General features: G+C 46.1%; 1 protein-coding gene and 1 non-coding gene across 9 annotated transcripts; both read left to right on the top strand.

Annotated features, from left to right (window-relative positions):
* The first annotated feature begins 4,566 nt into the window (after positions 1-4,566).
* LOC144289408 (U6 spliceosomal RNA) lies at positions 4,567-4,670 on the top strand. Its single transcript, XR_013357294.1, has one exon. It is a non-coding gene; the product is annotated as a U6 spliceosomal RNA (small nuclear RNA).
* A 4,640-nt stretch (positions 4,671-9,310) lies between these two features.
* On the top strand, positions 9,311-69,225 carry PTPDC1 (protein tyrosine phosphatase domain containing 1). Of its 8 annotated transcripts, XM_077910909.1 has the most exons (11): positions 9,311-9,422; positions 44,690-44,777; positions 53,997-54,168; positions 56,213-56,293; positions 56,502-56,620; positions 57,581-57,718; positions 59,691-60,928; positions 63,810-63,995; positions 65,249-65,359; positions 66,342-66,424; positions 67,410-69,225. In XM_077910909.1, exons 2-11 carry the CDS (start codon positions 44,696-44,698, stop codon positions 67,453-67,455), a joined length of 2,256 nt encoding a protein of 751 aa, XP_077767035.1. In that variant the 5' UTR covers positions 9,311-9,422; positions 44,690-44,695; the 3' UTR covers positions 67,456-69,225. The 8 variants fall into 8 exon arrangements, 5 of the variants coding, with proteins under 5 accessions (XP_077767035.1, XP_077767036.1, XP_077767032.1 ...); XM_077910910.1 differs by lacking the exon at positions 66,342-66,424; XM_077910906.1 differs by lacking the exons at positions 9,311-9,422; positions 44,690-44,777 and adding an exon at positions 53,277-53,568.
* Positions 69,226-123,792: the final 54,567 nt, after the last annotated feature.

Genomic DNA, 123,792 nt, shown 5'->3' with positions numbered 1-123,792 from the left:
AATAGAAAGTCTAAGGAGAGAAACAGAAGATGTAAAGGAGATTCAATGGAACATACAAATGAACAACTCAGTGGATGGACATGTGGCCCATGGACAGGAGGGGTTGGAGGCAGAAAGAGAAATGACCCAACCCCAACAAGAAGATAAGCTGGAGAAACACACACACGGAGCCCCCAGATCCTGTGGACAGAAATCACACATTGAGGCACCAGAATCTCACAAGGACGAAGAAGGTGAGCCAAAAGATTTTCAAGGAAATCACTGCAAAGATTCCCCAAATTTAGCAAAAGACATAAACTTGAAGATGCAAGGAGTTGAGGATAAACAGGATAACGCCAAGGAAGTCCACACCAAACATCACAGCCGAACCCGACACAGAAGCAGAACACTCAGGCAGTGGGACAGAGGACCCCTTATCTGCAGAGCAAACAAGCCACCGGGAATCGTGGCGGCTGGAGGATGCGACGTCCCTTGCTGTGAGCACAGACAGAGGACAACGTGGCCCCAGAACCCCATCAAGAGGAAAGAGGAGGGACGCCTGGGGGGCTCAGTGGTTGAGTGTCTGCCTTTGACTGGGGGCGTGATCCTGGGATCCTGGGATTGAGTCCCACATCGGGCTCCCGCAGGGAGCCTGCTTTTCCCTCTGCCTGTGACTCTGCCTCTCTGTGTCTCTCATGAATAAATAAATAAAGTCTTTTAAAAAAAGATTACATGATAATAGTTTATACCTTTAAACCTATGATTGGTCTATTTTAAACATGGTTTTAAAAAATTTAAATGTAGATGTGAAGATCTTCCCAAATCTTAACCAACATGGAACATTCTTTATCGGTTTCCCAAGCACCTGAACTAGACACCAAGTAGCTAGGGTGGCCAGTGGGTACTGCATGGCGTGGGCCTTGCCTGCCTTCGGCTGCTCCTCGTCCACTACCTGGGCTGTCCTGCGTTGCGGGGAGGCACCAGGCCTTATCCCCACTAGCCACTTCTTGATAATGACTGCAAATAAATTGACAAACAGTTTAAGCTCAAGGACAGACGTGGGGTCATGTCCTTTCTCTGGGGCTCTTGTCTCCTCCATCTGTAAAATAAGAAGGCTGGACTGGACTGGAGTTCAGCACCCAAAACAGGATTGGGATTCCTGGGGAGCCTCGGCGGTGGGAGCAGACGGGCGTGCTAACAACCCACGGCGCGGCCCATGGAGGGACTTGCCGGCCAGGTGCAGCTTGACTCAGTTCATGAAGGAGGGGCTCCTCTACCTATTGTACCATTTCCACGTTCAGAAGGGGGAATTGTCCACGGAAGTGAGGTGGGGAAAGCAGAGCCGGGGTTCTCCGAGGCCGAGTGAAACCAGAACCACGCTTCTCTGCTTTTAAATGGAATTTATCAGTTTAATAATGTAACTGGGATCATCCAGTTAACAGGGGCAACAAAGATAAAAAGAAGTGTATTCTCGCTTTACAGACGCCTTTCAAAATGTGACCCCTCCCAGGGATGACTGCACATCCTTCTGATAAAGTTGGAAGCCAAAGGAATAGTCAGTCGTCTGCTCGAGCAGTTCGGGGAGTACTGGGCTTGAGAAAACCTGACTTGCAGTGTGTTCCTCAGTCATCTGCTGCCATGGGGTGGCACAGCTCTCGGTGACAGCATCAGTCTGGACCCATGCCTCTGCCTTCACTCACAGTACCTTTTTCCTTTTAAAAATCTAGTCTTGATTGTTCTCTTTGGTAAGGACTGGACTACAAGCCTGAGGTTACTCCTTCAGCCTGGAGCTTTTCCCAGCCTCCCCTTAATCACTCACATCAATAATAAAAACAATGAGCTGCCACTCGGACCTCCCACCCAAGAGCGTCCACTGCTCTTTCTAGTACCTTCTGTCTTCCAGTGTATTGGCTGGGTGGCTCTCTTTTGAATAGATATAACAGGCAGGTGGCAGGCTCCCCCTAACCATGAGTGTGCCAGCACCCACAGCCACTAGGAATTGCAAGCTAGCCTGCCAAGGTCAAATCATCTCTGGAAAGAGCCATGCTGCTGAGGAAGAGAGCCGCACATAAGTCACCTGTTGTCTTCCCTCTCCAGGGCCAGGCTGGAGAATCATGCAAGGTCAAGGTGCTCTCGCTGGCTCACGTGCTCTTGTGCCAGCTGTGGTTGTGGGCCTTGTCCATTCTGGAAGATAAACACTCCCATGAACTGCCTCAGGTGTGTACATGCCTACAGCATGGCCAGGCTTCCCCACCACGGGGATCTGTGCACTATCCAGAGACTGTCCCTGAGCATCGGGAAACCCCTTGGGCCTTGGGATCAGACTGTTCGGGGGTTTAGAGCTTGATTCCTCCACTTAATTGGTAACCTTTGTTCCTCTCTGAGCTGCTTCTCCTGGGTGAAATGCAGCAATCAGAGTATTCCTATCTTGTGGAGATCGGATAGGCTAAGTGTGCAGAGCACTTACTGCAGAAACAGGCACTCCACAAACGGGCTACTTTGGTTGTCAGAATGTGGCTAAGCTCCTCTTGAATACCTACACATTTATTTCCTCAAACCATCAATCACTTATCCCGTAAACATTCACTAAGTGCCTAAGAACACACCAGTTGTGGAGCTGCGAGGGGGGCTGAGATGCATGGGAGACGATGGGGGGGGGACCCCACACAGAGCAGGGCTCTGTGCTAAGTGCGGGGTATTGAGCAGATCAGCCCCAGCATCTGAATTTCGGGTTCACACATTCATTTAGCTAAGAGACATCATGGCCCATGGCAGCTCTTGTAGCTTTCTGGGCACCAGAATTTCTTTAGGAGTCAGTGTGCTCAGGAGAGAGCACCCGGGAGGCCCACTTTCCACTCCAGCCTGTCCTGTGCTGAGACCCTGCTTCCCGCCTGCAGCAAGGGGTACCTGCTTTCTCACCAGGAGCCTCGTGCCCTCTGCCTCGATGGTACTGAAAGCAATGGTGCCTGGCAAGATCATCCTGGCCTCTTCCTTAAGGGCTGTGTGGTTTTGGTCCTTATCCTGGGTCCTCCTGATTGGTCATGTTGATTTGTTCGTGTTGTCAGCCCTGTCACTCAGCCTGTCCTCTGACATCATGTTATTACAGTACAAGTGACACACTTGCATAAAAATTTCAGGAAAAAGTGGATATTCCTGGAAACAAAATTACTCAGAGGCCACATGTTAAAGACATTCCACTGGGCTAATTTATTCTGTTTCCCACAGATCTGCAGCCATGAGTGACTCATCTTTAAAATAGCTCTAGAGGGATGCCTAGGTAGCTCAGTAGTTGAGCATCTGCCTTCAGCTCAGGGCGTGATCCCAGGGTCCTGGGATCGAGTCCCGCATCGGGCTCCCTACAGGGAGCCTGCTTCTCCTTCTGCCTGTGTCTCTGCCTCTCTCTGTCTCTCATTTATAAATAAGTAACCTCTAAAAATAAATAAATAAATAAAATAGCTCTGGAGTTGTGCATCTAGAATAACTCAAGGAAAAAAAAAAAACAACCCTTGTCATGATCCTCACTGAAGCATCAGTCTTATAGCACAATCATTCCAGAACAATGAAAACTGAAGACGTAAGATGAAACCATAAGAATTTTACAATCATGCTGTGTGAACATTTTTACACTTCTGAGGGTGGAAGAGATATTTCTAAGCATGACATCAACGGCAAAAAGCATTAATAAAATGACTAACAAAATTAAAGCTTAAAACTTTTATATGACCAATGATTTCCCAAAATAGTGACATAAATTGGGAAAAACACTTGCAACCCACAAGGGGTACTTAAGAAACAAAGTGCTTTCACAATTGCAAAGCCAGCAAGTCATTTAAGGATAATTTACAAAATAATGTCCAATAAGCCTAAACATATTCAACCTCACCAATCAAAGAAATACAAATGAGGGACACCTGGGTGGCTCAGCGGCTGAGCCTCTGCCTTTGGCTCAGAGCATGATCCTGGGGTCCTGGGATAGAGTCCCGCATCAGGCTTCCTGCATGGAGCCTGCTTCTCCCTCTGCCTATGTCTCTGCCTCTCTCTGTGTGTCTCTCATGAATAAATACATAAAATCTTTAAAAAAAATACAAATGAAAACAATGAGATATAATTTTTTACCATTACATTGGCAGAGCTTAAATTCATGGATGATGCCAGTGTTGGCAAGTATGTGCACCAATCCACACTCTCACACATTCTTTGTAGAAGTCTAATGGGATTAATTTTCTGGATGGCTGTTTTCTAAATATAAAGAAGCTTTTCTTATTTTTTTTTTAAGATTTTATTTTTAAGTAATCTGCATACGCTATGTGGGGCTCAAATTTACAACATGGAGGTCAAGAGTCGGGTGCTCCAATGACTGGGCCAGCCAGGTGCCCCTAGCTGTAAAAATATTTTAAGTGTGTATTGTTTGGCCCGGCAGTTCCACTTCTAGGCATTACACTAAGGAAAGAACAGGAGCTCACAAAGTGAGTTGTAGCTTTGTTTATAATTAAGAAAAATTTTAACCTAATACCTCTAGAGGAGAGTTAAATTATGTCACATTCACACAATGGAATATTATGCTTCCACTGAAATGATAATGATTCTGTGCTCGATTTGGCAGCACATACCCCCAAACTGGAAGGACACAGAGATCAACATGGTTCCCTCTCAAGGGTGACATGCATATTCATGATGTGTGCCCTGTTTTTTTTTTTTTTTAGCTACACCTGTGGTAAACGTGGCATAATGGACAGGGCTGTCGAACCACTGTGTTGTACACCTGAAACTGATGTAACATTGTGAAGCAACTCCATTTTTTTTAAAGTAAAAAAAATAAAGGTAGGCCTTGGATAGTAAAAATAATTTTTAAAATGATGAATCTTTGTCCTTTGTTGGCTTCAAGAAGCTGCTGTGTGGTGAGACAGTGTAGGAAGGACCACGTCGTGAGAACTGAGGGCAGCTTCAGAGCTGCGAACAGCACACTGCTGACCTCAGCAAAGAAAGTGAATTTCCTGCAGCTGCACTGAGGCCAATGCAGCCAGTAACTCAGTGGAGGAGCTTGGAAGCAGGTTGTTCCTCATCAAGTTTTTGATGAGGCTGCCACCCTGTCTAACACCTCAGTTACAGCCTGGCTGCGAAAACCGTGAGATCATAAATATGTGTTGTCTTCAGCTGCACAGTGTGTGCTGGTTTGTTGTTGTTGTTTTTTTTTTAAGACACATTTATTCAGTGTCATGATCAGACTATTACATTTAGCCATCAACAGCATGGGTGCAACAAAAAAAAAATCGACATTAAAACGCTTTGTTGGAATGCTTTACACTTTCCACAAAATAGAAACTAAAATAACCTGTTATACAATTAGTCACAAATACAGTCCTCAAGGTTTTTGCCCATACATGAGTATTGTCTAAAATATGTCTTCTTTGTAGCAGCTAGGCCCTGCCACCACTGTGCTTGGCTGAGTTCACAAATCCATTGTAACCTGTACCTTCCCTGTCACTTCTCTGGCTCTCCTCTCCTGCTAAGCTTTGTTTCCTGGCAGAAATTAAAACCTTCTGCCACAGTGCCGGTGGCTCAGCGGTTTAGCACTGCCTTCAGCCCAGGGCCTGATCCTGGAGACCCGGGATTGAGTCCCACGTCAGATTCCCTGCATGGAGCCTGCTTGTGTCTCTGCCTCTCTGTGTGTGTGTGTGTGTGTGTGTGTGTGTGTGTGTGTGTCTCATGAATAAATAAATAAAATCTTCTGCCACTGCCATAGCTAATGCTGCTGCTGCTGCTGGAACTGCCATAGCCACCTTGGTTTTGTGGTTTGGCAAAATATTGGCCTCCACCACCATAGGGGCCAGAGCTTCTGCCTCCAAAATTTCCTCCTTTCATGGCTCCAAAATTTGAGGATTGATTGTTGTAATTGCCAAAATTGTTGTAGCTTCTGCCACCTCCAAAGTTGCTTCCACTAGCACCGCCATAGCCGCCTCCACCTCCTCCGTTGTTATAGCTGTCATAGCTGCCACTCCCACCATAGCCACTGCCCTGGTTTCCATAACCCTGTCCACCACTCCCATAGCCTCTGCTTCCTCCAGAGTAACCAGGGCCACCTCCTCTATAACCACCATCATTACCAAATCCGTTACAGCCATCCCCACTGCCACTGTATCCACCACCATCTCAACTGCCACCGAAGCCACCTTTGACCACTGAGGTTCCCTCCACAACCAAAGTTTTCATTCCCACCAAAACCACCTCCACAACCACCACCAAAGTTTCCAGAACAACTTTGGCCTCTTTGGCTGGATGAAGCACTAGCCATCTCTTGCTTCAATAGGGCTTTCCTCACTTCACAGTTGTGGCCATTCACAGTATGGTATTTTTGAATGACAATCTTGTCTACAGAGTCATGGGCATCAAATGTTACAAAAGCAAAACTTCTCTTATTGCCACTGCCTCGGTCAGTCATGATCTCAATCACTTCAATTTTCCCATAGTGTTCAAAATAATCTCTTAGATGATGTTGTTCAGTGTCTTCTTTAATGCCACCAACAAAAATCTTTTTCACAGTTAAGTGGGCACCAGGTCTTTGAGAATCTTCTCTTGAGACAGCCTTCTTCAGTTCCACAACTCTTTCATCCACCTTGTGTGGCCTTACATTCATGGCTGCATCCACGTCCTCCACAGTGGCATATGTGAGAAACTCAAAGCCTCTGGAGCACTTGGTGTTTGGATCTCTCATTACCACACAGTCCGTAAGCATTCCCCATTTCATTCATTAAGTGGTCTATGGATATGGTTAAACATGAATCCCGTCTTATATTAAGAAATAAAATGAAAGAAATTGCAGTCAGAGCTTTTGCACTGCTAAGAATAGCTCATATTAAATGGAGAAAATTGCATTATGGCTATTTCAAACACAGTTGCAACGGTGATAAGGAAACAAAATCACAACTGGGATGACTGCTATGCCGGACAACTCACTCTGCCTGAAAGAGGACATTGGAGCTAGGCTAACAGGCCACATGCTTCAATATAAGCCCACAGCCTGTTCAGGAGTGATTATCCATTTATCTTCACTGCACTGGATGGAAGCAGTGAGTAGACTATATACTTGAGAAGAACATAACTGGAAATGATGCCATCAAGTAAACCATTTTAATATTAAGCAAAGAATGTGGAAGGTTGAAAATATGACTTAAAGATTCTTATTTGTATCAGAATTTTCTCATTAATGCTGTAACTCATTGGCCAGGCTACTGAATTAGTCCAATCAATCATTAGTTTTTAGAGATTTGAGTGGAAAGAAAAAATAGGTAGGAATTAAAATAAATGGAAATGCTAAAAAAAGAAAAACCCTATCATCTTAATGTAATCTAATTTGCAACTTTTTTATGCCCTAAGAAAAAACATTACTTAGAAGGTGTCACCAGCAACATAGTATCACATATCAAAAATAAGTTAAAGATTTTCCTTGCAAGTGGCTCTAACTTAAGAGCAAAGCTGTGTTTTCCTTCCATACCACCCACGGTGTCCTCTTATCTCAACATTATTGCTCTTTATCATGAGCCCATCATAGGGCTCCCTCGTTCCAAAGTTAATACCAATTTGTCTAGGCAGGGTTTCCTGTAGCAGGAATAATTAAGAAGCTTCCCTGATGGATCACCTAAGTCATTTTTAGGTAAACAGAGCAGTCACTAGACAGATGAGAACTGACATTTCCATCCACATTAGTTTGAAAAGTATTCCGTATGTGATAGGCTTCTCACAATGATACTTGTACCCCAGGGTAGCAGCAAAAGGAGAGAAAGTACGTGTTAGCACGTCAGTTCTAATTGACTCTCAGCGTTAGAAAATGCATCTACGCTAAAATCCACAACTTTATCCACTAGGAAAGAAGGATTCGGACTCATGGGAATACATTTAGTTGATAACTAAGCCTCTGATCAATTTTTCTTCCCTTATCAATATTTTGACTAGAAAGCGCTATACTTAGCTTGTCTTCTCCAGTTTGTTTTCAAGACCCCCATTCTGTTATCACTTCTTGGGGTCCTGACAACCCCCCTCCTTCTTCCTTGCCTCCCCTCCAGGGTGAATGTGTTTCCACACCATCCAGGGTTACCCTCTCCTGTGCTCTTTTCTCCCCACAGACCTGTAGGGGCTCCCTACAGGCAGAGCAGTGTCTAATTTTCCTCAGTAATGGTGGATGCTTGGTGCAGCAACAAGCATTGGAGAGCCATTTAAACCAGTCCTGGTGCTTATTAATAAACCCTAGTAGGGGTACTCTTCTCCCTTGGACAGTGCTGAGGAATAGCAAGTTCAACCTTTTTCACCTCACTTTCGGACTCCACTATTTATTTAACATGTTCTTTTGCATTGTCTCGACATGACAATATTCTTACATTGGTTTATTATGAGGCCTGCTTCCTGAGCTACAGAAGAGTAGCCTTGTCTTGTTATTTCCTCCACCCCCCCCCCCTTTTTTTTAAGATTTTATTTATTTATTTGGGAGAGCAAGCGAGAAAGCACGAGCAGGGGGAGGGGCCTAGGCAGAGGGAGAAGCAGGCTCCCCAGGGTGGGGGGAGCAGGAAGCCCCATGCAGGGCTGGTTCCCAGGACCAGGGATTATGACCGGAGCAGGCCCACCGAGCCACCAGGCGCCTCGTCATCTCGCTAATTCGCGTCATCCGTAGGTCAGGGCGGCCCCCGTTGACTTAGCACAGTTACATTCCTTGGCCCAAGCGCTGGCGACAGTGCCTAGCAGCCGATCCCCCATCGCTTGCTGGATCTCCAAGCCCTAAGCACCCTGCACGTGCCCGCCTTTCTGTGCACCGTGGGGTTGCTGAGAACTCGGCAAGGGGATGCCTGTGAAGCCCTGGCTCAGGGTCAGGCAGAGCGTGTAGGTAGCTCCGCACACCGCGGGCACCGTCCCCCTCCTTCCTGGAGGGAGAGCTCAACCGGGTATCTCCCGGCCCGGGACGTGCTAGGTCCGTAAGGGTGGGAGGGACTGCAGGCCGGGTCCCCGCGTCCCCAGCTGACCCCGCCCCCCAGGAGGGAGAGGGCAGCCTCGGGCATCGGCGCGGGCCCCGGGGTTCGGGCTCTGACCAGGTCCGCGCGCCGGGCAGCAGGTGCGGGAGCCACGCCGGGGCCAGGGGGAGCGCGGGCGTCGGGGCGGGACGGCCTGCGCGCGGGGACGGCGGGACCCGGGACCCCCGGCCGAGCCCCCACCGCCCCGCCGCCCCGCCGCCCGCCGCCCGCCGCCTCCCGGGCCGCCTCGGGCCGCCATTGGCTGGCGCGCATCACGTGCGGCAGTGCGCGGCGGTGATTGGCGCGCGGCGCGGGGGGCGGGGCGGCGGCGCGGCCCTGGAGCGGCCTCAGCCGGCGACCCGGCGGCCCTGGCAGGCGCAGGCTGTTGCGGTGCGCGCGAGGGGCGCGGCGGGGCGTGCGGCTGCGGGAGCGACCTCGGCGAGCGCGGTGAGTGCGGCGGGGCGCGGCGGGGCGCGGCGGGGCGCGGCGGCCAGTCGGGCCTGGCAGGTCTCCGGACAGGCGGGGGTCGGCGCCGTGCGGTCCAAGCCGCATCCCGGTGCGGCGGCCGCGGGGGCGGGGGGAAGCGCGTGGGAGGCCGGGCGGGGGTCGTTCCGCTGTCTGCGCCGGGGAAGCTGAGGCTGGGGTGGAAACCTGAGCCGGAGCGCCCTGCGCGCTACCCCGCCGCCCGCTTGCCCGCCCCTAGTGCGGAGGCCCTCGGGTGCGCGTCCCTCCTGGTGCAAGAGACCGCAGGTGTGGATCCCTCCAGGTGCAGGGGCCCCATGTGCGTGTCCCTCCAGGTGCAGAGGCCCCAGCTTCGGGTCCCTCCAGCTCTGGGGATCTCCAGGTGCGAGAGCCCTCAGGTGTGCGGATCCCTCCAGGTGCAGGGGCCCCAGGTGCGTGTCCCTCCAGCTCTGGTGGGGGGGGAGGGGTCTCCAGCTGCTGATCCTCAGGTGCGAGAGCCCTCTGGTGTGTGGGTCCCTCCAGATGCAGGGACCCGGCTGCAGGTCCGTCCCAGGTGTGGGTCCTCCCAGGTGCGGGGGTCCCTCAGCTGCCGGTCCTCCGGTGCTGCACCCCTCCCCAGGTCTGGCAGGGACGCCGCTGCTGGCCCTGCGGAGCTCCTGAATGGGCGCGCCTGCTGGGAAAGTGCTCACGGGTTGGCTTTGCCCTGTCGTCCTCCCCTCCCGTCCCGTCTGGGGAGCGCTCCCTTCCACGCTTCTCCGAGCCTCGGGAACTCCGGGCCCAAGGCAGTTCCTTTAGAGTTAATATTAGACCGCAGCGCGCCGCGGACGGGGTCCAGGACTCCGTCCACCTCAACCTGCCAGCCGGGCGGTTACGTGCACGGCCCGCCTGTGCCTCTGCTGTAATGAACGGTCTCCCCGGTATGGGTGTGGATCTTACACTTTTCGGGGTCACAGCAGTTAGGAGAGGCTTCCGACAGGGATAGGGCTTGCGCGTCAAAATTCCACTCGGAAATCTGGAAATTATCCTGAGGACAAACCTGAAATCACAGTTCTCTTAAAAGCACATCTCAATCTTTTTGCAAACTAAAAATGCCTTAGAATCTGAAGATTTTCTCTAGCTTTAAGCAGTATAGCGGGTGTGAAAGTGTACACATTGGGATGTTTCTTTTCTGGTGACTTTATCTGTTCTTTCTCCCATCACTGCAGCCTCACCAAGAGATACATGTAATTATTTAGTTTATTCATGTATTTCCTTTCCCAAAACGTATGTAAGTCGAATAATCAAAACATGTTTTTTTGCAAATGTTAACTGTATCATTTAATGCACTTAATGTGTTGTTACTGAAAAAAATACATATTTTTTTGTGGTTCCTGTGAAGGCAGCATTGGGGAGAGGAAATAATGTGGGTTTTGGTTTAAGGAAGAACTGGTGTTCTCATCCCAATTCCAACACTTTCTTGACCTTGGGCCACGGACTTTCTGGCTGATTGTCACTTTGCTCATGTTGAAGACAGCGATGGTGCCTCCAGAGGGTTTTATCTGAGACAGTGGATAGAAGGCCTTGGTAGAGTACTAAGCACAGCTGTTTTTCTACTGTTCTCTTTCTCTTTCACTGTTTTTTTTTTTCCTTCACTGTTTTTAGAGCAGATTTGTGAGCTCCAATCCTATAATATTCAAGGTCATTTTCATTTCCAAAAAGGATGCAGTTTACTTTTGAGAATCTACTCTGTGCAAGGCATTAAAAAATCCATAAAAATAAGAATGAGCCACCTTTTAAATTTTTTGAGAACTCGGAGAGTGTGGACTATTTAGCTCCTAATCATGCTTTCCTTTCTGTGACTAAAATCATCCATTTGTTAACTTAGTATTTGTGAATGGTTTTTAGTATCAGGCTTTATGTTAGGTGAAGGGGATATACCAGTGAGAAAGGCAGACAGCATCCCTGATCTTACAGAAATTATATAGGAAAAAAAAAGCAATCAGCAAATAAAACAAGATAATTACAGATTATGATAAATGCTTGAACAATGAAACTATAAAGTCTCTGAATGTTAACATGATGAAGAAATGTGTTTCTGAGTTTATAAAAAATAGTGGTTGGAACATTCTCTTAAACTCTTAAGTCTTATTTAACCTTATGAAAAGTATATTGTGTCAGAAAAAGGAAACTTCAGGAAAATAAAAGAACACAGTTAAAGATTTCACAGGCCTGAAATACCTTTTACAGTTGATCTAAGAGATGTAACTTATGTTGGTTCCATAAAAATGTCAAGGCTTCCATAGTTCTTTGGCTTAATTTTTAAGAAGTTGTAATCATTTTTTTTTTTTCTTGGAAATCATTCCCTTTAATGGCGATTAGAATGGACAACCTAGTTTGGTAGAAAATTGTGGCCCCAAAAATCTGTCTCTGTGATCTCTGAAATTATTTTTTAAAAGATTTATTTATTTCAGAGAGAGAGCATGTGAGCAGGAGGAGGGGCAGACTCCTCACTGAGCACAGAGTCCCACTCCCAGTTCTGTCTCACAAACCTGAGACCACAACCCGATGATCACCACCTGAGACAAAACCAAGAGACGCTTAACTGACCGAACCACCCAGGTGCCTCTCCATGGTCTCTAATTTATTGATCCTTAAGCTCATGAGAATTTTAACACAAACAATGAGTATGGACTGACCATTAAACAAGTGTCTGAGGGATGCCTGTGTGGCTCAGCGGTTGGGCATCTGCCTTTGGCTCAGGTCGTGATCCTGGGGTCCTGGGATCGAGTCCTGCATCCGGCTCCCTGAGAAGAGCCTGCTTCTCGCTCTGCTTATGTCTCTGCCTCTTTCTCTGTGTCTCTCATGAATAAATAAATAAAATCTTTTAAAAAAAATAGGTGTCAGGGAGCAACTAGCCCAGGAACCTTAGACATAATGTATAAGTTACCCATTTTTATGTTTCTGGTTGACCAAACAGTGATCAATCCAATCACAGCAAATTAAACAAATTGGATTTTTAAGGAAAATTTTGCAAATAACTAGTTTGCAATGATGAGAATTTGAAATTTCCCAACTACTTACACTTGCATGAAAAAATAATAGGGTTTCTGCTTATTATTTTCTCAGTTTGTTATTAGTCACATTTTCTGGGCTATATCTAGGTAAGTATTTGGACATGACTTTTTTGTCATGGTTTACAACCTAACATTTGTCCTCTTGGGTGGTAAATCTGTTTTTTAAGTTTATTTATTCACGAGAGACCCAGAGAGAGGGGCAGAGATAGAGGCAGAGGGAGAAGCAGGCTCCCTGCAGGTGAGCTCAGAACCCTGGGATCACGACCGTAGCCAAAGGCAGATTCTCCACTACTGAGCCACCCAGGTGCCCCTTGGGTGGTAAATCTTATTATTTTAGTCCAAAACCTTTTGAATGGCAGGTCTCACCACAGGGCCATTGCCTAGCCTCATTGTAGCAGCTAAGAAAGAGCACTCCTGCTCCTCTTTCCTTCTGTGTGAGTGTGAACACAATCTCTCTCTGGTCAAACCTTCCTGTCTGGATACTGTCTTGATTTTAGCATAGAAGGTGGCCACTGCAGGTGGAGCTTGGCTGGGAGAAAGCCCACTGCTAGTTCCTTGAGGAAACAAAATCACTAACTTGATTAGTGATCACTAATACCTTGGTCTTGCAGCCATTTCTATTCACTGCAGTCCAAGCAGCACCATCTTTTCTGCATGGTTGATCTCATAGTTTGTGCTTTTCTTTTTTTTTTTTTTTTTAATTTTTTTATTTATTTATGATAGTTACAGAGAGAGAGAGAGGCAGAGACACAGGCAGAGGGAGAAGCAGGCTCCATGCACCGGGAGCCTGATGTGGGATTCGATCCCGGGTCTCCAGGATCGCGCCCTGGGCCAAAGGCAGGCGCCAAACCGCTGCGCCACCCAGGGATCCCTAGTTTGTGCTTTTCAACCCTTCAAGAGAAAAGATGTCTGGCCCTATATATAAACTCAGGACTTTATTTCATCAATAATTTTTTTTAAGATTTTATTTATTCATGAGAGACACACAGAGAGAGGCAGAGACACAGGAAGAGGGAGAAGCAGGCTCCATGCAGGGAGCCCGACGTGGGACTTGAACCCAGGACTCTAGGATCACACCCTGGGCTGAAGGCGGTGCTAAACCACTGAGCCACCTGGGCTGCCCTCATCAATAATTTTTGAGCCCTTACTATGTGCCAGGCATTGTAATGCTTTAAATGGATCTGTTTTGATGGATCAGTGGTAAATTCTTGTATAAGAAGGGCCACATGGGGATCCCTGGGTGGCTCGGTGGTTTAATGCCTACCTTCAGCCCAGGGCGTGATCATGGAGTCCCGGGATGGAAAACAACATCAGGCTCCCTGCATGGGGCCTGCTTCTCCCTCTGTCCCTCTGCCTGTGTCTCTGCCTCTCTCTCTCTCTCTCTCTCTGTCTCATGAATTTAAAAAATATATATATATTTTAAAAAAAAAGGGCCATGTGATCTTAGCTCCTCACAGAAACATGTTCTTATTTAGAATCGTGCCTTTCCACAGTCAATCCTGATGCATTACCTTTATAGTTTATAAAGACTAAATCAACTCTACGTGGAAAAATATCTAGAGATTTTATATTTTCTCCTTTTTACTATACTAAATTAAAAAAATTTTTTTAAATTGTCTTTTAGGAATTAAATTGCTCAGTAGTTTGGTGTTGTGATGGTGTTTTTATTTTATTCTCATCCTGGTACTTTTTTATAAGAAGTTTGCATATAGCATATAGGGTTTTTTTTTTTTAATTACATATTTTCCCTTAAAGGTAATAAGTACTTAGTGTCAAATTTATAAAGTATTGATAATCAGAAAATAAAACACACCCTGTTAATATTTTGATATATATTCTTCTAATCTTTTGTCTAAATACATATTTTATTTATATATTTCTTTTATAAAAGATTGTACTCTGCATTCTATTTTATAGCTTCTATTTTTTTCTAGTTATATGATAAATAAATATACTTTTTGCTCACGTGATTCTGATTCTTTTTAAACGGGTGTTTTATTGCTAGAATAGGGACCAGAAAAATCCATTTATTAAATTACAGGATAAATTTAGAAACCCAAGTCACCAGTCCAAGAACAAACTCCAGTTCTCTGTTGCTTTCCTTCCCAATTGTGGCTTCCACCCGCACTGCAAGGGCTGTGTCCAAGAGCCTCTGAAGGAAGGTTACCCAAGCAGTTGCCCATCCGTAATACTGTGGGTTCTCTTCAAACCTTGTCAGCCAGTCCTTAGAATTTTTATCTTTTACTTAATTTCCTGGAGGCAAAGCATGGATAGTAGACTCTGGAGGATTTGGGGTTAGTACCAGAAAGTAAAATCACAGGCTGAAGTTTTTTCTCAGAATTGTAGGGAAAGGGGAGGTAGCTGACTAAAAATGTATTTAGCGTTGAATAATAAATATTTGAGTTTAAAAAAAAATTTTTAAGCATTTTATTTATTTATTCATGAGACACACACACACAGGCAGAGACACAGGCAGAGGGAGAAGAAGGCTCTACGTGGGGAGCCTGATGTGGGACTCAATCCCAGGTCTCCAGGACCAGGCCCTGGGCTGAAGGTGGCGCTAAACCGCTGAGCCACCCAGGCTGCTCAGTTTAAAATTTTTGTATTCCAAAGAAAGTGGCCCCAGTTTTTAAATTTCACTAAGCCTTTTGTAAGTACCTCAGACTTTCTAGGAATTTTGTTGTGTTATCATTGATGTGTAAATATATTTGACTATTAAACTATGGCTGTTTTGAAATATATGATAGTTTTGTCTTCATCCACGGTGAGAAATTATATATAAAAGACTCAGGCCACAAATTAAATTTATAACAGACATTAAGAACAGTTGTAGGAATATATTGTAATATGTAGCATGAAAATAAATACCTAAAATGTATATAATAGTAACCAGGAGAACTATAGAATCTTTTGAAAATAGAAATATCATTCCCATACAAGTAAAACTTTACTGAATATAAATATTCAAGGAACACTGATAAGCCAGAAAGAAAAGAAAACAATTCCACCACTGTTAATATTCCGTTAGTTTACTTTGTCTTTGTTACTCCCCAGTGGGTTTATTCATAATGGTCATATAAAAGGACAGCTCTCCTGTGAGTGCTTTACCCTCTTTATTTGCAGAGAACATACATCCATTGTATGTTATCTATTTTGAACCTGTTCTGTGAATGAACGAACTTATTTCAAGGTCAAAAGCTTTGATCCACTCTGTTAAAAAACTAGAGCGGATTTTGACTTTGGCTATCTTCAGACATCTGGCTCATTGTGTATCTTTAGGGAAAGGTATGAGTGAACTAACTTTTTGAGTTTGGGTTAGTCATTTGAGTAGCAACTGAACAATAGCAAAATAAATAAGTACTAATGGAAAATATGGAACATATAAGGGAAAATAAGTCAGCTGTACTCTCCTGCCAGCATTTAGTCTCTTTATGTACAACTTTTGTGTTTGACTTTCTTTAACAGAAATGTTTTATCATTTCAATTCAATTTTTAATATTTTAATATGTTCCTAAAATGACACACTGCTGCTCCCACCAGCCCGTCTTTCTCAGCTCCAGCAGGCTGTGCTCCTGGCTGCCACCCACCCTCACCTGGGTCCTTTGTAGGGCTCAATGTCATCATTGCTGTGGTTCCTGGAACACTTCTTGGGCTTCTTGGTGTGTGTCAGTGGCCTACCCAAACAAGCTCGCCGTCACACCGACATCACGCTGTTCTCTCCTTCCCCTCTCTTCCCTTCCTCCCCCAGCTGACTTGCTCTCCACATTCCCTTCATAAGGCTCTTTTGCAAAGATCCTAGCATGCATCCCATGTAGCCTACATGTGCTGATTTTGTCAGTGTTTGTCAGAATCGGCATGTTTTTTTCCCGTTGAACAAAAGCTCATTGAAAGCAGAGATGATAAGCAGGAGCATGGAGGAGGTTTTCTTCTCTCGGTGATTAATTGTGTGTGTTTCCTGGTGCACATGGGAAAAGCATTCTCATTTAGATAATTTTTCTTCTCTTCCATCTGACGCAACAAGTTGATACTTCAAAACAGGGAAACAGAATGCTAATTATGTGTAGAGTTTTAAAGTGTGAGTGCCTTTAATGGTCTAAAGTTCTAGAAAGTGATCATGCAATAATTGTGCTTTTCAGTTAGTGCCACCCAGAGTGTTGTTTTCTAATTGCCTATCACTTGGATCTGCAATAGACTCCTTGAGTCAAACTAGAAAATTCCCCATGTTCATGTAGGCCGAAACAAATCTGAACTCTTTTTCTTTAGACTTAAATTTTAGACTTTTAAATTCTATACTTAAAAAAAAAAAAAAAACCTAACTTCTCCAGTTGATTATAACAGTATAGAATGGAAGTAATATCCTTTTGTCACCTAAGTGGAGAAATTTGTTGGTTTCAACAGTTGGTTTCAATGCCTGTTGTACTGGGCATTTGGGGAAGAGATCTTCGCATACATTCGTCACTTATTTTGTGCCAGATATTGAACCCAAGTCAGCCTGTTACAACATCTGGCCTTCATCCTAAGCTGTCCCTCAGGCCATGCAGGTCAGGAACTGTTTTATTCATCCTCGTATTCCCCCATGTTTCTATAGTTCTTGGTGCCCAGTAGAGACTCCAGTATTAATTATATTGCATTGGACTATTGTTCATGTGAATCCTGAAGCATCCTGGCCTTTCCCCTCTCTAAAACATACTCCAGTTTGTCCTTCTTAATTTGAGTTCCTGATATATTCTGCCCTCCTACTTTTAAAAAAATATACCTGCACAATGACACAGTTTTATATTATTATTGAGTGTGTCAAAGGTTTCTGTTACTAGCTATAACTGAAAACTGCATTTTTGTTTTATTATTTTGTAGCTCAGATTGTTCCAGCTTTTGCCATTGGGAGCTCTTTCATTTGGTTTCTGTATCTCTGACATATTCCCAGCAGTTTATGTTTTGAGTACCTCCCCACTTTCTGGTACTAGAGGATGCTCCAGACTCATCGTGTATATTGCCTGTTCCAGGCCTAAAATCAGCCATTTCAACAAGGGTCTCTGGATCCTTTTATTGGAGAATGGTATTAAAATCAGAATTTGCTCTGATGTGCTCATTGCTACTGGAGTGTCATTGTTTTTAGGTCCTGGCAGTGAGCAGAGCTAGGAAATAAATGTATGTGGGGAATCCCTGGGTGGCTTAGCGGTTTGGCACCTGCCTTCAGCCCAGGACATGATCCTGCGAGACCCGGGATCGAGTCCCGCATCGGGCTCCCTGCATGGAGCCTGCTTCTCCCTCTGCCTGTGTCTCTGCCTTTCTCTCTCTGTGTGTGTCTCTCATGAATAAATAAATAAAATCTTTCTTTTAAAAAAAGGAAATAAATATATGTGTATTTATTTACCTGTGTATGCATACACGTCTATAATTTTTACTTTTACTCATCGGTTTCTGTATTAAGCTAAACAGGAATTCCCACTGATGTCTCAGACTCTAATTCAGAACCCCATGGTTCATTTTAACCTTTTACCCTTTACTTACCTGCTGTCTGTAATCTTACACTCCCTCAGTGAGAAGCCTGACTTCTGCCATTCACCATGTTTTTAACCTACTTTTTCAGTCCCAGTATATATGTACAGCAGTATCATAATAGTTAATCAGCACCTCCAGGAGAAACAGTATTTCCAACTACAGTGGAAGTAGTTCGGTTCTTTTGTTTTTCAGTATCCAGTCATTTCCAAACTTACTCAGGTCCCTTTTTCCCATCCTCCCCGTGAGTTTATGTAGTACATTTCTAATATTATATTCTTTTTTTAAGGATTTATTTATTTTTGAGAGAGAGATAGCACATACATGTGAGCAGGGGAGAGGCAGAGGGAGAGGAAGAGATAGAATCTGAAGCAGGTTCCACATGGCACACACAGTCTGTTGTGGGATAGATCCCATGATGCTGGGATTACGACTTGACCTGAAATCATAAGTCGGACACTTAACCGACTGAGCCATCCCGGCACTCCATAATACAATTAAATTCTTTTGTCGTAGTCTGCATCCCCCATCTCTCCACCTCCTTGTTGATTTTTAAAATTTTCATTTTAAAATATTACATTAACGATTATTGTTTGTGCTACAAAATAGTTCTAGGGGTTTTGACAATGGATGGCATCATGTATCCATCCCTGTAGCTGCCCTCTGAATGGCTGGACCATGCTGCAGTCATTCCCACCCGCAGGGAAAGAAGGTTCCTGTTGCTCTCCACTTGTACCACCATTGATACTGCTAGGTTTTCCTGTGTTTGGTTTTTGCTAATCTAATAGTTGTACAACAGCATATCATTGTGATTTTAACTAGCGTCCCTATACTGAGCATCTTTTTGTATGCTTCTTTTCATCTGTAGATCTTTAGTGAGGTATCTATCTGTTCAGATCTTTTGCCCATTTTTTTTTGTTTCAGTAGAAACTAAAAAATATAATATCAAGGTTTCATTTTTAATTTCAAAGTAAAGCTCAAATAATACAGAAGTGTATAAAGGGAATAAAATAAGATAAATGCTCCCTGTTTTTCTCCAAATGTAAATCTTTTAAAACTGGTGTTTACAGATTGACACATGCTGCCAATTTCCCCCTGTGCTTCTAATTCACAAATGCATTTTTCTATCATTTTGAAAATATTTACAGATAAATGTAACTAGACTAAATTATTACTCTGAAACTTGCTTTTATTTTTAACTTATCACTCTATTACAGTCCATCTTCTAGCTCAGTACATGTATACCTAATTTGGTGAAAACAACTGGTTTGTATTCATGAGAAATACATGCTAGAATTTGCTCAGCCATTTCTTTAAAAATTTCAAATTAATATCAGTTTCTTTTCTACAAGAAAAATACTATAGCAACCACAATTCATACACGCTGATGGCCTTCCCAGTTTTTCCTTAAATAAAAATACAATATGTAGGTATCTATAATATTTCTAATTACCAACCAGTATATGAGCAGGAAAGAGTAGTAGTCCTCCTGCAAATGTTAAATTATTTTCTCTCTATCCTGGAACCTGCTCTTAGTGCCATCATGCTCTCCCCGCCCTCTCCGGTCACCCTCTCTCTCACTCATTTGCAAATTTTAAAAAATTGAGTAGTCTTCTTATCCAGCCTTACAAGCTCTCGGCAGATGCAGGGTGCATGTCCTCTATCAGACGTGGGATTTGCAGGCATTTTCTCCCAGTCTGTCTTCTCATCCTCTTCACAGTGGCTTTCACAGAGTTCAGTTTTCTTTTTTTTCTTTTTTCTTTTTTCAGTTTTCATTTTAATTAAATCCAACTTAAAAATTTTTTTCTTTCATAAATTTGCTTTTGCTTTGTACTTAAAAATCATCACCAAACCCAACATCAAGCAGATTTCCCCATGTTTTCTTCTAGAAATTGTATAGTGTCTGCATTTTATGTGCAGGTCAGTGATCCATTTTGAGTTAATATTTGTGTGAAGCTCAGTTTCTGGCATCACTCGTTGAAAGGTTGTTCTTTGTTGAATTGTCTTTGCACCTTTGTCAAAAACTGTGTTTTTGTGGGTCTTTTTCCAACTCTGTTACTTACCATTGATTGGTGAGTCCATTTCTCTTGCCCTTCTATGGTCATTACTGTAGCTTTATAGTAAGCCTTGAAATCAGATAGTATGTGTCCTCCAACTTTATTCTTTTTTTCTAGAATTGAATTGGCTATTCTAGTAACTTTACTTATTCATGTAAATGTTAGAATAAGCCTAAGTATGTTTCATAAAATCTGGCTGTGATTTCAATAGGAATTACATTAGGCTATAGATCTGCTAAAGGAGAACTGACATCTTTACTATGTTGAGTCCTCCAATGCAAGAACACTGATCCTGTACTTAAGAACTTAAATAATAATGAAAGGGAATATAAGGGAAGGGAGAAGAAATGTGTGGGAAATATCAGAAAGGGAGACACAACATAAAGACTCCTAACTCTGGGAAACGAACTAGGGGTGGTGGAAGGGGAGGAGGGCGGGGGGTGGGAGTGAATGGGTGACGGGCACTGAGGGGGGCACTTGATGGGATGAGCACTGGGTGTTATTCTGTATGTTGGTAAATTGAACACCAATAAAAAATAAATTTATTATAAAAAAAACTTCATTTTGGGGGATGCTATTATAAATGTATTGTTTTTTAAAATTCATATTCCAAGTATTCACTGCTGGTATATAGGAAAGCAGTTGACTTTTATATCTTGGCTATGTACCCTTCAATTTTGCTAAATTCACTTAGATGTACAGGAGTTATTTAGTAGATTCTTTGGGGTTTTCTGGGGGTTTCATAGACAGTTATGTTGTTTGTGAATAAAGACAGTTTTAATTCTTTTTTTCCAATTTGTATACCTTTCATTTATTTTCCTTGTCTGATTATACTAGCTAGGACTTTTAGTATGAAGTTGAATTAGAAGTGGTGAGAGAAGACATCCTTGCCTCATTCCTGATCTTAGGGAGAAAATTTAACATCTCATGATTTAGTATGATGTTAGCTGTTATTTTAAAAAATAATATTATTAGGTTAAGGAAGTTCCCTTCTAAGTTTTTTGAGAGTTTTTATCACGAATGGATGTTGAACTTTCTGATGCATATATTTTTTTAAAAAGATTTTACTTAAAGTGAGCAAAACAGAGGGAGAAGCAGACTCCCTTCTGAGCAGGAATTCCCCATGCAGGGCTCAATCCCAGGATCATTATCTGAGCCGAAGGCAGACGCTTAACCAACTGAGCCACCCAGGTGCCTCAATCCTATCTTTTTTCATTCAGTCCATTAATATGAATTATATTGATTTACAGATGGTGAATCAGCCTTGCATTGTTAGAATGAACCCCATGTGATCATGATGTATTGCCCTTTTTATATAGTCAATTTGCTAATATTTACATCTAAATTCATGAAAGATGGGGATCCCTGGGTGGGTCAGTGGTTTAGCGCCTGCCTTCCGCCCAGGGCATGATCCTGGAGCCCCAGGATCGAGTCCTGCATCAGGCTCCCTGCATGGAGCCTGCTTCTCCCTCTGCCTGTGTCTCTGCCTCTCTCTCTGTGTCTCTCATGAATAAATTAATAAAATCTTAAATATAAATAAGTAAATTCATGAAAGATGTTGGTTTATTGGTTGTTTTTTAATAATCTATTTATCTAGTTTTGGGATAAAGTAATGCTGGCCTTACAAAATGAGTTGAAAAGTAATCTCCCTTCTGATTTCTGGAAGAAATTGTGAAAGTGGTATTTCTTCCTTAGGTGTTTGGTAAAATTCACCAGTAAAACCATCTGAACCTCGTGTTTTCATTCTTGGGGAACATTTTCTTCTAATTTAATGCCTTTTTTAGATATAGTGCTATTCATATTGTGTGTATTTTTTGGAGTGAGTTTTGTCTCCTTCAATAATTGGTCCATACATTTTATCTGAATTATCAAATTTATGTCCATAGAACGGTTTGTACTATTCACTTGCTAACTTTCTGATGTCTCTAGGATTTAGTAGTGATGGCTCCTATTTTATTTCTGATATTGATAATTTGTGTCTTCTCTTTTTTTTTTTCCTTAGTTCTTGGTTTGGTTTACCATTTATTCCCTTCTACTTGTTTTAGGCTTCATTTGTTTTTCTTTATCCCATTTTTGAAGTTGGAAGCTTAGATTATTGATTTTAGATCTTTTTTCTATGTCCATCTTAAAAGTAAAACAGCCAGTTGTTTTATAAGCAAAATGGCTATGTATGGGAATAGAAGATGAATTGCAATGTAGGATGTTTAGGTTACTACAAACGATGGGCACATTTAGAGAACAAAGGAGAGGAATGTACTTTTATGGAGGAAAGGGGGAGTTGGGAAAGTGTTCTAAGCAAAAGTCCATTGGAGGAAAGAGAGTACCCAGTAATGCAGCCTTTCATTGGCTGGGCCTTGACCCTCTCTCATTGGCTGGGCGGTGACCCACTCTCATTGGCGGGGCCATGAGCCTCATTGGGCTGTTAGCAGGTGAGGAGAAAATCTTCCTTCCCCCTGCAGGAGATAGAAAGTGAATTAGGTCCTGTGGGAATGCAGCCTACAGCTCCTCCTGTTGCAGCTGCAAAGGGCTACAAGAAGGGGTGGGCATGAGAACTTCCCTGTCTGACACCCCAACTCGATTTTATTTTATTTTATTTTTTAAGATTTTAAAATTTATCTATACGTGAGAGATACAGAGAGAGAAGCAGAGACATAGGCAGAGGAAGAAGCAGGATCCTTGGGGGGAGCCTCATGCAGGACTCGATCCCAGAACCCCAGGATCATGACCTAAGCCAAAGGCAGATGCTCAACCACTGAGCCACCCAGGCTTCCCCCAACTCCATTTTATTTTATTTTTTTAAAGATTTTATTTATTTATGAGAGACACAGAGAGAGGCAGAGACATAGACAGAGGGAGAGGCAGGCTCCATGCAGGGAGCAGGATGCGGGACTCGATCCCGGGACTCCAGGATCACGCCCTGGGCAGATGCTCAACCGCTGAGCCACCCAGGCGTCCCTCAACTCCATTTTAAATGAGGTTTCCTTTACTCATTTCCACATTGCCCCTTTTAATCAAGATCTTTCCCTGAAAGCATAGCTGGTCCCAAGTCAGGTTTTCTGTCTGTCTGTCTGTATGTATGTATGTATGTATTTATTATTTTCATTTATTTATGATAGTCACACACAGAGAGAGAGAGAGGCAGAGACATAGGCAGAGGGAGAAGCAGGCACCAAGCACCGGGAGCCCGACGTGGGATTTGATCCCGGGTCTCCAGGATCACGCCCTGGGCCAAAGGCAGGGGCCAAACCGCTGTGCAACCCAGGGATCCCAGGTTTTCTGTATTTAGTGGTTGTCCTGCCCTAGGTCAGAGGGAAAGTGCATAGCAGTTGGAAAGCACTTAAGGCCACAGTTGAGTAACACGGAAGGTGAGGAGGGAGAAACTCCCAGGTACTTTCCATCTGAAGTCTCTGTCTTTTCAAGGTTGTTAAGTGTTGGAAATCATCTTGAAGTATGAGTTAGAATCACCTTATTGTGCACATAATGTTTGCAAAAGTTTGACGGGTGATAAAATGCAAAATTTGGGGCACCTGCATGGTTCAGTTGGTGGAGCGTCCAACTCTTGATCTCAGAACCTGATCTTAGTTTGTGAGTTCAAGCCCACTGTTGGGCATGGAGTCTACTTTTTAAAAAATGCAAGACTTAAAAATAGTTATAAAAAACAGAAAAAGTTACATGACAATTTCAAGTTATATTATGGTCTTTGCAAGTTTTCCATGTGAGACGTCATGGTGCCATCAGCAAGTGTGACCAGCTCTGAGGACTGAGGATGGTGGGTACAGGGCAAGTGTGGTGACACCAGCCAGACAGTGCATATTTGTTGAAGCATCTGACAGGTAAAGCGGGTTCCCTGATCGCTGTGAATGTTGAGAGGAGTCTCCAGGTAGGACAATCTTTCTTAAGAATTTTAGCCACAGAAGAAATAATAGCCTGTCTACAGGGGAAGCTTTGGTCTAGTCTCAGAACATGCAGACCACGACTAAGATGGGGAAGCGGTATGAGATCCATTCGCCAAACCTGGAGTGAGAGTCTGGGAGCAGGGCGGTTATCCCTGGATCATGGTTTGAGCAGGTGGAATGAGCAATGTAGGCACTTTCTGTGGCCCTATTACCTTTCCCTCACCAGTATCAGTTCATGAACGTGATTGCTGTGTTAAGAGACCAAGGGTTTAAAGCATGTACATGATAAGTACTGGGAATCTTGGAACCTCTGGTGGGCAGATTGTTATTTGGTCCAAACCAGAGTTCTCCCTTTTATCAAACCAGAAACTATTAGATTTCCAACACTGTTTTTCCTTTTCTGAAGCCAATTTTTGTGGTTTCTGGTAAATTTTTCCAAATTAATATTTGGGAGAATGTCCCTTTGGACCATGATAGAAGTCCAGCTATTGGTTTCCTTGAGAGCAGCTTCCCCCCAGAAATACCCATGAAGTGGTTTCTTTAGGCCTCCAAGGAGTCAATCCAGAATGCCCAGGAACATTAGCAATAGCCTGAGCAGCCAGCAAAAATATGACATGTAATAAATTTTGGATATAGCCACTTAAAATTTTATCTCTATTGGAGGTAAACCTCACTATTTCCATAATAGTAAAAGTCATGGGCTAGTGGAAGATGTATCATCTCTTGGTATAAATGCTTGTTGGTTTACCCTTGGCTAGGGTATCAAGCTCGAGTCTGGGCATGTAATTCAGCCTGTTTGGCTGAAGTAGCCAAAGGTAAATGTGCTGCCTCAGTGACTTGAAAGGGAGTTCACGTAGCAGACCCAGCACAATACATACCAATTTCATTTTTTAAATAAGAACCATCAGTAAAACGTAAGAAATCTGCGTTTCATCTGCAGAGCAATTCCTGTAAATTGTCACAGGGTGTGGAAAGGTGATCTGTCAGCATCAAGCAATCACAAGGGGTCTTGTCAGGGATGGAGGGGAGAAGAGTGGCAGGATTAAGGCTATCGCAGTGAGGTAGAATTACACGAGGAGCAGTTAGCGGAGGATGTCAGGAGGTGAAGCAACTGGCTGAAAGTATGGAGCCTGAGGAGAACTCAGGAGGGCTCCTACTGCGTGGGGCACAGGGATGGCTAGAGGGGACCCCGTGACTGTTTCCACAGTGGCCTTAAGTAAGAGGGCAGTGACAGGAATGGCTGCGAGGCAAGGGGGGATATACCCGAGCCATAGTCAGGGCCCGGTTGTTGGCTGTAATGCCCTACGGGGCGAGGATGGTCCCCGTGTTTTGGGGGTGAGCGCTCTGAGGGCATTCCCTTTCCTCTCACATACAAAGAACAAGGGAGGGATCCCTGGGTGGCTCAGTAGTTTAGCACCTGCCTTTGGCCCAAGACATGATCCTGGAGTCCCGGGATCAAGTCCCACATCAGGCTCCCTGCACAGAGCCTGCTTCTCCATCTGCCTGTGTCTCTGCCTCTGTCTCTCTGTGTGTCTTTCATGAATAAATAAATAAAATCTTAAAAAAAAAAAACAAAGAACAAGGGAAGTTGATAATTAGGATGTCCAAACTGTCCAAAGTCTTTTCCTTAGAGTCCCAAAAGCTCTGTCATCCTCATGTTTCCAAATAATAGGGTCAGATGTGTTGATTTTCAGGAAAGCATGTAGAGGTTGAGCTGTAAGAGTTTGCAATCCAATTTCGACCATACTCAGTCCAAGAAAACCTCATCATTGGTGCTTAGTTGTAGGTTTAGGGACATTCTGGATGCCTTGAAGTCTATCTGGATCCAAGTCTAGTCCTGGTTCTGAGATCAGGGGCCCTAAGTTTCAAACCTCAGTTGGAGCAAACTACCATTTTTCTTTGAAGATTTTATGTTGCTCTAAGGGCAGAAGTTTTAACAGATGAGCAGTGCCTTCCTGTGAAGAGGTTTGAGAAGAGGAGCAGAGGAGCAGAAGAGCAAATCACCTACATATTGGAACAAAGTAAAGCCTGCAGAAAACCTTCTGTTGTCCTATCAGCTTTTCAGGTTTGTGAAAAGTAAGGACTCAGAAACCCTGCAGCATAACTGTCCAGATGGATTTCAGTTCTTCCCTAGTGAAAGCAAAAAGATTTTGTCTGTCCTTACTTACTGGAATGCTGAAGAATGCACTGCATAGATCAGTTACAGTGAAAAACTTGTCTTCAGTGGGGTTGGGTGACAGTATGGGTGGGGTCAGGAACAGCAGGGTGCTGAGGGGTAGCAGTGCTGTTTGTTGCTCAGGATCCTGGACCACCCTGCATGCTCAGCCACTGAGTGTTCTCACAGGTAATCTAGAAAGATCACAGAGACTAGTGCAGGAGATAACAAGGCTCCGAACCTTATCATCTTCTGTTATGGGACTTGATGCCTCGAAGGGCTGCTTTATCTACAGGGTATTACTTAGTTCTGGGGAGAGATTTAGAAAGATCTATCTGAATCTTGATGGGAGGTGCACTGTGGATTCCTCCAATATCCACTGGAGATTTTGCCCATAAGGGGGATGGCTGCTGATCTAATAGGAACGGATGAGTCATGTCTTTGGAATCAGCTCCGGTTAGCTCAGATGCAGAGCAAATAAAAGATATTGAAGGGGCACTTGATTTAACTTCTTATAAGTGGAGTTACCTGTAGGTATGCTTTCTGTCTGCCTTATTTAGTAATTTATTTCATCTTGCTTTTGCATTTTTGTAAAAAGTCAGTCATCTAGCAGATGTGGATAGATAGATTTTTGTTCCATTGCTCCATTTATCTGGCTTTAAGCTCCTACCTCATTGTTTTTATTACTTCAGTTAGAAATTAAGTAGTGTTAGATGGACAACTTTTTTCTTCTTTTTCAACAGTGTTTTGGCTACTGGGGATCCTTTGCAATTCATATGTTTCATAATTGGCTTTCAATTTCTACAAAACACCTCATGGGATTTTGGTTGAGATTGTGATGGTTGTGTTGGTCATTATGGGAAGAATCGGTATCTTAAGTAGTCTTCTGAACTATGAACACAGTAGATCTTGCCGCCAACCCCCCTTTTAGGTCCTCTTTAATTTTCTCAGTAGTGCTTTTTTTATTTTTATTTTTTTATTTTTTTTTTATTTATTTTATTTTTTTATTTTTTTTAAGTAGTGCTTTTTTTAAAAAAGAATTTATTTATTTATTTGACAGAGAGAAAGAATGAGAGTAGGTACAATCCGGGGGAGTGATAGAGGAACAGGGAGCACCAGACTCCCTGCTGAGCGGGGAGCCCTATGTGAGGCTTGATCCCAGGACCTGGAGATCATGGCCTGAGCCAAAGGCAGATGCTTCACCAACTAAGCCACCCAGACGCTCCTTAGAGTACTATATAGTTTTCAATATACAACCTTTTTATCTTTTTTATCAGATACATCCCTAAATATTTCATATTTTTCAGTACAATTGTAAATGTGTTTTTAATTTTAATTTAGTTATTTATTCTTATTATATAAGAATGTGATTAATTTTATATATTGGTATGTATACCATAGCCTTGCTAAATTGGCTTATTATCTCTCTTTTTTAAAATTTAATTTCAATTTGCCAATGTAGAGTATAACATCCAGTGTGCATCACATCACCTGCCCTCCTAATGCCCATCACCCAGTCATGGCATAGGTTTTTTGTGGATTGCATCAGATGTTCTGTTCTATGTATGATAATTTGTCATCCTTCAATAAACATAATTTTACTTTTTCCTTTCCAGTATGAAAGCCTTTCACTTATTTTTCTTGCATTATTGCTCTGACCTCCATACTGCGTTAAATAAAAGTGGCAAGCGTGGATGTGCTTGTCTTGGGAAATACATTGAGTTGAATGAAATCTCAACATATCAAGAATTTGTCTGCCCTCTCTGAAAGAGAGTGCAAGGCTGGTTCAATATTTGAAAATCATTTAGGGTAATCCACTATATCAACAGGTTAAAAAAACAAAAATTATGTATCTATATCAGTTGATGCAGAAAAAGCATCTGACACAACTAAACAGTGACTCATTATTAAAAACTCTCAAAATCAGGAGTAGAGGGAACTGACTCCACTTGAAAAAGAGCATCTTGGGACACCTGGGTGGCTCAGTGGTTGAGTACCTGTTTTTGGCTCAGGTTGTGATCCCGGATTCCTGGGATCGAATCCCAGGAATCCCTGCATGGAGCCTGCTTCTCCCTCTGCCTATGTCTCTGCCTCTCTCTCTGTGTTTCTCATGAATAAATAAATAAAATATTAAAAAGAAAAGAAAAAGCATCTCAAATGGTTTATAGAAATAAAACTATAATTCAAGCTTAGAGAAGTAAAATTGGATTTGTGTATCAATCTTAAGTCTTGCCAACTTACTGAACTCCTCAGTTCTGTAGTTTTTTAAGTCAATTCCTTAGAACTTTCTAAATACAACATCCTATCTGCAAATAGAAATAGTTTTACTCCCTCCTTTCTAATATGGAAGCCTTTTCTTTTTCTTGCACTGACTGGAGCCTCCATTACAGTGCTGAGTAGACATGATGGAGTACATATCCTTGTCTTACTCATGATTTTAGGAGAAAGCCCTCCATCTTTCTGTAAATCATGATGTTAGTTGTGGATTTTTCATAGATGCCCTTTATCAGGTTGAGGAAATTCCCTTCTTCTGCTAGTGTATTGAATGTTTTTACCTTGAGAGAACGTTGGATCTTGTCAAATGCTCTCTCTGTGTCTGTTGAGATGATCATGTGGTTTTTGTCTTTTATTACTGATATATTACATTGATTTTTGAATGTAAACCAACCTTGCATTCCTGAGATAAATTCCACTTGCTCAGGGTATATATATTTTTCTATATGTTGTTAGATTTAGTTTGTGAACATTGAGGATTTTTGCCTCCATATTTAAAAGAGATGTAGTCAATATTTCTTTTCCTGTGATATCTTTCTCATTTTAGTATCAATTTAATACTGTGCTCATAAAAGGAATTATGACATGTTCTTCTTCTATTTTTTGAAAGAATTTGAAAAAGGATTGATGTGAATTCTTCTTTTTTTTTTTTAATTTTTATTTATGATAGTCACAGAGAGAGAGAAAGAGGCAGAGACACAGGCAGAGGGAGAAGCAGGCTCCATGCACCGGGAGCCGATGTGGGATTCGATCCCGGGTCTCTAGGATCGCGCCCTGGGCTAAAGGCAGGCGCCAAACCGCTGCGCCACCCAGGGATCCCTGAATTCTTCTTTACATGTCTAGTAGAGGGACGCCTGGGTGGCTCACCGTTGAGCATCTGCCTTTGGCTTAGGGCATGATCCTGAAGTTCTGGGATCGAGTCCTACATCGGGCTCCTGCAGGGAGTCTGCATGCTTCTCCCTCTGCCTCTCTCTCTATGTCTCTCAGGAATGAATGAATGAATGAATGAATGAATAAATAAATAAATAAAATTTATTTTTTTAAAAAATAAATAAATGTTTGGTAGAACTCACTAGTAAAACCCCATCTTGGCTTGGCATTTCTTTGTGTGAAGTTTTTTGTTTTTTAAAATATTTTATTTATTTATTCATGAGAGACACACAGGCAGAGACACAGGCAGAGGGAGAAACAGGCTCCATGCAGAGAGTCTGATATGGGACTCCATCCCAGGACCCCGGGATCACGCCCTGGGCCAAAGTCAAATGCTCAACCACTGAGCCACCTGTCCCTGTGTGAAGTTTTTTAAATAATTTAATTTCTTTACTTGTAGATCTGTTCAGATTTTTCTATTTCTTCATGAAGGTATTCTTGGTAGTTTGTATCTTTCTAGTAATTTATTTCATCTTACTATAGTTGGATGTGTCTTTTGCAGATATTTTCTCCCAGACTCTGGCTTACCTTCTCATTCTCTTGCTATTGCCTTTTGCAAAGCATAATTTTATAATCAAATCCAGCTTATTAATTATTTCCTTCCTAGGTCATGTGTTTGGTGTTGTATCTAAAAAGGCATCACTAAAAAAAAAAAAAAAAAGGCATCACTACACTAGGGATCATCTAGGTTTTCTCCCGAGTTCTCTTCTAGGATATTTGTGGGTTTGCATTTTGCATTTTTTGGTGAGGTCTGCCATCCACTTGAGTTAATTTTTATGAAGAGTGTAAGGTTTGTGTCTAGATTTTTTTTTTTTTTGTAGTGGGTATCCAGTTGTCCCAACACCATTTGTTGAAGAGACTGTCTTTCCTCCATTCCTTGTGTCAACTTTGCTCCTTTGTCAAAGATCAGTTGACTGTATTTATGTCAGTTTATTTCAGGGCCTTCTGTTCTATGGATCTATATTTTTGTGCTTTGGCTAATTCCAAACTGTCTTGATTACTGTCACTTTATAGTAAGTTTTGAAGTTGGGTAGTGTTAGTCCTCCAGCTTTGTTCTCCCTAAGTATTGTGTTGGCTATTCTAAGTCTTTTGCCTCTCCATATAAACTTTAGAATCATTTTAATGATGTCTATAAAATAACTTATTGTTATTTTGGCCAGGACTGCATTGAATCTATATATTGAGAAGAATTGACATCTTGACAATAGTGAACCTTCCTATCCATGAATATAAATAGCTCTCCATGTATTTAGTTTTTCTTTGATTTTATCAGAGTTTTGTAGTTTTTCTTATGTAGATCTTATATATTTTTTGTTAGATGGATCATTTTAAAATCCATTCTGCTAGTCTTTTACTTGAGTGAGTGGGCATGTGATCCATTTACATTTAATATAATTACTGATAAATTAGAATTTATGCCTGCCATGTTTATATTTGTTTTTTTTATATGTCCTATGTCTTTTGCATTTCTTTATTCCTTGATTCTTGCCTTCTTTTATATTAGATTTTTTAAAAGATTTTATTTATTTGAGAGAGAATGTGTGGCGGGGGCTGAGAAAGAGCAGAGGGAGAGATGGAGGGAGAGGGAGAGAGAGGATCACAAGCAGATTCTGAGCTGAGCATGAATCTCATGACCCTGAGATCATGACCTGATCCAAAATTAAGTTGGATGCTTAACCTACTGGGCTACATAGGCACCCCATTTATAGTTATTTTTATAATACCTATTTCATGAACTTTTTATTACTCTTTGTGTGGATTCTGGTTACCCTTTAGTGTCCTTTATTTTGGCCTCAAGTATAGTATTTCTCATAAGGCAAGTCTGCTATCAACAAATTCTATTTTGTTTTGTTGCGGGGTTTTTTTTGGGGGGGGGGGATGGTTTGTTTTTAAATCTGGAGATGTTTTAATTTCTCCTTAATTTTTTTCAGGGAAAGTTTAGCTGGACATGAAATTCTTGGTTAACTATTTCTTTCAATACTTGGAAGATGGTTACCTTCCTCTCTCTTCCATCTTTCTGATGAGATGCAGCCATGTGTTCTATGGGGGGTATACTCTCTGCATGGCATATTCTGAGCTGCAACTTCCTCAACTCTAGCTTAGTGGCTTATTTCTACCTGCTTTCTTTCCTCCAAAAGCTTACTGAGGTAACTAGTCCACAGATAACCTCTTCTTGTTCCTTGCTCTGTCAGATTATTCTTTTTAAAATATCTTTTCACTGAAGTCTTAGAAGGAGAAAGCTAGTTTATAAGCCCTAATCCACCACCTAAACCAGACATTCTGTATATCTTGCTATAGAAGGTCTGATCTAAGCCTTTGAAGAGCCAGGAGCCACATACCTGCTTATGTTTTAAATCACCCAGGCTTGTCACCCAAGTATTTGAAATATGTTTCGCAGAATAGTTTTCTCATAGGGAAATAGTTCAGGAGTTGAAGAGATAGAAAATCACGTTATCTTCATAGTCTAGAAATAAATGGGAATAATCAAGAGAATCACAAGCTGCTTTACCTATTTTAAGCTTTTCATGTTGAACTACCTGAAATAGAGAAAAAAATTGAACAATATGTCATAGGGATATTTAAATGTGAACATAATTATATATCCAAAATATTTATGTACTTATGAAAAGGAATATTCAGTTAATAAACATCTGTTGGTTAATAATCCAAATTATGCTGTCCAAAATGGTGTGGTATTTGTTGCTTGACCAAAAAGTGGTCCTGTGGGGAGTCTTACTTCCTGCTGATAACAACCACATGTCAGTGACCTGATTCCAGGTGATCACTTGGTCCAAACTAAGATTTGGGGAGGAATATTAGTACCCAGGTCTCACCTAGGAATATGAAGCTTTTTCTAGGTCTGGTTGATGATATGGGGCTTCTTAATGCATTTCAGAATTTCATGAAGATTGAGGAACTGTAAAAGGAAGGTTTTATTATCTGACAGCTGAACAGAACCCAGGAGACACACTTTCACAGTAACCTCTATTAATATCAGCTGTTAGATAAATGTAATGGTTTACCTAATGCAGCAGTTCTCAAAGTATTGCTGGAAACCAGGTAGAAATGCAGATTCTCAGCCACACCCAGACCTACTGAGTGGAAATTCTGTGGGTAGGACCCAAAAGTCTGGGTTTTTAAGAAAACCCCTCTGATAGGTGTCAGATCGGTAACTGTTGATATCTTGATGAATTCGAAGTATCTATGGTGGTGACATTAATGTCAGGTGGGTTCAAACCTGTAAGAATGAACCTTGTGTGGCTGTAGGAAAAGGCTAGGGACAATGGAAACCTTGCTTGCAAAAAATCTGCTCCACCTATGGTTAACATTTTACCCATTTGCTTTATCATAATATGTTTTCTGAAGAATCTGAACCAAACAGCATATTTCTTTAAATGATGAAAAAGCAAGGATCCTGCTGTGGTGTTGTTTTTCCCTGATCTGTGATGAGTCTCCTGAGAGCCCAATGACCTTCCCTGAGGTGCATTTAAGGTGTGAGATCACAGAAGTGGGTGAAATTCATAGCAAACTGTAAGACATCCGTATATTCAAGGCAGCCCTTAGTCCTTTCCCTGAGGACTTAGCTTGCTGGAAAAGGCTGGAGGGGTCTCAAGAACAAATAAACATTTTTTTAAATGTTGCCTGCCTGCCCCCAGGGGTGATTTGAGGAGAAAAAGAATTTTATCCAGTTTCATCATTTTTTTTGAGGTGCAGATTCAGAAGTGAGGTTGTTTGTTTTACTTCATGTGGAATCATAAAGAGTGCTTTAATTCCTTAAGGACAAAATACTAGTGTGGTATCAGGAAGCTATGCTTTATAGCATTCGGGCCACTACATCTTCAGTCAGCCCTACGTGATAAGGGATGTAAGAAAATGTGTAGTTGGTATTAGGGAAGCCATCCTAAAGCAGATAAAATTTGGGTCAAGGATTGAAAATAAACACCCACCTCTCAAGGAATTAGAAGGAACACAGATCTGTCTGGTTGAAGACCTGCAAGAAGTTAGAGACATAAATGTGATCAGGAAAGCTAAGAGAAATGCCACCCCTTGTGTTTGTACGGTGGTACTGTTGTTTCCTTTCATGGCCTCACAATAACCTTGACATGAGGAAAGGCATGATTACGGTTTCCCCTTTACAGATGGAAAGGTTGAGGTTCAGCGAGACTAAATGGTGGTGGTGGTGGCAGCTACCTTTGACTGAGCAGTAATTCGTGTATTCATTCATTCAGTCTTTACTGAGGACCTGCTATGCACTGGGCCCTGTTCTATGCAGTAGTTGACAAAGCAGACAAAACTATATGCCTTCATGGAGCTGAGATTCTATTCTAGTAGGGGAAGACAGTAGGATAAATCAGTAAAGTATGTACCATGTTAGGTGTGTTTTCTTCAAACATCCTGAGGGGAACAATGAAACAGGGAAGGGGAGCTGGTTTAAACTGTGAACAGGGTGGCAAGATGGGTTTTGAAGAGAGGGGTAGCATGACTTGGCTGAAGTTAACAAGGTCACTCTGGCTGCTGTGTTAAGGACAGACTGAATTATTGATAAGGCATGGAATTAGGTCTGTTATATGGGCTTGTAGGTCATCTCGGCAATGACTGCAGGGCAGATGTGAGTCTACGAGATACTAGTAAATGTGCTTAAGATCACAGAGCTGTTAAGTGGCAACAACTCTGTCTAACATGTGTGTGGATTTTATGACTGTGCAGTCAGATCAGCTGTGTTTTTGTTTCTGTTCAGGGGGAGGTGGCCAGAATGTGTAAAGGAGCTTTGTTCTTGATACTTGTCTTTGGCACAGCAGTGAATTAAGATTTGGCTAAAGGATTAGCAAAATGTCTGCACAAAGCAAAACAATTTTGAAAATCTTGCTATGGATAGAGAGGTCTGAAGTTTTTCTGCAAGCTAAGGAATTATCAGGGTAGCAGAGTTAAAATGCATACAGTAACATTGAAGTTTCTTTTATCCAGTGTGAGGTCTTTGCTGTTGAGAGGCTGTATGTGTGGTGGTGAAGAGCACAAAAAGAGTAAAAGGTGGGGGATCCTTGGGTGGCTCAGCGGTTTAGCGCCTGCCTTTGGCCCAGGGCGTGATCCTGGAGTCCCATGTCGGGCTCCCGTCATGGAGCCTGTTTCTCCCTCTGCCTGTGTCTCTGCCTCTCTCTCTCTCTCTCTATCATAAATAAATAAATAAAATCTTAAAAAAAAAAAAAAGAGTAAAAGGTGTGAATTCAGATCCTAGCTCCACTATTTAATAGCCGTGATTTGACTTTTCTTTACGTTTGTTTTCTAATCTGTAATATGGGAATAATGTATGAAACTAAACACATTTTTGCCAGAAGATCCAGCAGTCATGCTCCTTGGTGTTTGCCCATAGGAGCTGAGAACCTATGCACACACAAACACCTACACATGAATGCATACAGCAGCTTCATTCATAACTGCCAGGCCTTAGAAGCAAGTCAGATGTCCTTCAGCAGGTGACTGGATAAATAAAATGTGGTTCATCTAGATAATAGAATATTATCCAGCACTCAGAAGAAATGGACTGCCAGGCGATGAAGACATGTAGAAATCTTAAATGCCTATCACGAAATGAAAGAAGCTAATCTGAAAAGGTGATGTACTGTTTGATTCCAATTATATGACATTCTGGGAAAGGCAAATCTGTGGAGACAGTGAAAGATCAGGAGTTGTTGGGGTAGGACAGAGAAGGGGATGGCTGAATGGAGCACAGAGGATTTTTAGAACAGTGAAAATTCTCTGTGTGATCCTATGATGGCACATATGTGTTCATCTATGTTTATCCAAATCCATAAGATGTCCACCATCAAGAGTGAGCCCTAAAGTAAACTGTGGGCTCTGGGTGATGACGATGAGTCCATGTGGACTCATCGGCTATAATAAATGTGCTATCAGACCAGAGTTTTGATAGGGAGGCTGTGCGTGTGGGATTGGAACAAGGTGTACAGAGGAACTCCTTGTACCTTCCATTTGGTTTTGCTATGAACCTAAAACTGCTCTAAAATACACAGTAATTTTTTTTTTATTGAAGTAATAGTAGTAATCCCCAAATGGTGGTGTGGTGAGGATTATGAGTTAAGACAAATAAGGGTCTTGGAACAATGACTGGCATGGACCAAGCTTATGTGTTTTATTTGTGAACATAAAAGTATATAACTTCTGTAAGTTCACTCCCATACTTGGAGATCCCTATTTTTGCCTGTACAAACTTAAATTTTTCAACCTCAAATTCTTCTACCATGATTGCCATGTAGGAAGTAATCCTGCTGACACATGTCTTTAATGTGGGCAGAGGGCCTCTTGCAGCAGGAGAGGTAGAGTGCAGGTTGACTCCTCACCAGAGGTCCCACCTCGGGTATCTTGAGGCATCCCTGATGGCCCTGATGCCAGTGGAGCACAAGTGCTCTGCAAGTCTGGGGAGGATTATGCTGCACTTCTGACCTCCCAGCATTTCTTCTTCTTCTTTTTTTTTTTAATATGATTTTATTTATTTATTTATTCATGAGAGACAGAGGCAGAAACACAGGCAGAGGGAGAAGCAGGCTTCCTGCAGGGGACCCCAATGTGGGACTCGATCCCAGGCCCCGGGGATCATGACCTGAGCCGAAGGCAGACGCTTAACCACGGAGCCACCCAGGCATCCCTTACCCCCTGCACTTTTAACACAGTCCCCACACATTCTCCCCTAAAGTACACCTGCAGGCTTTTTGTCGGGAAGATGGAAGAGAAAACGATGACCTCAGAACTTGAATCACCATAGAGCCCGTCTTTTGTGTGAAATGACCTTTATGAAGGAGAACATTCTTTATGTCAAACTCTTACTTTGTGACGACTCTTCTTAATGGTATGAGTGATCATCCATTGCTGTTCTGAGTTTTAAGTATTAGGTACTAATTAGTGAGCCTGTGATTAATCCTAAATGTTGAGTCATTTTGAAGAACTTCTTGGGATGAAAGCAAATTGTAGGATAGAGAGAGCAAAATATCTGTCATTAGCAGCAGGAAATGAAATTAAATAAGATGATTGTACAGTGAAATGACAGGATTGCTGTTCCAACCCTCTTTCTCCTGACTCTGCAACCAGGACTCATGAAATGAATTCAGTTGTGAATGAAGTTAATGTTTTATAAATCTTCTTGAGAAAGTCAGCCATTACTAACTGCCAGCAAGACTGTTTTACAGATAATGAAGGGAATACTTAATGAAGTCTCATACTCTGATACTGGTTTGCAAATTAAAATAACAGTACTATATTGGATAACTGTATGCCAGAAATTATGCTAGAAAAGCACAGACTCAAACAATCGTTCTTTATCCCCACAACAAGCTAAGAAAGATATAATAATTCTCATTTGCAGAAGAGAAAATTGAAGCTTAAAATGGTTTGTATAGCTGGCAATGAACAGAGTCAAAGTTTAAACACAGAACTTCTGGCTGTACGATATAGTTTAACCTCATCGGGCTGGATGTGACTGGGCAGCAGTTATATCCAGTGGGCTATATATGTCAGTGTCTTCAGGCAGAGTTCCCGTGACTTCCAGTTATTCAGAGAGATCCAGGGAGGGGATTCTGCTTCCAACCACAGTGAAATTACAGAGACCAGCGTTACCCTTCTGCCTTAGACAACTGGAAAACCAGACAAAGTATATAAAAATGGGTTTGGGACTGTAGAAAGCAGGCAGCTCGGGACGATAATCTCTGAGACAAGAGAAGAGACACGGTAGCCTGAGATGGCACTGGCTCCTTCCCTGGAAGCAGTTTCCAGCTGCCGCATGGGAGGAAGAACGTCCTCGGGGATGCACCAAGAGCCAGAGTGGCTAGAGTTTGTGATGACGGGAGCAGCACAGAGAGGGTGGTGGCCGCGTGCAGAGGGCCTGCCGGTCTCTGCTGGTCCCGGTGTTTACCTGAATACTGATTCATGCACACTACCCAAGGCTGGGGACAGACGCAGGAAGGAGTGGACAGTACAACTGCCAGGGCTCTCAAGGGCTGGAAGCGGATCGTGTGCCCACCAGCCAGAGAGGAAAGGCCTCGCGACGCCCAGAGGAGCAGGTGGAAGCCTCGGAGAGATGTCACTTAAACCATGAGACTGATCTAGCCTGGAATGAAGGCTGCCCTACAGCTGCCCTACTGGTTCCAAAGAATTAATCTAATGAGACAAGGAAGAGAAGTGAGTGGTTGAGGTCGTTGGGTAATTAATTGGGGTTTTCTGGAGGAAGCTGGAAGGTGAAGCCGACAGCAGGACCAGTGTTTGGGCAAAGAGGAGGCTGTTCACTTTGTCAGGCAGTGGAACTGGGGCTGCTAGACTTTGTAGATCAGAGCAGGTGATGAGCGGCTGCAAGGAGAAGGAAGAGGAGCCTGTGTGGATGGTTTTGATTATCTGTTTTAACTCTCAGACTGAAAGGTCTGGAAATACTCCGTTTCCCGTTTCCCAAACTGATGTTTATTACATATCTCGGATCTTTGAAGGTTTATAGTTTACTCTAAGCATATACAGTAATTCTCAGGTAATTAGACCATTCAAGAATACTTTCCTTTTTTCCACTGGTTTTTCTAGGTTAAAAGAATTACTTTTTCATAAAAAGCATGTATTCGTGTTGTTTGACATATATTTAAGCCACACGTAGATTATTAACAAATAGAGCTTTTATTTTACTTTTTTTAATTTTACTATTTTTAAGATGACTTTTATAGTCACATTTGGATACATATGATATTGTTTGAAGTTGGGTCATCTTTAATTTTGTAGATTAACTATATGTTTTAGCAATACTGTCAGCCTGCAACAAAGGGATAGCATTTATCTATTATCTATTATTAAATTGAGATTTACATGCTGCATTAGAGAAACTTTTCTTATTTTGGTAGGAAAGTTAAAGGAAAAATCTCACAGGTTGGACAACATGAAACAGTAGTACTGCTAGGCAAAATACACCAAGAACATATATATGATAAACTAATTCTTAAAAGTGTGATTTTTAAAATTACGTTCTTAAAAAAGATTTTATCTATTTATTTGGGAGAGAGAGCATGTCTGGCAGGTGGTCAGGGAGAGGAAGGGGGGAAGCAGACTTCCCGCTGAGCAGGGAGCCAGACATGGGGCTCAATCCCATGACCCCAGGATCATAACCTGAACTAAAGGCAGATGCTTCACCGACTGTGCCGTTTTAGGTTTTAAGCTTTAATTCCAGTAGTTAACACACAGTGTTATATTAGTTTCAGGTGTACAATATAGTGATTCAACACTTCATACATCACTCCGTGCTCATCACGACAGGTGCACTCCTTCCTCCCATTACCTGTCCTCCCCATCCCTCACCTACCTCCCCTCTCCTAACCATCAGTGTGTTCTCTGTAGGTAAGAGTGTGTTTTTTGGTTTCTCTCTCTCTCTTCCTGTGCTCTTTGTTTGGTTTTTTAATTTCCACACAAGATTTCATTCTTTTTTAATGGCTTAGTAATACTCCATTATGTGTGTGTGCACACACATGCCACATCTTTATCCATTCATCAGTCAATGGACGCTTGGGCTGCTTCCATATCTTGGCTATCGTAAATGCTATAGTGGATATAGGGGTGCATGTATCCCTTTGAATTCATGCTTTTAAGGGGAGGAAGCAAACACCCAGTAGTATGATTAATGGATCATAGGTTCTATTTTTAACTTTTTGAGGAAACTCTATACTGTTTTCCAGAGCAACTGCACTAGTTTGCGTTTTTGCGTTTCTACCAGTAGTGCACAAGGGATTCTTTTTTTTCTCTACATCCTTGCCAACACTGGTTTCTTGTCTTTTTTTATTTTAGCCATTCGGACAGGTGTGAGGTCATATCTTATTGTGGTTTTGATTTATATTTCCCTGATGATGAGTGCTGTTGAGCATCTTTTTATGTGTCTGTCGTGTCTGTGTCTGTTGTGCCATTTGTCTGGATGTCTTCTTTGAAAAAAATGTCTATTCATGACTTCTGCCCATTTTATAACTGGATTATTTGTTTTCTGAGTATTGAATTTTATAAGTTCCTTATATATTTTTATACTAACCCTTTATCAGGTATGTCATTTGCAAATATCTTCTCTCGTTCAGTACAGACTGTCTTTTAGTTTTGTTGATTGTTTCCTTATTTTGATGTGGTCCCGTTGGTTTATTTTTGCTATTATTTCCTTTGCCTCAGGAGACATATCTAGAAAAATGTTGCCACAGCTGATGTCAGAAACATTATTGCCTGTGCTCCCTTCTAGGACTTTATGGCTTCAGGTCTCACATTTAGGTCCTTGATCCATTTTGCATTTATTTTTGTCTATGGTGTAAGAAAGTGATCCAGTTTGATTCTTTTGCATGTAGCTGTCCCACTTCCCCAACACCATTTTTTTTTAATTTTTAATTTTATTTTATTTATGATAGGCACACAGTGAGAGAGAGAGAGGCAGAGACATAGGCAGAGGGAGAAGCAGGCTCCATGCACCGGGAGCCCGACGTGGGATTCGATCCCGGGTCTCCAGGATCGCGCCCTGGGCCAAAGGCAGGCGCTAAACCGCTGCGCCACCCAGGGATCCCCCCAACACCATTTATTGAAGAGAATATATCTTTCCCATTGGGTATTCTAACCTGCTTTGTTGAAGATTAATTGACCACATAATTGTGGGGTTTTTTTCATGGGCTTTCTATTCTGTTCCATTGATCTGTGTGTCTGTTTTTATGTCAGCACTGTATTGTTTTGATTACTACAGCTTTGTAATATAACTTGAAGTCTGGAATTGTGATACTACTAGTTTTGTTTTTTCTTTTTCAAGATTGCTTTGGCTATTTGGGGTCTTCCATGGTTCCATAATAATTTTAGGATTGTTCTAGTTTCATGAAAAATGCTGTTGGCATTTTGTTAGGGATTGCATTAAATCTGGAGATGGCTCTGAGTAGTATAGACATTTTAACAATATTTGTTCTGCCAAGTCATGAGCATTAAATGTCTTCCATTTTTTGTGTTGTCTTCAGTTCTTTTCACCAGTGTTTTGTAGTTTTCAGAGTACAAATCTTTCACATCCTTGGTTATGTTTATTCTTAGGGGTTTTATTACTTTTGGTACATTTACAAATGAAACTGTTTTCTTAATTTATCTTTCTACCACTTCATTATTGTTGTATAAAAACACGACAGCTGTCTGTGCATTGATTTTTATATCCTGCAACTTTTTTTTTCTTTTTTTTTAATTTATTTTTTATTGGTGTTTAATTTACTAACATACAGAATAACCCCCAGTGCCCGTCACCCATTCACTCCCACCCCCTGCCCTCCTCCCCTTCTACCACCCCTAGTTCGTTTCCCAGAGTTAGCAGTCTTTACGTTCTGTCTCCCTTTCTGATATTTCCCACACATTTCTTCTCCCTTCCCTTATATTTCCTTTCACTATTATTTATATTCCCCAAATGAATGAGAACATATAATGTTTGTCCTTCCCCGACTGACTTACTTCACTCAGCATAATACCCTCCAGTTCCATCCACGTTGAAGCAAATGGTGGGTATTTGTCATTTCTAATGGCTGAGTAATATTCCATTGTATACATAAACCACATCTTCTTTATCCATTCGTCTTTCGTTGGACACCGAGGCTCCTTCCACAGTTTGGCTATCGTGGCCATTGCTGCTATAAACATCGGGGTGCAGGTGTCCCGGCGTTTCATTGCATTTGTATCTTTGGGGTAAATCCCCAACAGTGCAATTGCTGGGTCGTAGGGCAGGTATATTTTTAACTGTTTGAGGAACCTCCACACAGTTTTCCAGAGTGGCTGCACCAGTTCACATTCCCACCAACAGTGTATGAGGGTTCCCTTTTCTCCGCATCCTCTCCAACATTTTATATCCTGCAACTTTGCTGAAGTTAATCAGTTTTAGTAGTTTTTTGGTGGAGTCTATCAGATTTTCTACTACAGTATCACATCATCTGCCAATAGAATTTTACTTCTTTCTTACTAATCTGGATGCCTTTTATTTCTTTTTGTTGTCTGATTGGTGTGGGTAGGACTTCCAGTACTATGTTGAATAAAAGTGGTGAGAGTAGACATCCTTGTCTTCTAAACTTAATCCAGCCTCTTCCCTTAGGGGAAGAGCTCTCAGTTTTTCCCCATTGAGGATGATTAGCTGTGGGTTTTTCATATATGGCCTTTATTATGTTGAAGCATGTTCCTTTTAACCCTACTTCCTTAAGGGTTTTTATCATGAATGGTTGTTGTGCTTTGTAAGTGCTTTTTTCTACATCTATTGAAATGACCATGTGGTTCTTATCCTTTCTCTTATTGATGTGATGTATCACATTGATTCATTTATGAATGTTGAACTACTCTTGCATCCCAAGAATAAATCCCACTTGACTGTGATGAATGATTTTTTAAATATATTGTTAGATTTGGTTTGCTAGTATTTTGTTGAGGATTTTTGCATCCGTGTTAATCAGAGATATTGGCCTGTAGTTCCCCATTTTAGTGGTGTCTTGATCTGGTTTTGGTATCGGGGTAATGCTGACCTCGTAGAATGAATTTGGAAGTTTTCCTTTCTCTTCTATTTTTTGGAATGGTTTGAGAAGAATAGGGATTAACTCTTCTTTAAATGTTTGGTAGAATTTGCCTGTGAAGTCATCAGGTCCTGGGCTTTTGCTTATGGGAATTTGTTGATTACTGATTCAGTTTCATTGCTGGTAATCAGTCTGTTCAAATTTTCTATTTCTTCCTGCTTCAATTTTGGTAGTTTATATGTTTCTAGGAATTTGTCTGCTTCTTCTAGGTTATCCAATTTCTTGGCATATAATTTTTCATAGTAGTCTCTTAAATTGTTTGTATTCCTGTGTTTTTGGTTGTTATTTCTCCTCCTTGATTAGTGATTTTATTTGAGTCCCTCTCTGTTTTTTTTTTTTTTTTTTTTTTTTGATGAGTCTGGCTAGAGGTTTATCAATTTTGTTGATCTTTTCAGAGAATCACCTCCTGGTTTCATTGATCTGTTCTATTGGTTTCTTTAGTTTCTATATCATTTATTTCCTGCTTGAATATTTTTTTAAAGATTTACTTATTTGAGAGAGTGTGTGTGTGCATGTGTGCTAGTGGGGGGAGGGGCAGAGAGAGGGGAAGAGAATCCTCAAGCGGACTCTACACTGAACACGGAGCCCAACTTGGGGCTCAATCCCAGGACCCCGAGATCATGACCCAAGTCAAAATCAAGAGGTGGATGACCAGCTGACTGAACCATCCAGGAGCCCCATTTCTGCTCTATTCTTGATGATTTCAGCTGCCTTCTACTGGTTTGGGCTTTGCTTGTTCTTTTTCTAGCTCATTCAGGTTATTATTTTTTTTAAGATTTTATTTATTTATTCATGAAAGACACAGAGAGAGGCAGAGACAGAAGCAGGCTCCATGCAGGGAGCCTGATATGGGACTCAATCCCAGGACTCCAAGATCACACCCTGGGCCAAAGGTAGGCGCAACCGCTGAGCCACCCAGGGATTCCCCACAGTCAGGTTATTTTATTAGAGATGTTTCCTGCTTCTTGAGAGAGGTCAGTTATTGCTGTAAACTTCCTCTTAGAACCACTTTGGCTGCATCCCAAAGATTCTGGACCCTTGTGTTTGAATTTTTTTTTAATTTTTAATTTTTATTTAAATTCAATTAATTAACATATAGTATATTATTAGTTTCAGAGGTACAGTTCAGTGATTCATCAGTTGCATATAACCCCCTCATTATATCACGTGCCCTCCTTAATGCCATCACCTAGTTACCCCGTCCTCCACCTCCCCTCCAGCAATCCTCAGTGTGAGAGGGTTCCCCTTTCTCCACATCCTCACCAACATCTGTTGTTTCCTGACTGTTGAGTTTACCCATTCTCACAGGTGTGAGATGGTATCTCATTATGATTTTGATTTGTATTCCCTGATGACAAGTGATACAGAGCATTTTCTCATGTGCTTCTTGACCATATGTAGGTTGTTTTTGGAGAAATGTCTGTTCATGTCTTCTCATTTCATGACTGGATTTTTTTTTGTTTTGGGGGTGTTAAGCTTGATACATTCTTTATAGATTTTGGATACTAGCCCTTTATCTGATAAGACATTTGCAAATATCTTCAACCATTCTATAGGTTGTCTTTTAGTTTTGTTGACTATTTCCTTTGCTGTACAAAAGCTTTATATCTTGATGAAGTCCCAATAGTTCATTTTTGCTTTTGTTTCCCTTGTGTTGGAGATGTATCTTGCAAATTTGCTACAGCTGATGTCCAAGAAGGTGCTGCCTGTGTTTGATGGATTTTGATGGATTTCTGTTTCATATTCAGATCTTTCATCTATTTTGAGTCTATTTTTTTTAAAGATTTATTTATTTATGATAGACATAGAGAGAGGCAGAGACCCAGGAGGAGGGAGAAGCAGGCTCCATGCTGGGAGCCCGACACGGGACTCGATCCCAGGACCCCAGGGTCGCGCCCTGGGCCAAAGGCAGGCGCTAAACCGCTGAGCCACCCAGGGATCCCTTGAGTCTATTTTTGTGTATAGTGTAAGAAAATGGTCCAGTTTCATTCTTCTGTGTGTGGCTTGGACCCTTGTGTTTTCATTTTAATTTGTCTCCATTTCTTATTTCTTTGATTTCTTGGCTCACCCATTGGTGTATGATTTTTTTTAATGAAGAATTGATATTCTTAATATAGAAAAACATCTTGTAAGTCCATAAGAAAGGGGCAAATGTCCCAGTAGGGAACAGGGCTAATAAGCTCTGAAGCAGGCAGTTTAAAATTCATTTTTTCATTTAAGTATAGTTATATTTATTTCAGGTATATAACATAGTGATTCTATATTTATACATTACAAAATAATCACTATAATAAATCTAGGTACCGTCTGTCACCATACAAAGTTATTACAATATTATTAAAGTTTTCAGGTTTTCCCCATTGAGTCTCATGTTAGCAGTGGGTTTGTGTCTATAATGTCCATATCTCGTAGCATGGCACTGTCCAGTGGAATATAGTGTGAGCCTTGTAGTCAATTTTAGATTTTCTAACAGCAACATTAAGGATAAAAAGAATCAGAGAAAATTAATTTTGATAATATATTTTATTTAACCCAGTATATCAAAAATATTTCAATGTAGAATTAAGGTAAAAAAATTGTAGTGAACTATTTTAGTCTATTTTGTGCTAGACACAAAATCTTGTATTTGACATTTGACACCTACAGCACATCTCGAGTCTGTACTAGTCACATTTCAGGTGCTGGGGAGACATTTAGCTAATGGCTATTATAGGCAGCAGGAGTCTGGCACTTGATAGGTGATTCATAAATGAACATGCCATAGGTAAATTCGCAAAAACTAATCCTTTTTTTTTTCCCTTTTCCCTCAACAGACTACCATGCCTGCGGGCATCTTGCCCGAAAATGAAGAACCATGTTCCACTTTGGTGAATAACGGTGCATATGCTGCAAACATGAAGGGTAAGAGTGCTTTGATATATTTGTTGCCTCTTTGTACAAAGTGGCCTTAATAAAACAGTATGAGCAGACATGACACACAGCTCGAGGCATCATACTGGGATCCTGAGTGCAGCTGCTGCTTATGGCTTTTGTTTATTTCTGCCTCACTGTTTTGACCTATTAAAATTCATTTTCAAAATCCTGAATAACAGGTCTTTTGAGAAGACATGTTGAAAACAACGTTTATCTCCTGTGTTATCCTCTCAGACTGAAATTATCTGCTCCTCTCATCAAACGCCTCCTTGTGAGTCAAGCTTTCCTTTCTTTCTTCTCTCCTTCCTCCAAGTGTCACTTAGAGGCACGTTGAGGAGCACGGAGCCCCAGGTCCCCCAGTCTTTCTCTCCTCTGTGCCATCCCTCAGTTTGGATCTTTTCCACGGCAGCCCTGGAAAGGAAGGGCGCCATGACTGCACCTCTCGCTGCCACACCGGCCCTCAGGCTGTCCCACCGTCGCAGGTGCTAAGCCAGGGGCACACCCCGACTTCCTGCCACATTGGCACCACCAGTGGGGCCACCACCACCAGCACTGAGCCAGATGTTGAGTCATTTTTCTTGGCAGTGCCCTTTGCGTGATTTTCTTGTGGCCTGCTGTCGGTTCGCATTGTTCACAGTAGTGCTCCTGCTCAGGGAGCTCTGAAGGACTGTCCCCTAGGGTGGATCAGGTGATGTAAGGAGGAGTAAAGGAGGAAGGGTGCCTCCAGGTACTGGACTTCTTTGTCCGCTGGGAGCATCTGGCTCTCCGTGATTGTAGCAATCCAACCAGCCACCAGGGGGAGCCGTCTCTCTCCAGGAAACTAAGAGTGTCCTTCCTGAGACCCGGCAATTGGAAGTCCTCCCAACCATCCTTCATGAGTCGGTGCGGGCAGCGCTCCACCATCCCTGTGCACCTGCTTCCTGGCCCAGTGGTCTTTTCCTCTTTTCCCTGTCCCTGCCCTGGAGTCACCCAGGGAGCTCTGGTCCCTTTCAGTGGAGAATCATGTCCAGGAACCATGATGTGCTCACTACTGCAAGGGCAGAGCTAGGATGAATGTGTTAATAAGTGTGCACAGTGAGAATCCACAGAAAACTTGTGACTCCCCAAGGACTTGAACCCTGCCAGCTGCCTGTTGACCGGGAGCCTTATCCATAACCATTGATTGACACAGCTTTCGTGTGTTACATACTGTAATTGTACAATAAAGCAACGTAGAGAAAACACATTCACCATACTGTGCTGTATTTACCAAAGGCACATGCAGTTCACATGCATGCCATTCAGGGGTCACCTGCCGGCGCCTCCTTGTGTTGGGCCCAACTTCTGCTACGTGACCCTCCCCCTGAGGCCTGCCTCATGGCTGTGTTTGATTATGTATACACTTTTAATTAACTGAGGTAACTGTACCATCACACGCAACTGCCAGTTGCAAACAGAAAGACCCTTGAGGCAGTTTCCACCACTGGTAACGTCTTGCAGATGCAGCGTGATATCGCAGCCAGGATGTTGACGTAGTTACAGTCACCATACAGGACAGCACCGGGGCGCCTGGACGTTCGGTCGGTTGGGTGTCTGCCTCTTGGTCTCGGCTCAGGTCGTGATCTCAGGGTTGTGCTCCACACTGGGTGTGGAGCCTGCTTGAGATTCCCTCTCCTGCTCTCTCTCCCTTACCCCATGCTCAGGCGTGCTCACTTTCTCTCTTTAAAAAAAAGGATACGGGACCACGCTGTCACTACAGGGATCCTCTTGTTGCCCTTCTGTATCCAGACCCACTTCCACCCATGATCTGGCCCCTCACAAGAACTGATCTGTCCCCATTTCCCCATAAATGAAGTCATACAGCACAGGACCTTTAAACATGGCTCTTCTTACCTGGCCTTGTTCCCTTGGTTTGTGTGTCTCTCCGGTGTGCTTGTTAATGCTGAATGGCACTCACCAGCAGGGCTGTGCCATGGGGTCGACCCATCCACTTCTGAAGGGTGGCCTGGTTGTTGCAGTCCGGGGCAATCTTGGACAGAGCTGCTAGAAACGCACACATGCGGGTTGACACGTGAGCAGGAGTTTCTGTCACTCTGGGAGAATTGGTCAGGAGGGCGACCCCTGGGTCGTGCATGCTGCAGGGGCATGTTTAGTTTTCTCTGAAACTGCCAAGGGATTATCCAAAATGTATGTGTCATTTTACGTCTCCCAGCAGTGGATAAGTGGTCAGGTCCCCCTGCAGCCTCATGGGGTGAGGGGCTGTCACTGTTACCTTCCCGTCCCTGCAGGTGTGTGGTGGTGTCTCATCCTGGTTGCTGGCCTCACTCACTAGGCCCAGGAGGTTCTGGGAGATTCCCTGGGATTTTCTGTATAAATAATCACATCTGCAGATAAGGGGCATTTTCTTTCTTTTCTTTACAGTCTCTGTGCCATTCTCTCCTTTCCTCATTGTGGCGGGCTGATACTTCAGAGCAGAGAGGGCATTAGGAGGGCAGACAGCCTTGCCTTCCCGCTGACCCTGGAGAAGATTTTGCGGGCGCTCTGGAGCAAGGGTAACCCAGTGCCCTCCACTGTGAAATTACTCAGATCTTTTGTCACGGATGTTGTTGGAATTTGTCGTGTGCTTTTTCTGTGTCCATTGATAGAATCATGTCTTCTCTAGCTCATTGATGCGGTGGATTATATTGGTTTTTGATGTCTAACTGTCCTTCCCATACCTGCAATACATCCCATTTGGCAGTGCCGTACAGTCATTCATGCATCGCTCGGCTTGGTTTGCTGACACTTTGTTCAAGATTTTGTCTTAAGTTCTGGGGAGACACTGGACTGTCATTCCCTTTTTTTGTACTATCCCTGTCTGCTTAGGTAAAAGAGTAATCCTAGCTTCATAAAAGGGGTTGGAAATGTTCCTTCCTCATCTGTTTTCTGGAAGATATTTTGAAAACCAGTTTTAATTCTTCTTTAAACATTTGGTAGCATTTTCCAGTGTCTTAGCAGGAGGCTTCGGCCCCCGGAGGCTGCAGATTTTGGGCTCATCATAGCTTATTTTCAAGTCACACCTGTGACCTTTCTGCCCCTCAAGGTGCTGAGGTGCCCAGACAGGTTAGAATAAATGCACACAAGAATCTTAAAATCAGGACTTCTGTGCTGGTCCTGGAACTAGCGATCAGGGTCCCACACTGGGAAGGTAGACTGCCAAGCTGGGGAGAGGGTGGGCGAGGACAAGTGATTAGTCCATAGACGGGGTGGTCCCGGCACAGAGACAGACGTAAACCAGTGACTGAAATAGAGATCCCAGGGACACCCCTCACGTAGGTGGTCAGATGCCATCTGCCAAGGGCGACGAGACTGTCACCAGTTGGTGGTGGACAACCTGGGTGTACATGTGTAGGGGAATGACATTGGGCCCTTACCGTGTGCCATGCACAAAAGTTAACTCAAAATAGCTCAAAATCCTAAATGTAAGAGCTGAAGGTATAAAACTCTTAGAGCATTTCCAGGGGAAATGCTGCAGAACCCTGGATTTGGCAGTGATTTCGTGGCTGTGACACCAACAGTACAGGCAACAAAAGAAACAGTAGATAAATCAGACTTCATCAAAATTTAAAACTTTCCTTCACAAATGATGCCATCAGCAGAAAGGAAAGTCTGTCTGTGAATGGGAGAGACTGCTTGCAGATCACATATCCCTCTCATTCGGGCCAGTCTCCAGAAGGTATAGAGAATCCTAGATCTCAACAAGCAAACATGAGCGAGCGGATTCAGAAACAGGTGCAATAGATGTGTCTCTGAAAGGACACACAGAGGCCCCACATGCGCAGGAGACGTTCACTGTACCCATTACAGACATGCAGGTGAAAACCACACTGAGGTACCACTGTGTGTCCAGTTGGATGGCTGTTAGCCAGCACAAGGACCGGAAATGACTGGTGTCAGTGACTCGTGGAGAAACCGGCGCCCTCATCTTCCTGCTGGTGTGGGTGGTGCAGCCACCATGGACATCTGCCTGGGCATTTCTCAAGAAATTTAAAAAGCAGTTAGGATGTGATCCAGCAGTTCTGCTTCTGGCTGTAAGCAGAGAACAGAAAGCAGACTCGGCAGGTGTCTGTGCACCCACATTCCTGGAGACGATCGCAGTAGCCCAAAGCGGGAAACACCCCACAGAGTGTGGGTGGACCCTGAGGACACTACACTGAGCGACAGCAGCCAGACATACAAGGACGGACACTGTGCAACCCCTCATCTGCAGGAGACCCGGAGTGCTCACATTCTAGGGACAGAGGGGTGGGTGCCAGGCGCTGGGGTGGGGGAGATGAGGAATTAGTGTTTAATGGGGATAGATGGCGGGATGGTCACACATGCAGATGGATGTCCTTAACGCCAGTGTAGGTAGTGTGCCCTTCAAAAGGGCTACAGTGGCCTACCTTGTGTTATATATATTTTACCGCAATTAACAAAGGGAGGTTGGAAGGCACTTTCTCTTCCTCTTCTTTTCCCTTCTCTTCCTGAATACGTTGGTCCAAAGCCATTGACGGGGCCACAAAAAGTAGCCGCACACACGAGAGGGCGGGTGAGGCTGCGGTGCTGGAGACCAGGCGAGGGGCGGCCCCAGCCATGACACCCACGCAGGGGGCCCCACTTGGGCATTAGGGCCTCGGGTCAGGTTGGGAGGGTACCTGTCCGCCCGGAGGGCCTGCATGCTGATGGCTAGGAGCACACCCAGCGCCCGGACTCGTGTCCTAAGCACCACTGCTCAGCCGTGAGCACCCGGGCTACTTGGGTCTCATCATGAGGAAACAGATTGTCTGCTAAATAATGGGTGTGTTCCCTGCACAAGTCAGGGAAAGACTGGAGCTTGCCCTGGAGCAAATCGGTGAGATGTGGGCCAACGTGTGGTTCTGACATGCTGTGGGCTGATTTGCCGCAAGGAGCATGAGATCTGGGGACAGAGGCACCTGGTCCTGTGTCTGTCGTAACCTTCTGGCTTGGGGGAATCTACAGGATGTCTTGTTTATGGGAAACATATGCTAAATTATTTGGGGTACTAGGGCAGTGTATCAGCAGCTTATTCTCAGATGGTTCAAGAAAATAAATACTTTATTATCGTTTTCTGTAAGTTTGAGATTGCTTCAAAATGAAATGTAAAGTCTTCTCCAAAAAATTTTTAACATCAAACTGAATTGTCCAGTTGTGGTGTGTGCTGCTGAGCAGCCTACTGAGACCACAGCCGTCCGGCACCATCGGAGACCTTAGCTAGAGCAGAATTCAGTGGCTGGTGGAGGCAGAGGCCAGAACGATAGGTGGGACAGGCGACCTGCATGTGAAGTTTTGCCAAGAAGGGGAATGGAGGGCCTTCTGACACAGGGGCCTGTGGTGAGGGGTCTGGAAACAGTGATGTATGCAGGAACGCTGGGACAATTAAGAAACCGCGGCCCTTAGAGGGGATGACCTGGAGAAGTTCTGCTTCAGATACTTGAAGATCTTGCAAAGTCAAAGAGATGCTTTGTTTTAATTTTTGGAGGAAAGTAGAGCCCGTGTTCACGCTTTGGGCCGTCCAGCCACTGAGAGTTTGGTAGCTGTGCCTCCCACCACAAAGCACGGCAAGCAGAAGCTGCTCCCGGATGTGAATGCTCTGGTGGCTTCCAGCTGAGGACATGTGGTTGTCCAGCTCCCACTGTGCCCTCGGCCCACGGTCACATGGCTTTGTTCTCAGCCCCTTCTGAGATCTTGAGTATAAGAGAAAATGACTGGAGCCTGGGGTTCCGCTCTGACCACCAGGTGTGCGGAGTGAAGAGGAATCACAGAGGGTCTCCCCGTCGCTTCCTGTGTGCACCCCTGGGGTAGACAGCCCGCGTTTGTAGTGACCAGGGACTCCCGCAGCCCTTTAGCACTGTCGTGTGTCGGGGAAGGCCTGTTGCCCACCTGCAGTCAGGTTGAGGGCCACAAAGGTATAACGGTGTGGAGCCCGGAGCCCAGTGCTCACGTTCCCAATGCCCCGGTGGCAGCAGAGGCATGGACTATATAGGATGGGCCCTGGGGAGTACCCCGTGTCTTGTGTTCCTGCTTTCTCCTGGAGCCTGGTCTCTTTAGAGACGGCATGTGTGGAGGTAAGCAGAAGAAGAACGGTAGCATGGCAGCGCCCCTGAGTCCACGGCCCTGGGATGCAGACGTTTGCCTTCCTCCATCCTTAGAAGAACACGTCAGAGGAGCAAAAACATGAGATCTTAGCAGGGGGTGGGACAACTGCACTCATGTGGATTCTAGTGGCCTGCAAATAAATGACAGTGATGTTCTCTCCATGGCTGCCAGGAGGACACTCTACCTTTTAAGTGTCTGCGGACAGCTTGGCCCTTCACAAAACCACTCAGAAACATCCCATTTTATTAGTCATGACATCACAGGGCTCCTGTATCTAGAGAGAGCCTCTGTTGGTTTTCCTGCTGGTAATTTACATATTAAAATGTTACCTCTGAGAGTTGGAACAGTTCATCACTGACAATCTGTGATTCATCCCAACGTAAAATTTTTGGTGGATTTTTAGGTTGTTAGATGACTTTATGCCATTTAGCATAAATAAAAACTGGCTTTCAAAGATGGGTTTGGCTGCAGTTTAGGCATTTTGCCAACAAATAGCGTGGAGCTGGAGATGGTGGGTGACAGTCCTGCTGTGTGGGGAAGGAGCACCCACGAGGGGACAGAGCCCCTCTTGAGCAGCAGATGTGGCCCCCACACCCTCGGAAATCGAGGGACGGTGCAGACTCGTGTTTGCCTTTGGCTCCGCTTCACTGAAGACCTGGCTGCGGGGGCCCTGAGTGCCAGTGAGCCCACACGGGTAGTTACACGTTTGTGGGAGGTCGGCTTGGTTCTCCACATGTCACAGCAGAGATAGTTCTTGAGCTGATGCACAGCCACCCCTTCTCGGTGTTGCCCAGATGAGGCCAGCCGTCGTCAAATTCATTTTCATGCTCGGTGCTGTTGAAAACCCCACAGCGGGGCCTGGTCTGCGGACGTGCACCTCTCGCTCCCGCACTGGCGCCAACTTTCTGGGACTTGGGCTGCTGCTCCTTGTGCCGTGGTGCCCCCAGAGCTCTGTGCTGGGCTTCCCCATGGCCACCTGAGCCGCCTCGGCCTCTTGCCAGCACCCTGGCTGCCGTCTGTCCACCTACATGGCGTCGGGCCTCCCATAAGTCCATTCCTGGCATCACTGTCCCACAGGCCCAGAGCCCCCACAGAGACCTGCCTGGACCCCCTGCCCTGCGTGGCTGGTGCAGCGCCCTGGCTTTGTGTGCACTAGGGCTGGGCCACCAGGCCTCCCTCTCCTGTAAGGCTCTGTGGAGGCCCTGCTTCTCCTCCATTGCTTACATTAAAGAAAATTCTTTTCGGTCACCTTGTGCACATAACAAGGGTGTGAACCGGCCCTTGGGGAGGAGTTAGGGCACCACATGGAGCTCCGTGTCCATCCTGTTTGACAGAGTCTGTTCAGGTGGGAGATGGGGGAGCGCTGGAAAGGGCACATACTTCCAGTGTCACCGAGCACAAGAACCAGAGTGGCCTCTGCGACCCGAGGTTGTTTCTGTCTGTATGGGGCTAAGACCCCACTGGAGACAGAGACGTGGGCTGGGGCGGGCCTAGCATTCTCCCGGGCGGAGGCAGCGGCAGTGTGAGAGTTTCTGTGTTCTCCGCATCCTTTGCCCTCACATCACAGCCTCCTCCTCATCCAGCTCCTGAGAAGAATGTGATTCTTGGTGGATTTTTTCCCCCAGCCTCCCCAGAGACCTTCCTGGAGCTTCGTTTCCCCCAAAGTGGGTGACAACAGTCATAAGATGGGGTCCTGGAGTCTGTGCCAGGCAGGGCCGCCTGCCCACCTGATGCAGGCATGATCCGGGTCTGTGTTTTCACGTTCTGGAAGCCCGTGTCTTCTGATTGAAACATGGGCCCTACAGACATTTAATGTGTTCTGTCCAAGCATTTCTTTCTTTTTTTTTTTTTAAACAGTTCTATCAAGAAAATTCTAGGGGACTTTCTGGTTTTGATGAACTAAATGCTGTTTTATTCATGTTACGAGGTACACTGCGCATCCTACTTCATTACGGTTCACTTCCTATTTTCTCTGTTCCGGAGAGGAGTAGAACGAGAAGCTTTTTCAGAATGTTCAGATAATAAGTACCTAAGGAATAGCAGAATTTACACCTTTCAGTATGTGTATAAAAGGCAGTGTCTGTATCATAAACGCATTTTTCTAAATTTATTGCACCGCGTCAGGTGTAATTGTTTGTGCTGGCAGACCTATCCACGGGGGATGAGAAACAAAACAGCACAGCTGCAATTTAGTGTAATCTATTTAAAATACATGTTCTTCCCTCTCCTTGAACAATCTGTCCAAAAGGCTGTCGGTTCATGTGGGACTCCGCCTGTACGGATTCCCATTCTCCGAGCGGGAATCAGTAGTTTCTTTGTTCGTCGCCATGGGAACAAACCAGCCTATCCCCAGCGGCTGTCAGGTCTCGCAGGGCAGTGCGGGGTGGCTCAGCGGAACTTGGTCGCCGAGCGGGCTGGCGCGCTGCCGTCCCGTGCTGTCCCCGCAGCCCAGCCATGCAGGACCTGCCCCGGCGGTGCTCCGCCCTGCCCTTCCTCAGCTCCTTCCTCCAGGGCCGCCGGCACTCGTCTTCGGACCCCGTCCTGCAGCAGGACCGGCGCGGCTCGGCCGCCCAGACGCTGTCCTCATCCTCTCTCCAGGTGATGGTGGCCGTGGCCTCAGTCAGCTGTGCCGAAGGAAACCCAGCCTGCCTCCAGAGAAAAAGTAAAGCACAGCTTTGAGTTTAAATTCAGACTGTTGACGGTTAATTCTCCGTTGTTCTTTCTACTCTCTTGTGCTAAGAGCTTCAGTGGACATGTACTAGCAGATAAAGGGATTAAATGTATTGTGCTTTTGCATTAAAAAATGTAATTTTTGAAAAAAGTCATCCCCTTGTTAAGAGATCTGCTTTTACTGTTTCTTCCTCTTCATTACCAATGTGACAGGTGGAGATTATTGTGTGTGGAAGCCTTTTCTGTATTAAGAGACCGTGCACTCAGATGAAAAGGAAACGGTTTTACTTCTGACAAAATGACAGAAATGTAGCACCGGCTTGTCATCTACAATCCTGAGATAACACAGAAGCTGTTTCTGGTGTTACTGTTCCATTTGGAGAGTGGAATCTTGAGTCCTTCCTCCCTTGTATGTTCTAGGAAACTCAGGACGTCCAACACCAAAGTACACGAAAGTCGGAGAGCGCTTACGGCATGTGATTCCCGGACACATGGCCTGCTCCATGGCGTGTGGTGGCAGAGCGTGCAAGTATGAAAACCCTGCCCGCTGGAGTGAGCAGGAGCAAGCCATTAAGGGGGTCTACTCGTCGTGGTAAGTGACCCTGTGGGTGTGCAGCAGGCAGTGGCTGTGGAGGAGGCCGCGTGTGGGTGTGAAGTCAGAGCACCACACCTCCGCCTGGCCTGCAGCATGATGAGCTGTGTGATCTCAGCATGCCAAGCCTCATCTGTAAAACAGAAATAATAAAACCAACCTGTAGGGCTTTTATTGATGAAATGATGTAAGTAACATATCTTAAAGAAATGATAACAAGATAGCTCTTGTTATCATTTATTGTTAAGATATCTTCTCAAGTTGCTAGAAATAACGTGTTCAGCTACACATTTGAGAAGGCAGGAGGTAATTACATGTTTTGTCCCTTTCACACGGGTACATATTAGCCCCGTTTTTCTTTTGTTCCCGTCTTCTGTATGAAAGGGCACGCTTACACGCAAGTACACTGTCCGTGTGCCTCAGTACACAGTGGAACGCCTTGTGGGCTCAGCACAGGGTAAGATGCTGCATGGTTTGTGGTGTGCAGATGCGACCTGCCTTTCAGAGGGCTTGGTTTCCCTCTTCTCCTTATTAATAGTAAACTATTGAGTAGGCCTCTTTTGATATAGTGATATCTCTGACAGATTCTGATCATCAAGCCATGTTACCTTTGAAACCCGCTGAGAGGAATTTGGGGTTTAAAGAACACTAGTGGTGGATCATTTCCTGCAGTGAAAATCCATTTCCAAACTAGACTTTTGTCAGCTGGCCTCCCTAACCTGCAGCTGGGGCTTTTTCACACAGGCCTGGCTGGCACGTGTGTGGTGACAGAGTCGGGATCTGCTGTTGCTACTGTTCCCCACAGATCACAGTCTGGTCTGAAGACTGTTGTGCGAAAGCAAGTGCTGTGCCTCGGTTCAGTCAGACCACAGGTCTCCAATAACACAGCTTGAGATCACAGTGATGTTTTTGGGTCATTGTTGACTAAACATCTGAGTCTTTTTCACCTCCTGCGCTTTCACAGCACTTCTCTCCTTGTCTCCATATAAGTGCTAATGAATTTGGGGGGGCCCCCATCAAATTTCAGGGCTTGCCCCCGTGGGGAGGCATGATGTCTTTTGGGATCGTGCTCTGCTCAGCTGATGTCTCCGTCACTCCTTGGGCTCCTGTGACCCACTGCTCCTGACAGACTGCCTGGCATATCTGTCACCAGAGCCCTTGTGTGTGGGGGGTGGCGGCTGTCTGTTGGGCCTCTGCCCGTCTATCCTCAGGCCAGGCACTGTGCTAGACACTATCAAACTTATCATCTTCATAAGGCTCCTGAAAAGTAGCCATGGTTAGTGTCATTGTACTGATGAAGGAACTGGGGTCCAGAGTAACCTACTACCCAGCTAGACATAGAAAATCCAGCACTTGAAACCAGGCCCAGTGGACTGCCAAGCCCGTATGTTCTGCTGAATTACAACAACTCAGCATTTATTCATAACCACACGCCAGAATTTGTGCTAAAGATTTCACACCCACATGGTATTGAATGCTCATGCCAACCCGGCGAGGCGGGCGTTATCACTGCTTAACACCATCAGTAACCAAGGGGCAGAGTTATTTTGGCTGCAGAACGAGGGGCATCTACCAGGCCCTCCAGAGTCTCATGAGAGTTCTTGGAAATATGCTGCCAGAGTCCACAGATACTTTACATGCTGGGTTTTTTTTCAGGGATTCAGGTTTCTTAGAGCCCTCATCAGGGTGTAAAATTGAAGCCAGAACCTATATAAGAAAATTGTTCTAGGGGCACCTGCGTGGCTCAGGGCTGAGTGCCTTCAGCTCAGGTGGTGATCCTGGGGTCCTGGGATCAAGTCCCACATCGGTCTCCCCACAGGGAGCCTGCTTCTCCCTCTGCCTGTGTCTCTGCCTTTCTCTCTGTGTCTCGAATGAATGAATGAATGAATGAATGAATGAATGAATGAATGAATGAATGAAAAGAAAATTGTTCTAGAGTTGTTAACATCGTAGAAAAAATAGGGACTTGATATCTCATTCTCTTAGTTCTTAGAGCTAGAACCTTCCAGGTTTTTGCATCTCATCAGCCCCTGGTCCTTTCTAGGGTCACTGAGAATATCCTGGCCATGGCTCGCCCATCCACCGAGCTCCTGGAGAAGTATCACCTCATTGAGCAATTCCAGAGGTAAAGGCCATGTTGCTGACACGCTTGCTAAGCCAACTTGAGTTTTCTCATCCATTGCTTTTGGCTTCAAATAAACAATAGCTGCTTATTTCAACTAGGAAATTGAGGTTTGGAGAGTGATTAATAATGTTTATTATTGCCAAAAATGGGTTGGTTTTTTTAAAACCCTAGCTCTCAATGTGATGACTTTTTTCTTTTCTCCTGTAAGCCATGGCATAAAAACAATCATCAACCTGCAGCGCCCTGGTGAACATGCCAGCTGTGGGAACCCTCTGGAACAGGAAAGCGGCTTCACGTACCTTCCTGAAGCTTTCATGGAGGCTGGCAGTGAGTGTTCCACCTCCCCTCCATGAGTCACCAAGAACAGTACCCAGACTCGTCAGCTCACAGGGTGATAGAATGACCGCTTTCTGCGGGGGCAGGGGCGGGCTCCCCACAGAGAAGATGAGCGCTGATTCCAAATAATGCCACCATTCTTCTCTAGTGCTGCTGCTCAAAGTACAGGATTGCTTTTGTCTGTGGGAGGGATCCTGGGAGGAGCCCTGTCAAGACAATGTCCTCATTCGCTACCGTAACAGTGCCCTGGACCATCCCAGAGTACTTTCTGCTTCACACAGGCACCATGCAGGTGCAGTGAGCACCCACTTGCCTGGATCACACAGCATGTGCATGGCAACGGGATTGGAACACAGGACTAACTCATGCTTTTATTGCTGTCCAGCTCTGCTCCCGGGTGGAAATCAGGGGTTCTTTAGGTAACAGTCCCAGAAGCTCCAGTCTTGGGAGCCTAGGGATGGAGTCAGGACCAGGCTGGAAAGGACCAGCCCTGGCCACTTTGGGGACTTGTTTTTAAGAAGCGTGTATCTAGCTTTTTTGTCTCCCCTGGATGGAAAATCTGTATGTCCCCACCTATGCCACTTATCAGTCCTTCAGACACATCTCCGTGCTTACACAACATGCCCTGCCTTCCCTCCGTAGCTGAGTGATTTGGGCAAAGGTCATGGGCTTTATTAATTTCCAATCCTGTTTCATCTTAATTCTCTCTGGCTGAGTTTTAGCAGGCAATGTCTTAGGTAATATAGAAGGTGCTTTGTAAGAAGTGTTGTTAACAATGAACTTGCTGGAAATGTAAAAAGCCTATTATTTTAGGCCTATGCATCCAGTTCAATCCATGTGCCTTACAGCTTTACACTTCTCGTGACTTCACTCACTCTCTTCATATGGCTATGCAAGGATATCTCCTGTATGTTGATTGTTTTTTCCTGTTTTCTTATTTTCATCATCCAGTTTATTTCTACAATTTTGGATGGAAGGATTATGGTGTAGCATCGCTTACCACCATCTTAGATATGGTGAAGGTGATGACATTTGCCTTACAAGAAGGAAAAGTAGCTGTCCATTGTCATGCAGGGCTTGGTCGAACAGGTAAATTCTAGGAAGTGGGCTTATTGTCTTATAACATATTTAAATATGTAAAGAATAATATTTCATAACTCTAGAAGATAAATATTTTTCAGAATCCGATCAATGTTTTGAAGTCAAATGGTAGGAGCTACAGAAAATTTGAAAGTCTTAAACAGTTTCAGTGACCATTTTTTTGTGAGAGTATTTTTGAGAGATTTAGGCCTGAAAACTCCTCATATTTAGTAAACAGATGGGTTTCCACAGCTCACTAAATGACCACTCTGGTTTTTCTTCAAAGGAAAAAACCCCAGCACATTATTTTAATGAGTAATGTCTTTTAAAAATGTAATTTTCCTTAACCAAAGTAATGACAATAGAAAGCATTGTCTCACTTTGTGTGTTCTAAGCATTTTACACGCACTGGTTAAGTCTTTAGCAACAATGTGACTTTTGAAGGAGGTTAAATAATTTGCTACGTTAGTAAGTGGCAGAGCCAAGATTTAAATTCATGGCTGGAAGGATTATATTTGTGAAGAGAGTCTATCTGTGCCTAAAATTACAAATAAAAATAAATTATTTTACTTAAAAATGCAGCAAATGTCAATGCAGTGCTGATACTGACACAAAAATAAATACCATAGGATTAGATTATTAGTTGTCTTCGGGTCCAACCAGACATCCAAGCTCAGCACTGTCCATGGGTCCCTGTGTACCTGCCTCCAGGTCTCCTACCTACTGGCAAGGGCATTCAGGTGAGGACTCAACCCCGCCTAGAACATCAGCTCTTAGGGTCCAGCCAAGGCCTCACTGTTCCTGGGGGTTCTGTACGATCGCACTGCAGTCTCCATACTTACTCTGAAGTGCCGTGTCCCAGTGAGAAAGATTTCTAGGTCACTGCCCCTACTAAGAGCCATGCAGTTTGCAGAAGTCCTGATTTTCATCTATGACGTGATTGACAGACTTAGTGAACCATACAGATGTCTTCTGACTTGCCTTTTACCCTCCTATTAGTTAACTATCAGTTGGATTAATTATTTATCACCAATTATGTTATTCATTTTAATTTAATATTAGTTAACAAGAATAATGATGTCTATAACGTTAAGGTTGTTGTTTCTTTTAATAAGTATTTATAAAGTTATGTCTTGGTCTGGAGAAAACTATTAGTGCAGACAAAACTCCAGAAATAGACTGTTATTGTGAATAATTCCCAGAGAAAATACACCCAAAAAGGAAGAATGCCAGGCTGGGAATGTGGCAACAGGTGATGGCAAAGATGGCAGGAGTGGGAAGTAAGTGTGAGCCAGGGCAGGTAGTAGAGTGGACTGTGCTCGCTCCTTATATTCCTTAGACCCTCTTCAACGGGGTAAAAGTGTTCCTGCTGTACTTCCGGCTCTGAACTGCTCTTAGAATATTCCATCCAGTCAGTCCATAACTCTGCCTGGACCTTCCCCTCACCCACACTCTCTCCCTCATCCCCCTACTCTCCTTCATCCCCCCACCACACTCTCTCCCTCATCCCCCCACCACACTCTCTCCCTTGTCCCCTCACCTACATGCTCTCCCTCGTCCCCTCACCCACTCTTTCCCTCATCCCCCCACCACATGCTCTCCCCCATCCCCTCACCACATGCTCTCCCCATCCCCTCACCCACATGCTCTCCCTCATCCCCTCACCACACTCTCTCCCTCATCCCCTCACCCACATGCTCTCCCTCATCCCCTCACCACACTCTCTCTCCCATACCCTCACCAACACTTTCCCTCTCAGGGTACAGAGATGAGTGTGGATTCTCAGTCATGGGGAGAAATGACATATAGACAGGGGAATAAACACTTGCACAAGAAGTCAGTAAGTTATAACTGTCCTTAAAATGTTCCTTTATATGATTTACCACATATTCAAAGTTTAAATCTCGAAGAGTGATAAGTTATATGTGTTTTCATACCCATCCTCTCTTTGTTTTCATACCCATCTTCTCTTTTCCTCTAGGTGTTTTAATAGCATGTTACTTAGTTTTTGCAACAAGAATGACTGCTGACCAAGCAATTATATTTGTTCGGGCAAAGCGGCCCAATTCCATACAAACTCGAGGACAACTGCTGTGTGTGAGGGAATTTACTCAGTTTCTGATTCCTCTTCGCAATATATTCTCTTGCTGTGACCCCAAAGCACACGCTGTTACTCTAGCGCAGTATCTCATTCGCCAGCGGCATCTGCTTCATGGTTATGAGGCCCGACTTCTGAAACACATTCCCAAAATTATCCACCTCATTTGCAAATTGCTCCTGGACTTAGCCGAGAATAGGCCAGTGGTGACAGAAGAGGTGGCCGAAGTGCCCAGCCTGTCTGCCGAAATTGAAAAGACGGTTTCTGAGATGATCACCCTGCAGCTGGATAAAGAGTTGCTGCAGCAGGGCAGCGACGTGTCAGATTCCTTCCCCCCAACCGCGGTGGCCACAGACTTTGAGAATCAGGATGTGATTCTTTCCAGCGAGCAAGAGATTGACCCTCTTTGGAAGAGGCGTAATGTCGAGTGCCTTCAGCCCCTGACTCACCTGAAAAGGCAATTCAGCTACAGCGACTCAGATTTAAAGCGGGCTGAGTCGCTTCTGGAGCATGGCAGTGCTCCGTGGACAGGACCTGCCCCGGCCTTGCTTGGCCATGACCCCGAGCAGCAGAAGCCCATAAGGCACTGGCACACCCCTCAGTCTCCGCAGCTTGATCCAAGTAAGGAAACGCTGGTCCGAAATACGTTCTCTTTCTGGAATCAGGCTAAATTTGGAGGCCTGGAAGGACTCAAAGATGAGGGGGCACCGGTTTTCCATAAGGAGACTATGGCAAAGGTTCCGCGGAGCAGAACCTTCTCTTCAGGTGTTTCAGGTTCATACAATCCTGGGGAACCAGCTCTACCGGACCGTGCAGATATTGCCAAGGAGCCAGGCTGTTCTCTGCAGCAAGTGCCCCACTGTCAGTGCAAAACTCCTGCTGGCTGCTGCTCTGACCCTTCCCGCAGCCCTGTGTCTTGTGGCTTCAGCCCCAAAGCACCCTTCTCGGCTGGACACACTCAAGTCCCCAACAGCAAAGATCTGCCCACAGATGCTCCAAACACTGCTTTGCAGTCTGAATTGAGTGTCGAAGCCAGGAGAATACTGGCAGCCAAAGCCCTGGCAAGTTTAAATGAATGTGCAGAAAAGGAGGAGGTGAAAAGGAAGGTAGAAATGTGGCAGGTACTTGTATTTCATTTAATTGTGTTTGTGTGGGAAATACATATGGCAGAGCAAAAATGTAATACATGTTACCAAATTCAAGGGTTACAGGAGTTTGAAGACCTGTTGGTGTAATACCTAACTTTTGAATTTCGGGTTTCTTGATCTCTGTGTGAAAGTGCTCGATGTTTAGCACTTAGCGGGGTCCTTGGAGCAGGGCATTGATACCAATGCCTGTGGCAGCTTTCTACTTTCCCACTGGGTGCATGGACGGACAGACCACAGCACACAGCTTTAGGAACTGATGTGAGCATCTCTAACCTGAGTCTGATAGGGAGCCATGCTTGGAGAACCACTGACCAAGTGAAATCAGAGAAAATTATTTTCCAAAGCATCAATCCAAGTGTTGAGTGAGGTCAGAACACGTGACGGATGCTGTCAAAGATATTATTTATGTAGAGAGAGTGAGAGGAGTGTGGGGGGAGAGGCAGTGGGAGAGAGAGGAGCACAGAGCCTGACCTGGGGCTCAATCTCATGACACTGAGATCATGACCTGCCCCAAAATGGAGACAGATCCTTTACTTACTGAGCCGCCCATGTGCCTAGTACATTAGTTTTACCTAAGATTGTGTCTTCAGGGCCATTTCTTGGCTTTTGCTTAAATTAGAACGTGAAATTTTATTTTTTTTTAAGATTTTATTTATTCATGAGAGACCCAGAGAGAGAGGCAGAGACACAGGCAGAGGGAGAAGTAGGCTCCATGCAGGGAGCCCGACGTGGGACTCGATCCTGGGTCCCCAGGATCAGGCCCTGGACTGAAGGTGGTGCTAAACCTCTGAGCCACCCGGGCTGCCCAGAACGTGAAATTTTAAATTTTAACCCTTTTTATGGTGTATTTTCATTAGAAACACAGTCTTCAATCGGTTGTGCTCTTTGCCCTGAATGAGCAGCTGGTGTAGACAAAAGGCAGGCCTTAACACCTAGTTACCAGAGACCAGTCAACTGCCCAAATGTGCGGCTGACCTGGGGAGGCCTGGTTCAGTGAAGTCTAGACTTGTTAGCCCATCATCTCCCACAAATTATTTGTGTGGCTGCTCCTCTGTAGTTTACATAAATTAAGCAAGGCCAATACATGTTCCAGGAGGGTCAGAACCTTCCAGATACAGAGGTGGGAATACTAGCCACAGAGCCTTGCACCCAGTCCCAGCTGTGGGGCTGCAGAGCATGTGCATGCTGCAAGTCAGAACTGCAGGTGTTTGCTGAGCCAATGGTTAAATGTAGTGACTTCTTACTCCAAAGTGAACAAGCCTTTGGGTCAGTCAGCCTCGATCTGTGAGGACATGTGGCTGGCCCCCTCCCTCCCAGGTCAGCCTAGCATGGTGGACTGTTGCAGCACTTCACACACAAAAGCATTCCGGGGGTGAACATGACACTTTTGTTTGGATAGGCTTGCCCTTTATTTCACTTTCTGGATTTTGTTATATGCCTTTGAGCAATAAAACATAGCTGAGTTCTGGAAAAAGCCCAGTGAACTGTGATTTGGGCAGCACAGTGCAGCCTGTTCCTGTGCTGGACCCTCTCGCCTGCTACGTTGCAGGGACCCGTAGGGCAGAGGATACCCCAAGATCCTTCGTGAATCTTCACAGTCCACATGAGTTAAGTATCACAGATAGGAAAGCCAAGGGTCGGGGGGTCAAGACACATGCTCAAGGTCACATGGCCCGAATGTGTATGACCCGTGGGGAACAGGGCCTCCACACAACTAAACATAGTGGCTTCTTTATGAAATAATAAAGAGGAACCAGAGGATCCCAGAGCCAAGGACCCTGGTGGGGGCAGGAGTACCACATCTGGACTCATGCACAACCTAGGGAATGAAAGCTGTCTGCCCTGTTGTGCTTTGGGCTCCTGGGTAAGCACCCTCTTCCCTGCACCCACACACCTGCCATCAGGGTCTCACTACAGGTGTTGTAGGAATCGAGTAGGTTATGTGCTACCGGCTGTCCTAAGTCTTGTGAAAATACCAGAGGCATGAATGAACAAATGTGCAAGGATTGCGCTTGCTGCATACGCTGTATTTACTAGCACATACATCTGAGCCCCATCAGAAGTTAAAATTCTTCCTGCTTTTCCCTGGTCTCTTCACAGCAAACTGTTAGGGGCTCCTGTTTAACCCCCAGCACGTGGCATGTGGGCAAGGCCAGCTTGCCCCGCCCCGTCCAGTCTCAGGGTGTGGGGCTGGCTGCATCCAGGCCTGCAGGGGACTCTGAAAAGGTGGGTGAGAGAGCTGTGTCTGCCGCAGCTGCCCGCCATTCAGCAGTTTTCTGGGGCACACTTGGAAGTTTTAGCTTTTCCTCATTCTGGGGTAACCTGAAAATGTTGTCTTATTTGTGCTATGTCATCCACCATTCTATATCATCGCAGTACGTATTTCTGTTTTGTCCCAAGGAACCTAAAAGGAAGGCTCCCTCTTCCTGAGCAGTGTCTATGGTTTCAGAGCGGGGCAGAGAGCTGAGCTTTTGGGCCAGCCAGTCCCTCTCTCAGCGGCTTTAGCACACCCACGGGGCTGCGGCCAGCTTCATAGACGGAAACCGAGGCTCGGAGAGACTCAGCATCTCAGCCCTGTGTGGCGGATGGGGGGCGGTGTGTGTCTCAGGGCCCGAGACCTTCACTCATGGACAGGATGAGGGCCTTCAGACCTCAGCGTGTGCTGCCTCCCTGTCCCCCCATCCCTCCCCCATCCCTCCTCAGCATCATTGCCCCCCCCACTTCCTCCCTCTCCCTCCCCCACCTCCCTTCCCTCATCCACCCCTGCCCCTCTGCCTTGCTCCCCCTCCTCCCCTGCCTCTTCCCCTCCCCTCCCACCCCTCCCCCACTTTTCTCTTTCTTCCCTTCTTTTTAGAAAGAACTGAATTCCCGAGATGGAGCTTGGGAAAGAATATGCGGCGAAAGGGACCCTTTTGTCCTGTGCAGTCTAATGTGGTCCTGGGTGGAGCAGCTGAAGGAGCCTGTGATCACCAAAGAGGATGTGGACACACTGGTTGCCAGCCGTGCAGATGCCGCAGAAGCGCTGTTTCTATTAGAGAAGGTAAGGAGACTGTCTGGCGAAGTTAGCTGAGGCCCTCAGTGTGGGCTTTAAGTGCAGAATCCCACATCTGGGTCTAATGTACATGTTTCCAAGCTAAGAAATGCAAGCCAGCGTCACACGTAGGAGCTGTGAACCAGACGGGGAGAATGCCTGTATCCCCAGCAGCACCACGAACATGGCGAGGGCTTTCCATCAGACTTCTCTGCATTTGTTACCTGGGCTTGGACAACTGTCCGCTTCAATCACACATAGACCCAGACGCACATGCATGCACACCTTGAGAGTCCCTTCTGTAGGCTGCCCTCCCAGCCCCTGGGTGAGGGGCTGGGGGCGGAGGTCACCCCAGGGGTGGCCAGGCCCTCACCAGGTCATGATTTCCGTTGTCCCCTTCATTCATCAACGTGGCCTGGACAGGGCGAGGCCCCGTCTTACAGGAAAGGCCAGCAGCATGTGTCAGCAGGACGCAATCCCCAGTGGCTCCGGCACACAGCTCACACCCACCCATCATGGGGCTCCTGCCGCACCTGGCCCTCCTCCCCTGCAGCCCCACTCTAGGATATTCACATTCCCCCGCCAGCCATCCCTGTGGCAATCACTTGTGCTTGCTGGGTTCTCCTCATTTCTGAGTACGCCCTCATGGTAGATCTTCAGGAGCCAAGTCAGTGGCTCTGTGGGGAGCATACTGGGTGCACATGGGCTCCAGCGCAAAGTGTCTCCCTGGCTCCTGTAGAGCGAACAGCCCCTGGGAGTCCAGTCGGGCACGTTCCTTGGGGACCCTCCCTGTTAGGTTCCAGTGGGCGCACTGGGAGAGCACCCCATCCCTCTGCAGCTCCTGCCGCAGGCATGCGCGTGCTGACGCGGGTCCCCACTACATGTCCCCGTCCCCGTCCTGCTGTCCCGCCATGGCATGTCAGCATCCACCACCTGAACTCAAGCAGTTTTGTCCAGAGATGAGTGGATTCTCTCTCATCAGCTCCCTGCAAGGAAGACATTTGACTGGAAATTACACTTATATTCATTTTCAGTTATACTTGGTGTCATGATGGAGCAGCTTTGATTTTTACCTCCTTGAAAGCTTGTCAGACAGTGTTAACACCGCATGGGAACAGCACCAGAGCCCTTGGGTAGACAGTTGGATGTTTGAGGTGACGCAGCCTGGTCCCACTCCAGCACCCAGCTCCACAGTGGCTTTGAGTCTATGTCTTGAGGCATTTTCCAAACCATTTGTTTGATTGTGATTTCTGCCAGCACAGGGCCAACACCAGACCATCCTGTGCGTGCTACACTGCGTAGTGAGCCTGCAGGCAGTGCCCGCAGACGTGGAGGAGGCCATCCTCGCCCGTGCCATTAAAGCCTTCACCAAGGTAAGTCCCACGCTGCCGGCCACAGGTTGTAAACCAGAATCCAGGGTCTCCCACCTGCTCTGAAATAAAACCTTCTGCATGTTTTTCTGTAACAGAAGCGTGTTTAACATTTCTCAAACATAGTTGTAGACTTTGGCCAAAAAATACTTGTTTCTCAATACTGATATATTGGAAAAAGCTTAACTGTGGGTTTTTGAAGGAGAACATGGGGAACAAAGAGCTTTCAGATGGAAATAATTGGATGTTGAGAAAAATCTTGAAAATCATGTGCCAGGCAGGAGTCAGAGAATGTTTTCTGGCCAAGCCCATCCTCTTTGGGCCTCCACAGGTAACCGGCCACTGAGAACCCAGCATCCAGCATCGATGACCCAGTGCCTGGCCCCGGTTGGGCAGAAAGTAAAAAAAAGAAAAATCTACGCACAGCCTTCAGGCTTGCAGCCTCTGTTCTGGCTGAAGGGAGAACCGGGGCCGTGTCAAGGAGGAGAGCTCCCCTCACCCCTTCAGTCTGGTTACTCTCACAGGGAATGTGACCCTGTGATGAAGCCCAGTTTTTCAGCCTCGGTGTCTGCGGTAAATGGTAGCAACGATGCCTGATGCCCCATATGATGGTGCGCGCTCCCCACGGCCTCCCCCTGCACACTCTGAAGTGCGGCCTAACCCGCTTCCCATTCCATCTCCAGAGCTTTGCGGCCTCTTGGTTTCTTCCCAACAGTTTCCAGACCAGTGGCTCAGACCCACAGTGCATGGTCCTTTGCACCTCACGTTTATGTCTTCACAGACCATGAGGCCACCTGCCCTTGGGGGGGTGGCAGTTGGGTGCTTAGCAATGTGGACAATTCAAACCATTATTACCGTTAATGAGAAGCTTTTGCAGATAGGTTAGGCGATATAATGAAATTTCTGAATGTAACTGAAAAAAATCCTTAGTGTTGGTTTCTCCTAATGTGGTAGGAACTCTCTGCAGTTTCTGTTGGCCTTTTAGGGGAATCCTGATGGAAAGTTAAACACAGTTGTTCCAAACCCAGCTTTGGAATGGTTGAGGGATTTTCATGGCTCCGTCTTCAGGTGCGTAGTCCCATGAGTGGAGGCCCTGACCACCCATCCTCATGCTGGGTCCACTCTTTTAGGAAGGATGTCCCGTGCCCCTTGGGCCAGAGCTCTCCAGGCTTGCCGTAGCCCCTCAACAGACAGTGGGGTCACCTGTGCCCAGGGAGGTCACCCAGGATGCAAAGCCCCTGCTGTACCACCCCACCTGGCAACCCTCACCTCTGGGGTATGGGGGCCTCCAAGGGCCAGGGCAGCCACGTGATTGTGACATACACGCTGCCCGGATCCTAGAATTATTTGTGTTTGACCTGGCTGTCTTGTGTCCACACACGTGTTAGCCAGGCTGGAGCCTCTGCGGGCCCTCCTGGGGAGCCACATGTTCTGTGGGAGGGGGAGAGAGGGGACGGGGAAGAGGTGTGGGAATCGCTCTGGGCCTCTGTCCTATCATCACTCGACCCTGCAGCCCACTGAGCTTGGGCAAACAGCCCAAATACATGGACACAGTATGTCCCAGGAAAGGGCAAGGACACTAAGGCCCGTGGATGTTTTCTCCGTGACAGACGGACACATGGGACTCTCACATTTACCACTCAAGAAACCCTAAGGTGGCGGCTATTGTGGTGTGCCTGGGACAGAGGGCGGGTGTGAGCAGGGCAGCCCCTACAGCAGTGAGGACGCCTCCCCTCGTGTCCATTCCCAGCCCCCCCACCCCCCACGAGTAGTTAGGCTCCAGATTCAGAGCTCTGCCCTCTGGCGGTCGGCGGTCTCTGAGTGTGCACATCGAACAGGAGATCCAGAAGGGCAGTATTGACAGGATTGGCATTTCTATTGTGGTCTCTCAATTAAAATTAATGTGTACACCATGTTGTGGGTGCTGTTTTATTGTATAGAATTGTGTTGTAAGTCAGGTTTTTCTCCATTCCCCCTTTCTTTTCACCCAAAATCAGCTAATTATAATTCTGTTACGGTTGGTGTCCTGAGTCTATGTGTTCTCTGTCAGCAGGTTGATTTTGACTCTGAAAATGGACCAGTGGTTTACGACACCCTGAAGAAAATTTTTAAACACACGCTGGAAGAAAACAGGAAAATGACAAAAGACGGACTTCAGTCTGGCGTTTAGTGCCACTTCACCCGTGGCGGACAGCTCGGACCCGGAGACGTAGGTGGCATTTCTGCACACAGGTGATCAGGTTGGAACCTGAAGCCACTTGGTCTCACAGCACTTTAATGTCAGATGCTCTTGGCTTGTGCTCAGAACACTCATTTCTGTTGGGAGCAATTATTTATTTTAAACTATCCGGGAGCTACATTTTTGTGTCAAAATTGCCATCATGTTGGTGCCACTTCCTTGTATTTATTTGACAGAATTAATATTCTTGTAAAAACATGTTAAGTATGTGGTGTTTACATCTTTATTCTTTTTGACATTTTGGAGCAAGTTGTAACTCTTCTTTCCGAAACAGTTATTTTGTCAGTGGAACCCTTGCTGGAGTTTTACCAAATAGGTCATTTTAGTAGTAAGATTTCAGTGGGGATCAGTACCCCTGAACCATGACCTACGGAAGTCACAAAGTGTCTTAAACTGTTTTGTATTTGTTAATAAGAAAGCTATTGACACAGCAGTTTTTAAGGAATTTTTTTTTAATTTGCAAGCTTTTTGTTTTTCTTTTTACAAATGTGTCAAAGGGTTTCAAAGTAATACTGTTTTTCAGAGCAATTTAGCTTTGTGTTGAAGGGTTGACTGAAGCGGTTGGGATTTTTACCGCAGGAGGTAGCCTTGCTCTTGAATAGGCCTCCAGACCCCAGTGCCAACCTCTGCTGACACAGGAGGCAGGAACGTTTCCCAGAATGTCCAGCCTGACGCCCACCAAACAGCGTCTTCACAGAGGAAGGCCATGTGGGCAGCTGCTCGGAAGCAGTACTCCACAGGGAGGACCATCAGGTGGGGCAGGCTCTTTGCAGCAGCGTGACCACCAGCCCACACCTTCCACCGTCGTCTTGGGACCAGATCTTCAGCCATGCATCACTCTGAGAACTAGGATTCTTAAATTAAACATGCACATGTAGGCCATGATCACCCTACGGGCTCTAGATAAGAAACAAGTGAACTAGTTACTACCTACCTAGTAACTGCCTAACTAGTCTTTGTGAATCATACCAATGGTGGCTCAACCATTGAGCCGTTGAAGCCATGATGAATGTGAGCAGTGCCAGAGGCCATAAGAAGGTGATCATTTCTCCCAATAAATGAGATATTCATCTAACAAATTCCACACTAAGGCTATGACCTAACTTTAGAGACAGAATTTGGGGGGAAGGAGGCTAACCATGGATGAGATGCCCCAACTCCTGCATCTCTGAATGAGGCACAGGCGCATCAGAAATATTGTAGTCTTTCTCTGTCCTATGAACTCCAGTGGCAAATGAAGAATGCTGTTTCCTCCCACACTGTTTGAATTTCCTTAGGAAATCAGATCCAGTGAATTTTAATAAACTGGGTTGCCTGTTCTTGAAATTTCTCATTTTTAAGTGCCTGACACAGGAAAGAAGGTACATTATATCATTATATCCAAAGGTACATTATAAAAATATGTTTTTTACCCAAAAAGATGTTTACCGTCATTTCTGTAAGTCTCACATGGGCAGCTGCCAGCATGGCTCACTGGACAAATGGCTAATGGCCCAAGTGTCTGAGATGGTCTTGCACGGCTACGATGTGACTGCGGCAGTGCCAGCCCAAGGACAAGAGCTGATGGGAGAGAGAAATGAGGCTATTTGCAGGCTTTGTGTGCATTTGAATAAAAGTATGAAAAGAACAACATAGCCCTCATGCATGTTTAGCTTGGAGCTCTTGGGGTCCTGATGATACAGGTGTGATTGGCGATGGGATGAGCCTAACGGGCAGACAGGGTCGTGGCCTGGACATCAGCCAGGCTCTGGTCATGCCGGACTCTGCTGGTGCAGGATGAGCAGGCAGGCTGGAGGGGAGAGGGGAGCTCTGGGGGGAGCAGGTGAAGGGAATCTTAAGGCTGCTGGGGTTCCCGCCTTCCTATTTTTGAGTGGATGAGGAGTTCTCTGCAGCCCGAAGGATCGTTCTTCCAACCTGAAGAGCTTACAGGGTTGTGGGATTCAGCTCAATGGAAGCGTGAAGGGCAAGAGCACACGCACCCACACTGTGGCCATGCATGTGCATTGTCTAGAAGCACTGTTTGCCCTTGCCTGGGGGAGTCCCAGTCTGACTGACTCTGGACCATGCCCTCCTCCTTCCCGAAGCCGCCTGCCTGTGCACTACTGACAGAGTGCCCGCTGGGGACTATAGACCTTATCGGCACCGGGCTCCAGGGGGAGCTCTGTGGAGCACCGAGCTGTTCGTGACTGGGTGAAGGTACCTGCCTCCTCTGTCCTGCAGAGCCGGTGGGGCTGCCCTGCTACTGTCGCATGATCTCAGCGTATCTCACTTAAGAAGCACAGGATTTCCGGCCACTTACCAGTTTTCTCTCTCAGAGTTCATGGATGCCCTCTGCACCAAGTGCTGCTGGTTTTGAGATTGTTTTATCTGTTTGCAGAACTCAGTCTATAGCCAGCTACCCAGTCTTATCTCAGGAAGAGCATGTGCTTTCATCATGTCGGGGGCCCATGAAAAACCACGTGTCCAACTCCAATAAAATTTCTCTGTTTTCTCTCAAATGGAGGACACCTGCTCATGTGCTCGTGCGCTGTTTCAGCCAATTCTCTAGATGTCTAAAGAAATCTCCAGAGACAATATTGCTGCTGTAGACAACATGCATTCCCCAAGCTCCCGAGAGCTGAAGGCCCACAAGTAATTTCGGGGAGTGATTAAATCTGACAGTTTACTCAAGACATCTTTGTTCTTGTTGTTCCAGGTGAACAAGGATCGATATATTTTCAGTGCAAGTAAATCAAGAAGGACATTCCCTTTGGTGCTTTTTATTTTTATGAATAATGGCTCAAGAGTATCACCTTATCTAAAGGAGCCTATTTGGTGCTAGATGCATGAAAATCGTTTACAGATAACGTGGCCGGAGAAAAATTCAACTAATCCTATGATGCAGTCAGGCATTTTATTTTAGTTATGCCCCTAGGTGTGAGCTGGCCTCTGACTTGCCCGCCACTGACAGTAAACCTGTCTTGCAAGCCATCACGATGGATGCCCAAGCAGTGTAGCTCAGGGAAACCTTTGCTGTCAGCCGTTGTTTAAAACATCCAGTCATAAAACACAGTGTCCAAACCAGACTTTATGATCATCAGGCCCCATACGCTGGAAGTAAAAGTTTCGTGCATCCACGGTAATTTAGATCACAACAGAGGGCTATTATGTCCTCACTTCCTGGCTTTCTTGATGAAAATGAAAAGATGTTTTACCCTTCAGATTGCCTGTTTTGGGGAGAAGTTATATTTTTGGAGTAGTTTCCTGCTTACATGGCCGTTTAATTACAGCCTGAAAATAGTTCTTGGCTTTGACTTAGTGAGTTGCTTTCTCATTTTCTTTCTTCTCTTAAAAATAAAATTAAATTAAAAATACTCAGACACTGAATTAGACTGAACTATGTAGAATAAATAGCCTGCAGGTCAAAAATGATCAAATGTGGCCATTTCCTGTGGTTCAACCTAATATTAAATTTAATGCTCCTGAGGCCAGTAGGTGATACTTCCTGAATTATTTTAGCAGAGTTTAGATTAGATGATGAATTATTTTCTAAGACTATTCTCTGTGCTCACAGTGGCTTCAAAACAAGTAGGAGGGACCAATGTGAAACTCCTCCTCTTTCAGCAAGCAATGCCCTGCCTCCTCTGTGTGTGGCACTCTGCTGATGCTGGGGACACACCAGGTCATTTTTTCAGTCGTTTGTCTTCCATCGGGAGCCTAGTTTAGCACATGCTTGGAACTAATGCTGGAAGCCTCATTTTTTTTCTAAAGATTTTATTTATTCATGAGAGACACGGAGAGAGAGGCAGAGACACAGAGGGAGAAGAAGGCTCCATGCAGGGAGCCCAATGTGGGACTCGATCCCAGGACCCCAGGATCATGCCCTAAGCCGAAGGCAGACGTTCAACTGCTAAGCCACCAGGAAGTCTGGAAGCCTGATTCTTAACACTGTCACTCACTTAATTCTGAGCATCCTTCAAAACTCAGCTCTGATTCCTTGGAACAGAGTATATTAAGTATAGTCAAATTCGGCTACATGACTATACAGTCCAAGGAGATGGAGGGATATTACAGGCTGAATTATATCCTGAAATTCATGTTGAAGTTCTAACCCCTGGTACCTAGAATGTGACTGTCTTTGAACATCAGATCATTGCAGATGTGATTAGTGAAGATGAGGTCACTGGGGTGGCCCTAATCCAACAAGACCCATGTCCCCATGAAGAAGAGGAAATGACACAGACACACATGGAGGGATGACCAGGTGAGGACACAGGGAGGACGGTGTCCACCTGCCAGGAGAGAGGCCTCGGGGGGCCGGCCTGCCTGAGCCTGGACCTTGGACTTCCTGCCTCCAGAGCTCTGAGAACATACATTTCTATTGTGTCATCCGGGGCCATGGTGTTTGTTGGAGCAGTCTGAGCTGACCCATGCACTCCGCAGTGCTTCCAATGTACCTGCTGTGTGCTTCTCTTTTGTGTCACCTCAAACAGCACATCCCTTGGTTTTGCTTGTTTCTTAACTCTATACAAATTGAAGAACACAATATATATTCTTCTGTGACTCACTCACGTCCAACACGTTCCTCACATTTATCTGTGTAGGTATATGTAGCGCTGTGGTTCCTGTGTGTTCACTGGGGTGTGGCAGCTCTTGTGTGGATGCCCCACAATTTGCCCCTTTGACTTGTGATTGGCATTTGGATGGTTTATATTTGTAGGTAAATATAAACATGTGGGGGCACAATAGGAAGTTTTTCTAGTCTGTGGAGCTGCGAGTGGAATTTATGGCTTCAGGGCACACACATGTCCAGTTTCCTTTTCAATGACAAGGTTTTTCTAAAACCTTGATTGCATCCATTTATCATCCCAGCCGTGGTGAATGAGCGTTCCCATTGTTCAGTGGCCTTGCCAACACTTAGCACTTACTGCGTTCTTGGTTTCTGCTGAATTCCACTGGTGTGAGATGGTGTCCCGGTGAGTTTCATCATGTGTTCCGGGAGGTCATTTGTGTTTCCTCCCCTCTCCAGTGCTTGTGCACACATGTGACTGTCTCTCGGCACTTACACACATGATGCTCAGTTGGTTTTCTTTCTCCCCATCCGTGATCCTGCCACATGCCATGTAACTCCTGGCACAGAGCAGGGATCAACAATTGTGGGTAAAAGAAGGAAGATGGTGGAGGAAAAGAGGGGAGTGCTGTCCCCCTGAGATCAGGAAGAGCTTAGGGAGGGCTGCCCTACTCCTGTCCACATTATGCTAGAGGTTCTGGCTGGCGAGATCAGGCAGAAAAAACAAGTATGACACATTCAGAGGAGAAAGTAAAACCATTTTTATTTCCAGACATGACTATCCATGTAAAAAAATCTGATGGAATCTACAGAAAAAACTATGACAACTATTACGTGAGTTTAGTGAAGTGGGGAGACACAAGATCAGTTCACCAAAACCCACTGAATCTCTACATAGCAATTAAGAATCTGAGGTTGAACAATGGCATTTACCAGAGCATCAAATGCTAAGGGATGAATCTGACAGAAAATGTGAGCCACCTGTTGTGTCCATTTCCAAGGGCCACAACGGATTATCACAGACTGGGGGGCTTCCAGCCACAGACTCCAGGGGAGGAGCCTCCCTGCCTCTTCCAGCTTCTGCCTCCATCTTCACACTGTCTTCTGTTTCTCTATCCTCTGTGGAGCTCTAATAAGGACAGATTTAGGTCCATCTGGATAATCTGGGATGATCTCCTCCTCTCGAGACCTTCAAGAACAACTGCAAAACTCTCCAAATAAACTCAAGTTCTGGGGATCCCTGGGTGGCTCAGCAGTTTAGTGCCTGCCTTTGGCCCAGGGTGCGATCCTGGAGTCCCAGGATCAAGTCCCACGTCAGGCTCCTGGCATGGAGCCTGCTTCCCCCTCCTCCTGTGCCTCTGCCCCCCCCCCCGTCTCTCTATGTCTATCATAAATAAATAAATAAATCTTTTTTAAAAATTAACTCAAGTTCTCAGGCTCTGGGGATGAGGGCATGGATAGAATGGGGCAGGGGAAGAGAAGTGGCATTCAACTCACTGCACCTGCACACTGAAAACAACAAAATATTTCCCAGAGAAATTTCAACAGACCTAAGAAGATGGAGAAATACACCCGTTCGTAAGTCAGAGGGGTCAGGATTATTAATATGTCTGTTTAGATTAACCTCTGGATTCCATATAATCCTAATCAAAGTCCAAGCAGGCTTTTCTTGTAGAGGTTGACAAACTGATCCTGAAGTTCATATGGAAAGACAGAGGATCCAGAACAGCCAAAAGAACTTTGGAAAAGAACACAATTGGCAAACTAATGCTACTTGATTTCAAGAATTATTAGAAAGCTACACTAACCAAAACTGTGCAGTATTCATACAAAGATAGGTAGGTGCATCAATGGGACAGGATAGTCCGGAGAGAAACCTACATGCATGTGGACACCCGAGTTTGGACAAAGATGAAAAGGCAATATGGAGAGAAGAGAGTCTTTCAACAAACGGCACCAGAACAATTGCACATTCATATGCAAAATGACAACAATAATTAAAAACCCTTGGACTACCTACAAAAATCAACTTTTAAATGTAAAATTTTAAACTGTAAAATTTCTAAGAGAAAATATATGTGACCTTAGACTAATCAGAGATTTGTTGGATATGACACAACAAGTGTGGTCCATTAAAGAACAAGCTGATAAACTGGACTACATCAAGATTAAAAACTTCTGCTCTTCAAAGGACACTATTTAAAAAATTGAAGACAAGCCGCAGACTAGGAGAGACTCTTTGCAAAGCATGTATCTGATAAAGGACTATGTGAAACCTCTCAAAACTCAACAAGGTAAAAGAAGAGCAGCCCAAACTTATAAAAGTGCCAAAGATTCGAAGACACCACCAAAAATACAGAATTGGCAAATAAGTAAATGAAAAGATGCTAAGCATCTTTTATTGTGGAAAGGCAAATGAATCTGCACAGCAAAGGAAAATACCAACAGAACTAAAAGACAACCTACAGGATGGGAGAAGATATTTGTAAATGACATATCTGATAAATGGCTAGTATCTAAAATATATGAAGAACTTATACAACTTAACACCAAAAAATCAAATAATCTGATTTAAAAATGAGCGGAAGACAGGCACATGAAAAGATGCTCAACAACACTCATCATCAAGGAAATGCAAATCAAAACCACAATGAGATACTACCTCACATCTGTCAGAATGGCTAAAATTAACCAATCAGGAAACACAAGTATTGGTGAGGGTGTGGAGAAAGGAAAACCTGGGTACACTGTTGGTGGGAATGTAAACTAGAGCAGCCACTGTAGAAAACTGTGTGGAGGTGCCTCAAAAATTAAAAATATAACTACCTACAATCTAGCAATTGCACTACTAAGCAATTACCCAAAAAACACATCACTAATTCAAAGGGATGCATGCATTATCTACAATAGACAAATTCTGGAAAAAACTCAAATATCCATTGACAGATGAATGGTAAAGAAGATGTGGTCTATACAGACAATGGAATATTACTCAGCCATCAGAAAGGATGAAATCTTACCATGTGCCATGATCTGGATGGAGCTGGAGCATAGAATGCTAAGTGAGATAGAGAAAGACCAATACCACATGGTTTCACTGATGTGGAATTTAAGAAATGAAACAGACAAAGGAAAAAAGACAAACCAAGAAACAGACTCCTAAATGCAGAAAACACACTGCTGGTCATCAGAGGGGACATGGTTGGGGATGGGATGAGGGAGGTGATGTGAGGAAGTGTTGAATCACTGCAGTGTATGCTGCCACTCATATAACACCGTATGTTTACTGGAATTCACAGAAATGTGAATAAAAACCACAAGGAGATACCATGCACACCTTGTAAAATGCTGAGAACGCAGAAGACGGAGGGCACTTGGTGTGGGTAGGGATCCGGAGACATGGGCACCGACTCAGGCTGCAAGTGGGGATGGAAAGCGGTACAGGTTTTGGAAAGCGGTCTGGCAGGGGCTTCAGGAGCGTGTGACCTGGACGTTCCATCCCTATACGTCCAAAACCAAACATATACGTCCTGACAAAAATTTGTCCAGGGGTGTTGACAGCAGCTGTGTGTGGACTAGCGAAACACTGCAAACAGCACAAGAGTCCGTGAACAGGAATCTGGAAAACCTCACGGTGCTGGATCCTCACGTAGGATGCCACGCGGCCAACTCTCAGTGATTTGTACGGCGGCCGCAGTGACTCAGCCTCACGGTGCCGAGGGGAAGAAGCCAGGCGAAAGGCGGAGGCGCCATGTAACCCCTTGTACATAAAACTAGGGAATGTGGAGAACGTGTGCGGACCGCGCACAGATCTGGCCGCCCGGGGCCGGGGGAGGCCCCTGGGGAGATGCGCCCTTCGCGATGCTGACCGGCTGCTGGGTTCCCAGATGAAGTTCACGGCTTCCTGTCACAGGCTTCCAGCTGCACATTTGGAATGCCCTGTGCCAATTTCACGTCGATAACACTGTTCCGAAAAGAGACCGTATTTGTGACAAGACAGGAAATCGTGTTTTGGAAGGAGAACCCGTAGGAGCGGGTGGGGACACACAGGCCATCACAGTCAAGGGCACAGGAGCTTTAAGTGTTCTTGAATTTCCATAGCAGCGCACGTTTGCCCACATCGTACCCGTGCTGTTGTTTTAAAGTGGAAAGACATGGCTCGCTCGCACTGGTTGAGCTGCACCTCCCCAGAGCCGCTCCGCATCGGGGTCTTTGTGCAGCGGGAGCCCTGTGTCCGCCTCTCAGCCATCTCTACACGAAGCCAAATGCAGTTCTGATTTTAAAGGTTTGTTTCTGAAGGACCGATCTGAGGAGAATCTGCTGTTTAACAGACGTCCCACATGGCCTGCTCCGTTGGTAAAAGTGAGAGACTGTTTGCCCAGACTGTGACTCATGCGTGGACTTTCTGGCCACCCCGCCCACCGGAGCTCGGCCTCTCCCGCCAGATGTTTGTCTTCCTGCTTTCTCTGCCCGAAGGCTCCAGAGGAGATTGAGCTGCCTTAGCCGCCCGATTGCTTTTTCAACAATGGAGAACGTTGACAACCGGCGGTCACATACTCGCGTGAGGGCGCAGAAACCTCGATTCAATTACAGGGCCTCTGAGGGGCTCGGCCGCCACCTCCCGCGAGGGTGCTGCCGCCGCCGGAAATCAGCCCCCGGGAACTCTGACAGAGCCTCCTGGCCGCCACCCAGGGACTGTGAGTCATGAAGAAACCCCGTGTGCAAAATAAACCCTTGGCAAACAAGAAATGGCTCTTCAGAGGCCTGTGTCTGCGTGGGATGGGGGGGGGAGTTGAAGGAAACGCAGGACCGTGTTCGTTGTGTCCGGCGTCACTCGCGCAGGCCTCACCGCGGCCCCTTCCAGCCCCGGGGGTGACAGGAACAAGCAGCCGGCGCCCCAGGGTGCGGGTGGCCCTGGGAGGATGGGCTGTTGCTGCGGAGGAGCAGCGCCCCCAGAGCCGTATTCCCCTGGGAAGAGGGAGGACTCAGGAAGGGAGGGTGGGGAATGGAGAAGCCGCTGGAGGTGCTTCCGGCCGCGGCCCTGGGACCAGACCCTCCCCGTCCTGGGCTGTGGGAGACGCTGGCCTCACGCTGGTGCCGGCTTTCAGCACCCCCACCAGTCCCACGTGTGAGATCCACGCACACGGTGGGCAGCGCGGCCCGTCTTGACGCTTTCCTCCCTGGGGCCCCGACCCCTCCCTGCCGCTGCAGGGCCTCGGCCAGCCCGAGACGCGCATGTCTCCGCTTAAATACAGAAGTGTGTCCGGGAGGCCGGGCCCCCAAGCTGGCAGTGCCTCCCGCCAGGCCGGCCTGTCCCTCCCCGAGGAACCGAGGCACCCGGGTACATGGACGGGGTGTGCGCCGCGGCAGGCGGGGCCACGCTCCTCTGGGGGGTCCCCCCCCTGCCCCTGAGCCAGGGAGGTGGCTCTAGGCCCTGCTGGGAGAGGGTGGAGGGGACGCAGAAACGGCTGCCTGGCTGGGGCAGATCCGCCTGGGGCGCTGACCGCCGACTGGGGCACATGCAGGCGCGGGGTGTGACCCTCTCCAGCTCCTAGGGCCAGCCTGGTCTAGAGGAGCCGCCCCCACCCCCCCCCCCGCCTCCCCCCAGGGCTGCGCCCCGCGGTCCAGCCCCCTCAGCCACGGCAGCTTGGCCGCCTCCCCCAGGAAGTCCCCCCAGGGGCTGCTTACTTGAAAGTCAGGTGTACTGAGTTAATGTAGCCAAGCACTCTACCTCTCACGTTCCTAGTCTTGCAGACCCCCCAGTCACAGAACCAGCATCACAGAGGAGATCTGGCAGCAGGTCGGAGCCGTCCCTGTGTGGCCACCCTGTCCTGCTTCTGCCTCAGCTGTCACGCAGCCGCAGGCCTGGGCCCCGACCAGGTGCGCCACGCTGTCCTGCGTGTCCATGGTGGCGCCTGGGTGTGGCTCGGGAGCTCCCACAGCCTGTGGGTCTGTCCTCACAGGAGCTCGCGCTTGTGAATGAGGACACGGCCCTGCCTGTGCGCCCACAGGCCCTCCCGTGAGCTCAGCCCTCTGCGCTGGTGAACCCCGAGGCCCTGCCTCGCTCTTGTCCATGCCCACCATCTGTTCAGCTCAGGCTCCTGGGCAGTGGTCTGTGCCCCATCCCCTGGCCAGACCCGCACCTCTGCCTTTCTAAGGAGAGTCTCCTCCCCTCCTCCTCCTCCCTTTCCAAGTCCCATGGTCTCAGGGATCCCATGACCCCCATGACCCCCATGACCTCTGAGCCCCCTCCTTCTCTGCCTCTGCCCTTCTTCCGGTGACATCTACACTTCTGGGCCGTCCCGGGTAGACCCTCTCTGCACAGCCCCCCAGGCCAAGTGACCTCTCTGGGCTGGTTGTCCTGGAACCCCACTCACGTCCACATCTGGGGGCTGCGGGTTCTTGGAAGGCAGGCGGCTTCTGACTGAAATCTGACTCCCAGACCAGCAGGCACCTGGCTGTGCCACAGCGTCCGAGGGGCACATAGAGCAGTCTGTGCCACGGAACGGGGCCATGGAGGGAGGGGCAGACGGGAGCCCCATGCACCAGTCAGAAAGCCACAGGGCCAAGAGGGGGCAGGGAGGCAGAGGGTGTTAGCCTTTCTCAGGTCGACGCCCAGGCTGGCCCCGAGCCCACAGGCTGACCTCCTCCCCTGTCCCCCGGAAGCAGCATGGACCCCACCCTCCCCCCTTGGTGCGCTGACCCCCTGCCCAGAGGGGCTCACTCGGCTGCACCCACCCCTCCAGGCCCTGTGACGCCACCTGAGCGAGCTCGGTCCTGGAGATGGACAGTGGGGACGGCCACACAACAGCAGATGTACTGGGCAAGCCGAGCGGCTCACTGATGGATGGCTGGAACAGTAAATACCAGGGCGCCTAGGCAGCTCCGTCGGTTGAGTGTCTGACTCTTGGTTTCAGCTCAGCTAGTGATCTCAGGGTCAAGAGATCAAGCCCCATGTCAGGCTTCGTGCTGGATGTGGGGTCTGCTAGAGATTCTCTCTCCCTCTGCGTGAACCGAAGGCAGGGGAGCAGCACGGTGATTGCAGGGCAGTGTGCGTGCGCGGTGCTGGTGAGCCCACAGAGTGGCAGCTCCGCGGCCCCCACGGCCAGCCCGTGTGTCCAGCAGGTCCGGTGCTGACTCTGTGCTTCTAGAATGGAGGCTGAGGGTGGACAGTGGGTCCTTATTGCTTTCTCCCTGCTGCCTCTGGCCTCACAAGCACGTCAGGAGTGGAAGGAGGCCGTGCGTCTCACAGGGACCGTCCTCGCCTGCAGGACCTCACAGGTGAGCAGCGCAGCCCATCAGCAGTGCGGTCACAGCCCGCGGAGCATCGCGCGACATCAGCCTCTCCATTTTCATGAGGTACAGCCCCGGGCAGTTCACCACCCCTCTCCAGGCCTCCGGTCCCTGGCTCAGGTGGAGGCTGCGGCCTGTGCCTGCCTCCTTGGACATGAGGACAGCGAGAGGGGATGTGGCAACAGCCTGGCCGGGCTTCCCACTGTCCACACTCCTCGCGCCCCCACAGGCCAGGAGGGCCCAGGCCCCCTCTCCGCAGGGGCTGGAGGCGACGGGGAGCTAAGTGCACACTGGAGGCTGTCGTGTGCAAGCAGGAGGGTCGCACAGCCCCCCAGACCCCGGAGCTGGAACAAGCCTGCAGAACACTCGAGTGGGCGGTTTATCTTCTGTGTCAGAGAGGTCAGAAAGCTCAGTAAAGGGCTGGGAAGTGAGTGTGTTAGACTCACAGGCCACATGTGGTCTACCTTACGTATTGTGTATTCGCATGTCTGTTTCCTACTACGTCTTACACGTAAGACCCACTTGCATCAGGTGAGCTGTGCTGCAGGCTGGCTGTAATTTGCCCCCCATGCCGGCCAGTGCCCAGGGCGTCTGAGGAACTGCCCTTGCGTCTTGTCCCTGGAGGAAGGCCTGGCACCTCTAGCCCCATGCTACTGCTCCCCGGCTCCCACAGGCAGGCCTGGGCTGGTCCTGCTGCGCCAGTGGGCAGTTCTGCGGTCCACTGTTGGAAACAGAGAGGCTTGGGGCCCTCTGCCAAGGTAGCAGGTCTCTTTTTGGTCAGCAGGCCTCAGAGTCTGCCCCACAGAAGGCCTGTGGATACCTGGCAAAATGCAGACAGGCGGCCAGAACCCTCCTCCTCCCTCAGGCGGGGACAAGGAGTGTTCATTAGCACCTGCGGGAGCGCCACGGTGGATGGTGGATACGATACAGAACAGAGGGCAGATGCAGGTTGGGAGGGCGTCCTGGGAAGAGAGAGTGGCGGATTCTAGGGTCTGGGGAGGGGCCCACACCTGGAGATGCTGGGCTGGTCTACTGGTGAGAGCTTCCGAGGAGGACGTGGGACATGCCCCCAGCAGGGCAGGTGAGGCCCTATTGAGGGGTACAACAGGTCCTGCAAAGGGCTCTGCACTCTGTCCTGTGGGCAGCAGGGAGTCAGCAGCTGGACCTGGAAATCATAATCCACACCACCCATCCGAGGACCTGATGTTTGTCTGTCCCCCAAGCTGGAGCGCTAGAATCACCATGAGCTGCTGCAGGTCCCTCGGGGATTTGGAGGGGAAGGGAGGAAGAACGCAGAATGGATCTCAGGAGGGGGAGCTGTGGAACAGAGGGCAGCCCATCACAGGTGGAGGCCGGGCCAGACAGTCATCCGTGGGGCGGACGTGGGGGTGGGGGAGGCAGTTCAAAATGCCAGATGCTTGGATTGACTCATGCTTTTCATTTTTCAACATGGAAGTTTCACTTATTTGTGTGTTTGTTTAAAGTCCTCTCAAGGTTGCCCATGCCAGGCTGAAGGGTCAGCAGTAGAAACGGCAAGGAGGGGAAGCCACACCCTCTGCATGGTCTCCCCCCGCCCCCCCCCCCCCATTCTGGGACAGCCTCTCCCTGTGAACCTGTTCTGGAGCCTTCTTCCTGTGGTGGCCTCACAGCACAGAGTAACCTGCTCATGCCCTAGCGTTCCTTTATGCCAGCTGTGGACGCGGCCGGTGCTGGCCTCCTCTGCCGCCTGGGCCAGTCCACGCGGTCCCCCAGGGTGGTTCTGTCACATGCTAGACAGTAGAGAGGGGGAATTCCCTGGGGAGCAAGGCTCCTTCCACGTCCCCGCCACCAGACTTGGGAAAATCGAGGATGGGGAATGTGCGGGTGGCCCAGCTGAGCCTGGGTTGGGGGTGTTCCCCAGAGGGGGGCATGCGTGGAGCAGGTGTAGTCCAGATGGACACAGTGCAGTGGAGACTGCCAGCTTGGTGGGGGTGGGGGGACCGGGGGCTGCAGGGATGACGAGCCCATGACCTGGTGCCGGCCTTGGAGGAGTCTGGCCAATGTCCTCCCCATGGAGCACTCACACCCCTAATTCAACCCAGCACTGCGTCCTTCAGTGAGTGCCAGCAGGGTGCAAACCCAGGTCCTGCAGGGGACAGCAGAGGTACCGCGGCCCAGGCCAATGTCGTTGGGACAATGGGCAATGCTAGTTCTAAATCCAGTCCTCTTTGAACACTGGAATAGGCGCTTTCTTTGAAGAAAGTGACAGAAAATTCACTTTGAGAACAACAGCACTAGTAACCTGCTGACAGGAACCCTGGAACAGCTGAGGGAGGAGCTGTGGGGGCAGGGTGGGGTCCCCAGGTCACCCACACGGGGGCGGCTTCAGGTTCCTGCCACACTGAGTGTGCACCGCCGTCCTGTCCGCACCACCGCGCGGTGGGGCGAGGGCACGCAGCTGGTCCTTCACCCCCATAAATCACGTACGTGTCTCCATGGGATCCCCCAGACCGAGGTGGAGGGTGTTACCTTCTTGCCAGGCAGCCAGCAGCCCCCAGGGCACACGGGACACCCGTGACCCCTTCCTCTGGGGCATGGTTTTGCCGCAGTTCTAGAGACAGGATAATACATCATCCTTGACTCACAACCAGTTTCTTCTACTCAACACAGTTTCTCAAAGACTGGTTCTCCGGACCAAGTCCCAGCTGCAGTGCCCCACCTACACACGCACACACACCGACCATCCCCTGTCCGGACACGCACTTGGTGTAGCCGGGACTTGGTCCAGAGCTTCCCCTTTGGTCACTGGAGTACCCCACGCATCCTCCAAAGAGAAATGGTCACAGTTACTTACCCCGGGGGCGGCGCTGGCATGGTGGCTGTGTGGCATGGGTGTCCCCCTCTCACGTCCAGAGTCCCCGAGGGGGCCCAGAGGTGTCTGTCCTATCCACCCTCACATCCCCAGGATAGAGCATGTGGAGTCAAAGTTTGCTGAACAGGTAGATTGTGACGGTGGCACCTGGCCTTGTTTATCCTGCTTGAAAATGTAGGTTTTTTTTTTTTTTTAAGATTTATTTATTTATTTATTCAGAGAGAGAGAGGCAGAGACACAGGCAGAGGGAGAAGCAGGCTCCATGCAGGGAACTCGACGTGGGACGCCATCCCGAGTCTCCAGGATCACACCCCAGGCTGCAGGCGGCACTAAACCGCTAAACCGCTGCGCCACCAGGGCTGCCCGAGAATGTAGGTTTTATTACCACTTGGGTGTGGGAGGCGGCCATCAGATCAGAAGGCAGCTCGTTACCCACAGTCCCCAAGGGGTGGACCTGCCGGGGTTGGGGGGCTCACGGGAGCACCAGGGTCAGCTGGCCAGTTACTGTAACTTCCGTGGGAAGGAACAGGTGAGGCAGAGTGTAGCAGGTTTGGGAGTAGCTGTGTGAGTGACCTCAGCGGGTTCTGGGCACAGGGGATGTCTGGCAGCTGGTGCTAGGTGAGCAGGGTGGGCGCAGTGAGGGGACATGAAGGCGGCAGAGGCCGCTATGCAGCTCCACGTGGGCTGGTTTGCTAGTGGAGGCAGCCCCCAGGCGAGCTCCTCCCCATCTCCGGGCACGGCTTGTCCCTGTGCAGTCCCCAGATGCCACAGCCTGGAATGCAGCAAAGGAGAGATGCGTGAGGTCAGTACACTTGTGTCCCCAGTCCCCGGTGCAGGTGCCCTGTCCTGTAGGCAGCCCGGGTCTTCGCTCATCCCAGGAGACCTGCTTCCTCCCTGTTGGTACTCTCCTGTGTGTCATAGTAGTCTGTGAGCGTCCTCAGGGACAAGGAACCCAGGAGAGGGCTGGCAGGCGGTAGCCTCCCCTTGGTGACGGAAACCTGCCCCAGGTTTGTGCCTCTGTGTTTTAGCTCATCTCTCTGAGGGGAGGAGGAAGCAGTGGGTTGCAGAGAGCCATCCTGGCTGAATAGGCACTGGATGGGTGTGAGGAGGCACCAGAGGCACCGACGCCCCGGAGCGCAGCTAGCTCGCTCAAACGTGCGGAGAGCATGGGGAGCCGCGGATCTGGTACCCAGTTCTCGCCGGGCTGCCCAATCTGCCAACTTGCTCAGCCTTACAGCTGAAATCAGGTGTTTGCTCAGGAGTAGAGCAGACGATTCCTTTCCAAAAACATTCCCACTGCAGCACTGACTGTACTCTTCGCTCCCCACGCTGGAGCCCAGGGGCATAGCCCACAGCAGGATTTAGGGGACCTCAGAGAGCAGTGCTCAAGCAGTTACAGCATCTTCAGATTTAGGAGGATTTGGCCACCCCTTGCCATCCCCAAAACAAAGACACAGGGCGGGGTAGGGTGGGAGCAGCGAAGCTGGGGTCCTCCTGTTGGTGTCGGCTCGTCCATTTGGAGAGCTGAGCACGTTTGTGCTCAGGGGGTACATGAACTCTCACCATGTTCCGTACGAGGCTCCATATGTGGTGCACTCACACGCCCGTGTGTGCAGCATGACAGTACAAAACCGTGTGTCCTCTGCACCCCACAGCCCAGTCAGGGGACCTTCAAGGGTAATTTGACATGTGGAGTATGCCCCTTTGGTACAGACCTGAGGACGATCCCGTGTCAGATAAAACTCAAAGATGAATTGGACACGAGGCCAGTCAGCTTTAGTTCTAGCCCATCTGCTTCCCTCAGCCACCCCGGAAGGCCAGGGGTGCTCCTCGCCTCACAGGTTATGGAGCAGCGCCTACCAGCGTTAGGCTGCTCAGTCCCTGTGACTCCCTGCTTCAGCTGACCTCCTGGGCCACCAGGCGTCTGCTCTGTTCCTTCAGCTGTCCCTCCTCCTACAAGGACATGAGGACACTCCTGGGCAGGCCGGCCATGCCAGTAGGAGGGCTCCAGAGGAGAGTGTGCTGTTCGGTGTTGCTGTTAGGACTCTGCCTTCGAAAATCAGTTTTGTCTGCCATAAATTCTCAGTGGTTCTGCATTGTGGTCGGTGGTGATCTCCCCAGCAGAAACATGAGTGTTCATCCTGAGCCCCCTACTCATGGAGGGAAAGTGAGGGGTCCTCTTCCTTCCCTTCCTCTTATGAGCCCGCAGTGGGTTTGATATTGTGGAGGCCTTTATGATGTCATCAGTAGCCACCATGTGTAGGATGTCCCCCGAGTGGTAGGCACCACATCAAGTGTGCTATGGACACCCAGCCCATCCTCCTCACAAGCTCCAGGAAGCTGTGGGGTGGCCAAGTGGAAGGGTCTCTGCTCTTGGTGCCAGAAGCCATCTTATTCTGTGTGGCCCCTTCCTAGCCATGTGTCCATGGGCGCATAACCTAGTGTCTTGGGATCTTCCCAGCTTCCTCGCACAGTTACCATCTAAAGCGGTGGTTGTGAGGATTCCCGGTACTCCCATGGAGTACCCAGTATGGTATGCTCTTGCCAAATGTCCCTTGATGCCTGCTGAAGAACACATTTCACAGATGTCACTGGCCTGGAGCATGGTAGGTACTGAGTGCATAGAGCCGGGACATGGAAGGAAATTGCATCAACCAGATGTGCCTAACTTGTGGAGAACCAACATGTGGATGTGCAAGCTCTGTGGGGACCACGTCTCACCAGGTGGCCGGGATTTCTGATGAGTGTTGTTGAGGATATTCCCCTGGTGCCACAGAAATCCCAGAGTGTGGCACACACAGTGCAGGGATGGTGCACATGGCTCGTGTGTGTTTAACTCATGTTTGCGTTTAATTCACATGGTTTTCCCTTCAGGGCACAAGCTGACAGAGGTGACGTAGAAATTATGCACTGTGTTACTCCAGAGCCTGATTCTCCTTAAGCATGTCCAGAAACTTGTCAAGTTTTTAAATCAGTGCCTTGAGAAATGGGTGAATTCCAATTGCTTTAAGGGCTTCCAAAAATAGTCATTTAATGATGCCATCATAAGACAAACATATATAGTGTGTCCCAGCTTCTATGGCCTATTCCCCTTCTTTCATGACTTTCCCCTGCAATAAAGGTCTTGGGAATTAACCTTTGGCTACAGTTTGTCAAGAGAACAAGACTTTCTAAGTCACACACACACACACACACACACACACACATCTACATGCTGAAGACCAGATGGTCTTTTAGAAACGAATTCTAGTGGTGAGCTTTCAGTTCATGTGGAGAAGAGACTCCTGGGGGCTGATATCTGGCCACATGCACCACCTGAGCATTGGTCCTGCAGGTCGGGTTCTCTGAAAGCAGAAGCTGAGACACAGTTTGGGGTACAAGACACGGAAGGGAAAGAAGTAGATGAAACAGAGGGAAGGCAGACCACACATCTGATCCAGGTGGGGAGGCTGGAGTCCACGCTGCCCTTCAGAATGCCCCACATTGGGCTGAATGGCCAGGCTACTCCAGGTGGCTGGGTGTGGGCTGCTCTGGGGGGTCGCAGCAGAGGGTAACGCAAAAAAGCCTGACAGCTGGAGGCTGGCCCCGCCATGGCAGCAGCAGATCCTTCCTGGAAGAGGATCTGGGAAGACTATCTACCACGTTTTTATAGATCTTCTTCTCAATACAAGGAATGTTTGTTAAAATTGAGTTTATTACTTCCTCATCTGACCAAGATAGAGTAACAGGGTCTGAATTTATCCTCCGTTCTGAAAAGGTAACAACAAAGTAAACAGAAAAACATAGAAACAATAGTTTTCAGGACTCTGGACCTCAGGCAAGGAAGGATAATAATTCCTGAGGGATGGAGACCTAGAGATCTGCAGAGGGTCCCATGAGGGCCCAACAGAGATCTGGGCAGCAAGTGTTTGTGGGGAAAACAGATTGGGGAAGTAGCCACAGGAGAGGATTGAGGAAATGGTGTCTGGAGCTCTGACAAGACCGAGAACAACACCTGTTACAGCTGAGGAGACTGGAGAGAGTTTCACACCATGAGGCATTAGGACAGGTGCTCAGTTCCAGCCCCATCCAACAAATGATGAGAGCAGGAGCTGACAGGATCAAACTTAACTGTATTCAGAACACAGTTTAAGATTTGTGCAAGTTCAACAATATCCAGCATCCTACAGAGTAGCATTCACCCTATCTGGCCTCCAATCAAAGAGGATCAAGCAGGCAAAGGAGCAGGAAAATAGGGCATATGTTGAAAATGGTATCAAAATCAAACTGGAATGGACACAGATGTTGGTATTAGTGAAGACAATAAAAATTGTTTTAACTGTATTCTATGTTTGAAAGTTAGAGCCACTGGAAGACAGGAGAAGCTCTCCAGATGGGATTAACAGTGGGTTAGATGTTGGGAATCCAAGCTTTGTGAACACGGGGCACCGAAACGGAAGCTACACAAAGTGAGACACAGAAAGGAATACAAACTTTCCGAGCTATGTGACAATGTCAAGTGTCTCCATATCCAAGGACCTGAGTCCCTGGAGGAAATAATAGGGTGGGAAGGGGTAGGGAAAGTATTTAAAGAAATGGCAGCCAAAAATGTTCCAAACTTGATGGAAGCTATAAGCCCACATCCAAGAGGTTCACCCAGCATCAGACACAGGAAATACGGCTGTAACTGTGCCAAAACACATCAGAGTCAAAGTGATGAAGAGAAAATCTTAAAAGTGACCAGAGGGGGAGAAAATATATTCCATACAGAATAAAAATAGGAGTGACATCAGATTTCTCCCTGGAAACAATCTAAGCAAGAAGACAGTGGAGCAAAATTTTAGAAGTGTGTACTTAAAAAAAAATAAAAGTCAACCTAGAATTCTATACCCATGGAAAATATCTTTCAAAAGTGAAGGCAAAATGATAACCTTTTCAGACACACAAAAGCTGAAAAAAATTCCTCACCAGCAGACCCACACTTCAAGAAATGTTAGAGGGAGCCCCTTCAGGCAGAAGGAAAATCTGGATCTACCCACAGAAGTGAAGAGCACCAGAAATGAAGCCAACATGGAACTTGGAAAGATTTTTCTTGTATTATTTAAATCTCTCTAAAAGAAAATAGCTTTAAACACCACGCTATATTGTGGGGTTTACAACACATAAAAGTGAAATGCATAACAAGAACATCAGGAAGGCCAGGAGGGGCAGGGTGGGAGTGCAGTGTATGTGAAGGGCCGCAACAGCCCTCACAGGCAGACTGGGATAAGGTAAATACTCTTAGCCCTAGAGCAACCACTGAAATGGCAAAGCAGAGTTACAGAGAATGTGTTAGCAATGGAGATAAAATGAGATCACACACACAAAAATACTCAATCCTAAAGAAATAGAGGAGAAAAGGAACAAAAGAGTGGACAAATAGAAACAAATAGCAAGATGATAAAGTTCAAAACTGGGATGCCTGGGTGGCTCAGCGGCTGAGTGTCTGCTTTTGGCTCAGGGCATGATCCTGGGGTCCTGGGATTGAGTCCCACATCAGGCTCCCTGCATGGAGCCTGCTTCTCCCTCTGCCTATGTCTCTGCCTCTCTCTGTGTGTGTCCCTCATGAATAAGTAAATAAAATATCTTTTAAAAAAAAGTTCAAAACTAGCCACCTCAGTAATCACATGCAATGAAAATAACTCTTCTGATTAAAAAGGTGATTGCCAGAATGGATTTTAAAAAATCAAGACCCAGTTATAGGCTGTAAGACACACAAATGGATTAAAAGAACGGGAAGAAAAAAGTCATATTTACATGAATCAAAAGAAGTTAGAGGTGCTTCACCAACATCACAAAAAGCAGATCTCAGACCAAATAATAGAACCAGAGGGAAAGAAGGTCACTTCATTTTTTTTAAAGATTTTATTTATTTTGATAGAGAGAGTGAGAGAGCAGGAGAGTAGGGGAGGGGCAGAGGGAGAGAATCTCAAGCAGACTCCCCATGGAGTGCAGAGTCTGACATGGGGCTCGATCTCAGGACCCAAAAGAGTGTCACCTGATCTGAAATCAGATGTGGGATCCTCCACCAACTGAGCCACCCAGGCACCCTGAAAGTCACTTCATTTTGATGAAGGAATCAACTAATCGAGAGAACTTAGTGGTCCTAAGTGTTTGTGCACCTAGTAAGGGAGCTTCAAAGTATATAAAGCAAAACCTGATGGAAAGTCCAGGAGAAATAGACAAATCCATAATTTTCAATACCATTCTTTCAGTCGCTGGCAGAACAAGTAGGCAGAAACCCAGCAGACACACGGTAGACTCAGTCAACAGTGTTGACCAGACCTGACGTGTGTACAACCCTTCCCACTGCAGCCACAGAGCACACAGTGCACCAGGATGGACCAGGGAGCAATCTCCCAGGACTGAAATCATACAAGGTACGATGTCCAACCACAGTACAATTAGAAATCAATAACAGAGATCTCTGGGAGGCCTCCAAGTATTTGAAAACTAAATAACCCACAGATCAAAGAATAAACCAAAATGGAAACTACCAGCTATTCTGAATGGCATGGAAATGAAAACACAATATTCACTCTTGAATACATCCCACTTGGCCATGGTGTTGTATTATATTACTGTGGTGGTGTACTTTCTTTCCTAACATTGTATTATTCCCTCTTGCAAATACATTAAATCTTTAAAAAAAAAAAAAAAGTAAAAGTAGTCTTCTATTTTAAAAAATACTCACTTAATTCAATGGTTATTTTTCCCTTCTCATTTCTTACTTCATATATTTTTATTTTCTCTCTTTTTCTTGATTAATTTATTTGGTGGTTTATTTTGGTGTTATTTTAATAAAGCAAGATTTTATTTTGTTAATTATAGTATTGTTTTCTATTCTCTATTATTTATTTTTTTAAGGTTTTATTTATTAGTTTACAGAGCACATGAGAGAGCACAAGCAGGGGGTGCAGCAGAGGGAGAGGCAGAAGCAGACTCCCCACTGAGCAGGGGGACTCGATCCCAGGACCCTGAGGTCATGACCTGAGCTGAAGGAAGACGCCTCACCAACTGAGCCACTTGGGCACCCCTTAAACTCAACAATAAGAAAATAAACAATCAAAGTAGGCAAAATATTTGCACAGACTCTTCACCAGAGAAGGTATACAGATGGCAACCAGCACAGGAAAAGATTCTCAGGGTCACTGGTCACAATGAGATCCTGCTCACACCATTAGAGAGACGAGGCCACATGGAGTGTTGGTGAGCATGCAGAGGAAGTGGGGCTCTATGCACAGTCACAGGGAATGTAAAATGCTACGAATGCTTTGGAAAACAGCATGGCAGTTTCTTAAAAAAGTTAAACGTAAGATCCAGTCATTCCACTCCTGGGTCTCAGTGCTCAGGAGGAAAGGAAATATACATGCATACAAATACATGCCCACAAACATTCATAGCAACTTTATGTAAAGTAGACCAGAGCTGGAAACAACCCAAACATCCAGACGAATGCACAAACCGATGCACACAAAAACCTGTAAATGCATCTGAAAATTGCTGTGTGAAGAAAGACCAAAAAAAAAAAAAAAAAAGAGTATTATCTTCTTTATATAAAATCCTAGAAACTGCCACATTAAGGCACCTAGGTGGCACAGTTGGTGAAGCACTTGCCTTTGGCTCAGGTCATGATCTCAGGGTCCTAGAACTGAGCTCCACATCAGGCTCCCTGCTGAGTGGGGAGTCTGCTTGTCCCTCTCCCTCTGCCCTTCACCCCATTCATTTTCTCTCTCTCTCTGTCTCTCAAATAAATAAAATCTTGAGAAGAAAGAAAAGAAAGAGAAGAAAAGAAAAGAAAAAAAGTAAAAGAAAAAGAAAAGAAAAGAAAAAGGAAAGAGAAGAAAAGAAAAGAAAAAAAAAGAACTGCCGTGTAGCCCGCAGTTGGAGAATGGAGGGAAGGGATTGCCTTGGGGAGGTTGGCAGGTGGAGAGGGGTGGAATGCAGGAGGCTGCAAAGGGCCACAGGACAAGTGTGCTCACCACCTGGGGTGTGGTGATGGCTTCCACACACCAAATATGCTTTGAAACCTATCGAATCACATACTCTGGGCATGTCAATTATACTCAATAAAGCTGTTTTAAAGACTCAGAGGATGTGTTGAAGAGCTGGGTTTACTGCACTCCTCCAGCCCACGGCAGGATCAGTAAGGAAGGCATCCACCTCCCTGATATGTTCACTTGGATGTTTGTATCTGTTGGGTGCCTGTCGGGTGCTTGACACTGGGCGTCCTGTGGCAAGCGACACAGGGGCCCTGCTCAAGGATCCATGCCCAGTGTCCTGGATGGGCCTGTAGTTGCACATCCGTCATGAGTATCTCAGTTCTGCTAACAGAACAGGGATGCATTAAGCTGAAGTTCAGTGGTGCTGGATGCCACGAATGGTCTGGAGCGCTGGCCCCTAGTACCCGCGGAGTGGGAGGGCTGCCTCCAGGGCACCAGTTGGTCTCACCCCAGTCCATGGCACGGCTGCCGGGGGAGCCAGTTGTATTTGAAAGGAGATCCGGGGTTAGGGAAACAAGCAGGTCTGTTCTTTTGTGAGCGTCCCCATGCACGTTGCTGCCCATGACAAAATAATTTCACAGCATCACCTATCATAAAAACAGAAATTTGAAGGGCTCACTCAGCATTGCCATCTATGTTAAACTTTTTTGTTGCATTTGTAGCTCCGTTCTCTAGACACATGCTAAAATACTTAGAAAACACATCATTTTATATTTATTTATCACAAAATAGATCATTTTACAGGTGTAAAAGAAGGCCACAATTTGTTGTATTCACTCTTTCGTGTATAGCACAGAACCGTGCGTTTTCTTGGAAGCTACAGAACAACCACACTAATATTAACGCAAAAGAAAGAGAAAGAGACATTGACCATCTTACCAGACCCAGGTGGGTGAGGGGTACGGATGAGCTTACCTGCTGCTCCCGGTCCCCTCGGGTCTGTGTTGCCTGCGGGAGCCACCATCCCAGAAAACCCTAACTTCCGTGGCCCTGACGCTTTGTGGACCTGGCCCTCTGCTTCCCCTATGTGGGCAGCTCCCCGCCCCTGCCCAGCCTTGCTGCGCCCTGTGATTGCCCTAGTCATGGGTGCCCAGCCCTCCCCGCCCCGGGTCTCTGTTGGGGGGGGCCTGCAGTGGTTCCCACGCGGCCCCACTAATGGCCCCACTTTAGCTCATGCCCTGCCCTCATTCCACACCCCAACGGGTGGTGGGGGTGCACATCCTGGGAGTGAATCCATGGCTTGCCCCCTGCATCCCCACCGTCGGCACCCCCACTCCCAGTCAGGTGGGGCATCCTTTGTGCCCACGGCCCTTCTGCCTGGACAGCCTTCCCTCAGGTAAGACCAGTGCTTGACCACCCTCCGGGACTCTGCTAGAGGATGGCTTCTTCCAGATGCCGTCCCAGACCAGCCCAAGAGCCCCGGAGCCCTGGGAGCTCTGCCGGGGCCGCCACCCCGCCCCTGCAGCATGTCCATCTTTCTGCGAGTGGTCATACCTCTGCGGCTGCCCTCAGGAGGGTTGGGCTAGTGGGTAGAACAGGACGCCTCCACCCACGCCGGCCTGGCTACAGACAGCAATAAGGGAAGGCAGGCATATCTATTGATCAACTACACTGGCAACTTGAAAGGTTTTGGAAATGGTGATTCTCGATAAATATGCAGTGATGGGGACAGCCCCATCCTTCCCAGGCCAGTGCTGTGTTGGGATGTGTTTGTGTCATACTACAGTGACCGGTGGTGACATGGGCAAGGCCAGCAGGGACCCGCAGGTGGAAGAGCCACCACTGCCTGGGAGGTGTGTGAAGGCGAGCCCCATCTGCGGAGGGCCTACTGTGCACCTCCTGGCTGTGCACCCTGCAGGGTCCTCTCCAATGCCATTCTCTTGGGCACCCTGGTCCCCTTTCCACAAGCAAGAATCTCAGATGCAGGGGTCTCCAACCATCAGAGCCAAGAGGGCACCCTCTGGGGAAGAGCTGCAGGGAGCTCCAGGGGATGGGGACAGGATGAGCGCATGGACCACACAAGGAGGAGCTGTGGCTGCAGACAGTCCAGGGCGTCCACAGCTTGACTTTTTCTAGAACTATCACAATGGGTGGGTCTGAGATTTCGTTCCCCTCAAAATTATTGGGTGATCCTTCCATTTGGCCACTCTTTAACAAGGGCCTGCACTGGTCTTAATGAAAACTCAGTGTTTGAAAATCTAAGGGTTCTGTTTCCTCACTGAGATACCCAGGGGCAGGGAGCTAGCCCAGGCAGCTCAGTGCCCTCATGCCCTGCCCTCCTTTGGGTGTGCGTGTGCCACATGTAGTCACAGCGTGCTGCCCCGCCTTGGCACCAGCCTGGGCACTGGCCTGGGGTCAAGACTTGTCCCAGAGGCCCCCCCATCACTCCAACCTCTGCTCCTGTTGCTTGCCTGGTTGTCCTCAACTGCAAGGGAAGCAGGAAACGAGTGCAGTCCTTTAGTTGCCCACTCCTTGCTGGCACCATTCAGGGTTCTTTGGGTAAGAAAGGTGAAAATAGGTGCTGGGCTGGTGACCCTCTGGGTCAGCCACACCCAAGGAGTCCCCAGCTCGCGGAGGACGGGAGGCCCAGACGACACCATGAAGCCACCAGGGGCTGCCTTTCCTAAGGAAATGTTCACACTGCCTCCACTCACCTGGGAGTTCCCCACGGGCACCGCCGACTTGCGGATCATGATCAAGGCCACTGAGGGCAGCCGGCTCAGTGGCATCAAGTGCCCAGAGCCACTTTAAAAAGGCAGCTGGAGAATCAGCGCTCCTCCAAGTTGGCGAAGCGACAGCCGGTTGCCCAGGAACTTGATGCTCGCTGGCAGCTGGACCAGCCAACAAGGCTCCCACAGCAACACTCGAACATAGTGCAGTTTCTCCATGAGAATGAGATGGTCAGGGTAGAGAGACTCGGGGGGCTGGGGGGCACAGTCCCCAGGTCCCTGCCACGGACGCTATTTCTGTCTGGTGTTATTTTCAAGAGCTCATCACAGGAAGAGACCTCGCCACCTCTGTCACCCCGAGGATGACCCAGTGCTGGCCGGCTCCTGGCAGGTGAGCTGCGGCACCCAGGGCCACCCACCCAGCGAGCAGGTCAGGCACGGCGCCAAAAGCAGAGGAAGAGACTTGCCCACCTTGTCTCCTTCTGCTCTGCTCCACCTGCACGTCCTCGGCACAGGGAAGTGACACCGGCCAGGCCCAGGGAATCAACCACAGGACTCAGTACTTTGGCCTCGAAATGCCGGCAACTTTGATCATTTTGGCTGCAACTTGGAAGTTGCTAGACTTCACTTCTTAAAAAGAAAGAAAGAAAAAAAAAAGACTCCACATTAGGGTTTCTCTCCTGATTATGGGGGGTACCTCACATCGCTAATTGACCATCCAAAACTTTTTCTTCTCTCTCCTTTTTTTTTAAACAAAATCTGCTGTAACAGCTTTGCTGTCTGAGGCTCATACAGGAGGTTCTGAGTTGTGGGGGCCACAGGCTGGGCCGTGGGGTGAGTGTGCACGAGGGAGTTCTTGGCACAGCAGAACAGAAGGGCTTTGTGCTCTGATGACTTTCATGGCTCGGTTGGGGCTCAGATACTAGAAGTCACAATGGCAGCGATTCTCCAGAAGCGAAGCCAGGCCGGGTCCTGCCCGTGGCCTTTAGACTTCCATCCTAATAACCACAATTTGTCAAATGCTTAGTATAACTACGAGGCACTCTTTCTGCCAGTGAGTTCATTCTGTTCCCCGAGCAACTGAAAGAGATGAGATTTATTATTTCCACTTCAGAGGAGGAAACTCGGGTCCAAGAGCTGAGATAACTACCCAAGATGACGCGGTCCTTGGGGGCCCGGGGAGAAACAGGTCGTGCTGCAAATCCCGTCCAGCGTCCAGCGGGAGGCCTGGCTGGTTCCAGCCCGCCCCAGAGTCCTGGAAGGCAGCACCGACCTGGAAATGTCCCCTTAAAGGACACTGCTGTGGCTCCTCCGCAGGGACGGAGCTCTTCCTAAAGCCAGCCCATCTGTGTTTAGTTAAACATTTGCCATAACATCCAGTGCACTCATGCGGGGTCCTTGCCGCCCCGATTACGCGGGAGCCTTGCATCGAATCCTCCACGTATTGACATAACCCATAACTGGCCTCGGAGGGTCAGCAGCGGGGAAACCTGGAGGGAGATGGGAGACTTGTGCCAAACCACGGTTGGCTGTGTGGTTTCCAAGGCCAAGGTTGTTCTCAAGCACCCCACTCCTGCTACCCCCTGTTCAGCCATCCCCCTGGTTGGTCCTGGGGGAGAGAAGGGACATCTGGGCAGTGTGGGGTGGCCTCGGGGGTGATGGGACCTGGAGACTCAGGCCTGTCTCTCTGCTTTTTCTGTGTTCAATGCCCGTTTTGCTCATTTCCTGCAGAATGACTTCTCCCCTCATTACAGAGTGGGGTGTGAGGCTGTGGGGGGTGAGCGTGCGGGGGGAGGGGCTCTTCTCCCCGTTCCTGTTAATACATTTCCAGGAAGGGATTCTTCGTGGCCTGGACCCACATCTGGCCAGAGCAATGCCTCCAAAGAGGAGGTGGTGAGGACACAAACTCAGCTGACCATGGAGCCAGGCTCATAATACAAATGAAGCAGGCGGGGGCCTGTGGCTGGGGGGGCAGGGGGGGCGTGATAAATAGCAGAGCCCACTCTGTGCATAAAGAAAAGATTGTCCTGTTGGAATGTAGGCTGAGTGTAGCCAGAGATCCCAGTTTTTTTGAGAAAAGCAAGAAATCCAGATTTTTTATGTTAAATGTCTTGATTCTTTTGAAAGCTGTCAGCTAATTAAAAATAGATTTAAAACACTGTGTGGGCGGAACAAAGCCCTTCTGTGAACCAGATGGGACCTCCCGGCCATCACCAGTTTGCAGCCTCTGGTGGAGACAGACAATATAATAACTGCCCGTCCACCCCGGGGGCTCTGGGTGGCATCTGTCAAGCGTGGGGTCTCCCCACTCCGACCGTGACTTCCCAGGCCAGCACTGTTGCAGGAGGTGTGCAAGGCCCTCCGGAGCCACGGGCAGTCAGAGCGGGGACCCTCTTCCTTTGGGTGGATGCACACGGGTGCCCTGCAGTGGCCTGGGCCCCCCAAGGCAGGGACCCAGGAGAAAGGGCAAGAAGACGGAGCTCTGAAGAGCACAGAGGCCCAAGGCAAGCTGATCATCTGCCCCTTTGAGGATCTGGCCAGAGGAGCAGAGCCCAAGCAGCCCCCAGTATCACCTGGGTGCCCAGGGAGTCCCCGGGACCGCGTCTGCTTTGTTCCATGTTTAGGCCACCAGAGAACAGCAGTGGGATCGGCAATAGCCAGGCGGCAGGGGCCCGTGAGTCTTCTCACCACCCCGCGTCTCCTGCTTGCTCTGCATTCTCACACTGTTCGCTGGTCATGGCCCCACTGTGACCTCTCCACCTTTGGTGTCCGAGCTCAAGTACTGCAAACTGCCCTTGTCACTTCCCTTTTGATTCCACATGAGACTGAGCACCTATTGTGTGCATGCGGCCCTGTTCTAGGGGAGGACCCAGCAGGCCTGGCTCAGGGGCACTACGATGACCAGGTCTGATCGAAGTGGGAGCTCAAGCTGCGTGGTCAGGAATGGGCTCTCTGAGCAGGCCAGGCTGCTGCCATCTGAACGGCATGGACCCGCCAGGCAGAGGGGGACAAGCGTGGCAGGCAGGCAGGCTGCGTGGTAGCAGGAGTGAGGCCCCCACCAGCACGCAGAGTGGAGATGGAGGCTGAGGCCAGGCCATGGTGCAAGCTCCCACTGGAACCCGAGGCTTACTGCAGGCGGGCCTGGGTTGCCGCGGGTCCCACGCTCCTGCCAGGGATATGCGCTCCTCCTGCCTCTTCCCACCGTTTACACTTCTGCTGCAGTCAGTGTGAATGCAGCCTGTGTCCAAGGTGCCCCCTGGGAAACACGCTGGGGCTCTCAACCATGTTCGCTCTGTTCCAAAGGTTGTGAGGTGTCTCCACCAAGTGCCCTGTCCACCTTTGTAGGCCCACCCGCAGGACGAGGCTCAGTGTGGGCATGCCCTCAGTGTGGGCATCCCCGCACTTCTGGGGCGGAAACCAGATGGAAGTCACAGGGCTCTGTCACCATGCAAGCTTTTGTGGGGACGCCCTTGATACCACCAGGCGCCTGGTCTCCCTCCAGGTGGCTCTCTGTGTCCATTTCACCCTGGCTGCTGGGAATCAGAGGGCGGGAAGAGGCAAGCCCTTCCCCTGCAGGGCAGACCCAGAAACCTCACCCCAGAAACCCACTCCCATCACACCAGCCAGAACAGAGCTACGCGGCTCCATCCCGGGACACTCTACTTCTGTTGCCTAAAAATCGGGTTCCTATTTCCTGCAGAAAAAATGGATATTGGGGAATGGACCATGTCTGGATAACTTTTATCTTTATGCATATATTTTTCCTGATGATGAAAACAGCACTTACTCAGTGCCAAGAATCCAGAATAGGCAGGGCACCCGGGGGCATGGGTGTCCAACTCTTGGCCTTGGCTCAGGTCGTGATCTCAGTGTCGTGGGATGGAGAACCTGTGTGGAGCCATGTGTCAGGCCCCACGCTCAGCTTGGAGTCTGCTTGTTTCTCTCCCCCTCTGCCCCCTCCCCCCCAGCTCTCTTTCTCAGATAAATAAACCTTAAAAAAAAAAAAAAAAGAATCCATTAACAGGTAACAACAATAAAGGCCACCAGTAATTCTAGAGCTCACTGATGAAGATGTATGGGGTCATGTCATCTACACAATTTTGTAACCTTGATTCTTGTTTAACAATCTAACCCGAGGGCAGCCCCGGTGGCGCAGCGGTTTATCGCCGCCTGCAGCCCAGGGTGTGATCCTGGAGTCCCGGGATCGAGTCTCACGTCGGGCTCCGTGCATGGAGCCTGCTTCTCTCCCTCTGCCTGTGTCTCTGCCTCTCTCTCTCTCTCTGCATCTCTATGAATAAATAAATAAATAAAATCTTAAAAAAAAATAAAATCTAACCCGAGTAACTTCCCTGTTTGGTGGACCTACGCGACCATCAGTCTTTCATGGCATGATTAAGTGGTACCTGTGATGAATTCAGGGACGGCGGTGATGTGTATTTATTTGACTGCTAATGAGACTGAGCATCTTTTCACATTCTTTGGTCATTTCTATTGCTTTTGTGAATTGCCAGCTCATATCCTATCCTTTGTCTCTATTTTAATGGACTGTTCGCTTTTCTCCCTTATTGGTTTGAAAAGAAAATCCAAGTGACATTGAGGATAACAGGCCAGCCTTGGACCAAGCACTGGGTACTGGTGACGCACTCACTCAGCCCTCAGGACAGTTGTCCAAGCTAAGCCCTGCTCCAATCCCGTGGCATCCTCGGGGGCACAGGCAGGATAAGCAGCGGGCCCCAGGCTCCGTGGCGGTGCAGGGGTGGGGTGGGGGCGCAGAACCTGGATTTACAGCCAGCGTCTGGTTCAGGTTCCCGCTCTTCACCCAGAGACATTTTAACCAATGTTTTGCCAGTTGTAGGTTTGGCAAAACTGTTTTTCCAATTTGTCATTGGCTTTTTAACCGCAAATTAAAAGTTATTATTATTTTTTTAATTGGCCTTCAGGTATACGGGGGTATCCATTCGCCCTTCCCAGCTGGGACTGTGGAGGCGCTCGGTGGCCCACACTGCACAGTGCACGGTCGTGTATTTCGAACTTCTCCCAAAGCTCCCGAGGGCTGTCGGGTCCGTTAGTGAATGCACGTCAGCAAGGCTCTCGGCGCCAGGGGCTCCTAGGAGGGCCGGCCAGCCCCGCGCCCCGGCCCGCGTGGGTCCCGCCAGCTCGGCGGGCTCGCACTCCTCCTCCCCGGAGCCCTCCGGGATGCAGCCCCGCGTCCAGGCCCCAGCTCAAGCGTGCCCTCTCCGGCTTGGGGCTCCCTCCGGCCAGGACGCGAGCCGTGCGCTCGCCCGCGCGGGGACGGGGACGGGGACGCGGACGGGGGCGGCGGCGGGGGCGGGGCCCGGCGGCCGGCAGCGTGGGCGCACCGGGCAGACGCGGGGCGGCCGGCACCTGGGCTCCCGCGCGCCCCGGGTGACCGCGCAGACGCACCCGCAGGGGCAGCGGCCCGGGAAAGTCCCAGCGCGCGGGCGCTCCGCCGGGGGCTCACTGAAGGGGGAAGATCAGCGCTCGCTTTGGGAAGCGCCCGAAGGCAAGAATCCGGGGAAGCCGGCACAGCCCGCACGCACGGCCGCCTCCGCCTCCGCCACAAACGAGTAAACTGAGGCACGGCGGGCAGCCGGGCCTCTGCGCCCAGCGCGCCCTCGGCGCCACGTGACGGCGCCCGTCCATCACCCGCAGGAGGCGGGGCGCCGCCGTCAATCTCCCGCTCGTCCAATGGGCAGCGCGGAGCGGGCAGGGTAGGCGGGCCCTCCGCCGGCCGCCCAGCGCGGGGCGGGCCCAGCCACCGCCCTCCAGTGAGGTCCCGGCGAGCCCCGTTCAGCCTAGGCGAGAGGCCCAGGCGCACGCCAATCAAGCGGCCCGGCCAATGCCCTCACGCACTGCCCTGGCGCCCGCCCCCGCCCCGGCCTCCCGGCGCCCGCGCTGCCTTCCCTCAGGCCGCCGCGGCCCGCCCGCCCGCGCCTCCATCCGGGTCCTCGCGCGCGGCTCTCGGGCGGTGGCGGGCGGCGGGCGCGAGGGCTGTCCCGTCCCCGCGGAGGGCGCCGGCGGGCGGCGGCCTCCTCCGCTACTTCGAGGTGGGTACGAAGACGGACGGCGAGCGCAGGCCCGTCGCCATTTTCCTTCCCTCAGAACCGTAGTGGCGGCAGGAGAGGGGAGCGCTGCGGGCCGGCGGGGGCCCGGGGCCGGGCCGGGCTGGCGGCGAGCAGGAACCGCGGGCGGCGGCGGCGGCGGCGGCGGGCGGGCGGGGGATGGGCGCCGCGTGGCGCGGGCGGGCGGCCCCAACCCCCTCCGCTTCCCGCCCAGAGCCTCACGGACCGGGGGGAGGGGTCATTCTTCACATTCTTCACCTCGCCCCTCCCCCCGCCTCAATCAAACTTGGGCGGGGGAAGTCCCGCCCTCGGGCCGCGCCCATTGGCCGACGCCGCCTCCCGCCGTGGCGTGACTGGCTGTGGGCTCAGCCAGGTCCCCCTGACGTCACTTCCGCTATCAGGTTTGTGGGCCGGGGAGACCTTGGCCTTGGGGGCTGGGATGCAGGAGGGAAGGTAGGAAGTGCGGGGGGGAGGGCGGGTGCGGGCGGGCCCTGGGCTGGCTCCCTGCCCTTCGTCCGCGCGGCCGGGCGCAGCCTCCGTCCCGGGGCAACGGTGCTGTGGCTCAGCCGCGGCGGCCGTCCTTGGCGGGCGGCGGCAGGCGGTGGGGTCCCGGGGGGACGGGGGCGGGGACCCGGGGACCCCCGGCGGTCGCACCCGGGACCCGCTTCCCGTCCGCAGGCTGGCCGGCATCGGTCCCCGGCCGGCCGCGGGAGAGGCGCATCACCTCTGTCCTTGGCCGCGGTGTCCGCGGGGGTGCCAGGCCCCCGCTTGCGGTGTCGGAGTGGGGGGTGCCCGGGGCTCAGGCCGCCCCTGGGACCGCGCCTCCGATCCCCGGCCGCTGGCAGCGAGCGCCGTCCTGGAGCCCCGGAGGCCACTGCGAGAGGCCGGTCTAGGTCGCTCTCCGTTCAGGGACGGCTGAAGCGTGTCCTCACGTGTGCCCGGGTACCGGCGGTGTGGCCGGCGTGCGGAAGTGAGCCCTTTTTGGATGCTTTGCGGGGGTAGTTAGAGGGGCTCCTCTCCTCTCCACGAAGTTGGAACTGTTAACTTTGGAGACTCAGGGATGATGGAGGTGTGATGGAAACAAAACACCTGTTCACAGATACCCGGAAATCGGCGACCGAGTTCAGCTACTGTATTACACAAGTTGGTCTCTAATGTTGACTCCGTCAAGGCGTTTAATTCCTGTTAGCATGAACTAGAATTTCTTGGTTTGGAGGACAGCACACAGATGTTTGTGCCTTTTCTTTCAGCAGCTAATAGTCTTAGCGTTCTTAACAGTGGAGTGACTGTACTGAGAGCCCTGTGCCATTGTCTCGAACTCCAAGTCTTGACTCACTGGGTCATGAAATCCCTTTAGTGGGTGGTGGCTAGAATTTTTTAAAAACTAGAATAGGAAATACTGGTGTGTTTACACGAAACTTGATTGGGTTGTGTGCACATAACTTCCTGTAAAATCTTTCTGAGGGTATCAAAAAAAGTTTGAAAAGCAGTACTTCTGAAGGTATTTTTATTGTTTACAGAACCGGTCTTCTGCAAAGAGTACTAAAAGCCCTGTTAATTTGTATCTGGAGGATGTTCCCCTTGCTTTACTTTAAGGAGTTGGGGGAAATAGATTTGCCATCATTGTCCTGTATACATTTTACTCACTTAGAATTTTAATATTCCGAGAAGTTTTTTATTTAAGTAAAGGATCCCAGAATAGTAATTCCAGTGTTTTTTGTTTTTTTGTTTGTTTGTTTGTTTGTTGTTGTTGTTGTTTTTTTTTCTCGTGTCTAGATGAGTGTAGAAGAATCTGGATACCCAGTAAGGAGTTGTCAACATTGCCTCATGTGACCTCAGGGCTAGAGTCAAGGAGGCCTGGTCACTCGTGCCCTTTGCCTGTGTGGGTGTTCTGAGCATTGCACAATCACTTAAGAGTGGACTTCATTAAATAACCATATAAAATGAGAACCACTACTCCTTTTTTTGGTGCCAAGTCTTTGAAATCTAGAGTGTATTTTGCAGTAACAGCGCATCTCCTTTTGGGCTAGTTGCATTCCAGTGCTCAGTAGTGACAAGTGGCTACTGAGTGGATAATGCAATTTGAGTGGATCGTCCAGCTGCTTTTTAAATATTAGCTTTCTCTAGCTGTTTACAGTTTCATATTATCAACAGAACTGTTCCCTCTCTCTATAGCCTCATCTCAAACATGAGGAAATTGTACCAGGTGATTTCTTAGGCCTTTTCTAGGTCTAAGATTTAAGTATTCTGAGGCAGTTGACAACTTCGCAACTTAAGTGTTACTTTTACTTTTCTAGCAATATTTTAAGATGTTTTAGATAATCTGTTTTAAAATGACAGATATTAAGGGTGAATATGACTTGGGAGCATTTTGTTGTTAGGTAACCATCATTTTTTGCTTCATGTCATTCATTATCAGGAAATTACGCCAGCTTTCTCTTCACTTGGGAGGTGTTTTTATTTGATCAATTACTTGATAGCTTAATGTATAGGAGGGAGCATTTTTCTTAGAATTCACTTATACAATGTGTAGACTATGAGTTGTCTACCTAGAATACAGGTAATTAGTTAAACTGGAATGTAGATTTAAAAAGCACAAGACTACCTTTTCTTGGCTTTTGGGGATGTGTAGATGATACAGTGATTTTTCAATCTAGGAATATCACTATAATGAAAGATAGGAAGAGAGATTTAAGGATTGAGCAATGGTGTGTATGAGGACTGTTAAGCAGAACAAGTCACCCAAGTGGAACACTCTCCCTCACCTGTAATATTTGCATGCATTGTACTATTAGTAGCAGAATTTTCTTAGTTACACAGGGGTGGCATAAAATACACTTGTGGTAGCAGGGAGATTGGCCCCAAATTAACATGCAGCATTGGAAAATTTACAAAGGAATACCAGGAATTGAGTTGGCAGTAGTTACCTTTTTAAAAAATTTCAGTTGGATAATCTTACCAAGAGCATCTCAAGGTGCCTGGGTGGCTCAGTCAGTTAAGCATATGACTCTTGAGCTCTGTTCAGGTTTTGATGTCAGGGTCGTGAGTTCAAGCCCCTCCATGCTGGCTGTGGAGCCTAGTTTTTTAAAAATTGCATCTATGTACCTGCTGTATGTTTAAGTGAATGAAAGTAAATTGTCCTTTTGGAAAATATGACCTAGTGCTTTGCTATTTAAAATTTGACATGGGGGGATCCCTGGGTGGTACAGCGGTTTGGCGCCTGCCTTTTGGCCCAGGGCGGGATCCTGGAGATCAAGGATCGAATCCCACGTCGGGCTCCCTGGTGCATGGAGCCTGCTTCTCCCTCTGCCTGTGTCTCTGCCTCTCTCTCTCTCTCTCTCTCTCTCTCTGTGACTATCGTAAATAAATTTAAAAAAATTTTAAAAAAATATAAAAAAATAAAATTTGACATGGATCCTCAGTGCAATGTTTGGTGGGATAAAAAATTGAGATCTTATATTAAAATTAAGTTAACTTTCATTAGCAAACCTTATATCTAAAAGCATTATTTTGTCAGTTTCACATGTCACCTTAGTTAGGTTGATGGAGTTGACCCATTGCTAAAAAATATTGCATATGCTCTGTCAAAGGAATGAAAATAATGTTTTACTGTTCAGCCAACAAAGGATTTCATTAATACTCAGCTGAATATTTGTGAATGAAGGAAATCTTCATAAAGTAGCCAGTATTCTATTTGATTATCAGCAAGTAAGACAATGATAGGACTGAAGGAAATGGTTACTTTATTTATATGGAAGTTTGGCAAAAATGAAATTTATACAGCCTTAGAATGACATATGAATAAAGGTTTTTAAAAATAAACTTTCTGAGCTACTTTGTTAGGAGTATGTAAATTAATATAAAAATCTAGGAAACTAGACTTTAGAAAATCATTATTTTAGCCCAGAAGTTCAGACTCTTAATAAGTATGAAGTGTATGGAAGGTGGTAAAGTATGCCTGCTACTGGACTAAGTTGAGTATATTTTTAAGAATTTAGAGCTAGTTTGTTTAAAATACTATCTTACGGGATCCCTGGGTGGCTCAGTGGTTTAGCGCCTGCCTTTGGCCCAGGGTGTGATCCTGGAGTCCCGGGATCGAGTCCCACATCGGGCTCCCTGCACGAAGCCTGCTTCTCCCTCTGCCTGTGTCTCTGCCTCTCCCTCTCTCTGTGTCTCTCATGAATAAAATTTTTTAAAAAATTAAAAAATAAAATACTATCTTAGTAAAATTGTCAGATGCAAAGGTGAAAATTACAGTTTTTACTTCATTAACATGTAGCCTTCAGAATGTATATTCAGATGTGTTTTTTGAATCATGATACTTAGACTTTTTGTCATAGACTTTCTTATAAATGTCATAAAAACTATAGATTACTGCAGAAAAATTTTATATACAATTTCTGGGGGGTACTGTAGCCCTTTGTGAAGCCTGCTATGAATGTAAGTTAGGAACCCTGACTTTAAGTTTGACTATAGAAGTAGTATGTTAAATGTTATATAATGTTACACTATTACTTACTAAAATATAAGTGGATTTTAAAATGTGTTAAGCAGTGAATGTTTTAGTTCTAGAACCTTAATATAAGTACAGATATAGACAAGCTTATTGATAATTAATAACTAGCCTCTTCACAGCACATTTTAAATTGACAGCAAGTTTTACATTGAACATAAGTATTTCTATCACCAGTATTTCTGGGAAAGGAAAATTGCTGTCTGAGGCAGTTTCTCAAGTTGATTTAATTTAGTGAGAAGAATAATTCTCATTTGTTGAGTACTTCTGGATCATTAAGATGCTTTGCACATGTTCCCAGTTCTTAAAACGACCCCATTAGGTGTGCATGTTAGTTCCCTAATCTGAGATGAGAGAACTAAATCTCAGGGAAGTTATATAATTTGCCCAAGAACACAGCCACTGAGCACCTCAGCCCCAAAGCCATTGGTCTGAGCTTCTTTCCTGTATTGCTATGTTGTGCTGAAATCAGTTTCTTAGGATACATTTTGTTCAAGTTCAGTTGTTAACTTTTAATCACTATAATTTTTAATGGGTGAGGAGTAGTTCAAGCTGCAGATTGAGGTAGTATGTGAATAAGCACTGAAAGTGGTATAAAAGTGTGTTACTTTCTAAAAAATTTACTTGAAAGATCAAATTCAGATAGTTTTAGCTAATAGCATCTTGTCTAAGAGGTGGTTTTTTGTTTGTTGTTGTTGTTTTTTTAAATTTTATTTATTTGAGACAGCACTAGCAGAGGGGAAACGGGGGAAGGACAAGCAGATTCCCCACTAAGCAGGGAGCCCAACGTGGTGCTCAGGTGCCCAGGACTCTGAGATCATGACCTGAGCCAGAGGCAGACACTCAACTGACTGAGCCCCTCAGGTGCCCCTTTTCTAAGAGTGTTTTAGTTAATTTAGTTAACAGTCTAGTAATTGATGGTTGCAGCTGCCAGATATGGAGCATCCACTATGTACCCAGCATTGTACTTGGTGCTTTTTGTATTTTTCTAATCTTTCTTAACAGCCCTGTAAAATTTGTTAGATATTTTTTTTTAAGATTTTATTTATTTATTCATGAGAGAGAGAGAGGCAACGACACAGGCAGAGGGAGAAGCAGGCTCCATGTATTGGAGCCCGACGTGGGACTCGATCCTGGATCTCCAGGATCACACCCTGGGCCAAAGGCAGGCGCTAAACACCTGAGCTACCCAGGCTGCCCCTGTCAGATTTTTATAAGTAAAAATAACAAAGGCCCAGAGATTACCTAATGTAAATATGTATGTGGTAAATAAAAAGCCAGGATTCAAATCAGATCTCTATGAAAGGAAAAAATCTCAAGAACTAAAAATATGCTAGCAACTTAATGCTTCTCCTTTCTCTTTCCCGGTAGCCAAGTATTATATAGTTGTGGTTATGTACATGGTAGGGTTTTTACTAACCTTATGTCTTGACAATTATTTCCATGGGTCCTCATAATCCGTAAGTTCTAGTGTATGAATTGTGTTCTGTGTTCTGAAAGCTTGCTTAATTAAACATTACCTTCTTTCAGCTGTCAAATTTTCGTTTCCAAAATTTGCTCTTGTCAGTGCTTTCTAGAAAACAGGCTGAGAACCAGCAGTGGATCATAAAACCAATTTACTGTGTATAACAAAATAGAAAATGTAAGAGTAAGGGATAGTGTTGATTTGTGAATGTTAATATTTTACTGTACTAGTATTAACTATTGATAGACATGTACAAATATGGTTTAGAAGTATGAAATGTTTTTTTTTCTGCTGTGGATTGTGGAAAGGTGGAAACCACTGCTCTAATCAGTAGTCATGTTACATAATAGATATCTGTTTCCTCTGCCCCTTGTTCTTAAACATCTTAACTTTGGAGTTATATTTATGTTTCTCCTAAAATTGAGCATTTTAATAGCCCTTAATCTATAAATTGCCAAATTGCTTTTTACCAGTATGGTACTTAAATTGCTGGATCAAGAAAAATAGTACAAGGCAATAAGCATGCCAACTTGCCAAGATTGAAAAATGAATACATTTTAGATTGTACATTTATTTCATTTTAGATACTTATGTTTGGTGAGGATTCAAACATGTTTTAAGTGAGAAAATTGGCTGTCACTCTTAAAAGAACCATGCTGGTGCTGAGGAAAGAATTTGGCTTATATAAGGGCTTGACTTTTTAGGGACAGTCATCTGCATGTTCATGAGCATCTGGCCTTGTAGAATGGGAATGAACTCATATAGTAGTGTAAGTTTGGACATCTAGTACTATCTTCTGTAATTTGAGGCAAGTTCTTAAACTTCACACGAGTTCCCACCCATAGGGATAGAAAAGATGACTTATTGACATGACAGGGCTCATGTGGGGCCCTCTGTATGTTGGATGCATGGTAAATCTTTCCCCTTATTCTCACAGATCATTCAGCCCAATGTACTGATATAACAGTGAGTGAACAGGGCCAGGATTTGAATCTTGTTTTTTGATGACTCCAAATGAGTATTCCTGCTGTGAAACATTCCTTTACAATTTGTTTGTTTAATTTTCTTGGGGGTATATCTAGGAGTTGGAATTGGTCATGTGGTAACTGTGTAACTTTCTAGTGAACTGCTAAACTTTTCCAAAACACCCGGCACCGTTTCACATTCCCACCAGCAGTATATGAGGGTCCTGTAAGTTTAGTTTCTCTACATTCTCACCATCGCTTGTCTTTTTGATCATAACCATCTTAGTGGATCTGAAAGTGGCATCCCATTGTGGCTTTGGTTTAGATGTCCCTAATGTCTAATTAAGATGTTAAGCATCTTCTTATGTATTTGGCCATTTTTGCTTGTTAATCATTAGAGAAATGTCTGCTTAAATCCTTTGCTCTTCTTTAAAATAGGTTGTTTTAACTTCTATATGGTGTGAGGTAGGGGATCTAAATCCATTCTTCCACATGGGGATATTCAGTTGTTCCAGCACTAGTTGTTGAAAAATCTATTCTTTCCCTACTGAATTATCTTGGCAGTGTTGTTGAAAGTCAATAACTAAAGTGATCATTGCTCAGTTCAAAAGTATTCTACAAAAAAAAAAAAAAAAAAAAAACAACAAAAGTATTCTACAAAGGTGTTAAGTATCTTGGTCTCTACCTTTGACACCCTCATTGCACCTTTCTAGCTGAAAGAAGGATCTTGGTTCCAAGTCAGATACAGTTAATTTTCTCTTAAAAAGACCACTTCATGTTTGTTGTCATGAAATTACATGCATCAGGTTAATTTTAAAATCAGGTTCTCAAGGTGCTTGAGTGCCTCACTTGGTTAGGTGTCCAACTCTTGATCTCAGCTCAGGTCTTGATCTCAGGATCATGAGTTTGATCCCTGTGTTGGGCTCCACACTGTTGTGGAGCCTGCTTCATAAATACTTAAATAAAAATAAGGTTCTCTTTGCATATTTTTAAAAATACCATTCTCTATTTAATCATGAATTATGCACGAGAGAAACAGCACTTCTGGGTTTTGAGGGCATTAGATTTTGTTATTGGTTCTTGTTTTCCTTTATAATGGTTTTTTTTTCCTTTTAGTTTCTCATGGAAAGATATGTGATTTTATGAATTTTCGTTTCTATCAACTGTAAAAAAAAGTCAGAAATTGATGATAGGTAAGATACTGGAAGAAAGTGCTTTCTGGATCTTATAAATACATAGCATTGGGAGCAGATTTAAAATAATATTAACCAAATAATAGGAAATGAAAGGACTGCATAGATCTTTATGATAGCTAGAACTTAAAATGCTGGTTTTAGAAGGTTCAGTTAAACTTATGTTCAAGTTGAGTGAATGAAATTGTTCTAATACTGTGTTTTCTGCTTTCCTCACACAGGAGACCCAGGGTTACTCAGAAGAAAACATTCCTGTGGTGCTGTTCAGCATTACCCTGGACCTTTCTCTTCACTGTGGGATGAGGTAGTAGGTTGTATAGTTTTAGGGTCACACCCACCACTGGGAGATAACTATACAATCTACTGTCTTTCCTAACGTGATAGAAAAATCTGCATCCCAGCGGCCTTATAGAAAGTTGATACCTAGTTTTACAATGTTTTTAAAGTAACTTACGTAAAAATGCTATAATGCAGCATTTCTTTATGTTGTGAGGTTGCTTGTTTAATGATTAAAATTTTTAACAAGTAGATCAGATGGTAGTGGGGATACTTTCTGTTTCTCTTTTCTGTATATAAGAATAAGTGTATATTTTCATTTGATGCTGATAATTTTGTTGTATTTTTCTTTTGAAAAAGATTACATTCTCCATTCCAGAAGAAAAGATTGCTCTATCAGAGTGAGGTAGTAGATTGTATAGTTGTGGGGTAGTGATTTTACCCTGTTCAGGAGATAACTATACAATCTATTGCCTTCCCTGAGGAGTAGACTTGCTGCATTTTATCTTTATCTAGATATTAAAACTCCGAAGTTAATTTTGACATTGTTTTATACTTTGTTTATATCAGTTGCTAATTTTTTCTGTTGAAGGATAGTGTACCTACAGTAGATACAATGATCTAATATTTTTTATATTTCACATATGGTTTCAGAAATTTAAAATTAAACAAAAACCTCTGTGTGGAGAGTAAATCTTAATAGGGAACTGAGCCCCTCTGGAATGAAGAATAGGTGCATCGCTCTGCGTCCCGCTGCACGTGTCTGGGGTAGGGTCCTGGGAGGCCGCGGTAAAAACAGATGGGAGAGGCACTGTGTGAGCTGAACTGCAGTCAAGTGTGGGGTTTGGGGTTGCCTTTGACAATGTTGTAAGCTCTGTTTCACTGGTATGTTGATTTGGACAGCTTCACCTCCAGCCTGGGAAATGAGAGGTGGGCTCTGGGTCCTACCTTTGCTCCTGGTAAGTCATGAAGACCTCAGCTTTGCCCCCAAAACCTGTTGGAGCCTGACCTTCACACAGGGGACTGCTCTGAAGCTGTCAGAGGGGGAAATCCATAGTCCATTGTTTTAAAGGAAAACATGAGGATCTTGCTAGAAAGGGCTACTTGAGTTTTAACACCTACTTTGGTGGCCAAACCGTATCCTACATTGGGCCTTTATAATCAAGCAGCACTAAAAGCTCCCTGTAGAAACAACTTGCTGTTTATTTTGTTTTGGGAGAAAAAGAGGCAATGTATGGAGGTGAGGAAGAGGTCACCTCTCCCAAATGTTTCTTCCACCTGTCCCGAATCTTACTAAGATAATTCCAGTGCATTGCCATTGGCAGTAGGAACTTTGCATGAGAGAAAACATCCAATTCTCACGTGATTGCTCTAGGCTGAGTTTATGTTTTTTATTTCATCCTTGGGGTATGGGTGGACACCTGCATGGTCCAGAGTTGTTCTTTGTTATAAACTGGACATAGCAGGGGGAAGACCTTTTACGTTCATTGTCTTTTGCTGTGCCAAAGAAAAGTGGGAATGTTCAAGAAATTCTCTTGGGCTTAATTTTTGTGAAGCTGATAAGTTGGATGATTCTCTTCATTGTGTGGCTAGTGGAGTCATGGGGTTTTGCGGTTTTGTGACATGTGCTGCTCCCGGTGTGGACATCCTGGCCACTCTGCAGTTGGAATGACTAAGGTGTGGAGAAACGTGAATCTGTATCTTTCATTAGTTACACAAGGACCCACTCGTATCCTTACTAGCCAAGCCCAGTTAAGTGAATCAAATTGTGGAGAGCTGCTCCATTCTGTGAAAACACTTAGGAGTGGGAGCTGGCCATAACTAGGAAACAACTGGTGTCCCAGGGGAACTTGGTCATGTGCTCCAGTGAAAGGTGGCAAGAAGCATTTACACATAGTGTCCCCTCATTTCCCAGTGTTGCAAAAGAGGAAAGAGGCTGGAGATTTTTTGTGAGGTTAGATATTTAAATTTTGGTGATACTTTGTTTTGTTTTTAAGTCTTTGGCTCCAACAATACATGGTGGGTTGGGAGGTATTAGGCTTCTAAGATTTCCATCTTCTGATAAAATTTCATTTTTGTTCCTTATTGACAATAGGTTTGATTTTAAGGAAATGCATTTGTGAATTTTACCAAGGTCATGGCCAGTAACTTACTGAAAAGCCTCAGTGAAGAAATTCTAATTCATTCAAATTTGAAATAAAACCCAAAGAATATGCCTGATTGAACAGGTTAATTTGAAGTGCATCTGCCAAGTAGAAGACCAGCATGGGAAAGAAATGGGTTCCTAGGAAGAGGTAGTAGGTTGCATAGTTTTAGGGCAGGGATTTTGCCCACAAGGAGGTAACTATACGACCTGCTGCCTTTCTTAGGGCCTTATTACTCCACGGTAACCTGCTCTTTTCACCTTGTTTTGGTGTAAGCATGGTTCTTTCTGCAAGTTTCCTTAGAAATGAAAACATTGCAGGAATACCAGAGGAAGCAATGCTCACATTAATGATTTACAGACAGCAGCATGGCACCAGCATTGGTTACTACAGGTCAGCTAATGAGAATTTAGGACTCTGGAGAATACCTAGTTGCTTATGTGTCACACTTTGAGGTCCCTGGAAAGTTTTGGAAAACAGGTTTTTTGGTTTTGGTCAAGTTCTCGTTTCTGATGTAGAACCTGCCAGCTGTTTCTCCCTTTGTAGCCACTGTTAAACTTGAATGAAGGCATTGAACAAGGCTGAGATCCCTGCTCTTTCCTTCACTGGATTTGTAAATATTTATCTTGCAAAGGTCTGAGTCTGGACTTAAAGCTTAGGGCTGCTCTGGGTGTGCTGTTGCATATTGTGGGAGTCCATCATCACACTGAGCACCAATGTGGTTTGTAACCCTCTGATTGAATCCTAAATGTGTATAAGGGCATTAAGTATCTTTTCAATAAAATACTACTTTAAAACTTGTGGTTTTATACTCATTCTTTCTGGGTATTTTTTGTTTGTTTTTAAAGATTTCATTCATCCATTCATGAGAGACAAAGGCAGAGGGAGAAGTAGGCTCTATACAGGGAGCCTTTTGTGGGACTTGATCCCAGGACCCAGGATCACAATGAGTTGGAAGGCAGATGCTTAACTGCTGAGCCACCCAAGCATCCCTCATTCTTAACTTTCATCTCCATCCTTGCCAAACTAGATGCATTTCTGTATAAGAATTTAGACTTGTTTTAAGATCTGTTAAAGTTCTTAATTTCACCGTTTTATTCACAAGAACTTGCTGATCATACTATGCACAGATGTACATTAATGAAACTAATGTGAGCCATATCTGACATTTCCATTTTTACAAGTCCTTGTGTCTTTGCAGTTCATTACATGGGCTCAGGATGCCCCCACTTTATAGGTGTAATTTTTTTGCATCTATTCAAGCAGACACCACCTTGTAAAAAATCTCTGTCCCACCCCTTTCCCCAGTCTGGTTCAAACATCAGTTGAGCTTGGGATGTCTGTGCATTAGTATCCCAGCACTAGATTTAATTTATTCCAAACTACTTTGAATAATAATTAAAAGGTTCCTGGGTGGAAGGTTGAAGGGGCTCTCTGGAGTTTTTTTTTTTTTTTTTTTTTTTAAGATTTGATTATTCAGAGCAAAAGAGAGGCAGAGACACAGGCAGAGAGAAGCAGGCTCCATGCAGGGAGCCCAACGTGGGACTCGATCCTGGGTCTCCAGGATCACACCCTGGGCTGCAGGTGGCACTAAACCGCTGCACCACCGGGGCTGCCCTCTCTGGAGTTTTTTATCCTGCCCCACTTAGAGGATGTTCAGGTGAGGAAAGGTCAGGAGGTGGATTCTAGGCCTAGTCTACACCTCTGACTGGAGCTTTAAACTTCCTGTGTAAATGGAGATAGGTGGACGTGGCTTCTAAGATACTTTTTACATTGTCCTTTAAAGTCTAAGATTTTAAAGATTTCAATTAAAAGGCAAAATGACAAATTTTGTGTACACTGAAAAATGCATAGGGAAAGCGAGAGTGGAAATGATAGTAAGATGGGTGATTTTTTTTTTTTTAATCATTTCAAGATTTTTCTGGTTTTGCTTATAAAAGTTCTAAATTACTTCTAACTGTCCTCATTGGAACGTGCAGGCCATACCACATAGACCTCATTTTTTTTCTTCCATTCTACTGAACTAACTTTTCCAGGTATTCTTGCTCCCCCCATTTTGTGTTTGCTAGTTTGCCTTCCACTGTTGGGGTCTTGGCGGGAGGGGAACCAGAGGCCCATGAGCACTGGCTAGCAGTCTTTTCAGCAATGTTGGGTGATGCAATGGCCTACCCAAGGAAAGCGTCTGCTGGACGCAGGTGCTGGACTCTGACCTCTTGTTTGAAGCTCAGAACAATTTTAGTTGGACTTCAAGGCTAATTTTCCTTGTGTGGGGGTAAAGTAATTGCTGTGAACTGCTGTTAATACCAGAAGAGTGTAGGTTAGAGAAGTAGGTGTGGCTACCCCCAGCCTGTAGGAAGCATCCTGGCCAGCATCCTCAGTTGGAACGTCTGGGCCATCTCTGACCCATGGTCTCCGTCCTCAAGATGTCCCCTCTGTCATGAAGGCTGCTGTGAGCTGGCCACCAGCCTTTTGAAGAGCTTGGCAGTGACCCCTCTATGGGCGGGCCAAGCAGCAGTTGGTTTCCCCAGAAAGGAGAAGGGAGGAGGAGGCTCCCATCCACCCCTGCTGTTAAAACCTGGACAGTAGGTTCCCCAGAGGCAGGAGGTTCAGGGGGAAAGGCTGTGGGGCCCACCTCTCCGGGGAGCAGCCGAGCTGCCCAGGAGGCCTGTGGGACTACAGGGAACGTTCCCTCCGCCTGGTACAAACCTGGAGCTAATCAGGCCTTCCTCCCCTTAAATTAACATTTTGTTTAGAACAGTTTCGGTTCACAGCAAATGGAGCAGAAAGTACAGGGTTCACATACACCCTGCGCTCGCTGCCTAAGCCTCCGCCACCTGACCCTGGTGGGACATCTTTATTTCTCTCTTAGCTGGAAGTGCTCCCAGCCCTGGAATTAGGCCCGGAAGCTTAGCTTGTTGCCCCATGGAAGCAGACACACCAATGACCAGGGGACGAGTCCTTGGCTCTGAGTGCCAATGTCAACCAGGAAATAAGTGGCAAAAGCAGGTACTTGAAGTGGTCTTTTGACATTTTGTATAAACGTGTCGAGAGGTAAAGCTGGAGGACAGAGGGTAGTGAGTCGCATTGTAGCCACAGAGCAGTGGGAAAGGTGATGAGCTTCTCCAACAGGAAGGAAATCTACCAGTGAGCAGTGAGGTAGGTGGGGATGGGACTGGTGGGTACTGGGGAGGAGCCGCTGCGCTTAGCTCCCTGGGACAGGCCTGGTGGGAGCCCAGGGGCAGCGGGTGGCAGGTTTGCTGCCCATCCCCAGGGCAGGTCCTGGCAAGAACACAACGGCTTCTGGGGAGCCTGGGTGCAGGGGGGCATTTCAGCCTGGTGCCCGCAGAGAGGGGCCATCGCTCTTGGTCTCGAGAGGGGTTGTGCCTGGATCCCGCCAGTGAGTGTAAGGAGTGTGGAGGGGATGAGGGATCCTTCAGAAGAAGGTTGTCGGAGAAACTACCCTGCTGCTTACCTTTGAACACGGTTGTGTGTGACCACGAGAGGAAGGGAGGCCACGCCAACCTAGAGTTCTGATGGCCCTGAGCTTTAGGGATGGAGCCAGTGCTTGCCCACCTCCACACTTGAATTCAGGTGAGGAGAATGAGCCAGGCCACAGTGAGTGGGTGTGCTCTCTCCCAGGATCCCACCTAGCTCAGGGACATTCAAGGCAAGCCCCCAGATGTGCTTCCCTGTCGGGAGGAGTAAAGGTGCTGAGGCCATCAGCGAGGAAGGATGCCTGAAGACAATCTCTGGCATCTGGAGGCTGCGGTAGGACCTGAATGTGAACACGACTCATGGCGGGGATTGACAATTACATACGAGGTGTACAGTTGGTGGGGTGGGAGCATACTTCATGTAATGATGCCACATACCCACCTCCTAGACCCACCATTTGTGTGTTTGTGGAAAACTCTTAAGGTCTACTCTCAGCAAATTTCAAGTATATAAAACATTATCAACTATAGTCACCATGTACAGTGGATTTCTAGAACATACTCATTCTATAACTGAAAGTTTAAAGTTAACTGTATGGCTAGTATTTCCCCATTTCCCACAAGTCCCAGCCCCTGGCAACCATCATTCTATATTGTAGTTCTCTGAGTTCAACTTTTTAAAATTCCACATATAAGTGATATCATGCAATATTTGTTTTCCTGCATATAGCTTATTTAATTTAGCATAGTGTCCTCCAAATTTATTACATTATCCTAAGTGGCAGGATTTCCTCCTTTCATATGCCTGTAATAGTTGGTGACACATACATACCGCATTGTGTCCATTCATCTGTCAGTGGGCACAGGTGGTTTCGATAACTGTGGCTACCGTGAGTATTGCTGCAGTGAGCATAGAACAGAAAGCTCTTCAAGATACTGATCTTGTTTCTTTAGGATAGATAACCCGGAAGTGGGATTGATGGATCATATGGTAGCTTTATTTTAATTTTTTGAGGAACCCTCGTACTGTTTTCATGGTGACTCCACCAGTTTATATCCCTACCAACAATGCAAAGGGTTCTCTTTTCACCACATCCTTGCCAACAGTTTTTATCTATTGCCATTTAATAATGGCCATCCTAACAGGTGTAGGATATTTCATTATGACTTTCATTTGCATTTCCCTGATAATTAGTGATGTTGAGCACTTTGTAATGTACGTGTTGGCCATTTGTATGCCATCTTTACAGAATATCTATTGAATTCCTTTGTCCATTTTCTTAAAATTCTAATTCCAGCATAGTTAACATACAGTGTTATATTAGTTTCAGATATGCAATATGGTGATCAACAATTCTACACATCATGATAGTTCATGTTCATCATAAGTGTCCTCTTAATCCCTTTCACCTAGTTTACCCCTCCCTGCACCCACCTCCCCATCAATTCTCTATCGATAAGTGTTCTTTGATTTATCCTTTTTTTCTATTTGTCTATTTTGTTTCTTAAATTCCACATATGAGTGAAATCAGATGATGTTTGTCTTTCTCTGACTTATTTCACTTAGCATTATACCCTCTAGATCCCTTCCTGTTGCAAATGTCAAGATTTTCATTTTTATGGCTGAATAATATTCTATTGTATAAAGATACCACATCTTCTTTTATCCATTTCATCTATTAGTGGACACCAAAGTTGCTTCCATATCTTGGCTGCTGTAAATAATGCTGCAACAAACAGGTGCATGTATCTCTTTAGATTAGAGCTTTTTTTAAAAAAGGATTTTATTTATTCAGGAGAGACACACACTGAGACGGAGACAAAGAGGAAGAGGCAGAGACACAGGCAGAGAGAGAAGCAGGCTCCATGCAGGGAGCCCAATGTAGGACTCAATACCGGGACTCCAGGAGCATGCTCTGCGCTGAAGGCAGGCGCTAAACCACTGAGCCACCCAGGGATCCCCTGAAATTAGTGCTTTTGTATTCTTTGGATAAATACCCAGTAGTGAAATTACTGTATCATATGGTAATTCTATTGTTTAACTTTTTTTTGTTGTTTAACTTTCTGAGGAACCTCCACACTGTTCTCCAGAGTGGTGGCACCAGTTTGCATTCCCACCCACAGTATAAGAGGGCTCCCCTTTCTCCACATCCTCACCAATATTTGTTTCTTGTGGTTTCAATTTTAGCCATCCTGACAGGTGTGAGGTGATACTGTAGTTTTGATTTGCATTTCCCTGATGATCAGTGATGTTGAGCCTCTTTTCATGTGTCTGTTGGCCATCTGGATGTCTTTCTGTGGAGAGATGTTCATGTCTTCTGCCCATTTTTAAATTGGATTATTTGTTTTTTGGGTGTTGAGTTATAGAAGTTCTTTTTATATTTTGGATACTAACCATTTATCAGATATGTCATTTGCACACATCTTCTTTCATTTTGTAAGTTGTCTTTTAGTTTTGTTTATTGTTTCCTTTGCTGTGCAGAAGCTTTTTAGTTTGATGTAGTCCTAATTGTTTATTTTTGGTGCAGTTGTAAATGGGATTGTTTTCTTAATTTCTCTCTCTACTTTTCATTATTAGTGTATAAAAATGTAAATGATTTCTGTATATTGATTTTGTATTCTGCAACCTTGCTGAATTCAAGTAGTTTATTTGTGTGTGTGTGTGTGTGTGTGTGTGTGTGTATAGTCTTTTGGGTTTTCTGTATATAGTATCATGTCATCTGCAAATAGTGACAGTTTTACTTCTTCATTACCAATTTGAATACCTTTTATTTATTTTTCTTTTTGTTATCTGATTGCTATGGCTATGACTCCTAGTACTATATTGAATAAAAGTGGTGAGAGTGGACACATTCCTATCTTGTTCCTGACCTTAGGGGAAGAGCTCTGGTTTTTTTTTTTTTTTTTTTTACCATTGAAGACGATGTTAAGTGTGGGACCTTTAAACCTACTTTGTTGAGGGTTTCTATCATGAAAGGATGTTGAACTTTGTCAAATGCTTTCTCTGAATCTAAAATGAAATGATAATGTCTTTTTTATCCTCCTTCTTCTTGATGTGATGTATCACACTGATTTGCAAATATTGAACCACACTTGCATCCCAGGAATAAATCCCACTTGATTGTGGTGAATGACTTTTTTAAATGTATTGTTGGATTTAGTTTGCTAATATTTTGTTGAGGATTTTTTTGCATCGGTGTTCTTTGGAGATATTGGTGGATAGTTCTCTCTCTTTTTTTTTTTTTTTTTTGTAGTCTCTTTTATCTAGTCTTCATTTTGGTATCAGGGTAATCTTGGCCTCAGAATAAATTTGGAAACTCTTTGTCGTCGTCATCGTCCTCCTCCTCCTCTTCTTCTTCTTCTTCTTCTTCTTCTTCTTATTCTTATTCTTATTCTTTTTGCATAGTTTGAAAAATTAGATATTACCTGTTAAATATTTTGGTAGAATGTTTGGTAGAATTTACCTGTGCATCTGCCTGATCCTGGATTTTTGTTTGTTGGGAGTCTTTTTTTTTTATTACTGATTCGATTTCATTGTTGGTAATTGGTCTGTTCAAATTTTCAATTTCTTTCTGATTCAGTCTTCAGAGGTTATATGTTTCTAGATATGTATACATTTATTCTAGATTGTTTAATTTGTTGACTTTAATTTTTCATAATATTCTTTTATAATCCTTTGTATTTCTGTGGTGTTAGTTTTTTTCTCCTCTTTCATTTATCATATTGTTTGAGTGCTTTCTCTCTCTCCATTTTGATGAGTCTGGCTAAAGGTTTATCAGTTTTGATCTTTTCAAGGTATAGGATGCTGATTTCATTAACCTGTTCTATTGTTTTGTTTGTTTGTTTTTCAGTTTCAACATCGTTTATTTCATCTCTACTCTTTATTTATATTTTTTTAAGATTTTATTTATTCATGAGAGACATAGAGAGAGAGAGAGGCAGAGACACAGGCAGAGGGAGAAGCAGGCTCCCTACTGGGAGCCCGATGCAAGACTCAATCCGGGGTCTCCAGGATCACACTCTGGCTGAAGGTGGCACTAAATCACCCAGCCTGCTGGCTGTACTCTATTATTTCCCTTCTTCTGCTGGCTTTAAGCTTTGTTGTTGTTTTTCTAGCCCCTTGGTTATAAGGGTAAGATTAGGTTGTAAGATGTAAGGTTAGGTTGTTTATTTGAGATTCTTCTTGCCCCTTGAAGTAGTCTTGTATTGCTATATACGTCCCTCTTGGGACCACTTTTGCCACATCCCAAAGTTTTGGACCATTGTATTTTTATTTTCACTTATTTCCATTTTTTAAAATTTCTTCTTTGATCTTCTGGTTGACCCATTCACTGTTTAGTAGCTTGTTATTTAACCTCTATGCATTTGTAGTCTTTCCAGATTTTTTCTTGTGGTTGATTTCTAGTTTCATAGCATTGTGGTCAGAAAAGGTGCATGGTATAACTTTGAGCTTCTTAAATTTGCTGAGACTTGTGGCCTAATATGTGATCTATTCTGGAGAATGTTTCATGTACACTTGAATGTGTGTTCTGCTATGTTAGGATAGAACATTCTGAACATGTCTGTTAGATCCATCTGGTCCAGTGTGTACTTCAAAGCCACTGTTTTCTTGTTGATTTTGTTTGGATGATCTGCCCATTGATGTAAGTGGAGTGTTAAGTTCTCTATTATTGTATGAGTATTGATTAATTTCTTTATATTTGTTATTAGCTTCTTTATGTATTTGGGTGCTCCCATGTTAAATGCATAAATAGTTACAATTGTTATATCTTATTGTTTGATTGTTCCCTTTGTGATTATGTAGTGTCCTTCTTTCTCTCTTATTCCAAGTATATTTGTTTTATTTATTTATTTTTTTTTATTTTTTTTTTATTGGTGTTCAATTTACTAACATACAGAATAACACCCAGTGCCCGTCACCCATTCACTCCCACCCCCCGCCCTCCTCCCCTTCTACCACCCCTAGTTCGTTTCCCAGAGTTAGCAGTCTTTACGTTCTGTCTCCCTTTCTGATATTTCCCACACATTTCTTCTCCCTTCCCTTATTTTCCCTTTCACTATTATTTATATTCCCCAAATGAATGAGAACATATAATGTTTGTCCTTCTCCGACTGACTTACTTCACTCAGCATAATACCCTCCAGTTCCATCCACGTTGAAGCAAATGGTGGGTATTTGTCATTTCTAATAGCTGAGTAATATTCCATTGTATACATAAACCACATCTTCTTTATCCATTCATCTTTTGTTGGACACCGAGGCTCCTTCCACAGTTTGGCTATCGTGGCCATTGCTGCTAGAAACATCGGGGTGCAGGTGTCCCGGCGTTTCATTGCATTTGTATCTTTGGGGTAAATCCCCAACAGTGCAATTGCTGGGTCGTAGGGCAGGTATATTTTTAACTGTTTGAGGAACCTCCACACAGTTTTCCAGAGTGGCTGCACCAGTTCACATTCCCACCAACAGTGTAAGAGGGTTCCCTTTTCTCCGCATCCCCTCCAACATTTGTTGTTTCCTGCCTTGTTAATTTTCCCCATTCTCACTGGTGTGAGGTGGTATCTCATTGTAGTTTTGATTTGTATTTCCCTGATGGCAAGTGATGCAGAGCATTTTCTCATATGCATGTTGGCCATGTCTATGTTTTCCTCTGTGAGATTTCTGTTCATGTCTTTTGCCCATTTCATGATTGGATTGTTTGTTTCTTTGGTGTTGAGTTTAATAAGTTCTTTATAGATCTTGGAAACTAGCCCTTTATCTGATATGTCATTTGCAAATATCTTCTCCCATTCTGTAGGTTGTCTTTGAGTTTTGTTGACTGTATCCTTTGCTGTGCAAAAGCTTCTTATCTTGATGAAGTCCCAATAGTTCATTTTTGCTTTTGTTTCTTTTGCCTTCGTGGATGTATCTTGCAAGAAGTTACTATGGCTGAGTTCAAAAAGGGTGTTGCCTGTGTTCTTCTCTAGGATTTTGATGGAATCTTGTCTCACATTTAGATCTTTCCTCCATTTTGAGTTTATCTTTGTGTATGGTGAAAGAGAGTGGTCTAGTTTCATTCTTCTGCATGTGGCTGTCCAATTTTCCCAGCACCATTTATTGAAGAGACTGTCTTTCTTCCAATGCATAGTCTTTCCTCCTTTATCGAATATTAGTTGCCCATAAAGTTCAGGGTCCACTTCTGGATTCTCTATTATGTTCCACTGATCTATGTGTCTGTTTTTGTGCCAGTACCACACTGTCTTGATGACCACAGCTTTGTAGTACAACCTGAAATCTGGCATTGTGATGCCCCCAGATATGGTTTTCTTTTTTAAAATTCCCCTGGCTATTCGGGGTCTTTTCTGATTCCACACAAATCTTAAAATAATTTGTTCTAACTCTCTGAAGAAAGTCCATGGTATTTTGATAGGGATTGCATTAAACGTGTATATTGCCCTGGGTAACATTGACATTTTCACAATATTAATTCTGCCAATCCATGAGCATGGAATATTTTTCCATCTCTTTGTGTCTTCCTCAATTTCTTTCAGAAGTGTTCTATAGTTTTGAGGGTATAGATCCTTTACATCTTTGGTGAGGTTTATTCCTAGGTATCTTATGCTTTTGGGTGCAATTGTAAATGGGATTGACTCCTTAATTTCTCTTTCTTCAGTCTCATTGTTAGTGTATAGAAATGCCACTGACTTCTGGGCATTGATTTTGTATCCTGCCACGCTACCGAATTGCTGTATGAGTTCTAGCAATCTTGGGGTGGAGACTTTTGGGTTTTCTATGTAGAGTATCATGTCATCGGCGAAGAGGGAGAGTTTGACTTCTTCTTTGCCAATTTGAATGCCTTTAATGTCTTTTTGTTGTCTGATTGCTGAGGCTAGGACTTCCAGTACTATGTTGAACAGCAGTGGCGAGAGTGGACATCCCTGTCTTGTTCCTGATCTTAGGGGAAAGGCTCCTAGTGCTTCCCCATTGAGAATGATATTTGCTGTGGGCTTTTCATAGATGGCTTTTAAGATGTCGAGGAATGTTCCCTCTATCCCTACACTCTGAAGAGTTTTGATCAGGAATGGATGCTGTATTTTGTCAAATGCTTTCTCTGCATCTAATGAGAGGATCATATGGTTCTTGGTTTTTCTCTTGCTGATATGATGAATCACATTGATTGTTTTACGGGTGTTGAACCAGCCTTGTGTCCCAGGGATAAATCCTACTTGGTCATGGTGAATAATTTTCTTAATGTACTGTTGGATCCTATTGGCCAGTATCTTGTTGAGAATTTTTGCATCCATGTTCATCAGGGATATTGGTCTGTAATTCTCCTTTTTGGCGGGGTCTTTGTCTGGCTTTGGAATTAAGGTGATGCTGGCTTCATAGAACGAATTTGGAAGTACTCCATCTCTTTCTATCTTTCCAAACAGCTTTAGGAGAATAGGTATGATTTCTTCTTTAAACGTTTGATAAAATTCTCCTGGGAAGCCATCTGGCCCTGGACTCTTGTGTCTTGGGAGGTTTTTGATGACTGCTTCAATTTCCTCCCTGGTTATTGGCCTGTTCAGGTTTTCTATTTCTTCCTGTTCCAGTTTTGGTAGTTTGTGGCTTTCCAGGAATGCGTCCATTTCTTCTAGATTGCCTAATTTATTGGCGTATAGCTGTTCATAATATGTTTTTAAAATCATTTGTATTTCCTTGGTGTTGGTAGTGATCTCTCCTTTCTCATTCATGATTTTATTAATTTGAGTCTTCTCTCTCTTCTTTTTAATAAGGCTGGCTAATGGTTTATCTATCTTATTAATTCTTTCAAAGAACCAACTCCTGGTTCTGTTGATCTGTTCCACAGTTCTTCTGGTCTCGATTTCGTTGAGTTCTGCTCGAATCTTTATTAACTCCCTTCTTCTCTTGGGTGTAGGATCTATTTGCTGTTTTTTCTCTAGCTCCTTTATGTGTAAGGTTAGCTTTTGTATTTGAGTTCTTTCCAGTTTTTGAATGGATGCTTGTATTGCGATGTATTTCCCCCTTAGGACTGCTTTTGCTGCATCCCAAAGATTTTGAACGGTTGTATCTTCATTCTCATTAGTTTCCATGAACCTTTTTAATTCTTCCTTAATTTCCTGGTTGACCCTTTTATCTTTTAGCAGGATGGTCCTTAACCTCCATGTGTTTGAGGTCCTTCCAAACTTCTTGTTGTGATTTAGTTCTAATTTCAAGGCATTATGGTCCGAGAATATGCAGGGGACAATCCCAATCTTTTGGTATCGGTTCAGACCCGATTTGTGACCCAATATGTGGTCTATTCTGGAGAAAGTTCCATGTGCGCTTGAGAAGAATGTGTATTCAGTTGAGTTTGGATGTAAAGTTCTGTAGATATCTGTGAAATCCATCTGGTCCAGTGTATCATTTAAAGCTCTCGTTTCTTTGGAGATGTTTTGCTTAGAAGACCTATCGAGTATAGAAAGAGCTAGATTGAAGTCACCAAGTATAAGTGTATTATTATCTAAGTATTTCTTCACTTTGGTTAATAATTGATTTATATATTTGGCAGCTCCCACATTCGGAGCATATATATTGAGGATTGTTAAGTCCTCTTGTTGAATAGATCCTTTAAGTATGATATAGTGTCCCTCTTCATCTCTCACTACAGTCTTTGGGGTAAATTTTAGTTTATCTGATATAAGGATGGCTACCCCTGCTTTCTTTTGAGGACCATTCGAATGGTAAATGGTTCTCCAACCTTTTATTTTCAGGCTGTAGGTGTCCTTCTGTCTAAAATGAGTCTCTTGTAGACAGCAAATAGATGGGTCCTGCTTTTTTATCCAGTCTGAAACCCTGCGCCTTTTGATGGGGTCATTAAGCCCGTTCACATTCAGAGTTACTATTGAGAGATATGAGTTTAGTGTCATCATGATATCTATTCAGTCTTTGTTTTTGTGGACTGTTCCACTGAACTTCTTCTTAAAGGGGAATTTTAAGAGGCCCCCTTAAAATTTCTTGCAGAGCTGGTTTGGAGGTCACATATTCTTTTAGTTGCTGCCTGTCTTGGAAGCTCTTTATCTCTCCTTCCATTTTGAATGAGAGCCTTGCTGGATAATGTATTCTTGGTTGCATGTTCTTCTCATTTAGGACCCTGAATATATCCTGCCAGCCCTTTCTGGCCTGCCAGGTCTCTGTGGAGAGGTCTGCTGTTACCCTAATACTCCTCCCCATAAAAGTCAGGGATTTCTTGTCTCTTGCTGCTTTAAGGATCTTCTCTTTATCTTTGGAATTTGCAAGCTTCACAATTAAATGTCGAGGTGTTGAACGGTTTTTATTGATTTTAGGGGGGGATCTCTCTATTTCCTGGATCTGAATGCCTGTTTCCCTTCCCAGATTAGGAAAGTTTTCAGCTAGAATTTGTTCAAATACATATTCTGGCCCTCTGTCCCTTTCGGCGCCCTCGGGAACCCCAATTAAACGTAGGTTTTTCTTCCTCAGGCTGTCGTTTATTTCCCTTAATCTATCTTCATGGTCTTTTAATTGTTTGTCTCTTTTTTCCTCAGTTTCCCTCTTTGCTATCAACTTGTCTTCTAGGTCACTCACTCGTTCTTCCACCTCGTTAACCCTCGTCGTTAGGACTTCTAGTTTGGATTGCATCTCATTCAATTGATTTTTAATTTCTGCCTGATTAGCTCTAAATTCTGCAGTCATGAAGTCTCTTGAGTCCTTTATACTTTTTTCTAGAGCCACCAGTAGCTGTATAATAGTGCTTCTGAATTGGCTTTCTGACATTGAATTGTAATCCAGATTTTGTAACTCTGTGGGAGAGAGGACTGTTTCTGATTCTTTCTTTTGAGGTGAGGTTTTCCTTCTAGTCATTTTGCTCAGTGCAGAGTGGCCAAAAGCAAGTTGTATTGGGAAAAAGAGAAAAAGAGAGGAGAGAAAGAAGGAAAGAAAAGAGAAAGAGAAAAAAAAAAGGGAAGAAAAAGAAAAAAAAAAACGAAAAAAAAAAGAAGAAAAAGAGAAAGAAAAAGAAAGGAGAAAAAAGGGGGGTGGGGGAAGGAAACAAATCAAAAAGCAAAACAAAACAAAAACAAAAACAAAAACAAAAACAAACAAACAAAAAAAGAACCACCGGGGAGTATCTTCTGATTCTGTGTACTTTAAGTCCCTTGGCTTCTCCTGGAAGTTGTCCGTCTAGCTGGTGTTCTGGGGGAGGGGCCTGTTGTGCTGATTTTCAGGTGTTAGCAGTTGGGGGAGCTGCTGTGCCCCCGCCTGGTGCAGGGCTCAGTGGGGGTTGTTTACCCCGTGAGGCCGCAGGAGGAACAGCCCCAGTGGCGGGGCAGCTCTGGAAACCTGGATTCAGCTCCGGCAGGAACTCCGTCTGCAGGGCCTGGAGGCTCCGGGGCGGGGCCGCTGATGTGCTCAGCTGGGGCAGGAGCGTCCTCGCTGTCCTGGGCCCTCCCGGCCTCTGCCTGTCCCGGGGGAGGCCGGATCCTGGGCTGTGTCCCGGCGCCCTGTGCTCCGGAGCCTGCGCTGGTGGATTCGCGCTCCCGGGCCGCGCAGCCCCCTCCGCGGAGCCGCCGCCCGAGCCCCTCCGAGCTGCTCCTGGAACCGCGCAGCCCCCTCCGCACGGAGCCTCTTCCTCTGCCCGAGCCCCTCCGAGCTGCTCCCGGGGCCGCGTAGCCCCCTCCGCGGAGCCGCCGCCCGAGCCCCTCCGAGCTGCTCCGGGTCCCGCCGGGTCCCGCCGTGCGCGCTGCAGCCCTTAGGGAGCTCGGC

This window comes from Canis aureus, chromosome 1, assembly GCF_053574225.1.
Source record: "Canis aureus isolate CA01 chromosome 1, VMU_Caureus_v.1.0, whole genome shotgun sequence".
NCBI classification, from domain to species: domain Eukaryota; kingdom Metazoa; phylum Chordata; class Mammalia; order Carnivora; family Canidae; genus Canis; species Canis aureus.
Note: the sequence above shows the minus strand (reverse complement) of the source record. Positions and strands in the feature narration are given on the sequence as shown.

Excerpts from the sequence above, each read along its gene's own strand:
- PTPDC1 (XM_077910906.1), top strand. The coding sequence starts at position 53,361 with ATGCAGGACCTGCCCCGGCGGTGCTCCGCCCTGCCCTTCCTCAGCTCC. Across the intron at positions 56,294-56,501 it reads CTCATTGAGCAATTCCAGAG|CCATGGCATAAAAACAATCA; the intron begins GTAAAGGCCATG and ends TTCTCCTGTAAG. Across the intron at positions 66,425-67,409 it reads TTTCATGGCTCCGTCTTCAG|GTTGATTTTGACTCTGAAAA; the intron begins GTGCGTAGTCCC and ends CTCTGTCAGCAG.